Below are 142,367 nucleotides of genomic sequence, written 5' to 3'. Positions count from 1 at the left end.
CAACTTTTTCTTTCCGGCCTCCAAATTCTGCACTCCGAGTGGGGATCAGCCCCTGACACGGAGTGTCCCATCTCTGCACTAGAGCTGCAGAGGTGCAGCCTGGCTACCTGGCTGAGACAGTCCTACCCCACAGGCCTGCTGGGCAGGCGCCAGCTGAAGGTGGCTAGAAAGGCCGGTGGCGAGCTCAGTCAGGGCTGACGGACGGGGACGGAGGTGCTGGTGGGGCTCCTGAGGAGCAGCGCAGGGGCACCCAGACGCCATCGCCAGTCAGCAGGGAACCGCAGCAGATGCCCCAGTTTGGAGGAAAGAGACGGCGCAGACAACAAGAGAGGAGCTGGCAGAAAGCAGCTCAGGCGGGGAGTTGAACCCCAGGTGCTCGGCGAGTTTCTACTTGATTCCCCCAGAGCTAGTGGTGCCCCCTCCAATGCTGACAGGGCGCTGGACTGGGACCCGGTGGAGAGGGCGCCCTGGGTCCCCTACCCCTCCGCACCAATCCCACTAGGAGTTATTGCCTCCGGCTGCTAGGCCGCACTGCCCTGTGTGAAGGGAGCTGCAGTGCTGACTTGGAGCATCGTGGTGCATGCGGGGTTGACCACGAAGTGAGGGGCCTCAGAGGCCAGACACCCTCTCCGGAGGGGAGCAGGGGGGCTCTCCCCGTGACACAGCTGTGTGCCCAGTGTGCAGTGGGGCCGTGGCCTGACACTAAGAGGGGTTGAAGCCCCCTTCCCCCCCACAGATGCAGCATCCTCCCTGTAGTGGTGAGTTCCCTGCGGGACAGCTCCAGTGTCACTTACAGCCAGAGACACGCTGCGGCTCCTCTCCTCCCGGTGGCTCTTCCGGAGCGCGTCCAGCAGCTGCTGCAGTACCTGCCGGGGGATCTGTGGTTCTTCCCCCACGGCCTTCCACAGCTCCCTGGCACCTCTGCAAGGTGAGAAACCAAAATCAGAGCCTCCCTGCTTGGCCCCCTCCTGCCTCCCCAGGGAGAGGCTGGGAAGGGGGCGGGAAAGGGGCTCTCAAAAGAGACCCTGGGGGGCAGGGAAGCTGAGGCAGGAGAGTTCCTTCCACAAGCTCTGCATTTATTCCCTTCCCTTAGCAGCCGTCCCCTCGGGAGCTGGGCCTGGGCATCTTCTCTTAGGAGGCCGGGGCAGCCCTGTGCCCAGCAGGGATCTGGATCCATCCCTGTCTCTGGCCAGGCCCTTCCTGCGCTCTGCCCTGGCAGGAGGGGGGGAGGGAAATCAGGGACTGAGGTGGTAACAGCCTCTCCCTACCTGTCCCATGGCAGCGCGTGGGCCACGCAGGCGGGAACCACGTCCCGGGGGTGGGCGCGAGCCAGCAGGGCGATGGTCCCCAGCGCGGCTCCTCTGGCTCTGGGATCCCCGACGTCGCGCAGCCAGCTGAAAATCTTTCCCACGACGTATCCAATCTGGAGGGAGCCACACAGCTGAGGGGGGATTGATCGAGAGCGGCCTCCTGCCAGGCCACCCCCCCCGGCAGACGGCGCTGGGGGAAGGGCAGGAGCGTCACCGGCGTGGGGCCGAGGGAGAAAAGGCCCCGTTGAGAGGCCTGTCGGGAACGTGACCCCTGAGTCTTTTCCCCAAGAGACCTGCCTGGCAAAGGGCCCAGGGCTCTGCCTGGCTGAGGATTCCCAGCAGAGCCAACGGCAGCAACGCGGCCGCACGCCCCACGAGGCAGGTTGGTTCTAGGGGCCCTGGACAAGGCCTTCTCCTGGGGTTATTTGCTGACCCTGCCGCTGCCCCCAGCGCAGCCTTGGGAAGTCAACAAGCCGCTCTGGGCTCCAGTTCCCGGGTGTCTCGCGGGTCGAATTCCTGCCTCCCCGGTGGGCGATGGGGCTTAATTGAGCAGGGCAGCGACTGATGCTCAGAGCCTCCTAGAAAGGGGCTGAGCCGACCTGCCCCGCACCCTGACCCTGTGCCCCAGGGCCGGTTTCCTCAGAGCCAGTTCTCCCAGCCCCTCTCTCCACACGCCCTGCCCCTCGCTGGGCGTCTCTTACTCGCTCCATGCGGGCGCTGTGCTGGGACACGGTGGCTCTCGGCGCCTCCTCTGCTGCCTGAAAACTCTCTAGGGCGGGGGCCGTCAGAGCCTTCAAGGCTTCCAGCAGCAGGGCTGTGGGCTGGGCTGAGGCAGGCAGCTCCCCAAGGGTCTGCAATGAACAGGGACAGAGCCTGTTGGGACTGAGCATTTCCACTGGGCAGCTGCCCTGGGACACTCGCTCCCTGGGGGCTGGCAGGGCCTAGTGAGCACGGAGGAGCCACCTGAGACCTTTTGTGGAGCAGCCTCACCCGGTGCCGAGGGTTCTCCCATCTCTCAGCCCTTCCCTGGTCCCCTCTGCCTGAGGAGAGATGGGAGCCTCTCAGCCGGGGCAGGGACCCCAAGGGCCACCCCACTTCCTCCATTCCCTGCATCCCCCTCCATAGAGCCCCTTGTCCTAGGCAGGTTTCTCCCCTAAGTGACCGGGGATTTGTGGCTGGTTCTTTGGGACGGGAAAGACCCGTTCGGGGTAGGTGGGATTGGGTTCTAGATCCCCTCACCTGTGTGTTAGGCCCAGGGCTGATTGGGGCACAGAGGGAACTGTGGTGTCTGAGGGGTTTTGCGCGGTCTGACTGGTTTGTGACCTGTTTGGGAAGGTCTCTGTTCTGGGGCTGTAAAGCGTCCTTGTGTTGAGCAATTCACCCTGAGCCAACACCCTTAGCAGTGCACAGACCTGGCCCAGTCCGTCACAGTGGTATAGTCGGCAGGATCCTCAGATCTTGGTCAATTAAGCTTTGGATCAGAACCTCAAGCGGTTCTAAATTTTATTTTTGGGTGTAGAGAGTTTGATTGGTTAAAGAGCAGCTGCAATGAGTCAGCAACTAAATGCGAGTCTTGACCGAAAGGCTCTAGAAGATTTGTGATTGGAGACAATCACTGAATTCAGAGAGAAAGCTTTTAAGCCGGAACTGAGGTCTTTGCTAATACGAAATGACCAGCAGGGAAGGGAGCAGTGCCCACCCGGTGCCAGGGATGCTGTTGCAGATGAAATTAGAAAGCAGCAGGCATTGAAGGAATTGAGCTGGAATATGGGAAGGCCCTTGCCGACGTGCGTCGAAAGGCGAGGGAGGCGGATGCTGAGAGGGAGCGAAAGGTGAAGGAGGCCAGGGCTCGCTGACAGGACATCGCATTCCATCCTCACTAGGCCCTGCCTCGCCCAGCGCCTAGCAGAGCCTATGGGGCCAAGGGGGAGATGCAGAGGCAGATTCAGGAGGCTGTGGAGAGCATGCTGGCCATGGGCATCCCCTATTGTGATGGTTCCTAAAAAGGACAGGACCACGAGGCTCTGCATGGACGAGAGGAAGCTGAATGCTGTCACGCAGCCTGACCCCTTCCCCACACTCAGAATAGAGGATCTGTTGGACACGCTGGGGGGAGGGGACTGTGTTTATAAGTACTCTGGTCCTGACTAGGGGGTACTGGCAGAGTCCCCTAGATGCTGATGCATGGGACAAATCTGCGTTCATAGTGGAGTCGGGCCTGTGTGAGTTCAAGGTGCTGCCCTTTGGCATGCGGAATTCCAGGGCCACCTTCCTGGGGCTGATCACGGAGGTCCTGCAGAGCCCATTCCAGCACTTATTTTGATGACCTGGCCATCTTTAGTAACTCCTGGCAGGATCACCTCAGTCACATAGGGGTGGTGCTGCGGCGGCTCGGGGAAGCCAACCTGATTGTCAAGGTGTCCAAATGCAGGATGGGGGCTGCCGAAGTGACTGTCTAGGGCACAGGGTGGGCAGTGAGTTGGTGCGTCCTGAACCCCTGAGGGTGGAGGCCATTAAGAACTGGCCTATCCCCCAAATGAAAATGCAGCTCCAGTCATTTGTGAGCCTGGCTAGCTACTACCGGAGGTTTGTGAGAGGGGTCAGAGACGTCATAGCTCCGATCACAGACCTCACAAAGCAGGAGAGGCCGGACCGGGTGGTGTGGTCGGAGGCCGGTGAACAGGGGTTCCAAAGCATAAAGAATGTCTTGGCCAAGGAACCTGTGCTGGCCAGCCCGGATTTCAACATCCGACATCGGGCTGGGGGCGGTGCTGATGCAGGATGGGGTAGGTGACAAAAGGCACCTCGTGACCTTCCTCAGCAAAAAGCTGTGCCCCCCGGAGAAGCATTATGCTACAATTGAGAAGGAGTGTTATGCCATCGTGTGGGCTGTCAAGCAGCTCAAACCCTATCTTTACAACAGGAGGTTCACTGTGCTGAGCAGCCATGCCTCGCTGGCTTGCCTGCAGAAGGCCAACGGCACCAACTCCAGGTTACTCCACTGGAGTCTGGTCCTTCAGGAGTACGACACGGACATAGTCCACGTAAACGGGAAGGAGAATACTGTGGCAGATGCCTTGTCTAAGGCGGGAGGACCCATGTGATGCCCTCACTGATGTTACTGGCATCACTTCCTGCATCAGTTTTGTGTTGGGGGTGTCACGTTACTGGATTTTAAGGGGATCAGACAGGTCACTGTTGCACCCAAGTGTAGGGGGGAGGGGCTGTCCCAAAGTCTGTACCAAGGAGGCCATGTGAGATGTCAAATGAAAGCTTGTGCTCTACTGATTGTGTTTGTGTTATTCATCTACTTGTGTGATATCTGTAAGTGGATTTATAAATATGTAACCTGTGTTGATGCTGGAAGATTCTCTGAGAAAGAACAGTGGGCCAGAAATGGTCAGTCAGTGACTATGCTAATTAGCAAGTCTCCAGGGGTAAGGCTCTCTGGGTACGTCTACACTACTACGTTAATTCGAACTAACGAATCCAGACTAAATAACTAGTTCGAATTAGCGTTGTAGTGTAGACAGTGCTGGCAGGACATGAGAGGAGGACTTAGAGCATGGAGATGCTGTCTCAGGCTAGCCGAGGGCTGTGCTTAAAGGGTCCCGACCCCCACCCCGGACCGACAGTTCTCAGGGGTGCCCCCCTTGCAAAGCAGTCCTGGCTTGGATTGCCCGGAGTACCCACCCTGGGCACAGCACAGCACTCGGCTATCAGACCGGCTGCACTTGCCGCAGGCTGCGATCTGGAGAGAGGGGGCAATTGGGGGACTGCAGGAGAGCTTCCACCCCCAGAAGCCCGCAGAGCCAGCCCAGTCGTCCCCATCGGGGGCTCGTACCCCATTCCTCCCTCACCTCCTTCCACTTACCCTTTCCTAGCCCCTTTTCTTGATGTACAAAATAAAGGACAATTGTGTTCAAAAATGGAATCTGTCTTTATTGAACAAAACTGGGGGAGACTGGGAAAAGGAGGTGGGAGAGGGGAGGGCAACTACAATGATCAGGGGTTGGGAACAGGTCCCATATGAAGAGAGGCTAAAGAGACTGGGACTTTTCAGCTTAGAAAAGAGGAGACGGAGGGGGGACAGGATAGAGGTCTCTAAAAGCAGGAGTGGGGTGGAGAGGGTGCATACAGAAAAGTTCTTCATTAGTTCCCATAAAGAAGGACTAGAGGACACCAAAGGAAAGGAATGAGTAGCAGGCTTCAAACTAGTAAAAGAAAGTTGTTCTTCACAAAGCAAAGAGTCAACCTGTGGAACTCCTGGCTGCAGGAGGCTCTGAAGGCTAGAACTGGAACAGAGTTTAAAGGGACGTGAAATCAAGTCATGGAGGTTGGGTCCATGGAGTGCTATAAGCCAGTGGGTAGGAGTGGTGTCCCTGCCCAAGTTTTGTGGAAGGCTGGAGAGGGATGGCACGAGACAAATGGCTTGGTCACTGTCTTCGATCCATCCCCTCCAGAGTCCCTGGGGTTGGCCGCTGTCGGCAGACAGGCTACTGGGCTAGATGGACCTTTGGTCTGACCCAGGACGGCCATTGTAAGCTCAGGGCTCAGGGTCGGGGGTCTCAGTGGACCCCCTTGATTTTCATGCACACCTGCTCCTGGGTGGCCAAGCTGGCAGCTCTCCTGCCCTAGACGGCCACTTTCCTGTGCCTAGTGCGGAGATCGTGGACGAGGTCCACGATGTCCGCACTAGCCCAGGAAGGTGTCCGCCTCTTGCGGTCCCGGGCAAGCTCCCGGGAGCCGCCAGCCTGGTCCCGGGAAGAGGGGGTGGGCTGGGGGGGCAGCGGGTGGCTGGATCGAGCCGTGCCAGGTGCAGGGTCTGCTGGCTGGGTGCTGGCAGGCTTGCACCTGGCACGGGCAGGGGTCCAGGGCCGGGAGGGGGACATAGAGTTTCTCTGGTGTTGGCCAGAGTGGCCACCAGGGAAACCTGGGGAGGGCTAGCCTCCCACTAGTTCGAATTAAGGGGCTACACACCCCTTAATTCAAACTAGCTAGTTCGAACTAGGATTAATCCTCGTAAAATGAGGTTTTCCTAGTTCGAACTAAGCGCTCCGCTAGTTCGAATTAAGTTCGAACTAGCAGAGCGCTAGTGTAGCGCCTATGAAAGTTAGTTCGAACTAATGTCCATTAGTTCGAACTAACTCTGTAGTGTAGACATACCCTAATAGATTAGTAAGACAGGATTTCCCTTTACAGAAAGCCACGTTGACATTTGTCCAACAAATTATGTTCTTCTACATGCCTCACAATTTTATTCTTAACTATTGTTTCAACTAATTTGCTCTTGTTCTGAGCAATTCGCCCTCAGCCGACGCTCTCAGTGGTGACCAGACCCGGCCCGGTCCGTCACAGTGACCCGCCCCCCCCCCTCCAGCAGCAGCTCTTAGGCCAGAGGGTTTCCGTGAGCTGCTGCCCACTGGGGTCGCCCCCGCACCTCCCATTGGCCCCAGGGGTGCTCAGGTGGTGGCAGCCTGAGGAGACACCCCTCCCACCCAGGCGCCTCAGGGACGTGCTGCCGCCGCACACAGAGTGAGGGTGGGTGGGAAGGTCCTTTATCCCCCTTGCCCCTGGTGACAGGAGGGGAACCTGGGCTCTTTTAGGAGTTACTATAGAGAACTTTCTGGGTGTCTGGCTGGTGAGTCTTGCCTACAGGCTCAGGGTTTAGCTGGTCGCCATATTTGGGGTCGGGAAGGAATTTTCCTCCAGGATAGATTGGCAGAGGCCCTGGAGGTTTTTCGCCTTCCTCTGTAGCATGGGGCACAGATCACAGCTGGAGGATTCTCTGCATCTTGGGGCCTTCAAAGTATTTGAAGGCTTCAATATCTGAGATATAGGTGAGAGGATTATTCTGGGAGGGGTGGGTGAGATTCTGTGGCCTGCACTGTGCAGGGGGTCAGACTAGAAGATCATAATGGTCCCTTCTGACCTTAAAGTCTATGAGTCTATGAGTAAAACACCCGGAGGCAGTGGGGAAGGGGCAGGAGAGAGCCCCAGCCTCAAACTTTAGTGGAGCCAGGTCCACGAGCCAGGAATGTTGTTGGATCCTAGGTATCACAGGCCCCTAGAGCTCACGGCCGCTGCACCCAGGGGAGCTTTGGCTGAGAAACCCGCAGAGCCCTGCAGAGCCCTTTCCAGCGCTTGTGAAGTGAGCAGAGGGGCCACTGGAGAACATGCCCCATGTTCCATCCCCCACCCGGGCCTGAGCAGATGGGTCCAGCGGCTCTAGCACCCACGATGTCTGCGTGGAAAGGACTGAGAGCGGGGCCCACCCGGAAACCCCCTCTGCCTTCCCCACCCGGCAGCGTGTGGCGCCGCCTCCCCACCAGGTACAAGGTAATTGGTTGTGTCTAGTAGGTTCGTCTGGAGGTGTCAACCTAATACCTTTAAGGGTGGCAGCCTGGTACATAAAGAAGTGACGTGAGGGCTACTAACTGTGAGGGCGTCGCATTTGACAATAAACCTGCTGGTCTGATTCCAAACCTTGCCTGCATCTGTCGTTTCTGGGCGCTCTTGGAGATCTCCTGTGTTGACCCAAGAACACGGGGTCTACCTCTCTAGATTAGTGGTTCCCAAAGTTTTCAGCATCACGCCCTCTTTTTGATTTTTGAGAAACCCTCATGCGTCCCCCCAATAGCAGAAAAACTTATGGGGGCAGAGGTTGATGGGGGGCTGGGTCGCCTAGTACCCCCCCCGGAATTTCTTCACCCCCCCCTAGGAGGGCATGCCCCCGCAGTTTGGGAACTCACGTCTAGATGACGGGAGCACAGGCACCCACACACGCAGCCGAAAGTTTGTCATCACCGATGGAGAAGGGGACCTGTCAGGAGCGCCCCGGGACAACCCTGACCAGACGACACTGAACGCTGGCAGTACGAGCCCTGGCAGATACGACGCTGTAAAAGGGGCGGTGCGGGTGGTGGCCCAGAGGGCAGGAGTGTCTAAGGGGGTTGCTTGCAGGGCTTCTTGCTAGCCAGGGTGAGGAACAGAAGTGCCGTTTGGGGCTGGTTTGGATCCTTGCAGTGGAGAACCCCCCGTTCTGGGCTCTCAGTAGCCCTGTCTCTGAGCAAAGTGCCCTGACTGGCCCCTCGGTGCGGTGCCCCCAGAAATCCCCCGTGTTACAAGGCTTTATTCAGGGGAGCTGGTCACAAGGGTGAGTGTTTCCTTTCGGTCCCTGGGCCGGAGGGGGGCAGGTCATTCTCCTCTGAGGGTATGTCTACACTACAGCGCTAGTTCGAACTAACTTAGTTCGAATTAGTTAATTCGAACTAAGCTAGTTCGAACTAACGCATCTAGAACTAAAAACTAGTTCGAACTAGCGTTTTGCTAGTTCGAACTAGCAAGTCCACATTGAGTGGACTCTGAACAGGGCTTAAGGATGGCCGGAAGCAGTGCCGGCAGGGCATAAAAGGAGGACTTAGAGCATGGAGATGCTGTCTCAGGCTAGCCAAGGGCTGCGCTTAAAGGGTCCCGACCCCCACCCCGGACACACAGTTCTAAGGGGTGCCCCGCTTGCAAAGAAGTTCTGGCTTGGAGTGCCCTGAGTGCCCACACTGGGCACATCACAGCACTCGGCCATCAGCCCGGCTGCACTTGCCGCAGGCTGCCATCTGGGGAGAGGGAGTAATTGGGGGGCTGCAGGAGAGCTTCCAGCCCCAGAAGCCCGCAGAGCCAGCCCAGTCCTCCCCATCGGGGGCTCGTACCCCATTCCTCCCTCACCTCCTTCCACTTACCCTTCCTTAGCCCCCCTTCTTATTGATGCACAAAATAAAGATAACGTTTCTTCCAACATTGACTCTGTCTTTATTGAAAAAAAACTGGGGGAGACTGGGAAAAGGAGGTGGGAGAGGGGAAGAGAAAGGCTGGGAGAGGGGAGGGCAACTAACATGATCAGGGGTTGGGAACAGGTCCCAGATGAAGAAAGGCTACAGAGACTGGGACTGTTCAGCTTAGAAAAGAGGAGACGGAGGGGGGACAGGATAGAGGTCTCTAAAAGCAGGGGTTGGGTGGAGAGTGTGCATTCAGAAAAGTTCTTCCTGAGTTCCCATAAAGAAGGACTAGAGGACACCAAAGGAAAGGAATGGGTATCAGGCTTGAAACTAGTAAGAGAAAGTTGTTGTTGTTGTTGACAAAGCAAATAGTTAACCTGTGGAACTCCTTGCTGCAGGAGGCTGTGAAGGCTAGAACTAGAACAGAGTTTAAAGGGAAGTGAGATAAAGTGATGGAGGTTGGGTCTATGGAGTCCTATTAGCCAGAGGGTAGGAGTGGTGTCCCTGCCCAAAGTTTGTGGAAGGCTGGAGAGGGATGGCACGAGACAAATGGCTTGGTCATTGTCTTCGGTCCATCCCCTCCAGGGTCCCTAGGGTTGGCCGCTGTTGGCAGACAGGCTACTGGGCTAGATGGACCTTTGGTCTGACCCAGGACGGCCATTGTAAGCTCAGGGCTCAGTGTCGGGGGTCTCAGTGGACCCCCCTGATTTTCATGCACACCTGGTCCTGGGTGGCCAGGCTGGCAGCTCTCCTGCCCTAGATGGCCACTTTCCTGTGCCTAGTGCGGAGATCGTGGACGAGGTCCACGATGTCCGCACTAGCTCAGGAAGGTGCCCGCCTCTTGCGGTCCAGGGCAAACTCCCGGGAGCCGCCAGCCTGGTCCCGGCAAGAGGGGGTGGGCTGGGGGGCATCGGGTGGGTGGCTCTGTGCCGTGCCAGGTGCAGGGTCTGCTAGCTGGGTGCTGGCAGGCTTGCACCTGGCACGGGCACCGTAGCCAGCCCGTGCCCCTTTAAGGGGTCCGGGGCCGGGAGGGGGGCATAGAGTTTCCCTGGTGTTGGCCAGAGTGGCCACCAGGGAAACCTGGGGAGGGCTAGCCTCCCACTAGTTCGAACTAAAGGGCTACACAGCCCTTAGTTCGAACTAGCTAGTTCGAACTAGGCGTTAGTCCTCGTAAAATGAGGTTTTCCTAGTTCGAACTAAGCGCTCCGCTAGTTCGATTTAAATTCGAACTAGCGGAGCGCTAGTGTAGCACCTATTAAAGTTAGTTCGAACTAACGTCCGTTAGTTCGAACTAACTTTGTAGTGTAGACATACCCTGAGAGACACCGGCTGGGGAGATAGTCACACGCCCCGCAGGGGACGCTTTCCACTGGCTCAGCCACAAGCCTCATTTGTAAGTGTTTCCTGTTACAGACTGGCTCGGCTATCCCTTTGAGACTTATCTACCCAATGTCCTCTCCCCCCTACCCCTCAATTTTTTTCCTCCGCTCCGTCCCTTATTTGTTCTTGGTTCTGGACTTCCCACACGCTGGTCATCTGAACAAGTGGGCTGTGCCCCGAAAGCCCATGATCCCATCTACATGGTTTGTGAGTCTATAACGTGCTACCGGACTCTGTTGTTTTTTAAGTTTTTACCATAGTCGTGTGGGAGCTGCTCCTTTCTAATGGGATCGGCTGGGGGGCTGGTTCCTCCTCTTCGCTCTGGTCTGCCTGGCTCCTCGTCGTCTCGGAGAGCTCCGTCTGCATCCCTGGAGCAGAAGGAAACACTGGTTTGAATGTGGTACCCCTGGGCGACAGGGAAGGGAATTGGGCCCAGAGCCCTGACGTGACTTGCCCAGGGTCACACACAAGGTGCTTGCAGGGCCGAGCAGAGAGCGCCGCTCTCATGACTCGGAGCTGGGTGCTCTCCCCACTGGGCTTCCTCTGACCTAGGGGCAGCGTCTCTCCCATGGCGTGTTCTGCTCTCCCCGGTCTCACCCCCTTCCTGGCAGTGACGGGAACAGGCCTCATTTCGCCTGTGAGCCCCCAGGAAGTGATGGCCCAGCCCAGCCCAGTTCCCAGCTGTGAGCTGCTGAGACTGTGGGATGGGGTGACCCTCTGGCTCCTTTGTAATGGTTTTGTTCATTATCTAAGCTCAGTTACTGGTGTCCACACTCAATACCCAGCACCCCCAGGCTGAAGCCTCGATCCCCAGCACGGGCTGAAGTCCCAAGGCCTGGGAACCCCTCGGGACTCAAAGCAGAGGTTGAGGGGCTGAAGCCAAACGGGAGCTGGGATTGGCAGGGCTGGATCCCGAATCCCCAGTGCTCACCGTGCAGCAGAAGCCGCCTGAGCCCCTGGGCAGACCTGGGGATGGTGCCCCCGAACGTCAGTGGAAGTGCAGGGCAGTCGCAGGGACAGACCCACCTTCCTCTCTCCCTGCCCCTGGCAGTTTGGAGCCGGGAAGCCAGAGCCGGGCAGGGCAGGGCGTCTTCTCCTCTGTCTGGTGCCCTGGTGCAGGCAGCCTGGCTGTTCCCTCCTCTCCAGCAGCTGCTGCTGGTGCAGGGGTTGGAGCTGCCCCTCAGCTCCCATGCAAGGTTCCCTGGAAGTCGCGTCCCTGCGCGGGCGCGAATCCCTTTTCTGCTCTCTGAGCCCCTCACGATCCAACCTGCAGCCCCTGACAAGTGCCGCATGGGGTGGCAAGAGAAGCACATGTCCCCCAAGCACTCTGGGCAGGGAGGCCAAGGGCCCGAGCTGGGGATGCCGCTGCCAGTGAGTGTGGGGGGCCATGGCCCTGCTGCCAGCCCCGGACCCTGCCCCACTAGTTCCCCAGGCCCTATCGGATGGAGAAAGCGGTGGGGCAAGGGCAGGGCAAGGTCACGGAGGAGGTGGGGCCTGGGGTAGAGGGCGGTTCTGTCCCTTTTACAGGCTGGGGGAAAGGTCACGTGGCTGGTGGCCCCCGTGTCACCCTCACTGGTCACCCTGATTACGCCTGTACCTGAGGGGACCCCTTAGCCAGGCCCCCATGACGCCCTTTCTCCCGCTGGGCCTGGCTGTGTTTACAGCACACGGGGAGGGGGGAGGGGGAAGGACCCGCATCATTTTTATTAATTTCCTTCAACTCGCTTGAATTTGAGGGATTTTACCAGGTGTCCCGCACTCCCCACAGGGCAATTGGTTCTCAAAGGTTTTGACCCTGGACCCATCCCCCTCAACGCACAACTTTCCCTGGATCACCAGCCACCCCCCAGGGGAACAAAATGCCTTCGCTTCGCTCTAAAAACCTTACATACTCAATTATTCATATTAAACGACTGGAGCTATAATATGGGGGGGACGGGTGGGGGGTGTATAACCGGTAAGAAAGGAGACTTTATTAATGAAAATCAAAATAATTAACCAAATCAGGAGCTTTAACTCTATCATGTTAGTTCACCAAACATCAATTTATATAACTAAAATATTAATTTATGTCCAAAACAAGTGGCTTCAATATTCTCTTTATTTATGGCAGGGGTGGGGAAACTTCTCTGGGTTGGGGGCCATTGATCCCCAGAAAAATCAGTCGGGGACCAGAAGAAAGTGAGAGGGAAAAACCCTCCAAACAACAAAAGCAATAAAACATCCCCCACTGCTGTGGCCACCACTGCAACACTTCACTCTTCTGCCGCTCCAGCCCCAAGGGGAGCAGGGGAGAGAAGAGAGGAGCAAGAGTCAAGGCTTCCCATGGGGCAGATTAACTCTTTTGACCGTGGATAGTAGATTTTGTGCTCCCTAGGCTTTGGGTGAGGCCAAAATGAGGGGTTCAGTGAGTGGGAGGTGGCTGCCAGGGCATGGGATGAGGACAGTGGTGCGGGCAGGCGGGCGTGGGAGGTAGAGTGCTGGAGCGGGCTGGAAGTTTGGGTGAGGTCTGACCAGGCGAGAGGGTGCAGGAGACAGCTGGGAGGGAGGGTGTGCAAGGGGGCCAGCCCCTCTCTGCCAGAGCATCAGGCACTCGCTGGATTCCAGCATCTGAGGAGCCCATGGCTGCCCCATGAGAAGCCCTAACGCTCCAGGCTTGTAGAGTGACTGGTGGGAGTGTCCCTCACATGCTCCCCAGTCACCGGGCGGGTTGTAGACTCACCTGTGAGATCTTCCTGGCTGTTGTCTGGGCTCTCCTGCAGCTTCTCCTCCTCTCGCTCTTCCTGGTCCTCCACTGAGTTCTTCGTCTTCCTGGTCTTCTTCAGGGAGAAGTGTGTCCATCTTGTGGGCGAGGAAGCTGTTGTCTCCTCCTCAGCCTCTGCCAGGGAGTTGCCACACTGACCACAGACACAGAGTTTTTTCAGGCCAGATAGGAGCTTCCAGGAGCCTCTGGTTTTCTTGGGCTCCTCTGGCAAGGCCTGCTCCTCCTGGCTGAGGCCGGAGCACGCCTCGGCTGCTGCAGGTTGGACCACCACCCTGAGCACCTGGCTGTGTCTGTGCTCCCTTGAGGTGAGTCTTCGCAAGAGGCAATGCAGCCTGGAAGAAAAAGAAGGAGCCAGTGGGGTTTTTCTGTCCTTCCAGAAAGGCAGGGAAATATTCTGCCCAGGAGTCACACATAAGAGCGGTCTCCTGAACCCATCCGCTCCTGTAAGAGCCAGAACTCGTCCATAGAACCCAGCCAAAGGGGAAGACACATGGGGCCGGGAGTGACACAGGGATTCTTGTGGGGAATTTCTAGGGCCTGTGTTGTGCAGGAGGTGAAACTCGGGGAGCAGGGCTGTGCCTTCTGGCCTTACAGCCTGGGACTCTAGGAGCTGATGACCCTAAAGTTTTCTCAAAGTGCTGGTGAGAAGGTTGCTGTTCATACGATAGGAGGGGCTTTGAGGCCCAGAGACACAGAAGCTGCATGTGGCTGATCCTAAAAGGAGAGAGGGACAGACACACAGTGGGTTGACCATCAAGTGGAGCCTCCCAGAACGCCCTGCGCTCGGATCGCCTGGCTAGTGGACCTGCTTGGGAGCCAACTTGGGAATATCAAACAACATGAACTGCCTTCTGCTCGCCTTATCATCAAGCCTGGGACTGCCAGTGTGGTTGAGTGTGTGAGTGAGATTCCCCTCCCTCCCCAGTTTTAACTGAATAAACAAACCCTTTACACTGCTGTGTGGTGATCCCCTCTCCTTAGTGTTTCAAGCAGTTGCAATCCACAACCTCTTGCAACACTACCCCATGCTACTCCTCCATGTGGGCACTAATGATCCTGCAAGGTGTGACCCTGAGTGACCAAGAGTGACTACAGGGCTCTGGGAGCCCGGGTGGAGGAGTTTGGAGAGCCGGTGGTGTTCTCTTCATTCCTTCCTGTCAAAGGTCGGGGCCCAGGCAGAGGCAGGTGCATCTGGAGGGGTGAAGATGGTGTTGCCAGGAGGACTTTGGCTTCCTTGACCACAGGATGCTGTTCCAAGAAGAAGGACTGCTAAGCAGGGACAGGTTCACCTTTGGAGGCAGCGGAAGAGAGTATTTGGGCACAGACTAGCTAGCCTAGTGAGAAGGGCTTTAAACTAGGTTTGACGGGGGCAGGTGACCAAAGCCCATAGGTAAGTGAAAAACATGGAGACCTGGGAGATGGGTCGGAAATGGGAGGGAGCATGGGCTGCAATAGCAGAGATAAAGGAGGCACAAGGGCAGAACGGGGGACAAAATCAAATCTGTATCTTAGATGCCTGTGTACAAATGCAAGGAACAGGGGAATAGGCAGGAAGAACTTGAAGTGCTAGTAAATAAACACAACTATGACACAGTCGGTATCACAGAGACTTGGTGGGATAACACACATGATTGGAATAGTGATAGAGATGTAGCCGTGTTAGTCTGGTGTAGCTGAAACAAAATACAGGACTATGCAGCACTTTAAAGACTAACAAGATGGTTTATTAGGTGATGAGCTTTCGTGGGCCAGACCCACTTCCTCAGATCAAATAGTGGAAGAAAATAGTCACAACCATATATACCAAAGGATACAATTTAAAAAAATGAACACATATGAAAAGGACAAATCACATTTCAGAACAGAAGGGGGATGCAGGGGTGGGGGGAAGAAAGGTAAATATCTGTGAGCTAATGATATTAGAGGTGATAATTGGGGAAGCTATCTTTGTAATGGGTAAGGTAGATGGAGTCTTTGTTCAGCCCCCCAAATCTGCACTTGAAAGGGAATCCTCTGAACTGTCATTCGTGCTAAAATTCGACACTCTCCGCGGGGGTGACCATTTTGCTAAGGTCTGCCACAGTAGCCAGTCCAATCAACAGGTGCATGTAGTTACAATACCAGATGTTACTGTGCTGAGTGTGGACAAAGTCACTATTGCACATATTCCAGAGCAGATAAGGTGCACTGTAAATGTTTGTGTCGCACCTTCAGGCAAATCACATCCTATTCAGCTATGCTGGACACTGGTTCAGCAGTATTTATGTTACCTGATTCCATCTATTTGCATTACTTTAAAGATGTGCCTCTTACTGAACCCAAACTTCACTTGGTGTGCTATTTGAAAAATCAAATTCCAGTGCATGGCTGCCCGTCACAACAGTGACTTTTGGTGATTGCTGTGTAAATGCAGAGCTCTACATTGTCCACAAAGGCACTCCTATCCTTGGCAGAGATTTATTGGCTGCTTTAAACCTCAGGGTAGTTAATGGATCTTTCTCAGCAAAGCACTCTTGCAGTACACACACCAGTTTCAGCTGGGCCCCAAGACCAGGTTGGGGAGAAACTTGGCTGTGCTTATGGGTTTGTGCATAAAGTTAAAATGCGACAGAGTGTGATGCCTGTACGACAGAAGGTACGGTGCTTACCATTTTCAGTCAGGGAAGCCGTTTCAGAGAAACTTAAAAAGCTTGTTCAGAAAGACATTATTGAAGAGATTGACTCCTCGGAATGGATTTCACCTATAGTAGTGACACAGACATTCGCCTTTGTGTGGACTTCAGGGAGCCAAATAAAGCTATTGTGATTGACATTGAATACTTCACCTTGAAGAAGTATTTGCAGAACTCCCTGGAGCAAAGATGTTTTCTACTTTTGATTTGCAGAGCGCGTACCACCAGGTTATGTTGCATGAAGATAGCAGAGACCTCACAGCATTTATTAAACATGAGGGACTATTTTGTTTTAAACAGGTTCCATACGGTCTTGCATCTACCCCAAGGTCTTTACAAAAAATGATGTAATTGATTCTGAAGAATCAACATGGAGTTCAGTGCTATATGGATGATAGTATCGTGTTTGGCACTACTTCTGAGGAGCATGACAATAATCTGCAATCTATACTAAACTGCATCAGCACAGCAGGCCTCAAGCTCAATATGTCTAAATGCAAATTTAGACAAACAGAACTCTCCTTTCTGGGGCATACAATTTCACCGGCTGGACTAAAACCTGATCCAGATCATATCCTAGCAATTTCAAATGCTCCTCCTCCAACTGATTTGCAAACCTTACGTTCCTTCTTGGGTGCAACCTCCTGGTATGCAAAATTCATTCCCAATTATGCTTCTGTCATTGAACCCTTACAGGAATTACTACGGAGAAGTTCAACCTTGGTGTGGACAACTTGATTGTACATAGTCCAGTACTTGCACTATTCAGTCCTGCATTGCCCACAATTGTGACTACTGATGCTTCTGATTATGGACTTGGGGCTGTCCTCACACAACTTCATGAGGACAACACAGAGGACTGTTGCATTTGCTTCAAGGACACTGAGTGATGCTGAGAGAAAATATTCTCAGTTGAAAAAGAAGCACTTGCCTGTGTCTGGGCTACTGAAAAATGGAGAACTTACTTGTGGGGCCGCACGTTCAAGTTGTGCACAGACCACAGCCCTTTGACAACATTGCTAACCACAAAAGGACTTGGAGGAGCAGGGTCGGCAAGACTACTCTCTTTCAATGATGAACTGGAATATAAGCCTGGAAACCAAAATGTGGGAGCTTATTGCCTTTCTTGCCTGCCTTTGTCTTTACAGATGGTCCACCGGAGGATGAGGATGAAGCAGTTGCGCTTATTACAAGCACTCTTACTGCAGTTACAAGAGAGCAATTCCAAGCTGCTTGTTCAGCATGTCCAATTCAACAAAAGCTACAGGAATTTCTGACAAAGAAATGGCCCAGTAACCCTAAAAGCCTTGACCCAGTTTTGCTGCCTTATCTTAGAATTTGGGATGAACTTTCTTTGCTTGATGGCTGTGTGCTACGAGGTACACACTGGCTACTTGTGCCAGAAGAATTACAGCCAAAACTCATACACCTGGCACACGATCCTCATCAAGGTATTGTCAGAACGAAACGCCGACTACGAGATCTGTATTGGTGGCCAGGGATGGACTCCCAAACTGAAGCAATCCTAAAATCCTCTGTCACTTGTCAAATGCATGATAAGACAGCAGTGACATGTACACCACCATTACAGCCTGTTCCTCTTCCCGATTCTGCATGGGAAAAAGTTGTGATTGACATCGTATGACCCTTTGAAACTGCTCTCATTGACTGTCATTATGCCATCACTTTAATAGACTATTTCAGCAAATGGCCTGAGGTAGCGTTTACATCGCAAGTTTCTTCTGCTACAGTAATTAAGTTCCTCTCTACAGTTTTTAGCAGGGAAGGTAACCCCAAAGAACTGGTTTCAGATAACGGTAGTCAATTTACTTCCATGGAATTTGAAACTTTTCTGGCAGAGAGAAACATTTTACATAGAAGATCGTCCCTGTATTGCCCTCAAGCCAATGAGGAAATCAAAAGGTTTAACAGAAGTTTGAAAGAGAGTTTGCAAACAGCTAAACTGGAAGGGCGCTCGTGGGTAACCTTCACTACTGATTTCTTGCAAGCTTACAGGGCCACACGACGTGCCACAACGCAAAGATCACCTGCAGAGTTACTGCATGGAAAACAGATGAATACTAAATTGAACATTGCTGAATTATTAAAGGCAAGGCCTGATGCACCAAATGAGGATGCTATGAGAAAAAACAGTTCAACAGAAGCAAGCAAAGTATAAGGCTTTCACAGACAAACGACGGGGTGCAAAGGAACGGAAGTTTGAGCGTGGTTCCTTTGTTAGAGTAAGAAAACCTGGAATTTTACGCAAAGGGGACCATAGATTCACATCTCTTAAAATCATAGGGAAGAAAGGACCTTACGCCTATCGACTTTCTGATGGGCGGGTATGGAATGCTTCTTCTCTTGCACCTAGAGGAGACGATGCCAACACACAGCCCGCATTGTCTGACTTCACCATAGCACCAACACAAGAAGACACTGCACTGGACCCGGGGTTTGAGAGATGGTCTGTCAGACATAGACAACCACCTGTCTGGACTAGAGACTGTTATGTCGTATTTACAGTGTTTCCAATGTAAACAGTATAGTGGCTTCTTCCATATTTGTTGCTGTGGTTAGAACAACAATGTTTCTTTTATAATTGGGAGAGCTTCTTAAGAGAGGAGGGAATGTGGTGTTTAAGATGCTGCTTGTAATTATTAGGACTGGGAGCACTGGCTGTTGGGAATCTGGAAGCCCAGGAAACAGGAAGGAGGGGGGAGGAGATGGGCCAAGCCTGAGTGAGAGCTACAGAGGGGAGCAGCAGCAGCTTTGGAAAGAGGTTTCACCTTTGTTAAATAAAGGCCTGTGGAAGTGTGTTACTACCTTGCTTGCATGATAAAACAAGCTTGCTCAGGAATAATAGGCTCGAGAATGCAGGGAGCAATCAGGAATTCAAAATCACAACTGGATTTGTAGCTAGCAAGGGATGTGAAGGGTAACAAGAAAGGTTTCTCCAGGCATGTTAGGAGTAAGAGAGTGATCCCTCTAAAAAGGGATGTAAATTAGACACTTCCGAACTGCAAATGAAGGCGGGATTTAAATTTACACCCCTTTGAGAAAAGGGATGTAGTCTAGACACAGCCCAAATGTCTAGAAAATGTGATTCACGTGGGGAGACTGAAAGAATTGGTCTTGTTTTGTTTAGAAAAGAGTAGACTGAGAGGGGACATGAGAGCAGTTTTCCAGTGCTGACTGTGAATGTGGCTTTAGTCTTGTGGAGAATATTGAAACTAAATTATGAACCAGATAGAAAGATCACCTGGGTATGCTAACGAGGATCAATGTTCACTCTGCCAGTGAGGATATGTCTACACTACAAAGTTAATTTGAACTAATGGCCGTTAGTTCGAATTAACTTTCATAGCATCTATACATACAAACTGCTTAATTCGAACTTGGTAAACCTCGTTCTATGGGGAATAATGCCTAATTCGAAATAGCTAACTCAAAATAAGTGCTGTGTAGACACTTATTTTGAATTACAGGGCCTCCAGCCCTTCCCAGTTCCCCCTGGTGGCCACTCTGGGCCAAACCAGGAAACTCCTCTCCTCTCCCCCGGCCCCGGGGCCCTTAAAGAGGTAGACTCTTGCCAGATGGCACTTACCAGAGCCAGGCCTGCCAGCAGTCTCTGCCCCTGACCCAGTGCCCCCAGGATGAGCCAGGCAGCCAGTGCCAGCCAGCTCTCCCAGGCCCAGTCCCCCAGCACCCAGGGGCCAGCCAGGGGCCGTAGACGGTGTGCGCCCTCCTGGCCTAGTGCAGAGGTCATGGACCTCATTGAGGTTTGGGGCAGGCCCCCAACGTCCATGATCTCTGCACTAGGCAGAGGAACGCGGCCATCTATGGCCACATAGCGGCCACCCTGGCCCGAAAGGGACACAGGCGCACCCAGGAGCAGGTGCGCCTGAAAGTCAAAGAGCTGCAGCAGGGTACGCGAGGGCCACCAGGGGCGGCGCCGCAGCAGGGGCTGCCACCTGCCCCTATTTCCCCAGCCTCGACCAACTCGTGGGGGGCGGGGCAGTCCACGCCAGCCCAGGAGGCAGCGAGCCGGGACTGGAGGGCCCTGACCCGGGCACACCGGAGGGGCCACCACCAGCTGTTCTGGCACCGCAGTCGGCAGGGTCGTCCAGGGAGGCCATACCACGTAAGTGCTAGCACTGTCCCCTGCCCGGGGGGGGGACGACAGGCGGGGGGAGACCAGGGACGGCGCATGTGGGCCATGCCTCCCACGGATCACACAGCCACCTGTGCACGTGCAAGCACGCGCCATGCCACCCTTGGGCAGGTGGCTCCAGCTGCATGACACCCAGGGGCCATGGCCCAATAGGCACATGCGTGTGTGAAGAGACCTAACACGCTCCCAACCCCGGGGTGGGACCCAGCAGGACGCTCTCCCTTCACACCCCCCCTCTGCACAGAAGCAGGGGACATCTCCCCCCCCACCCCGGCCACACTATACACGGCACAGGGGCCTGGGTGCCGTCTTGGGGCAGCTCCCAGTCCCGGGGAGAGCCAGACATCCTGACCATGGCCTCTGTGCAAGCACAGCGGCTCTGACGGTGCAGGGCACGGTCACATCATCCACTGTGTCCCCAGGGAGAACTGACCACTTCTTTTCTTTCTCTACAGCTGCACCAGCTGCTCGTACCACTCCGCCCGGGACATGCTCCCGCACCTGCAGCCTGCTCTGGGCCACCACCACACGGCAGGAGTACAGGGACCAGCACCTGGGGGCCCTGCGAGCCATGCACCGCACCGTCCAGGCCTGGATGCTGAAGGACCTGAAGCTCCACCGGGAGCAGCTTGCAGAGGACTGAGCCAGAAATGCTAACCTGCAGGTCCTGCTGCAGAGCATGGTGCCCCGTGCCGGTCCTGCGCCTGCTGTACCCCAACTACTGTCCCTTCTCCCACTCCTGCCCCCCTCCCACCTCTTCCTCCTCAACCTTTACACCCTCCTCCTCAATATCCACACCCCCCACCTCAACCTCTGCCTCCTTCCCATCGCCCCGGGGATGCCGAGGCCCCCTCCCTCGCCATGCTGGGAGGCGGTTGGCCCAGTGAGACCCCCACCCCTGATCCCTGAGCTTCCCCTCCCCCTTCTTCCCCTTCCTTCCCCCTTCCAGTTCCCTCCTCCCAGTTTTCTCCCTCCCCTCTCCCACCCTCTCTCCTGTCCTCTCCCGCCTCCTTTCCCCAGTCTCCCCACAGTTTCATTCCCCCTCCTCAGTTTTCTTCAATAAAGAGAGTTGTTATTTTTGAAAATACGTGTCTTTTATTTGACATCAGGAAGGGCGGGCTAGGGAAGGGTAAGTGGAAGGACGAGGGGGGGAATGTGCACAAGCCCCCGGTGGGGCAGACCGGGGAGACTGTTAGCGCTCCTCAGGGTGGAAGCTCTCCCGCAGGGCCCCCTGGATCCTGACAGCCCCTCGATGGTCTTCCCGGATGGCAGCCTGCAGACAGTGCAGCCAGGCTGCTGTCAACGTGTCCGCGAGACGCAGCAGAGTCCCCGGGGGCAGGTCTGGTTCCATGTTGCAGAGTGCCGTGGTGTCCCGAGTGAGGGCAGGCAGAGCACTCGGAGACACAAATGCTTTGCTGTCCCTCAGCGAGGTAGACCAGCAAGCAGAGAAACCTGAGAACTGTCTGTCCAAGATGGGGGGTCGGGTCCCTTTAAGCACAGCCCTCGGCTAACCTGAGGCAGCAGCCCCACACACTAAGTCCGACCCTGATGCCCTGCTGGCACTGGTTCCAGCCAGCCTTACCTTCGATTCAGGGTCCACTCAATGTGGACGTGCTATTTCAAATTAGAAAAATTCCAATTCGAATTAGTTTTTGTGTCTAGATGCGTTATTTCGAATTACCTTAATTCTCATGAACTAATTGAATTAAGTTAATTCGAAATAACGCTGTAGTGTAGACATACCCTGAGGGAGATGGAAACCCTGACGCTGTGTAGCAACACTGGAAGAATTGGAACGGCAGAAAAGAAAAGGTTCATCATGATGACTAGCAGCAACTAACTTCCCATCATCAGCTAGAAGCTGTGATTAGTGGTCTTCTAAATAGAGCAAAGAAAAGAAGGAATTTTCTGTGTCAAAACCAAAAGTTTAATTTTATGTTTCACAAGTCACAACAACAACAGACTCTCGATGCACTTTTTGCCCATAGAAAGATGCTCATGTTTTTTTTCACATGTGTAAAGCCAAGAGACATAATCTTTAATTTCAAGCATAAACTGTAACAACTATTTCTTTTCACGTGTTAATACGAATGATAACAGAATTTGTTTGGTATGTCACGAAAAAGGTTAATTTTGAGTTATGTCTCAAAGGAAGAGAAACTTCTAAGATACCAAATGGCTACTGAAAATTTTGCAATAGTTATTTTCTTTGGTTTTAATTTCATATTCAACAAACATTTAAATTCAGGCACCTTGTCAATTTTCCCTTGCTGCCGTATTCTTTCTTCCGTAATATTTTAAATATATCTAAGATATTTGTTAGTAACCTGTGGGTGCCACACATCCGAACAAGTGCCCATGACCTCAATATTGACCTCAAACCCCACAGCCAGCGAGGGGCCAAGGTCAAAGTGAGTAATTCTTTGTTCCCATCAAACCAAGTAAAAGAAATAAAAGATTGTTAAGTAGCAGGTTTGAAGCACCGGAAGGACGGATTATCAGATGAAAATCCATGTAATTCCTGTCAAGCATTTCAAAATCTGGACCTCATTAGCATGTGGAAAAGAACCAGTGACCATTCAATGAGAAGTTTGACACGCTATCATTGAATCAGAAGTTAGGTTACCAAAAAATTGTGACCTTGGGCAGGGGACTGGAGTGCAGGGCTTTGGGATGTGACCTGGGTAGGAGGGGATTGTGATCTGGGGAAGGAGATTGGGAGTGGGGATGGATGCAAAGGGGGACAGGGAGTTTGGGTATGTTGAGAGGAAGGGGCAGAGAGTTGGGGCAGGAAAGGGCTGTGGTGCCAGAAGCAGGCTGTGGCCAAGAGACTAGCCTGCCTACCTGGCCATGTGCTTCATGGATAACTGAGCCGGGGGGTGGGGGGGTGGGGTATTATTAGCTGCATGATATTCCAACAAGCACTTTGCATTGGCTAGTTTCTGCCAGAAACTGGCAAATGGGAATATGCTGAGGGCGGGGAGGCTCCTAAAACATCCCCCCTCCTCTCTGTGTTTCTGCCTGGTTCACGTGGCTAACTGGGGAGCCTGGCTGGGGCTCCCTGCTGCCTCCGTGGGCCAGACCCAGTGCACAGGCCGTATTTTGCCCAGGACTGTCTTAGCAGAAACACTGGTCACCATCTATTTTCTATGCTTCTTAGTGGGGCCTGCTCTTAAACCCCACAGCTTTGTGCTCAGAACGTTGGGACTCTGGCTAGAGACAGGGGCCCAGTTGAGAATGAGTAACCCTCTGCTCCCATCAAAGCCAGTGTCACGTTGCTGAATTGGAGGGAAGCAGCCAGATTGCTGGTGCACCCCTAGGTGGGGGTGTTGGCCCCAGAAATTGGTGTGGGGGGAGCCATGTGGGGTGTTGAGTGGGAGATTGTTGTTTGTTGATCTTACGTACGCTATTTATGTGAGTGTATAATGTCTGTGTGTGTAGGTAGGAATCTGTAATCTGTGTGGAAGCTGAATATTTCTCTGAATGTGGTTAAGCATGTCTATGGACAGGCTGAGTAGCAAAGCCCTGTGGAACAATGACTCTCAATAGGCTATGGACACACCCAAAGAATGGGATTTGTCACCTAAGGGCAGCCAGCAGGAAACATAGAGATTGGCCTCTGACCAGGTGACTTGCTGCATACAAGAAGATGCCAGGAAGGAGGTATAAAGAGGCCATGTGGTCGATGCCATTTTGGTTCTCAGCTCAGCACTTCATCCCAGAAGCAGCACTGCAGGGATTGAAGAGCCCAGAAGACCTGTGAACCCATCCTGATCTCAGGATGTGCAATAAGAACTTTTAAACCAGCAGCTGCAACACCTCTGCTAGAGCCTGCATCGAGAACTGGGAGATTCGGTGCATGTAACGTACTGTACTTTAATAACCTTACTCTCATGCTTTTCTTTCTTGTGTTAATAAACCTTTAGTTTTAGATTCTAAAGGATTGGCCCAGCGTGATTTGTGGGTAAGATCCAGAGGGTAAATTGACCAGGGATCTGTGGCTGGTTTCTTGGAACCGGACAGAACTTGTTCGGGGTAGGTGGGATTGGGTGCTAGGACCCCCCACCTGTGTATAGGCCCGGGGCCATCTGGGGCACGGATATTGCTGAGGTGTCGGAGGGGTTTTGCTCGGGAGGCTTCAGGCAGGCAGCTGAAGCGCTCGGTGAGACTGGTTCGTGGCCTGTTTGGAGAGGTCACCAGTCGGGGGCTGTAAGGAACCCCGGATTTGAGCAATTCGCCCTAAGCGGACGCCCTTAGCTGTGCCCAGACATGGCCCGGTCCGTCACAGTGGCGTAGTCGGCAGGATCCACAGATCTTGGTCAATTGAGCTTTGGGATCAGGACCCCACGCTGTCTAAATTTGATTTTTGGTGTTGAGAGTTTGGGTGATTAAAGAGCCGCTGCGATGATCCCGGAACTATATGAGAGTCTGAGCAAAAGTGCTCTGAAGGATTTGTGCTCGGGGAGAGGCATTGCCTTTAGGAAAAGGGCGTCTAAACTAGATCTGGTAGTGCTGTTATTAACCAGAGATGTGGATGAAAAGGAGCAGAAGCAAGGCAAGGAGGCTGCTGAAAGAAGGCGGAAGGCAGATGAAGAAATTGCTAAGAGACAGAAGGAGATGGATTGGGAACTTGAGGAGAAAAAGGCAGAATATGCTGAGAGACAGAGGAGGGAAGAGGCAGAGCATGCAAAGAAGATGGCCCTAGCCAAGGAGGAAAATGCTAGACTTGACCTCCAGCTTAAGAGACTAAAAGAACAAGAGAGACTGTATCCTCCTGAAGGTTCAATGTATAACTCTTTGGGTATGGGGTATGCTTATGATATGGCAGACGTATTTTACCCAGCTGATGTGATGACCCAACCCCAAAGCATGTATGAATTCAAACCTTTTGTGTTACCTGTAGCTAACAGGGAGGTTTGGGAAGGGGGTGCATGTGGGTGTGGAAAGTTTCCTGAAGCTGGTCAGTCTCCCTGTAACCAAGGGGAAAGTGTCTCTATATGTGAGCCTGTGGGTGAGGGCCCGTCTGATGCCTCAGAGGTGAGGCTGGAATCAGAACCAGGGCAGGAAGAGCCCAGAAATCAGGGAAATGTTTCTCTGGGGCAGCCTGGAGTGGCTGGCCAGAGTGAAGTTTTAGTTGAGGAGTTGGTGGCTGGTGAGGTTTGTGGAATTGAACCTGCACAAGCTGAAATTGACTTGTGTGAAGCACAGTGTGTGCAAGCTGGCAATTTGGCTGGTGGAAGTAGCAGTGGGGCAGTAAAGGAAGCTGTCTCAGTGGCTAGCTGTATGCCTGAGATTAGCCAGAGGTGTTGGGACAAGGGAGAAGCTGTCTCTGGTTGTCTGGCTGTGTGTGGGGAAGAGTTTCTTCCTGTGTCTGAGGAAGGTGCCCCACAGCCTGTGAAGGCTGAGAGCAGTGTTGTGGTCCCAGAGTTGGGTCTGGATATGGCTAAGGCCCAGGAAGGGGGTGGCCCAAGGTTTGTGTCTGCTGGGGAGAGGGATGAGGCGACTCAGGTAGAGTCAGTCAGTGTTTTACCAGAACCCCAGAGACCAGACAGTGGTGACCCTGATATTGTGCCTGATGCTGCTGTGTTGCTGGCAGAGGGGGGAGCGACTCTGTGGGAGCAGAGAGACCCCTTAGCCCGGGCACAAGAAGAGAATGAGGGTGTGTTAACTCTGGTGCCTAATGATGGTGTGGACGTTTACAGCCATCTAGAGAGTTGCACAGGGAGTGAAGGTGCTTCCGACCCTGTCTCTTGTGGGTCTGTCTGTGTGCCTGAGAGGGGATTGTCTGTGAATCCACCAGAGGGGCCAGAGATGACCCAGGGAGTAAGGGAATTGCAGGAGGAATTGGTTGTGGCTCAGCAGGGCAAGGCTGCTGCAGAGCCAGGGAAGGGTGAACTGCTGCTTAAGGAAGCTCATAGGGAGGAGAGTCCTGGCAGTGCTTGTAGCAAGCAGTTTGCTGTGACTGAGGGAGGTGACAGGGCCTTGCTGGGAGAAGGCATTCAGGAGAAAGCTCTGCCTGTAAACGGCAGCAGCTTCTTGTGTGAGGCACTTGTTTTGGTGCCTGACAGACAGAATTTGTCTGTTAGCAGTGACTCCAATGACTTGGGTTTAGGGAAACCCAGTGTGGATGGTGTTGGAGAGGTCTCAGAGGGACTGAGGGTTGTTCCAGATGAGGCAGGAACAGCCAAAGAACTGGAGCAGGCTGCTAACCCAGTGACTGTGGGTGACCAGCTTGCTGGGAAGTCAGTGTGTGTGGGACAGGATTGTTCCCAGGTGAATGAGGAGAGTGGGAACTTAGTGTCTCAGATTCAGGAGAAGGGCTGGGTAGCTAAGTATGCAGAGCAGAACAGCTGTGTGGTCACTCTCCCTAGGATGCAGGAGATGGCAGTTATGCTCCCATCTCTGGACACTGTGGACACTCATACTCAATCAGGGAAGTTGATATCTGGTTCCATGTGGAAACAGAGGTTGGAGGTGGACAGAGGAGAGACTTGGGAGTCTACAGCTTACTGCTGTTACCCCACTGAGTGGGGGAAGGGGGAGAATTCCAGGGCCGTTGTGAGCCAGGGAGTCACGCCCAGCCAGCCCCTTGTCTTGGTCTGGCCAGAGGTTTCAGGCCTGGGGCCCTGAGGACAAGGGGGAGGGGCAGGACTTGCTTTGGCCAAGAAGATTTGCAGTTTAAACCTGAGGGGCCAAAACTGCAATGGTGTGGGGCCAGAGAAGGGGCCTGACGGAGAATTTCAGTATACACCTGGTATAGGATTGTTCTTGTTACTGATGTTAATTCTTGTAACCAATGTGTTATTGTTGCAGAGAATTGTAACGGTATACAGGGTGCATGAGCTTATGAAAATACCATGTAATCTGTCTGGAGATGTACCAAACGACAGATGGTATGTAAGGGGACATTTTGATGTTGCTATTTCGTGGTTAACACTTGTAACTGGTCTTGGAACTTCTTACAGGACAAAAAGGGTTCCAGCCAGAAGGTCCTGTGTAAGAAGGGAAACTGAGGCACGCCACCATTTTGTTGGGGGAGGCCTGTGATGCCCGCAGTGAAGTTACTGGCATCACTTCCTGCATCAATTTTGCGTTGGGGGTGTCACGTTGCTGAATTGGAGGGAAGCAGCCAGATCGCTGGTGCACCCCTAGGTGGGGGTGTTGGCCCCAGAAATTGGTGTGGGGGGAGCCATGTGGGGTGTTGAGTGGGAGATTGTTGTTTGTTGATCTTACGTACGCTATTTATGTGAGTGTTTAATGTCTATGTGTGTAGGTAGGAATCTGTAATCTGTGTGGAAGCTGAATATTTCTGTGAATGTGGTTAAGCATGGCTATGGACAGGCTGAGTAGCAAAGCCCTGTGGAACAATGACTCTCAATAGGCTATGGACACACCCAAAGAATGGGATTTGTCACCTGAGGGCAGCCAGCAGGAAACATAGAGATTGGCCTCTGACCAGGTGACTTGCTGCATACAAGAAGAGGCCAGGAAGGAGTATAAAGAGGCCATGTGGTCGATGCCATTTTGGTTCTCAGCTCAGCACTTCATCCCAGAAGCAGCACTGCAGGGATTGAAGAGCCCGGAAGACCTGTGAACTCATCCTGATCTCAGGATGTGCAATAAGAACTTTTAAACCAGCAGCTGCAACACCTCTGCTAGAGCCTGCATCGAGAACTGGGAGATTCGGTGCATGTAACGTACTGTACTTTAATAACCTTACTCTCAGGCTTTTCTTTCTTGTGTTAATAAACCTTTAGTTTTAGATTCTAAAGGATTGGCCCAGCGTGATTTGTGGGTAAGATCCAGAGGGTAAATTGACCAGGGATCTGTGGCTGGTTTCTTGGAACCGGACAGGACTTGTTCGGGGTAAATGGGATTGGGTGCTAGGACCCCCCACCTGTGTATAGGCCCGGGGCCATCTGGGGCACGGATATTGCTGGGGTGTCGGAGGGGTTTTGCTCGGGAGGCTTCAGGCAGGCAGCTGAAGCGCTCGGTGAGACTGGTTCGTGGCCTGTGTGGAGAGGTCGCCAGTCGGGGGCTGTAAGGAACCCCGGATTTGAGCAATTCGCCCTAAGCGGACGCCCTTAGCTGTGCCCAGACATGGCCCGGTCCGTCACAGCCAGTAAGAGAAATAAAAGCTTGTTAAGTAGCAGCTTTGAAGCACCGGAAGGACGGATTATCAGCTGAACAGACATTTCATTCCTGTCAAGTATTTCAAAACCTGGAACCCATTAGCATGGGGGAAAGAACCAGTGAACATTCAATGAAGAGCTTTACACACTACTTAGAACATCAAATCAGAACGTAGGTCACCACAAAAATGATAAAGAAATCACAGCCAAGACTCATGACAAAATGAGGTAGCAGTTTATTTAAATCCGTTGCCTAGAATGGAACCTCACTGGTTATTTACAGAGATATTTTATAGTCTGGAGGGGGTAGAGAGGAATTTGTATGGAGTTTTGCATTTCTGAGAGAACTACCCACATGAGAGCCTGGCCCTGGCAGTAGAGCGGTATCATTTTCACTAGAATTCAAATGGCACTTTGTTATTTCAAGTCTGCACATTCTGAGCTGGATGTTGTCCGAACACACGGCTATTGGACAATCATTACTTGAGACCAAACATTTCTCTGCCCACCCTGAAGGCCGGGGATGCATTAGGGGCACCTCCAAGAGGAATAAGCGTCATGGAGACATAAACCCAAATTCTACTCAAGTTTTGTGATGTTCCCTTTAGGTAAGAAACATGGAAATTCGCCCCCACGAGTCAGCAGTGAGAGAAAATCATCCCCATCTGCCCAGGAGCGCGGGAAAGGCTGAAGCAGGAGGAGAGGGGAAGATGCCCTGAGTCAAATCAAAACGGAGTGTTGGGAAGCGCCTGTTGCAGCCCCAGCCCCCACCCGTCCCTAGGCCGAGGAGGCACCAATCTCTGAGGTGGGCTGGGAAAGGCTCCGGGAATTACCTTCTGTACAGACTCATCCTCTCTCCAGCGCCCGCGGGGACAGCGGCTGCCTGAGGCTCTTGACAGAGGCTCAGTTCTCGTCTCTCGGATCCTTGGGCGCCGGCCGTTGCCAGCCAGTTGGACTGGAGGCAGGACAAGAACGCTGCAGCCACAGTCTTTGTTGCTGTCACACATGACATCACAATACACTCAGGCCTCCCTCCAGAGACCAGCCCCCCCGCCCAGGTAACTCTTCTCCCATCCCACAGCCAGGCCCGGGGCAGCGCGGACACCCACAGCTGGCTTGTACTGGAAAGCTACTGGGAAGGAAGGCAGGAGGCAGAACCTTCCCTTGGCCTAGCCCTGCCCCCTCCCCTCCATGCACGGTGGGTCCCACTGAGGGACAACAGAAATTCCCAGGGGTGGGGGCTGTGACTGTTGAGGAGCTGGCTGCGGTGGGCTCAGGGCGCTCTGCTTTTCGGGGAGCAGCCTCACGCAGACAAAAGCTGCCTTTCTTCTCTCGCTCTGCCTGAGCAGGGGAGGAAAAAGACACTCTCCTTCGAGCAGGAGTTGAACCAGACACCCAGGGGTAACTTGCTGAGCCGCTCCTACAGTCCACCACTCTGCAGCTGAGCTACTGTTATTGTGTTTACTGCTTTGCCCTTAATAACGGTGGAGGGAGTTAGGACGAGGCAGCAAAATCTGATAGCCCTGGGGTGGGACCCAGAATGGTGGGTTCTGGGTCTTGCAGTATTGTGAGATATGTGCCCCTCCCCTCGAAAGGGGGCACCCAGTGTGTGGCATGGCTGAGTCATAAAGAAGACCCTGCAGCACCTGTAGAGTGGGGGCGGGGATCTCCTGACAGACAAGGCACCCTCAGAAGAGGGCATGTGAGCTCTGCAAACTAATTCCTGGGGCAGCCAGCAGGTGGCGCTGCCCTGGGGCGTGAACCCCATTGCAGGGCCTAAGCCCTTTCTGACCAACCTCCACTAAGCAAGACCCAGCTGCTCTGTCAGTTCGTGGGGGGATCTGGTACTTGCTGGAGACGTGTGTCAGCGGCAATGCAGTACAAAGGTGACTGGGGCACTTTGCAGCTCCCACCACACCCTGGAATGAGGAGCAGTAATCAGGCAGTGCCAAGCACCCGGGGCTCAACTGGAGACAGGGGGCCAGATCCCAGCTGGGTGGCCATGGGGTGGGGCCAAATCCCCACAAGCAGGAAGGCTGCTGGACCCGCCGGCCATGGGGCAGAGTGGGGAGGTTGGGAGGATGCTGATCCTGCGCAGTTTGCAGCCTGCGTGAATGTGGGGGGGCATTTAGCAGAGACCGACGCGCCCCGTCCAGCCCAACACACGGTGCTCGGCTGGGTGCCAGTGGCTCACCCACCCGCTGGCTCACCCCCAGCGCCAGCCAGCGCCGGGTTCCAAGCGCACCGCCCAGCGCACGCCCCCCCAGAGAGCGGCTGTCGCTCTCGGGCGCCGCCCGGCCCCCAGGCTCTGTCTGGCCAGAAGGTTCCATTCAGGCTCCGGGGCGGAGCCAGCGAAGCCCAACCTGAAACTTTCCCCTGCTGGGAGGGACGGAGCCGCCCGAGTCGCCTCTGGAGCTTGGTTTGCACCTGTCAGGCCCTAGCCCAGGCAAAGCCCAGCTGCAGCTCCGCCAGCTAAAGCAGGAACAGGATGTTACTCTGGAAGGCAGCTGCCAACAGGCCACATGGAGCCGGGCCTGGCCAGCACAAGGATGCTGAGCCTGATCTAAGCTCCACCGCTCCACAGCCGGACAGAGCCACCGGGACCAGGACGGGTGCTGGGTGATGCGAAGGGGCTCTCCAGCATAGCGCTGGTCGGCACCCCACAGCTCAACAAGACGTGAGGCCAGCGTGGGGCCCCCAGTGCCAGGGCTGTGGCTGAGGTTACGTTCCTGTCTTCAGCACAGCTACCAACTGGATCAGAGGGCAAACTGCATGACAAGTGTGTCCTCATTTCCTTCTTCCTGCTGGCTCCCAAATGCTGCCCACCCCTCGGGCGTGTCTTTTGCCCCCAGAGTGTGTGATGCCTGGCACAGGGCAGTGGGTGTCCAGCAGGCACTGAAGCTACTTCTAGACTGCAGGAATTTGTTGGATAAGGGAGAGTGGTGGACATGGTATAGCTAGAATTTTGTAAGGCATTTGATATGGTCTTGCATGATCTTCTTATCAGTAAACTAGGCAAATATAACTTAGATGGGGCTTCTATAAGGTGGGTGCCTAACTAGCTGGATAACGTTCCCAGAGAATAGTTATCACGTCCGAAGGGCAGAACAAGTGGGATTCCGCAGGGTCTGTTCTTGGGACTGGCTCTGTTCAATAGCTTCATCAACAATTTAGATATTGGCATAGAACGTACGCTTATTATGTTTGCAGATGATACTAAGCTGAGAGGGGTCTCAACTGCTTTGGAGGATAGGGTCATAATTCAAAATGGTCTGAGGTAAATAGGATGAAGTTTAATAAGGACAATTGTGAAGTGCTACACTTAAGAAGGAACAATCCATTTCACACATAGGCTATGTCTACACTGAGCATTGTTGCGCAATAAGATATGCAAATGAGGCGCAGGGATGAATATCACCGTGCCTCATTTGCATACCCAATTGGCCACCATTTTTGCAGAAAGGGCTTTTGCACAAGAAAGTGCTGTCTACTCGGCTCCTTCTTGTGCAGAAAAACCCCTCTTGCACCGAGACGTTCTTCCTGAAAATAAGCAGTTTAACGGCTCTGCGCAAGAGGGTTTTCTTGTACAGGAAGGAGCAGTGTAGACAGCTCCTTCTTGCACAAAAGCCTCTTGAGCAAAAAGTGGCTGCTCATTAGGCATGCAAATGAAGCTCAGCAATATTCCACGCTTAGCCTCATTTGCATATTTCTTGCGCAAAACCAGTGCAGTGTAGACATAGCCATACAGAACGGGAAGTGACTCTAGGAAGGAGCACTGCTGAAAGGGATCTAGGGGTCATAGTGAACCACAAGTTAAACATGAGTCAACTATGTGACACTGCTGCCAAAAAAGCAAACATGATTCTGGGATGCATTAATACGGGGTGGATAATAATTTTTTGCTGTGGGCCTGTGACGGGGCATTTGCCCTGCACTTGCCCTTTAAGGGCAAAACCCCAGCCTTGAGCAAGGGCTGCGAGCAAAGCCCCAGCTGAGGCAGTTCTAGCTAACCAGGGCCCAGCTGGTGGCCATATAAAGGAGGACTCCAGGAGGCAGAGGGAGAACTGAGTGGGGGTGTGGAGAGAGAGTAGTAGGGGCCTGACTGCCAGGGAAGCAGGTGGCTTCCTGGAGGTAGGGCAGATCTGGGGAAGTGGTGGCCAAGCAAGGTCCCAGGCTGCAGAGCCTGAAGCAAGGCCTTAGGCTACTTGTGAGGTAGTGAGGCAGCCATGCTAGGCAGGGGCAGCAGGTCCACACTGCTTTGCCAGCGATGAGTGGCCATTCCAGACTGTAGTTTGCCCCTCAGGGCTAGATGCAGACTGGCAGTGGGTCACTGAGGCAAGGGGGTTCAGGGGACCTGGGTGAAGGCATTGGGGTGCCCTGGGAAGGGAGAACCCTGAAGTGCAAGCAGGATAAACACCAACCTCTGGAAGGGGGCTCAGACACTGGAGTGGGCCCTGCTGGAGGGCAGTGTCCTGGGGAGGATGCCAGGAGCAAAGAGAAACATGGGGAGCCCCCAGCTAGAGGGAAGTGTCCGGAGAGCCAAGCAAGCTAATTCCCAAGACTGGAGGCATCATGGTGATGAGTCTGCCCTGTGTCAGGCCACTTCAGAACTGTCTGAAGCTCTCTTTCTAGATCTTCTGGAATAGCTTTTCCCAAAATAAGCTTGCAGTGCGGCTGTACCCTAAGAAAGAAGAGGATTTCTATCATGCAGAGCCGGCTGGCCCTTTAACACTAGACCGCAGTGTTAGTGAGTGGGGAGAGGCAGGGTTTACTTTCATTTAGGAACAAGCTTTCAGACGTTGGTGACTCTTATATGTCATCTTGTAGAGATGAGGCTGTTCACAATAGGGTGGTGGTCTATTGGGGGGACCAGTAACACTTGCAGGGGGGCACTTTACAAATTTTGGGATGGGGTCGTGGCTGGCTCCACCTCATGAAGGGCTGGGGCTTTGGGCAGAATGGGCAGGGCTGGAGACTTGTCTCTCCCCAGAGTTGTCTGGGGCCAGAGGCTTTGAATGAAAACACAGCAAAGGGCTCATGGCCTTACTGCTACTGCAGTGCCTGGCACCTGCCCACGATTTCTGCGGCTATTTAAAGGCATCGCAGCTCTGACTCCTGCTGGTTTAGCACTATAGCCATGAGCCACAAGCCTTTTAAAAAGGATCCTGCTGCGTGAGCCACTGCCTGGAAACTCGGGGGCAGAGGCAGCAGGATATAAACAGAAAGCAGCCAGATGCAGTCCATAGGCCAGATTGAAGTGTTAGGTGGGCTACATCTGGCCCCTGGACGTACCCTTCGTGTTTGTAGGAACCAACGTTTCTGCCCTGCCCCAACACACTTCTTACCAAATTAATAATAATCCTAACAACTTACCCTTTCTAAACGTCTTCCAATCAGAGTATTTCTGAGCACGTTATGAACATTCTTGAATTAGGCAGCATAATCTGCTGAGAGGTGGGTCAGATTCTCGATCCCCTCTTTTACACTACAAACTGAAGCATACGGAGGTTAAGAGAAATTACCCAACTAACACAGCAATTCAGTGGCAGAGCTGGAAATGGAACCCAGAAATCTTCTTCCCAGCATGTCTGATCCACTATCCCACATGCTCATCTCAGAACCAGGAACAGAACCCACCTGTCCTAGTCTTTAGCCACCAAGACCATCTATTTCCTGATGGATATGGGGGAGAGAATGAGGTTCTGCTCTCTGCTCTGTGCCAGCAGCACCTTCTTTCAGCTTCTTTTAGAATCCTGGTTCTTTTCAGTAGGTTTCTTTCTGCACTGCAACCCTGAGCTGCTACAAGTTACTGTCTAGATGGCAAGATCCACCAGTCACTCTGAAGAGCTTTGTCGTCAGGAACAGGGGAATGAGGGAAAGGAGATGATGGCATGAGCGAAATGGAGCAGAGGTGAGGAGACAGACTGTAGGTGAAGGGTGGAGTCAGGACAGAGGAAGGGGAGAGGGAGCATTACAAGTGCACCATTAATGGCATGGGATTTGCTAACTTCTGATCACGGTGCACTGTCCCAATTATAACTGGGCCAGAAATGCAGCTAATCTTCTATCCGGAATGAGACTGTCCCAGCTCTTCTAAGAAAGTGCATTTTATTGGGCTATTGTGTACGCTACCCTGAGATACTAGTTGTCTGGGTGAGGGTATTGATACTTAAATGAGTTGAGCTGCCCTGTTCTTGGAGTGAATTAGATGGTTATTGGCTGTCACCACTGCTCTGGTGAAATGCGACTGGGTTTAGCACTCCAGAAACCTCAAATTGTCTCGTATTACAAAATAGATTTTTATTCTGATGTTATGAATGGTGTTAATAGATGAAATTACATGTGTGTGTGAAGTTGGATTTTTCAAATCTGTTTTGAAATCCAGTGACTTCATCCGATCATACTAGCACTTGCTTAGCACATTAAGAATAGCAATTAAAACCAAATCCCTGATCCTGTACGGAAGGGCAGTTTTTAAGACTTTGGCTGCAGAACTGTAGTGGCTGCATATTTCATTCCCTATTTATTCAAGTGCAATCTCCACACCCAAGAATGCCCACGTGAAGCACTGTGGGCCCCTCTTCTATAGGCTAAAAGGGGCAAAGAGTAGATGAAAATGGTTCATTTTTGCCCATCCAGTGACTTCATCCGATCATATCGGTATCTCATTTAGGAGTATATCTGTGTGTTTATTTCATAGCAAATGTTTCCTGTATCCTCTCCAAAGCATGTGCTTTGACTTCTTCCTCAGGATCTTCCAAATCCTCAGCCTGTTGGTACTAATCTAATCTGTGCCTTTGTATTCAAGCTTTGACAAACTTCACATAGTTGAAGTTCTCATGTTCAAACAGCTTCTTCTGCACAGTGAACTGAAGAAAAAGTCCAGCTGGCACATTCAATAGACTGTCCACTGCTGAGTCATTCGCTATTTCTAGCCCGAGTTTTTTGCTAACATAATCCATTAAGGCAAGCTGGAGACACTGATCACTGAAGTCCTTGGCTCTATGTTGTTGGGCATCTTTTTTCAAATAATGGCTCTTAAATATAGAGAAAGTTTCTCATTGAACATATGTAACAATTAACTGCAAAATGTTCATCAGTCTACCTTGAAATAGACCCTCTTCAATGTAACTATTACATTTGGCCATCAGCGTTTCCGCAGTTTTTTCTGTTTTCTGTAACCGTTTTTGTTTTTTTTTTAAACCAATGTTTCACTGGTTGGTCAATCAAAAGTCTAAATGTTTGGTTCTCATTTTGACAGAGTTAATTCTAGAATTCCTCAGGCTTTTTGCTGCTCGTATCTTCTGACTGAACTCCCTTTGTTATCCAAGTCTTTTTGCAGATAGAACTCAATTTTTTCATGAATTTCATGGTTTTGTAAAAAAAGGGGCACCAATTCTGAAATTTTCTTTCCAAATTTTTTCAAATTGCATATCCAATTCCTGGTTTTCCAGTTTACTTTCTTTTCTCCAGCCTTCTTCGAAAAACATGTCCACTGTCCTTCCAATTACTTTCATGTTGTCATCTTGAATATTGGCTATATTGCGGTGGCGACCCTCTTTAATGTGAGTGGCTTCCTTACATTTCTTAAATGAGTGAGCAACTTTCCAGTTTTTTCTTCAGGCTCTTTGCACTTCTGATACAACAATATTTGGAAAGTGGGGCAGCAAATCTGAATCTGGTAGAATAGTACAGGGAAAATTGTAAGAGCTCCAGAATTTTCTGTTCTCCCCACAGTAGTCTCTGTTGCATTTCACATTGTTAGCTTCTATTCATCAGGAGAGAGAGATTCTTAATTGCAGTCCGGCAACACTTGTACCAACTGTGTTTTTTTCCAGATCATCCTCCATGATATCAGAAAAGTTTATTTTCTCATTTAGATTTTTCATCTTTGCTGCAGTTTTGATCACTTAATCCAGTAGCTCCTGGAGTCGTTTCCTGTGTCTCGTGTTTTGTTCACATGCGGAAACATCACTGACGTTCTGATGCACAAATTAGCAGTGGGATTTATGCCCCGCTCTTTGCTTTCTGAGAAATCCATGGAGCACAGCTTTCAAAATCTTTCATTTCAGTGGCATTCTCCATGACCATGTTAACAATGGTTCAAAGCCTGCTCATTGACACCCTTGTGAATCCAGGGTCACGTCTCCTGTATAACCAAGGATTTACTGTGGTGTGACTGATCAGAATCTGATCTTAAAAACACTGACGTGAGGAGTATCCATGTGGCGGGGGAGGCGGATTTACACAGGGGTGACTGAAACCAGAATTCCAGCCTACTACTGAGATCTCGACAGTTTCTAATCTCAGCTCCTTATAACTTTTCATAGACATTACGCTTTGATATTCTTGGTGGAGTGGATCCCTCTCCTTCCTTCTCATTTGCCCTTGCTGCAAATAGGTCACTGGCTGGTGCTGACTGCAGCATGTTTCTCAAGCTCCCCAGATCTTGATAGATTAGATCCCCTAATATCATTAACTCACAGGCATTCACCTTCCTTTCCCCCCCCCCCCCCGCATCCCTCTTCTGTTCTGAAATGTGATTTGTCCTTTTGATATGTGTTCATTTTTTTTAATTGTATCCTTTGGTATATATGCTGTGACTATTTTCTTCCACTATTTGATCTGAGGAAGTGGGTCTGGCCCACGAAAGCTCATCATCTAATAAACCATCTTGTTAGTCTTTAAAGTGCTACATAGTCCTGTATTTTATGAATTAGCAGAACTGACTAAATGCTCCCAGAAAGGTTCTTTGACAATGCGTGAGGCTGTGCAGTTAGCAAGGGCCCAGAGCCGCAGGATGAGAGGGCAGGATCTTGGAGAAACAGTGTGAAAAATCAAATCAAATCAACCACAACCGATGACCAGTTCAGCAGTGAACCTATTCTACGTTTCATCTCCCTGCTGTGTGAGCCTCTGAGTAAGAGGTTTCCAGAGAATGAACTAATGAACGGGCAACTTTTTTCTTTGCCTCACTTCCCCCACATGAAATCAGGGATGATTTTGGCACTGAAAACATTAGCAAGCTACTTGACAAACACAGAAACATTTCAGTACGCAGTCAAGTGAAGTCCTGTTCAGCTTGCGACCAGGAACAGCTAACAGGGAGTTTGGAGAGGGAGTTCTCCAGATAAAAGAGGTGTAAAAGGGGGACCCTTGTGGTAAGTGGCTGTCTGGAGTGTGTGTTTGTGTGGGGGGGAGTTATTTGCTGTGTGCTGAGCTTGTGTTTGTCTGTTTGTCTGTTTGTTTGTTTGAAGGAGCTTCTAAAAGGTTTGAAACCTAGAAGCCTCTGTTAATTGGCTGAGCCTCAGTCAGGGGGAGGGGCTACCGGAGCTATATAAGCCTGTGACTCAGCGCCCAGGGAGCTTGCGAACAGGAACAGCTAACAGGGAGTTTAGAGGGGGAGGTTAGAGGGCACTAGTGAATTCTGACCTTCTTTAAAACATAACTTGTATTATAATCTATATTCCAGAGGTTTAAAAAGAATCCCAGTTTATACTTAAACTTATTCATTAGAAAAATGGAGACAGAAGCCCAGCAGCAGAGTGGGGGCGATCCTGTTTATTGCGTCGAGTGTAACATGTATAATTACCTGCCCTGTGGGCGGGTGGCGTATGTGTGCACCCGTTGCAAGGAGCGCCTGACCCTCAGAGAGGCCAGGGTGCCTGAACTGGAGGAGCTAAGGGAGGCAGAGAGCTATGTTGATGAGACTTTCCGGGACACAGTAGTACTGTCCCACCTCCAGTCTGAGAGCCCCGGTGCTCTTAAGGAGGATGAAAGTCTCAAGGGAACAGAGCATTCAATGGGAGCAGAGGGAAACCATCCCGTAGTTGGGACCCTCCTCCCAGAGGATGTTGCGGTTTCCTCTCGCACTGGAACAGGCTTAGGAGGCAGAGGGAAGGCAAATGTGCCTGTCGATAGCAGGGCAGGTGCTGAGGAGGCTGCGTGGGCCGGAAGTGTCCCACACTTTGCTGTGGATGCCAATGGAGTGTTAAATGGGAGGGAGGGAGATGCTCTGTTACCACCTCAGCCCCCGAGTTCCGTTCCCCTCCTCCTGACAGGGCAGAGCGGGGTAAGGGCCCAGCCGGCTACAGTGATGGAGCCAGCTCCCTACCGGGCACAAGGCTTCCCCTGGTTCCTGAGAGAAGATGCCCAGGCCCAGCCCCTGAGGAGCCAGTCCCTCCCCCTTCCCTTCCCAGGTGCAGAGGTGACAGCTCTCTGGAGACTTCCAGCAGGCTCCTAATTTCTGTGGGTCACCCTTCCCCCCACTTCCTGCCTGCTCCATTAGAGGGGCAGAATAAGGCTTTGGGGATCATCCCTGCATCATGATCTCTGGCTGCTCCTTATTGAGTGGGGGTGTGTCTACACTTGTCCCCTAGTTCCGACGAGGGAGGCAAATGAAGCATACCCAAGTTGCTAATGAAGCGCGAGATTTAACTGTTACTCCTCGTGCAATGAGGAGTAACAGTTAAATCGAGGGAAGGGTTTTAAATCGGACTACTGTGTCTACATACGGTGAGTTAAATCGGGCAACTGGCATTTTAAAATGGCGACCGGCTGCAAATATGCTAATCAAGCATGGGATATTTAAATCCCACACTTCATTTGCCTCCCTACTCCGAACTAGGGGGCAAATGTAGACATCCCCTGAGAGAAGTAGAAACAGCAGCAGCAGAAGAAAGAAAGAAAACAGCAGCAGCCACAGAAGAAGCAGAAGCACAAACAGAAGAAGGAGAAGCAGAAAAACAAATAGGAGCAGCCACAGAAGGAACCATAGAAGCAGATGAAGCAGCAGAAACAGCAGCACTGCAGAAGAAGCAGCAGCAGCAGAAGGAGCAGCAGAAGAAGGAACAGAAAAAGAAGTAGCAGCAGCAGAAAGAGTAGCAACAGGAAACAAACACCAGATGGAGAAGAAGAAGTAGCACAATAGCAGCAACAGCAGAAGTATCCACAGAAAAAGGAGCAGCAGCAGCCAGAGAAGCAGCAGCAGCTGCAGAAGCAGTAGAGGAAACAGAGAAGAAAAGAGGCAGCGGCAGCAGAAGAAGAAGAAAAGAGCAGCAGGAACAGCAGAAGCAGAGGCAGGAATAGGAGAAGCTGAAGAAGCAGCAGCAGAAGAAAGAGGAATTAGCAGCAGCAGCAGGGCTGTGTCCTGATTTTAAGAGGAATAAGGGACCTTTCGGAAAAGGCTTTTTTCCCCAAAAGATCCCTGTCTAGACTGGCCCTTTTTTCCGGCAGAGCCCCGAGCCAGAAAAAAGCGGCAGCCATGTTCATGCAAATGGAGCGGGGAAAATTTAAATACCCGCTGCATTTGCAATTCCGACTTGTCTCATCTGCATCCCTTTCCGGAAAAGGGGTGGGGTGTAGACACAGCCCAGAAGAAGAAGAAAAGCAGCAGCAGAAGAGGCAACAGCAGAGTAAGTAGCAGCCACAGAGGAAGAAGGAGCAAAAGCAGAAGAATCAGCAAAAGAAACAACAGAAGAAAAAGTAGCCAAAGAAGCAGCAACACAAACAGAAGAAACATGAAAACAAGCAGGGGCAGGAGAAGGAGCAGCAACAGAAGAAGCGGCAGCAGCAGAAATAGTCGAGCAGTGGTCACCGAGCAGTGGATCGGGGTCTAATGACAGATCTCAGAGCCTCTGGCCGATGATCCTGGCTGGTTTGTCCAGGAAGCTCTCAAGGGCTAACGCTTCAGTTGCTCCTCTCCCCATTTTCATGCTGCTCCTGCCTTCTGCATTGAAGCTGCCCCCTTGGTATCCTCCTGCTTGCTGTGCAGGGTGTGGGAAGGAGAAGGGGGGGCTCTGATGTCAGGGTGTTCCTCCCTCCCTCTACTCTTATGCCCTATCTCCACACAGAGAGCAGGGGATGGAGGGAGCTCGGCAATGCACAAATCTCTGTCACTCTCAGTGTGTGTGTCTGTCATTCTCACAAACACACACTGTCCAGTCTGACCTGGCTTTACCTCAGAAGTTCACACACAGGGTCTCCCTAGCAGGGGCAGACTCTGAGGGGTTTCCCTCGCAGGGATTTCCCGCCTGAGACGGGATAAAAGGCCGATAGCTGGACAGTTTGGGGATGTCCGTCCCAGAGGCAGGGTGCACGGGGTTTTCCTCACAGGACATCAGACTCCGGATCAAGACAACTGCAGCCTTACGGGAGACTCCACTGAAGACCATCGCCAGCCACCCTGAGAACTACTTACCATCGGCAGGGAAGAGGACTCGGAGGGCTCTTCTCAGGGCTCCTCTCAAAGCTCTCGGTGAGCTGCGAGATTTGAGCTCCTGAGCGACAGTCTGGGAACTTTCAAGAAGGCTGCTATAAACTTTGGTTATTACACGGACCATGCCAATTGGACTCAGCCGAAATTTTCCTTTTCCTTGTGATTTTTGGGAATTGATTACTGTACTGTTTATTGGTTGTCGTTAACCACTTTTTAATATCCGCTGAATCCCCTATTTTGTAAATTTACCCTTCATAAATTGGGCATATGTTCGATTCACCTTAATTGGCCTTTTGATGAATAATAACGCGCCACCAGATGATAGAATCATAGAATACTAGGACTGGGAGGGACCTCGAGAGGTCATTGAGTCCAGTCCCCTGCCCTTAAGGCAGGACCAAATACTGTCTAAACCATCCCTGATAGACATTTATCTAACCTACTCTTAAATATTCCCAAAGATGGGGATTCCACAACCTCCCTGGGCAATTTATTCCAGTGTTTAATCACTCTGATAGCTAGGAACTTTTTCCTAATGTCCAACTAAAAGCTGCCTTGCTGCAGTTTAAGCCCATTGCTTCTTGTCCTATCCTCAGAGGCAAAGATGAACAAGTTTTCTCTCTCCTCCTTATAACACCCTTTTAGATACCCGAAAATGGCTATCCTGTCCCCCCCAGTCTTCTCTTTTCTAAACTAAACAAACCCAATTCTTTCAGCCTTCCCTCATAGGTCATGTTCTCTAGACCTTTAATTATTCTTGTTGCTCTTCTCAAGACCCTCTCCAATTTCTCCACATCTTTCTTGAAATGTGATGCCCAGAACTGGACTCAATACTCCAACCGGGGGCTAACCAGCGCAGAGTAGAGCGGAAGAATGACTTCTCGTGTCTTCCTCACAACACATCCCAGAATCATGTTTGCTTTTCTTGCAACAGCATCCCACTGCTGATTCATATTCAGCATATTGTCCACTATAACCCCTAGATCCCTTTCTGCCGTACTCCTTCCTAGACAGTCACTGGCTGTCACAGGAGTCGAACAAAGGGGTTAGTATTGTTAGGGGACCCCACAGCAGCTTCATCGCTTCTCCCACCTAACGCTGATGAAAGAGAGGATGGGCAAGGAAAGGGCATGGAGTGAGCAGGGGGAGGCCTGGAAGAAGGGGGTAGAACAGGGCCAGGACCTCAAAGAAGGAGCAGGAAGGAAGCGGGGCAAGAGCATTTGGGTTTGAGGTAGATCTTACATTGCACTTAAACTGAAAAAGTGATCTTGTGATTCAAAAGATTGGAGACCACGGCAGTAGAAGAAGCAGCAGAAGAAAGGAGGCAGGAGCAGCAAAAGAATCAGCAGTTTGAATCAGAAGGAGAAACAGAAAAACAAATAGGAGCAGCAGTAGCAGAAGAAGCAGAAACAGCAGAAGAAAAAGCAGCAGCAGTTTAAAGCAGCAGACGAAGAAACAGTAGAAGAAGCAGAAAAAAATCGAGACAGGAGAAGAAGCTGCAACAGAAGAGGTAGCGGCAGCAGCAGAAGGAGCAGAAAAGGAAGCAGCAGCAGCAGAACAAACACCTTAGGAGGTGGGCGGGCAGAGAGCCTGGCTGAGTTCTGGCTTATGTGGGGTCCAGGAGCTCAGACCGCTCTCCCGGACAGGAGCTGCTGCCACCCTGCACGGCTGCCTCTAGATGAGGGCCAGCAGCGCGGGCCAACAGCGTGGTCCCGGATGATGCCGGTTTGTAAACTGGCTCTCCTTGAAGACCAGTTCCCACCTGGTACCCCGTGATTCAGAGGCATCAGCGCAGAGTGGCAGGGGGCTCCTCGGGAGGGGGGCCAGAGCGCACTGGCTGCTGCTCCCCACCCCCGGGACTGTAGAATAGTCGAGTAACTGGTAAGAATTCACGAGGTTAATCGACTATTCAAATATCGGATATTTAACCTCCCCACCCTGAACGGGGCCTTCTCCCCGGCCGCGTGACAGTAGCGCTGTAGAGCCTGGCAGCTCCCCGGACAGAGCCATGTAGGAAGGGCCCAAGCACGTGGTCTGGACCGAGCAGTGCGGAAGGGCTCTCTGTGCTGACCGGGGCTACTCATCCCTGGCCCGGTGCAGGTGGATGCGGACGTCAGCGAACCCTTCCTGCTGTTCACTGATGCCTCAGACACCGGGCGGGGTGGTGCTGTTGCAAACTGACTGTACGGAGAGAGGCGCCCCGCTGTGAACTTCGTCAGGACGATGCTGCCCCGGGAGCTGCACTGTGCTGCCGTAGAGAAGCACTGCCTGGCCCGGGTGTGGGCCCTTAGATAGCTATTTGGGCGGCTCTGACAGTGTAACCGACCACTCTCCCCTCACCTGGCTGCACCAGAGGAAAGGGGCCAATGCCAAACTGCTGAGCTCTACGACATGGAGGCGGGCCCATGGGAAGGTGTCATGAACAGGAGGAGTGCTGACCAGCACCCGCTGATTAAAGGGTTAATTCAGGTACCTAGCAAAGGTGTCAGCCAGGGGGCCAGGAGAACCAATCGAGACAGAGGGTTGAAATGTGAATTGGATTTAGGTTCCCTGCCTGCTCTCTTTGGCTACGTCCATACCGCAACCTTTCTCCGCAAAAGCTTGTGCAAATAAAGCGCAGAGTAGACTATCGCCACGCTTCATTTGCATAATTAATTAGCAACAGTTTTTGTACGAGAGGCTTTTGCACAAAAAGGAGCTGTGTAGATGTGAAACCCCCCCACCCCTCTTGCGCAAGAGCCATTCTTCCCGTAAAAATGAGCATTGTGCCAGAGGGTTTTTTGTTTTAATTCGGTTTCCTCAGTTGCTCTGTAACATCAAGGAAACAAGTACTCTTTATCATGTTTCTCTCCTGTTTTGTACCAAAAATCACTTCTTGTAAGGTGAGGATTTGATTCCTGTGTCCTGGAAGGTCTGTCTGTGGATCTGCGAGAGGCAGCCGTGGTGGGCGGGACAGTGAGAGGCAGATGTAGTAAGCTGAGGGTCAGTGATATGGAGTCAGCAGGCCTAAGGCCTGCAACACGGAAACAACAACAGGCCTGCAATCTAGTGAGTAAGACTTTGGTTCAGTAACACAGGAGCCAAGAAAGAAGCCCTATTGATAACTGTGCGATTGTGTAAGTTAGGTCGAGCATGGAAGGACACAGGGAGGCACTGGGTACAGACTATGAGCCAAAGGGGAGTAATGGAACATCTTAATAAGAAATGTCTTGGTACAAAAACTCCCTAAAAACTAATGCACAGACCGACCTAGGTTCAGGACCGGGTCAAAATTGACAGCATGAAGGATAGTAAGTGAGCCCCCCTTCCATACAGTGAGGGGTGGTAACTAGGCAAGAGAGGGTGGTAACCTGGTACGTAAAGAAATGATGTAAGTTGTTTGTTCCTGTCTATAAAAGGACACCGCAGAGGGTGCTCTCCGGCCGACCTCGGGGGGGGGCGCACTAGGCGCCTGAACGGCAGGTGTCATTGCCTAAACTTACAGAGTGCACAGTAACTTAACTTTGACAGGAGACAGGCCAGGCGGGTTCCCAGGCAGAGAGCTGCCCCCCCCCCCCCACCTCCCTGGGGCAGAAGCGTCCCCACGTCGCGCAGGAGCTGCTGTGCCTGGCATTGCTGGGCCTCTGCCCTGCTGAGACAATAGCTTCTGCAGATACAGTCAGCAATGCCTATTAATCCGTTTCTGCCTAACGCGGGATTTGTGTTTAACACAATACAGCACAAGGCAGCAATAAGACAAACCCCACAAGACAAACAAACATCAAACACAATCTTTGTCGCGACAGAGGAATTCACAGCAACGCAGGGTCTACAGCAGAGATACATTTATTAGTCCAGGAGTTCAGATAATTCCCCCGCGCCGCATATCTTCCATCCCCGGCCGCGCCCCCGAGGCTGCCCCCAGCCAGAACAAGTACCGCTGCCCCTGCCCTGTGCCCCCTGCCGCACCTAACAAAGGTCATTCTGCACCTGAGAGGGAACGTGGCCCCGTAGCGCCGCCCCGAGAGTGGGTTTGACCGATGGGCCGGATCCTAACTGGCTCCCACCCTAACCCCTTTGCGGCGTCGTGCGTGGGAGTCAGCCCTGTCTAAGCGGAGCGCGCCGTGACTGCGGGTCTGTCCCCAGTGACTGGTGTAACGCAGCCAGGCTGGGAGTTGTCCCTCCGACGGGGGGCAGAGTGTCCCATTGGGAAGTGGGTCACGGGACCCCTCTGAGGACTCCTCTCCCGCCCTCCACCAGTCACTGTGGCCCCTGCCGGTAGGACCAGCGAGGGAGGGGACTGCACCACATGGGGGAAGTGCCACGGTCTGGGGCCCTGCCCGCAAGAGGGTCCTGTGACCCCTCCAAGGAGTCTCTCCACCGTCCCCTCCCTACCAGTGAGGGTCACCCCCTCCCCCACGCCAGCTCGGAAGGGAAACGTGCACCAGTCAGAGGGGCAGCCCGAAGGGCCAGGCGCTGAGTTCTGGAAAGACGTCCAGGGAGCGAGATGGGCTCTTCCTCGCACTGTTGCGCTGGGGCGTCCAGGGCGATGGTGCCGGCCGGCTGCTCAGCTCCAGAGATGGAGGCTTCTGGCCTAGACTGTCGGGCACTGGCTGCTCTGACTGGTGCACGTTTCCCTTCTGAGCTGGCCTGAGGCGGGGGAGGGGGTGACCCTCACTGGTAGGGAGGGGACGGTGGAGAGACTCCTTGGAGGGGTCACAGGACCCTCTTGCGGGCAGGGCCCCAGACCGCGGCACTTCCCCCATGTGGTGCAGTCCCCTCCCTCGCTGGTCCTACGGGCAGGGGCCACAGTGACTGGTGGAGGGCGGGAGAGGAGTCCTCAGAGGGGTCCCCTGACCCACTTCCAGATGGGTCCCTGCCCCGCCGCCGTCACCAATCAGTGAAATCCATTCCCGAGGCAGATCCACGGGGATAAAACCACAAGAGGGTCCAAGACCCCTCCAAGAATTCCCCACGTGGCCTTCTGAGATGGGGGAGGGGTGAAACCCGCCCCAGTTGGCAGAGGGCTCTGTGGGGTTTCTTGGAGGGTCAGAGGAGTCTCTTGTGGCCGGGGCACCTGACCAGAGCACTTCTGTGCTTGGGCACGTCCCCTCTCTCCAGGGCCTCTACCCGACTGGCAGAGAGCAGTGGGAGGCATGGGCAGCGGGCGAACGGCTGACGAGGGAAGGCAAACCTCAGCCCCGCCCCTTCTTCCTAAGGCTCCGCCCCCCCAAGCCCACCAGGCTACTGCCCCTGCCCTGCCCTGCCCTGCCCTCTCCTCCCCACACTGGTGGCTGCCCAGCCCCAGATTTCTACCCTCCCACACCAGGCCCCAGGCTGCCCGGTGCCCTGGCATCCCCGCAAGCCCCAGAGCAGCCGGGCAGCCTCAGCTTCCCACCCCAGTCCCAGAATGCTGGGCAGCCCCAGCCCCTCCCCCACCGCGGACCCCAGAACGCGCAACCCCAACCCCTCCCCACCGCGGACACCAGAACGTGCAACCCCAACCCCTCCCCCACCGCGGACCCCAGAACGCGCAACCCCAACCCCTCCCCACCGCGGACCCCAGAACGCGCGCAGTCCCAGCGCCCCCCAGGAGAGTGGTCCCACGCTGGTCTTTGTGGGAAGGCAGACGGACGACGAGAGAGACCCACCCAGATGGGCAGAGGCCGGTGGGAAGGGCCCGGAGATGGGTGGGTCTGATGGTGACTCACAAGCCATGTCCTGGGGTGTCGGGCAGGACAAATGTTGGGGAACAAGCAAAAGTCCATGACTGCTGCAAGTCTCTGGGCCAGGAGCGGATCCTCTGTTCTTGTGGACGCGCCGCAGGGCCGGGGAGGGGCTTGGCGTCCTCTGGCCTGTGGGTAGAACGGCTCCTGGTCCCCGTCGCGGCTGGTTCCCCGTCACGTGCAGCTCTGCCTCTTCCGGATCCTTGTGGTGTCCCAGCTGCTTGGTCTCCCGGCCAGGCCGGGGAGCGGTGGGCTCAGCCGGTGTCTGTCAGAGGAGACAGGGCAGGAGCACAGATGAGAAGGACACAATTGTCAAGGGGGAGAATCTGGACCAGAGCAGGTTCCCCTTCCTCCCCCTTTGCCATTTCCCTGAGAGCCGGCATCCCTGAGAGAGCCCAGCCCCTCCCCCGGCCGCTGCTCCCCTGGGGCTGGCGATGGCCGAAGGGAGTCCTGGAGAATCCCCCTCTCTCCGTGCGCTGCTGACGGAGGGGATCCCATGGAGAAGCTGTGGCTGGGGGGCTGGGCCATCGCGCATGGAGCCCAAAGGCGGGGGGGGTCGTTTGGGGCAGGGCCGTGGTAGGAACAATTTCCCTCTGCTCCAGCCCCCAGGTGAGAGGCCCCCAGTGACTCCAGGATGCCGCGTCGCTCCTGCCACCCCTCACGGCCCCTCTCGCCCCACGGAACCTGCCTCCCTGCTCCAAAGAGCTGCTCCCGTCTGTGGTACCTACCGTGGCAGGAGGAAGAGTCCTTCTGTGTCGGTGCCGCTCCCAAGTCGTAAGAAGCACCCAACACGCGGTTCGCAATCTTCTGCAGCCATTGCCGATGTTCGTTCAGGATGAGCCACGTGTCCCTGTCCGATTTTAAAGGCTGTTGCTGAAAAGCTGAAACAAAGAGGAAACAGGTTGGAAACCCCACAGAGCTGCTGTAACTGAGGCCTGGAAAACCTCTGCTTCCCAATGGCCTTTGCCCCGGGAACACGACAACAACCGTGACTCTGCCATTCAGGCGCCGATCCGCAGAAAGGGTTTAGGCTCCTCACTTCTACTGAACCCTTTGTGCATTTGTGCCGCCTTCAGTGCTCCAGAGGTGGCAGGGAAAGGAGTTCCCAGGGGGCCTGGCAGGATACCGTAGGAGCTAAGAATCAATCTCTGGGTGAAGGTCCTTGGGGAGGAGACAATGCAAACTTTTCTGACACAGGGTAAGAATCCTTCTCCTCCTACTAATGCCTCGTCATAGTGAGGGTCCTTTTCCGTTCTGGCCAGCTGTCCTTGAGGGCCTTTCTGTTCTTACCCCCATTTCACGGATGGGGAAGGTGAGGCACAGAGTTGCTCCTGGTGGCTCAAAGCTCCCGACTCCCATTATTATGTCCTACCAGCAAGACCACTCTTCTCCCTTCAGCACTGTCCTCAGACCCAGAGGGACACTGTGACATCTGTGTTCAGGCCTCATACTGCCCACAGATGCCCAAACGCCCAGAGGTATTTCCTTACCTTCACACAGGCGGGTGACACCAGCTGCAGTCACTCTTTTTGACAACAGGTCACAGTAATGGTGGATGGTTTCTCCTACACAGACAAGGAATAGAATGGAGCTCACACTGTTTCAGTGTCATCCCTGCAAATTACTAAAGAGTCAGCCATTCCCGTAAGACAGCCCTTGGGAAATTCAAGACAGTCCTTCAGTGTGATGCAAAACACAATGAAGAAAGCATCCGACCCCAGGAATCACTGAAAGGCCGATTGGCAAAGGAGATTGAACTCAAAGGGGAGGTGCACACGGTTAAGCCTGCGATTAATCGCCATTGAATTTTTTAATCGTTCCCATATTTCTTCAAACAAGAGTGCAAATCTGAGCAGTAAAACAGAGAACTTTGGAATTCAAAGGGACCTTGAGACGCCATCAGGTCCGGCCCCCTGCCCTGCAGCAGGACCAAGCACCATCCCTGACAGATTTGCCCCAGATTCCTAAACGGTCCCCTCAAAGACTGACTCATAACCCTGGGTTCAGTAAGACAATGCTCGAAGCACTGAGCTTTCCCTCCCCCGTAATGTTCATTGAGAGCTCGGAGCAGCATTTCACGCCGTCCCAGAGGGCACACCGGGTGCAATTCTTTTAGACAACTTGACTTCTAGTCATTCAGGAAAGAGCACGTGATACTCCTTACCTGGGCAAGCTGCAGACCTAGCAGCAGCACGCCAGGGACGGGAAGAACGAAATCACACACCCAAACACAATAGCACTGATATTTTATTCAACTAACTCGTCTATGTTCCCTCCATGTTTCACAGCTGCAGTTGCAGCAGGCGCCTGAGGTGCTGGCTGATGCTTGTCCTGAAACCCCTTTTTGTTCATGTGCAGATTTTATTAACTCTAACAGCCCTGGAACAGCTCCCGGGGGCTGCTTTGCTTACCGATGAAGAGGGCTGCAGAATGTCTGATGGACGCCTGGGAGCTTTCCAGATACTCTAAGGCCTGGAACAGGAACCTGGGGAAGTTCCTCTTGTAATTCTTCATCTAGGAGCAGAGCAGGAGACATGCTCAGAGCAGACAAAGTGATCAACCTACAGCTGACAGGCCAGGGTCGCTGAAGCGCAGAGGGAAGCCAGGGCAAGAGCCAGTAGGAGCCCAGATGTCCGGAGTCGGGCCCTTGGGGAAGAGCATTTCCAAGCTGGGCACAGGCAGAGGGGCAGGAGCCCACGGGCAGGAGGCAGGGGCAGCGCTAAGTTCGGGAGATGGGGGCAGTGGAAAGGGTGGGATTGGAAAACAACTGAGGAAATGCCGAGCCCCTCTGGGGGGGCTGCCTCTGCTCCCTGCGTGACGAGCGGGGGAGAATCCCTCTGGGCACTCGGGGTGGGGGTAGAAAGGTCTCCCTGAGCTCCCCGGTCACCGCTCCCCGGGCCCACAGAATTCACCTACCAGGCACTTCCCGACGCCGGGCAAGAGCCGCGAGGAGCCATCCCAGGCCAGGCTGCAGAAGAGACTCTTGAGATGGGCCCAGCCGAGGAACACGGCGCAGCGGAAGAGCGTCGCTTTGCAGCTCTGCAGCACGAGGGGAGAGCGAGAGGGGCCTCGCTGAGAGAGGGAGCGTCTGGGGCGCGTCCCCTCCTCCCTGCCCCTTGGGCTCCTGCTCTGCCTGCCTGGGGAGCCTCCTGCCCCTTGTTCTGCAGGGGACGCTGCTCGGGCGGGGGCTGAGCATTGGCTGGCGAGAGCCAGACGGGATCTCCACAGCTCGGCCCTTCTGCGCAGACACGGCAGCGCCGGGGCTCCGGGATCCCAGAGAGTCAGAGCCAAGGGGCCCCCTCAGGCCTCCCTGCACGTCCCCAATGGCCCTGGCTGGGCAGGGGCTCTGGAGAGGGGTGGGGTCCGGGGGACTCTGGCGCTTTGCTCTCCGGGACATACCGAGGGGGCACTTACCAGGATCACTCTCTGCTCCTCGTCTGCCAGGTGGAGCAGCAGCGGGAGCAGGCAGCGGGTGAGTTCCTGCCGCACGCGGGGTCTGTCCGGGCCCTTCACCCCACCCAGCATGGTGCCCAGCAGTGAGATGGCGGCTGAGCGGACATTGCCCCTCTCCTGGTAAGGACACGTGGGGCGGGGAAGCCCGTGAGAGCCAGGCCGTGTCCCAGGGTCAGGGGCCTGACGGCCGCAAATCGCACACGGCTCCAGCACCCTGACCGGGACCCGCCCTGGCCCGCGGAAGCCGCAACCACCAGGCAGCCCCACAGACACTGTGCGCTGGCCAGGGCTCAGACCCAGAGGTCCATGGTGCAATGTGTGTGGAGAGCTTCCTGCACCCAGCCCCCCAGCCGCCTGGAGTCCAGAGAGGGGCCAATCTCTCCATGTTCTTCTCCCCCGTCCGCCCGGCCTGGAGAGACCCAGCCCACCCCTGTGCAGTGCCAGGCAGGGGAGCCACTGAGCATGGGGGGGTGAAGGGTAGAAAGGGGAAAGTTACGAGGAATCTCCATCCTCACCTCATTGCTGCTGCACTTCCCGGATCCCTCCGTCCCCGTCCCTCTTCCCCATCCCTCCCCTGCCCTCCCATCGCCCCTTCCCTGCTTCCTTCCCCAGCAAGGCCTGAGGGGGCTGAGGGAAGGCCCAGGTCCCTGGCCACAGAGGCTGCTCTGGCCTCCCCTCCCGGGGCACTGGGACCTGAGGCTCCCGCCTGCCTCCTTGGGGCTGGGCACAGGAGGGTGGGAGGGGAGGCTGCAGCAGGGCTGGGGGCTTGGCGCCCCCATTTCCCAGAAGGGCTCTGCCAGGGAGGGGGCTGAGTAGGAGACTCCCCACCCTTGGCAAGGGCCCCCTTGGGTGCTGTGTGGCTGGCCTGGGGGGGCGGGGAGGGGCTGGGCAGGGTCATACCAGGACATCAGGGGAGGGGGAATGTGCTTCTCCGGAGTCTCATTGACTCATAGACTCCAAGGTCAGAAGGGACCATTATGATCATCTAGTCTGACCCCCTGCACAGTGCAGGCCACAAAATCTCACCCACCCCTCCTAGAATAATCCTCTCACCTATATCTCAGATATTGAGGCCTTCAAATACTTTGAAGACCCCAAGATGCAGAGATCCTCTAGCTGTGATCTGTACCCTATGCTACAGAGGAAGGCGAAAAACCTCCAGGGCCTCTGCCAATCTACCCTGGAGGAAAATTCCTTCCCGACCCCAAATATGGTGATCAGCTAAACCCTGAGCATGTGGGAAAGACTCATCAGCCAGACACCCAGAAAGTTCTCTATAGTAACTCCTATCATCCCTCCATTGACCTATTTCCCACTGATAATGAATGGTCAACTAGATACCAAGATCCTGTTATCTCATCAAACCATCCCCTTCATAAACCCATCTAGTTTAATCTTGAAGCCAGATAGATCTTTTGCCCCCACTACTTCCCTTGGAAGGCCGTTCCAGAACTTCACTCCTCTAATGGTTAGAAACCTTCGTCTAATCTCAAGTCTAAACTTCCTACTATCCAGTTTATATCCATTTGTTCTTGTGTCCACATTGGTATTAAACTTAAATAATTCCTCTCCCTCCCTGGTATTTATCCCTCTAATATATTTAAAGAGTGCAATCATGTCCCCCCTCAGCCTTCTTTTGGTTAAAGTAAACAAGCCAAACTCCTTGAGTCTCCTTTCATAAGACAGGTTTTCCATTCCTCGGATCATCCTAGTGGCCCTTCTTTGTACCTGTTCCAGTTTGAATTCATCCTTCTTAAACATGGGAGACCAGAACTGCACACAGTATTCCAAATGGGGTCTCACCAATGCCTTGTATAATGGCACTAACACCTCCTTGTCCCTACTGGAAATACCTCGCCTAATACATCCCAAGATCGTATTAGCCTTTTTCACGGCCATGTCACAATGGTGGCTCATAGTCATTCTATAATCAACCAGGACTCCGAGGTCCTTCTCCTCCTCCGTTACTTCCAACTGATGTGTCCCCAGCTTATAACTAAAATGCTTGTTATTAATCCCTAAATGCATAACCTTACACTTCTCACTATTAAATTTCATCCTATTGCTATCACTCCAATTTACAAGATCATCCAGATCTTCCTGTATGATATCCCGATCCTTTTCTGAATTGGCAATAGCTCCCAACTTTGTGTCATCTGCAAATTTTATTAGGACACTTCCACTTTTGGTGCCAAGATCAGCAACAAAAAGATTAAATAAAATTGGCCCCAAAACCGGTCCCGGCCTTACGTCGTCAATGAGCGGGCGCAGGCCGACTGCCATGTCCTGGGAGATGGAGCCAAGCCCCTCCCCGGCGAGCAGGTAGATGGCGTCTGCCGCGTCCTTCAGGGCCTCCAGGACAGTCCATGCGTTCCTGGCGCAGAACATGGCGATGGTCCCTGGCAGCTGGGCCCGTAACAACTGCCCCTGCAGGAAGGCAGAAGGCAACTCACGCCTGGCCTGGGACAGAGCCTGGGCAGGGGCTGGACCATCCCCCCATCGGCCAGCCCCCAGCGGGGGAGAAAGTCGTTCTCCTGCCGCTCTGGCAGGTGCTTTGCACCCCTGGCCCTTGGGCAGAGTCGCCCTGTCGCCTGCCTGGAGCCGCTCCAGGCCCCGCCCCCCGAGCTCTGACCCCGCCCCCCGGCTCATCTGTCCTTGCCGAGCTTGGGCTTGTTGTCAGCCGACACTCTCCCCCCATTGCCCTGAGCGACGCCTTGAGTCTCCTTCCCCTCCCCTACTGCCTCCACCGACCATGCTCTGCCCGCACCAGGGAGCAGGGACACCTCACGCCTGGCTTGCTCAGTAACGGCATAGAACAGGGGTTGCAACAGTGATGTGTCTGTTATCTCCCAGTGCAGCTACGTCTCACCTGGGCAAGCCCTGCCCCTCACCTTCTCTGGCTGGAAGATGATACTGCCCAGGCCCTGCAGACAGAGCCTCCGTATCTCCGGATTGGGATCTTTGGTCCATTCCATCAGCTGTTCCTGGAGCTCCGATCTGGTGACTGTGGTGAGGATGGAAGGACTCCGGAGAAACTGGAAAGAGAAAATCAACATCAGCTGCAGGAGCAGAAATCTGCCTCTCGGTCTGTTCGTGCGCCAGCATCTTTGCCAGCTGGTCACTTCCTGCCACACAAAATCTCTGGGGGTAAGGAGCCAGCGGCTGGTGTTTGAGATGGTCCATTCCCAGAGGGGCGACTAATGCACAAGCCCCTAATGAAGCCCAGGGAAAGGGGAATCTCTGGGCATCGCAACGTGTCCTGGAGCGAGCCGTGGCAGAAGAAAATGAAACCCCAGGCAAAGGCGAGGAGAGAGGCCCAGCCTCAGGGCACTGGAGAAACATCTTCTCTTGTCACATGTTCCCACGGAGGCACATCCAGCCAGGAGCAATCTCACCCTGCCCCCCACCACTCTGCCCGGCCCCACTAGGATCCACGTGGGCAGAGGAGCCGGCTGGCTTTGGCGTTGCCGAGCTGCTGGCGATGGTCCCCGGTGCCTGCCTGCCTGCCTGGGACGGGACTGAGCTGCTCTGCACAAGCCCACATGTGCCTGGCGGCTCCGGAATCTCACCTCGGTGCAGAAAGTCAGGGCGATATTTCTCTGGGGCTGCTCCTCCTGACTCTGCATGACAGCGATGGCCTCTCTGAGCACCGCAGGGAGCTGTGGGGTCTGGTGCTCCACCATGGCCCTGGAACAGGACAGAGAAAATGCCCGGAGTTGCCAAGGGGAGAGAGCGTCGCTCTCCCATGGCGGGGCTGAGAGGGCCGGCGGTGGCAGGGGAGGGTCTCCCACTGAGCTCCCATTGCCCAGACTCTACCTTGCGATCAAGCCCACCCCTTGGAAGAAGCGCTGGCGGGAGGCCATCATGTCCCAGCCCTGCTGCAACTGGATACTGGCAAATTCCTTCCAGTATCTGGGCATGGAGAAAAGGGTCTTCACGGCCTCCAGGGAGGTGCTAGAGGCAATAAAAAGTCCGGGTGTCAGAACTCGACCCCAGCCCCACGCAGCGCAAACCGCACAAGGCCTGGGACACCCGGCGTGGTCAGCAGCAGCCGGCCTCCCCCGGGATGGACCCAGCACCGTGTGAGGGCACGGCCCTGCCCAACGGGCCCTGGCCATGCCACAGACTCATCGAGTTTCTAGCCAGGTGGTTCCCTGGTTGTTCCCGTGGAATCAGCGTCACAGGCCCCTCCTCGTCCTGCCTGCCTGTGACATGGCCCCCCCGCTGGTCTTGTGCACTCTGTGTGTGCTCTGGCCACGCTGTCCTGGGGTGGGGTCTTGTGGGACAGAGGCCCAGTGGGCTCAACAGGCACGGAGAAAAGCCCTGAGCCCTCGGCCGGGAGCACATGGGGACGTGCCGACGTGGCCCCTGGCCTGTGGTCGGAGTCAGAGGAACAAGTGTGGCTCACGCACACGGGCGCCCAGCACCGCTCCCTCCACACAGACCTGCCCAGAACTGCCCCTGGGCTGTAGGGACATGCACAGCAGAGGGCCAGGCAGGTCCCACAGGGGCTGAGCAGAACAAATCTGTTCTTCCCCTTCCTTTCAGCCGTTACCTCAAGGGGCTGAGGCGGCTGGATCCCTCCGGGCTGGATGTCTTCTGGGCCCTCCAAGTCCCTGGCAGGCACAGGTCCAGCACGTACTGCACCTGCCTGACGCAGACGAGGAGGAGCTGGGGAAACATTTCCAGGATGGCTTCTCGGTATCCCCAGAGGAAAAAGATCTCGTACAGCGTGTTCATTGCCTGCAGACAGGAGACAGAAATGTCACTGAGCTGTCCCCACCTGCCCATCCGCTCCCATGGCTTTGGCTGTCATCCTGCTTCCATTTTCCATTTCCTTGCGGCTTATGAGGAAGGAGGGTGAGATCCTCTGGGGGGAAGGGAGATGTGATGGCCCCTGAACCGTCTCCTGGTCCTAGAATGGACGCAGATGGGAACCTCCTGGAAAGGGCGGAAGAGTCCGGGTGACGTTATTTCCCGTTCTCTGTCGTCATGGCCTAGCCCCGCCCGTCAGCTTGCCAGACGTGACCGGGGGGGCATCACTGCCCCTCTGCCGCCTGAGTAACTCCAGCGCCACAAGCAGCAGGGAGCCGGGGCGATGCCGGGAGGTCGAAGCGGTGTCGGTGCAGACCCCACGTTGCTCCCGGCGACTGGCTTTCCATCACATCCCGGGTTTCAGGTCCTCGTTTTCGCTCCCCCGTCGTACTGGGCTGCTTGTGCGTTCTGGGCTAATGCTCATGAGGAAGGTCCTTGCTGATCTGAAACCGGGATCCCTGGGTCCGGCTCTGGGGTTGACCATCTGTCTGGCTCGTGCCTGTCACTTGCTCCCAGGCCATCCGAAGGTTGGATCGCTCCTTTGCTCTTCCACGAAATCCCCCCAAGATCCCAAAGTACTTGTGTGACGGACCGGGCCGTGTCTGGGCACAGCTAAGGGCATCCGCTCAGGGCGAATTGCTCAAATCCGGGGTTCCTTACAGCCCCCGACTGGCGACCTCTCCACACAGGCCACAAACCAGTCTCACAGAGCGCTTCAGCTGCCTGCCTGAAGTCTCCCGAGCAAAACCCCTCCGACACCCCAGCAATATCCGTGCCCCAGATGGCCCCGGGCCTGTACACAGGTGGGGGGTCCTAGCACCCAATCCCACCTACCCCGAACAAGTTCTGTCCGGTTCCAAGAAACCAGCCACAGATCCCTGGTCAATTTACCCTCTGGACCTTACCCACAAATCACGCTGGGCCAATCCTTTAGAATCTATATCTAAAGGTTTATTATTACAAGAAAGAAAAGCCTGAGAGTAAGGTTATTAAAGTACAGTACGTTACATGCACCGAATCTCCCAGTTCTCGATGCAGGCTCTAGCAGAGATGTTGCAGCTGCTGGTTTAAAAGTTCTTATTGCACATCCTGCAATCAGGATGGGTTCACAGGTCTTCCGGGCTCTTCAATCCCTGCAGTGCTGCCTCTGGGATGAAGTGCTGAGCTGAGAACCAAAATGGCATCGACCACATGGCCTCTTTATACTCCTTCCTGGCCTCTTCTAGTCTGCAGCAAGTCACCTGGTCAGAGGCCAATCTCTATGTTTCCTGCTGGCTGCCCTCAGGTGACAAATCCCATTCTTGGGGTGTGTCCATAGCCTATTGAGAGCCATTGTTCCACAGGGCTTTGCTACTCAGCCTGTCCATAGCCATGCTTAACCACATTCACAGAAATATTCAGTTTCCACACAGATTACAGATTCCTACCTACACACACAGACATTATACACTCACATAAATAGCGTACATAAGACCAACAAACAATAATCTCCCATTCAATACCCCACATGGCTCCCCCCACACCAATTTCTGGGGCCAACACCCCCACCTAGGGGTGCAGCAGCGATCTGGCTGCTTCCCTCCAATTCAGCAACGTGACAACTTGACCTGGGTCAATGGGAACTTCTGTCGGGTCAGTTCCGATCCTCGTGACCCAGTTGTAGGAACCCCGGCCGTGCTGCTTGTGTCACTCTCTCGGATGCTCCGGCTTCGGGTCTGGCTTCCCTGGCTCCTCTGCCACCATGTAGTCCTCAGTAGGGAGACAGTTTGGCTACGTCTAGACTACATCCCTTTTTCGTAAAAGGGATGTAAATTAGACGTATCGCAATTGCTAATGAGGTGGGGATTTAACTCTCCCCTGTTTCATTAGCATAAAAATGGCTGCCGCTTTTTTTCCGCACGGAGCTTTGTCGGAAAAAAGCGCCAGTCTAGACGCTGATCTTGTGGAAAATAAAGCCTTTTCCGAAAGATCCCTTATCCCTCTATGACAGAGGACTCCTTGGGGTGCTTCCCAGAGTGCTGGCAAAGCCACTGACACCTTCCTCTTGACTCTATGGGGTTTCTCACCACCCCGTCCTCTGTGCCAGATCTCCTGGTCTCGCCCAGCCAGGGCACAGGAGCCCTCCCTCCCATCCACCCAAGAGCAATACAGACACTGAATCCCTGCGGGTCTGAGGAGAGTGCAGTTTCAGGCACAGCTTCTGGGAACCCAACCCCCAAATAAATTGTTCCCGTAAGCCCCCTTTAATAGTGAAAGGAGGATGGACACACTGATTGCTCCCCAGGTCACAATTGTTCACACAACGCTTGCTAGTAAATAAAAGTGAGTTTATTAAGTACACGCCGTGGGATTTAAGTGGTTGCAGGTGAGAAAGGGCAGAGCAAAGTGAATTGCAAATAACGAGAAGCACATCGGTCGTTCTCACACACTCGAGCTTCTTACAAACTCACCCTGCAACTGTTCTTATTTCAGAAAAACTTGGGTATTTTTCTTTATTTTTCGTTTCGGTTTGAATTGCTCTGTGTGAATCTCTGCTTCTCCTCTGAAAACTGTTCCTAGAGATTTTCTCTGTGTTTTCATTTGTTTTCCTTACTTGCTCTGTCACAGCGCGCAACCAAGTCTGTGTTATCCAGTGTAGCTTTTCTTTGGTAAAAAAAATCACTTTTTTGAGGTCAATATTTGCTTCTTGTGTCCTGGAAGGTCAGCAGCTCTGTCTGTGTCTCTGTCAGTTAGTAAATCTTTGACCCTGGGGAGTTCTGGAAGCAGAGCCTGTAGAGACAACTTTTTCCTTCCGGCCTCCAAATTCTGCACTCCGAGTGGGGATCAGCCCCTGACACAGAGTGTCCCATCTCTGCACTAGAGCTGCAGAGGTGCAGCCTGGCTACCTGGCTGAGACAGTCCTACCCCACAGGCCTGCTGGGCAGGCGCCAGCTGGAGGTGGCTAGAAAGGCCGGTGGCGAGCTCAGTCAGGGCTGACGGATGGGGTCGGAGGTGCTGCTGGGGCTCCTGAGGAGCAGCGCAGGGGCACCCAGATGCCATCGCCAGTCAGCAGGGAACCGCAGCAGATGCCCCAGTTTGGAGGAAAGAGACGGCGCAGACAACGAGAGAGGAGCTGGCAGAAAGCAGCTCAGGCGGGGAGTTGAACCCCAGGTGCTCGGCGAGTTTCTACTTGATTCCCCCAGAGCTAGTGGTGCCCCCTCCAATGCTGACAGGGCGCTGGACTGGGACCCGGTGGAGAGGGCGCCCTGGGTCCCCTACCCCTCCTCACCAATCCCACTAGGAGTTATTGCCTCCGGCTGCTAGGCTGCACTGCCCTGTGTGAAGGGAGCTGCAGTGCTGACTTGGAGCATCGTGGTGCATGCGGGGTTGACCACGAAGTGAGGGGCCTCAGAGGCCGGACACCCCCTCCGGAGGGGAGCAGGGGGGCTCTCCCCGTGACACGGCTGTGTGCCCAGTGTGCAGTGGGGCCGTGGCCTGACACTAAGAGGGGTTGAAGCCCCCTTCCCCCCCACAGATGCAGCATCCTCCCTGTAGTGGTGAGTTCCCTACGGGACAGCTCCAGTGTCACTTACAGCCAGAGACACGCTGCGGCTCCTCTCCTCCCTGTGGCTCTTCCGGAGCGCGTCCAGCAGCTGCTGCAGCACCTGCCGGGGGAGCTGTGGTTCTTCCCCCACGGCCTTCCACAGCTCCCTGGCACCTCTGCAAGGTCAGAAACCAAAATCAGAGCCTCCCTGCTTGGCCCCCTCCTGCCTCCCCAGAGAGAGGCTGGGAAGGGGGCGGGAAAGGGGCTCTCAAAAGAGACCCTGGGGGGCAGGGAAGCTGAGGCAGGAGAGTTCCTTCCACAAGCTCTGCATTTATTCCCTTCCCTTAGCAGCCGTCCCCTCAGGAGCTGGGCCTGGGCATCTTCTCTTAGGAGGCCGGGGCAGCCCTGTGCCCAGCAGGGAGCTGGATCCATCCCTGTCTCCGGCCAGGCCCTTCCTGTGCTCTGCCCTGGCAGGAGGAGGGAAGGGAAATCAGGGACTGAGGTGGTAACAGCCTCTCCCTACCTGTCCCATGGCAGCGCGTGGGCCACGCAGGCGGGGACCACATCCCGGGGGTGGGCGCGAGCCAGCAGGGCGATGGTCCCCAGCGCGGCTCCTCTGGCTCTGGGATCCCCAACATCGCGCAGCCAGCTGAAAATCTTTCCCACGACGTATCCAATCTGGAGGGAGCCACACAGCTGAGGGGGGATTGATCGAGAGCAGCCTCCTGCCAGGCCGCCACCCCGGCAGACGGCGCTGGGGGAAGGGCAGGAGCATCGCCGGCGTGGGGCCGAGGGAGAAAAGGCCCCGTTGAGAGGCCTGTCGGGAACGTGACCCCTGAGTCTTTTCCCCAAGAGACCTGCCTGGCGAAGGGCCCAGGGCTCTGCCTGGCTGAGGATTCCCAGCAGAGCCAACTGCAGCAACACGGCCGCACGCCCCACGAGGCAGGTTGGTTCTAGGGGCCCTGGACAAGGCCTTCTCCTGGGGTCATTTGCTGACCCTGCCGCTGCCCCCAGCGCAGCCTTGGGAAGTCAACAAGCCGCTCTGGGCTCCAGTTCCCGGGTGTCTCGCGGGTCAAATTCCTGCCTCCCCGGCGGGCGATGGGGCTTAATTGAGCAGGGGAGCGACTGATGCTCAGAGCCTTCTAGAAAGGGGCTGAGCCGACCTGCCCCTCACCCTGACCCTGTGCCCCAGGGCCGGTTTCCTCAGAGCCAGTTCTCCCAGCCCCTGTCTCCACACGCCCTGCCCCTCACCGGGCGTCTCTTACTCGCTCCATGCGGGTGCTGTGCTGGGACACGGTGGCTCTCGGCGCCTCCTCTGCTGCCTGAAAGCTCTCCAGGGCGGGGGCCGTCAGAGCCTTCAAGGCTTCCAGCAGCAGGGCTGTGGGCTGGGCTGAGGCAGGCGGCTCCCCGAGGGTCTGCAATGAACAGGGACAGAGCCTGTTGGGACTGAGCATTTCCACTGGGCAGCTGCCCTGGGACACTCGCTCCCTGGGGGCTGGCAGGGCCTAGTGAGCACGGAGGAGCCACCTGAGACCTTTTGTGGAGCAGCCTCACCCAGTGCCGAGGGTTCTCCCATCTCTCAGCCCTTCCCTGGTCCCCTCTGCCTGAAGAGAGATGGGAGCCTCTCAGCGGGGCAGGGACCCCAAGGGCCACCGCACTTCCTCCATTCCCTGCATCCCCCTCCATAGAGCCCCTTGTCCTAGGCAGGTTTCTCCCCTAAGTGACCGGGGATTTGTGGCTGGTTCTTTGGGACCGGAAAGACCCATTCGGGGTAGGTGGGATTGGGTTCTAGATCCCCTCACCTGTGTGTTAGGCCCAGGGCTGATTGGGGCACAGAGGGAACTGTGGTGTCTGAGGGGTTTCGCGCGGTCTGACTGGTTTGTGACCTGTTTGGGAAGGTGTCCGGTCTGGGGCTGTAAAGCGTCCTTGTGTTGAGCAATTCACCCTGAGCCAACACCCTTAGCAGTGCACAGACCTGGCCTGGTCCGTCACAGTGGCATAGTCAGCAGGATCCTCAGATCTTGGTCAATTAAGCTTTGGATCAGACCCTCAAGCGGTTCTAAATTTTTATTTATTTTTATTTTTGGGTGTAGAGAGTTTGATTGGTTAAAGAGCAGCTGCAATGAGTCAGCAACTACATGAGAGTCTTGACCGAAAGGCTCTAGAAGATTTGTGATTGGAGACAAGCTGGAACTGAGGTCTTTGCTAATACGAAATGACCAGCAGGGAAGGGAGCAGTGCCCACCCGGTGCCAGGGATGCTGTTGCAGATGAAATTAGAAAGCAGCAGGCATTGAAGGAATCGAGCTGGAACATGGGAAGGCCCTTGCCGACGTGCGTCGAAAGGCGAGGGAGGCGGATGCCAAAGTGGAGCGAAAGGTGAAGGAGGCAGATGCTGAGAGGAAGCGAAAGGTGAAGGAGGCCAGGGCTCGCTGACAGGTCATCGCATTCCATCCTCACTAGGCCCTGCCTCGCCCAGCGCCTAGCAGAGCCTATGGGGCCAAGGGGGAGATGCAGAGGCAGATTCAGGAGGCTGTGGAGAGCATGCTGGCCATGGGCATCCCCTATTGTGTTGGTGCCTAAAAAGGACAGGACCACGAGGCTCTGCATGGACTAGAGGAAGCTGAATGCTGTCACGCAGCCTGACCCCTTCCCCACATTCAGAATAGAGGATCTGTTGGACACGCTGGGGGGAGGGGACTGTGTTTATAAGTACTCTAGTCCTGACTAGGGGGTACTGGCAGAGTCCCCTAGATGATGATGCATGGGACAAATCTGTGTTCATAGTGGAGTCGGGCCTGTGTGAGTTCAAGGTGCTGCCCTTTGGCATGCGGAATTCCAGGGCCACCTTCCTGGGGCTGATCACGGAGGTCCTGCAGAGCCCATTCCAGCACTTATTTTGATGACCTGGCCATCTTTAGTAACTCCTGGCAGGATCACCTCAGTCACACAGGGGCGGTGCTGCAGCGGCTAGGGGAAGCCAACCTGATTGTCAAGGTGTCCAAATGCAGGATGGGGGCTGCCAAAGTGACTGTCTAGGGCACAGGGTGGGCAGTGAGTTGGTGCGCCCTGAACCCCTGAGGGTGGAGGCCATTAAGATCTGGCCTATCCCCCAAATGAAAACGCAGCTCCAGTCATTCGTGAGCCTGGCCAGCTACTACAGGAGGTTTGTGAGAGGGGTCAGAGATGTCATAGCTCCGATCACAGACCTCACAAAGCAGGAGAGGCCGGACCGGGTGGTGTGGTCGGAGGCCTGTGAACAGGGGTTCCAAAGCATAAAGAATGTCTTGGCCAAGGAACCTGTGCTGGCCAGCCCGGATTTCAACATCCGACATCGGGCTGGGGGCGGTGCTGATACAGGATGGGGTAGGTGACAAAAGGCACCTCGTGACCTTCCTCAGCAAAAAGCTGTGCCCCCCAGAGAAGCATTATGCTACAATTGAGAAGGAATGTTATGCCATCGTGTGGGCTGTCAAGCAGCTCAAACCCTATCTGGACAACAGGAGGTTCACTGTGCTGAGCAGCCATGCCTCGCTGGCTTGCCTGCAGAAGGCCAACGGCACCAACTCCAGGTTGCTCCACTGGAGTCTGATCCTTCAGGAGTACGACACGGACATAGTCCACATAAACGGGAAGGAGAATACTGTGGCAGATGCCTTGTCTAAGGCGGGGGGACCCATGTGATGCCCTCACTGATGTTACTGGCATCACTTCCTGCATCAGTTTTGTGTTGGGGGTGTCACGTTACTGGATTTTAAGGGGATCAGACAGGTCACTGTTGCACCCAAGGGCGGAGGGGAGGGGTTGTCCCAAAGTCTGTACCAAGGAGGCCATGTGAGATGTCAAATGAAAGCTTGTGCTCTACTGATTGTGTATGTGTTATTCATCCTCTTGTGTGATATTTGTAAGTGGATTTATAAATATGTAACCTGTGTTGATGCCGGAAGATACTCTGTCTGAGAAAGAACAGTGGGCCAGAAATGGTCAGTCAGTGACTATGCTAATTAGCAAGTCTCCAGGGATAAGGCTCTCAGAAAGGCTAATACACACCTGAGGAATGTGTCTGCAAACCAGCCAATATCATGACTGCTGACATGGGACACAGGGACAGGTCACTGGGCCATCTGACCTGCTCCAGCTTGGAAGAGACCAGGAATGGATATAAAGTGCTATGAGGCAGACTCCATCTTGCCTTCAATTGTGCTACTAATTCCAGATGCAGCCTTGCGAGGAACAGCGCGCCGGGAAAATCGTTGGCCCATCCTGACATAGGATGTACTCCAGAGACTTTTAAGATAGCAGTTTGTAACATCTCTGCTAAGAGCCTGCGTGGAGAACTTGGTGATTCAGTGCATGTCATGTATTCTCCTTCACAGCCTTACGCTCGTGCTTTAGATTCTAAAGGATTGGCCCAGTGCGATCTTGTGGGTAGATCCAAAGTGTAAATTGACTGGGGATTTGTGGCTGGTTCCCTGAGAGAGGAAGACCCATTCAGGGTAGGTGGGATTGGACATTTGTCCCACAAATTATGTTCTTCTACATGCCTCACAATTTTATTCTTAACTATTGTTTCGATTAATTTGCTCTTGTTCTGAGCAATTCGCCCTCAGCCGACGCGCTCAGTGGTGACCTGACCCGGCCCGGTCCTCCAGGCCGAGGGCTCCGGGCCAGTCCCCAGTGCCAGGCCGATTCTGCTTCTGCTGCTCACAGGGAGGTGTGATGTTGGTGCTGGAAGTTACCACCCGGGTGCTGTGCTTGTATTTCAAACGTGGGCTACTGGGAGAGCTCAGCTGGAGGCTTGGCCAACCCCCGTGACAGGGTCTTTCATAATCAGGACAGGAACATCCGGTGACTAAGACGTGAGCTAATGTCTCCTGTTCCTAGCCCAGTATGGGGTGGTCAGCCAATAACAACGCAGGTAGGAATTTTCTTCCAAGTTTCTTCCAAGTACCGACCAGTTTCTTCCAAGTATCAAAGGAGACAGGAAACGCTCCGCTGTCCAAAAAGCGACTTCTTACAATGTGTAAGCAGGGAAGAGTTTAGCTAGTCTGTCAGGATTTCTTGTTTTCCTTGTTTGGGGATATGGAAATAATGTCTGAGCTTCTTAGTGCTTTTTCCTCCCACTTTTCTAACTAAGTCTTCAGACCAGGGACTTTCCCTGAGTACCTGTGTCAAATGGTGGCTCTTTCCAGCTAGCCAAATTACTATGCTTGCAACTGTAGCTTTGTTTTCACAGTAAGAGTTTGTTCTGTTTTGTAATTAACCGGTATTGGTTGATTTTTGTGTCCTGGAAGGTCTGTCTCTGTGGACCTGCAGGCCTCTGACTGAGGGGTCAGCCGCCAGAGACTGCAGCTTGATTTTCTCTTTTCTTTTTTCAAGCTTCTTTGAAGGAAAAGAGCTTGGGGTACCCCTGGCTGGTTTCAAGTGTCTGCCCCTGTTTGTGGGTTCAAAGCACTTGATGTGAGCAGTGGATTCCCCAAAATCTGGGTATTAGGATTGGGGCGGGAAGTTTTTGTACCAGCGCTTGTAGAGGCAAGGTTTTGGAGTGCTATTGCAGGCCCCCAACTTCTGCATTCATCCTGCCGGAGTGGGGAACAGCCTTGACAGGGTTGCTAGTCAAGTGAGTAGCAGCACTTCACTGACCTCAGGTAGTGCCAATCACAGCTGATGAGCTTTGCTGTGAATGTTCAGCATGCAAGCCGTGGCTGCTGCCTAAAAAGAACTGAGTCAGGCCTGGAGCGGTGACTTGCTCATGGGACAGACTCCATCTTGGGACAGACTTTCACAGGAGAACAATGGGATTCCCACCCCATGGGTAGGGGGATAAAGGGGCTCCGAGGGGTCCTCCATTTTCATCTTCATTCCTGTCTTCACTCTGGCAAATCCACTATGAAGGATCTCGGCCACAAACTGAAGCCTGAAGTGGCCCCAGAGTGGTCGGCAGGGAGACTCGCTCCTTCAGTCTCAACTACTTCCTGTCCTGCCCGTTCCTGCCAGTTCGGTGGTAGCGCCACACGCTGCCGGGTGGGGAAGGCAGAGGGCGCTTCAGAAATACATCCAGCCTAGGAGAGGACGTATTCCTGAAACTTGCCCTAAGACAGCCGTTCATTTCATCTCCTACACGCCGGCACAAAGAGCTTTGCAGTCGGGGAATGTAATTTGAGTCCTTTAACAATATTAGGCTCAACCTTTTTTTTCTTTCTTTTATTAATAAACCTTCCTATTTTCAATTCTATGGGATGGGCACTGCAAGCTCTTTTCGGTAAGCTCTGAGGTTTCAATTGACCTGGGCAGGTGACTGGCTCTTAAGGATCAGAGGAACCTGTTTGGATTTGATGGGATTTGTTTTCATAACCTCTCACCTGTATGTAGTAACAAAAGGGCCTGACCGTGGAGGCCTAGTGTGAGGCCTAAGACCTGAGCAACCGTCAATGCTTTGCTAACATAAAGCAAAGCTAAGCAGTGAGCAAAAGGCAGGTCCTGCAGACAGAAGCTTGGGAAGGACAAGGCTGCCGACATTGCAGAGGTCCGAGGCACAGGCCATGCACGCAAACATTCCGGGAGGATGGTAACAGAACATTTCCCTGCAGAAACAGCTCGGTCCCAGCACACTCCCCGTAGACAAGGGACTTACCGACCCCGGTTCAGCACAGGGTCGGGATGACAGCACTATGGATAGGGATGTTTGGATCAAACCACCAGCTACAAGGTAATTGGTTGTGTCTAGTAGGTTCGTCTGGAGGTGTCAACCTAATACCTTTAAGGGTGGCAGCCTGGTACATAAAGAAGTGACGTGAGGGCTACTAACTGTGAGGGTGTCGCATTTGACAATAAACCTGCTGGGCTGATTGCAAACCTTGCCTGCATCTGTTGTTTCTGGGGGCTTGTGGAGATCTTCTGTGTTGACCCAAGTGCACGGGGTCTAACGCTCTAGATTAGTGGTTCCCAAACTTTTCAGCATCTTTTTGATTTTTGAGAAACCCTCGTGTGTCCCCCCAATAGCAGAAAAACTTATGGGGGCAGAGGTTGATGGGGGGCTGGGTCGCCTCGTGCCCCCCCTGGAATTTCTTCACCCCCCCCAGGAGGGCATGCCCCCGCAGTTTGGGAACTCACGTCTAGATGACGGGAGAACAGGCACCCACACACGCAGCCGAAAGTTTGACATCACCAACGGAGAAGGGGACCTGTCAGGAGCGCCCCGGGACAACCCTGACCAGAGGACACTGAACGCTGGCAGTACGAGCCCTGGCAGATACGACGCTGTAGAAGGGGCGGTGCGGGTGGTGGCCCAGAGGGCAGGAGTGTCTAAGGGGGTTGCTTGCAGGGCTTCTTGCTAGCCAGGGTGGGGAACAGAAGTGCCGTTTGGGGCTGGTTTGGATCCTTGCAGTGGAGAACCCCCCGTTCTGGGCTCTCAGTAGCCCTGTCTCTGAGCAAAGTGCCCTGACTGGCCCCTCGGTGCGGTGCCCCCAGAAATCCCCCGTGTTACAAGGCTTTATTCAGGGGAGCTGGTCACAAGGGTGAGTGTTTCCTTTCGGTCCCTGGGCTGGAGGGGGGCAGGTCATTCTCCTCTGAGAGACACCGGCTGGGGAGATAGTCACACGCCCCGCAGGGGACGCTTTCCACTGGCTCAGCCACAAGCCTAATTTGTAAGTGTTTCCTGTTACAGACTGGCTCGGCTATCCCTTTGAGACTTATCTACCCAGTGTCTCTTCCCCCCTACCACTCAATTTTTTTCCTCCGCTCCGTCCCTTATTTGTTCTTGGTTCTGGACTTCCCACACGCTGGTCATCTGAACAAGTGGGCTGTGCCCCGAAAGCCCATGATCCCATCTACATGGTTTGTGAGTCTATAACGTGCTACCGGACTCTGTTGTTTTTTAAGTTTTTACCATAGTCATGTGGGAGCTGCTCCTTTCTAATGGGATCGGCTGGGGGGCTGGTTCCTCCTCTTCGCTCTGCTCTGCCTGGTTCCTCGTCGTCTCGGAGAGCTCCGTCTGCATCCCTGGAGCAGAAGGAAACACTGGTTTGAATGTGGTATCCCTGGGCGACAGGGAAGGGAACTGGGCCCAGAGCCCTGACGTGACTTGCCCAGGGTCACACACAAGGTGCTTGCAGGGCCGAGCAGAGAGCGCCGCTCTCATGACTCTGAGCTGGGTGCTCTCCCCACTGGGCTTCCTCTAACCTAGGGGCAGCGTCTCTCCCATGGCGTGTTCTGCTCTCCCGGCCCTCGCCCCCTTCCTGGCAGTGACGGGAACAGGCCTCATTTCGCCTGTGAGCCCCCAGGAAGTGATGGCCCAGCCCAGCCCAGTTCCCAGCTGTGAGCTGCGGAGACTGTGGGATGGGGTGACCCTCTGGCTCCTTTGTAATGGTTTTGTTCATTATCTAAGCTCAGTTGCTGGTGTTCACACTCAATACCCAGCACCCCCAGGCTGAAGCCTCGATCCCCAGCACGGGCTGAAGTCCCAAGGCCTGGGAACCCCTCGGGGCTCAAAGCAGAGGTTGAGGGGCTGAAGCCAAACGGGAGCTGGGATTGGCAGGGCTGGATCCCGAATCCCCAGTGCTCACCGTGCAGCAGAAGCCGCCTGAGCCCCTGGGCAGACCTGGGGATGGTGCCCCCGAACGTCAGTGGAAGTGCAGGGCAGTCGCAGGGACAGACCCACCCTCCTCTCTCCCTGCCCCTGGCAGTTTGGAGCCGGGAAGCCAGAGCCGGGCAGGGCAGGGCGGCTTCTCCTCTGCCTGGTGCCATGGTGCAGGCAGCCTGGCTGTTCCCTCCTCTCCAGCAGCTGCTGCTGGTGCAGGGGTTGGAGCTGCCCCTCAGCTCCCATGCAAGGTTCCCTGGAAGTCGCGTCCCTGCGCGGGCGCGAATCCCTTTTCTGCTCTCTGAGCCCCTCACGATCCAACCTGCAGCCCCTGACAAGTGCCGCATGGGGTGGCAAGAGAAGCACATGTCCCCCAAGCACCCTGGGCAGGGAGGCCAAGGGCCCGAGCTGGGGATGCCGCTGCCAGTGAGTGTGGGGGGCCATGGCCCTGCTGCCAGCCCCGGACCCTGCCCCACTAGTTCCCCAGGCCCCATCGGATGGAGAAAGCGGTGGGGCAAGGGCAGGGCAAGGTCACGGAGGAGGTGGGGCCTGGGGCAGAGGGCGGTTCTGTCCCTTTTACAGGCTGGGGGAAAGGTCACGTGGCTGGTGGCCCCCGTGTCACCCTCACTGGTCACCCTGATTACGCCTGTACCTGAGGGACCCCCTTAGCCAGGCCCCCACGACCCCCTTTCTCCCACTGGGCCTGGCAGTTTTTACAGCACACGGGGTGGGGGAGGGGGAAGAACCCGCATCATTTTTATTAATTTCCTTGACTCGCTTGAATTTGAGCGATTTTACCAGGTGTCCCGCACTCCCCACAGGGCAATTGGTTCTCAAAGGTTTTGACCCTGGACCCATCCCCCTCAACGCACAACTTTCCCTGGATCACCAGCCACCCCCCCAGGGGAACAAAATGCCTTCGCTTCGCTCTAAAAACCTTAAATACTCAATTATTCATATTAAACGACTGGAGCTATAATATGGGGGGGAGGGCTGGGGGGAGTATAACCGGTAAGAAAGGAGACTTTATTAATGAAAATCAAAATAAGTAACCAAATCAGGAGCTTTAACATTATCATGTTAGTTCACCAAACATCAATTTATATAACTAAAGTATTAATTTATGTCCAAAACAAGTGGCTTCAATATTCTCTTTATTTATGGCAGGGGTGGGGAAACTTCTCTGGGTTGGGGGCCATTGATCCCCAGAAAAATCAGTTGGGGACCAGAAAAAAGTGAGAGGGAAAAAACCTCCAAACAACAAAAGCAATAAAACATCCCCCACTGCTGTGGCCACCACTGCATCACTTCACTCCTCTGCCGCTCCAGCCCCAAGGGGAGCAGGGGAGAGAAGAGAGGAGCAAGAGTCAAGGCTTCCCATGGGGCAGATTAACTCTTTTGACCGGGGATACTAGATTTTTTGCTCCCTAGGCTTTGGGTGAGGCCAAAATGAGGGGTTCAGTGAGTGGGAGGTGGCTGCCAGGGCATGGGATAAGGACAGAGGTGCAGGCGGGCGTGCGTGGGAGGTAGAGTGCTGGAGTGGGCTGGGAGTTTGGGTGAGGTCTGACCAGGCGAGAGGGTGCAGGAGACAGCTGGGAGGGAGGGTGTGCAAGGGGGCCAGCCCCTCTCTGCCAGAGCATCAGGCACTCGCTGGATTCCAGCGTCTGAGGAGCCCATGGCTGCCCCATGAGAAGCCGTAACGCTCCAGGCTTCTAGAGTGACTGGTGGGAGTGTCCCTCACATGCTCCCCAGTCACCGGGCGGGTTGTAGACTCACCTGTGAGATCTTCCTGGCTGTTGTCTGGGCTCTCCTGCAGCTTCTCCTCCTCTCGCTCTTCCTGGTCCTCCACTGAGTTCTTCGTCTTCCTGGTCTTCTTCAGGGAGAAGTGTGTCCATCTTGTGGGCGAGGAAGCTGTTGTCTCCTCCTCAGCCTCTGCCAGGGAGCTGCCACACTGGCCACAGACACAGAGTTTTTTCAGGCCAGATAGGAGCTTCCAGGAGCCTCTGGTTTTCTTGGGCTCCTCTGGCAAGGCCTGCTCCTCCTGGCTGAGGCCGGAGCATGCCTCGGCTGCTGCAGGTTGGACCACCACCCTGAGCACCTGGCTGTGTCTGTGCTCCCTCGAGGTGAGTCTTCGCAAGAGGCAACGCAGCCTGGAAGAAAAAGAAGGAGCCAGTGGGTTTTTTTTGTCCTTCCGGAAAGGCAGGGAAATATTCTGCCCAGGAGTCACACATAAGAGCGGTCTCCTGAACCCATCCGCTCCTGTAAGAGCCACAACTCGTCCATAGAACCCAGCCAAAGGTGAAGACACATGGGGCCGGCAGTGACACAGGGATTCTTGTGGGGAATTTCTAGGGCCTGTGTTGTGCAGGAGGTGAAACTCGGGGAGCAGGGCTGTGCCTTCCGGCCTTACAGCCTGGGACTCTAGGAGCTGATGACCCTAAAGTTGTCTTGAAGTGCTGGTGAGAAGGTTGCTGTTCATACGATAGGAGGGGCTTTGAGGCCCAGAGACACAGAAGCTGCATGTGGCTGATCCTAAAAGGAGAGAGGGACAGACACACAGTGGGTTGACCACCAAGCAGAGCCTCCCAGAACGCCCTGCGCTCGGATCGCCTGGCCAGTGGACCTGCTTGGGAGCCAACTTGGGAAGATCAAATAACATGAACTGCCTTCTGCTCGCCTTATCATCCTGCCTGGGACTGCCAGTGAGGTTGAGTGTGTGAGTGAGATTCCCTCCCTCCCCAGTTTTAACTGAATAAACAAACCCTTTACACTGCTATGTGGTGATCCCCTCTCCTTAGTGTTTCAAGCAGTTGCAATCCACAACCTCTTGCAACACTACCCCATGCTACTCCTCCATGTGGGCACTAATGATCCTGCAAGGTGTGACCCTGAGTGGACCAAGAGTGACTACAGGGCTCTGGGAGCCCGGGTGGAGGAGTTTGGAGAGTTGGTGGTGTTCTCTTCATTCCTTCCTGTCAAACGTCGGGGCCCAGGCAGAGGCAGGTGCATCTGGAGGGGTGAAGATGGTGTTGCCAGGAGGACTTTGGCTTCCTTGACCACAGGATGCTGTTCCAAGAAGAAGGACTGCTAAGCAGGGACGGGTTCACCTTTGGAGGAAGGGGAAGAGAGTATTTGGGCACAGACTAGCTAGCCTAGTGAGAAGGGCTTTAAACTAGGTTTGACGAGGGCAGGTGACCAAAGCCCATAGGTAAGTGAAAAACATGGAGACCTGGGAGATGGGTCGGAAATGGGAGGGAGCATGGGCTGCAGTAGCAGAGGTAAAGGAGGCACAAGGGCAGAAGGGGGGACAAAATCAGATCTGTATCTTACATGCCTGTGTACAAATGCAAGGAACAGAGGAATAGGCAGGAAGAACTTGAAGTGCTAGTAAATAAACACAACTATGACACAGTCGGTATCGCAGAGACTTGGTGGGATAACACACATGATTGGAATAGTGATAGAGATGTAGCCGTGTTAGTCTGGTGTAGCTGAAACAAAATACAGGACTATGTAGCGCTTTAAAGACTAACAAGATGGTTTATTAGGTGATGAGCTTTCGTGGGCCAGACCCACTTCCTCAGATCAAATAGTGGAAGAAAATAGTCACAACCATATATACCAAAGGATACAATTAAAAAAATGAACACATATCAAAAGGACAAATCACATTTCAGAACAGAAGGGGAATGTAGCGGGAGGGGGAGGGGGAAGAAAGGTAAATGTCTGTGAGCTAATGATATTAGAGGTGATAATTGGGGAAGCTATCTTTGTAATGGGTAAGGTAGTTGGAGTCTTTGTTCAGCCCCCCCAAATCTGCACCTGAAAGGGAATCCTCTGAACTGTCATTCATGCTAAAATTCGACATTCTCCACGTGGGGCTGAACAAAGACCCCAACTACCTTACCCATTACAAAGTTTGCTTCCCCAATTATCACCTCTAATACCATTAGCTCACAGACATTTACCTTTCTCCCCCCCCCCCCCCCCCATCCCTCTTCTGTTCTGAAATGTGATTTGTCTTTTTCATATGTGTTCATTTTTTTAAATTGTATCCTTTGGTATATATGGTTGTGACTATTTTCTTCCACTATTTGATCTGAGGAAGTGGGTCTGGCCCACGAAAGCTCATCATCTAATAAACCATCTTGTTAGTCTTTAAAGTGCTACATACACATGATTGGGATATTGACAGAGAAGGGTACAGCTTTGTGGTGTTTTAGATGCTGCTTGTAATTATTAGAACTGGGAGCACTGGCTGTTGGGAATCTGGAAGCCCAGGAAACAGGAAGGAGGGGAGAAGAGATGGGCCAGGCCTAAGTGAGAGCTACAGTCGGGAGCAGCAGCAGCAGCTTTGTAAAGAGATTTCACCTTTGGTAAATAAAGGCCTGTGGAAGTTTGTTAGTACCTTGCTTGCATGATACAACATTTTGGTGATGAGGATGGATCTTCTGCCTCTGAACCCGCTTGCACCCTTTCTGCAAAGGCCAGGTGAGCCTCCAATTGCTTTTACTGCCTGGATCCATATGTTTGAAACCTATCTGCTTGCAATCAGGGCTACAGAGATTTCTGAAGTAAGAAAGCGTGCTCTGCTAATCCACTGTCTTGGAGCAGAAGAGCGGCGTATATTTTACACTTTCCCCCTTGCAGATGATAAATATGAGACTGCACTCATTGCATTAAAGAACTTTTTTGTGCCAAAAGTGAATGTAGTAGCTAATCGCTATAGATATCGCCAGCATGAGCAGAAACCAGGGGAAACTATACTGTAGTATGTTGCTTCTCTGAGGAGTCTGATTGTAACTTGTGACTTTGGGAATATGGCAGATGAGATGATTAGAGAGCAGTTCATTGAGAAAACAACCATGCTTCGTGTAAGAGAACGCTTGCTGCTAGAACCACAACTTACACTGGAAAAAGCAATAACCATTGCTACCCACACTGAGTCAGCCATTGCAGAAGCCAAAATAATGAGCATGGATACAGGAGGCCCAGTCCAGGTTGTGACTCCTTTGTAGAATAGTCCACTATTGCTGCAGACAAACAATCACAAAGGGAAAACTAATGAAAAACCAAAGAATCAGCAAATTCAAAGCACAGCAAAAGCATGCTTTCGCTGTGGCGTCACACGACACCTTGCAAGCTGCACAAGATGTCCTGCAAAAGAAGCTCAATGCAATCACTGCAAAAAGATTGGGCATTTTGCTAAGATCTGCCACAGTAGCCAGTCCAATCAACAGGTGCATGTAGTTACAATACCAGATGTTACTGTGCTGAGTGTGGACAAAGTCACTATTGCACATATTCCAGAGCAGATAAGGTGCACTGTAAATGTTTGTGTCGCACCTTCAGGCAAATCACATCCTATTCAGCTATGTTGGACACTGGTTCAGCAGTATTTATGCTACCTGATTCCATCTATTTGCATTACTTTAAAGATGTGCCTCTTACTGAACCCAAACTTCACTTGGTGTGCTATTTGAAAAATCAAATTCCAGTGCATGGCTGCCGGTCACAACAGTGACTTTTGGTGATTGCTGTGTAAATGCAGAGCTCTACATTGTCCACCAAGGCACTCCTATCCTTGGCAGAGATTTATTGGCTGCTTTAAACCTCAGGGTAGTTAATGGATCTTTCTCAGCAAAGCACTCTTGCAATACACACACCAGTTTCAGCTGGGCCCCAAGACCAGGTTGGGGAGAAACTTGGCTATGCTTATGGGTTTGTGCATAAAGTTAAAATACGACAGAGTGTGATGCCTGTACGACTGAAGGTACGGTGCTTACCATTTTCAGTCAAGAATTACTACAGAGAAGTTCAACCTTGGTGTGGACAACTTGATTGTACATAGTCCAGTACTTGCACTATTCAGTCCTGCGTTGCCCACAATTGTGACTACTGATGCTTCTGATTATGGACTTGGGGCTGTCCTCACACAACTTCATGAGGACAACACAGAGGACTGTTGCATTTGCTTCAAGGACACTGAGTGATGCTGAGAGAAAATATTCTCAGTTGAAAAGGAAGCACTTGCCTGTGTCTGGGCTACTGAAAAATGGAGAACTTACTTGTGGGGCCGCACGTTCAAGTTGTGCACAGACCACAGCCCTTTGACAACATTGCTAACCACAAAAGGACTGGGAAGAGCAGGGTCGGCAAGACTACTCTCTTTCAATTATGAACTGGAATATAAGCCTGGAAACCAAAATGTGGGAGCTTATTGCCTTTCTTGCCTGCCTTTGTCTTTAGCAGATGGTCCACCGGAGGATGAGGATGAAGCAGTTGTGCTTATTACAAGCACTCTTACTGCAGTTACAAGAGAGCAATTCCAAGCTGCTTGTTCAGCATGTCCAATTCAACAAAAGCTACAGGAATTTCTGACAAAGAAATGGCCCAGTAACCCTAAAAGCCTTGACCCAGTTTTGCTGCCTTATCTTAGAATTCGGGATGAACTTTCTTTGCTTGATGGCTGTGTGCTACGAGGTACACACTGGCTACTTGTGCCAGAAGAATTACAGCCAAAACTCATACACCTGGCACACGATACTCATCAAGGTATTGTCAGAACGAAACACCGACTACGAGATCTGTATTGGTGGCCAGGGATGGACTCCCAAACTGAAGCAATCCTAAAATCCTCTGTCACTTGCCAAATGCATGATAAGACAGCAGTGACATGTACCCCACCATTGGAGCCTGTTCCTCTTCCTGATTCTGCATGGGGAAAAGTTGCGATTGACATCGTATGACCCTTTGAAACTGCTCTCATTGACTGTCATTATGCCATCACTTTAATAGACTATTTCAGTAAATGGCCTGAGGTAGCGTTTACATCGCAAGTTTCTTCTGCTACAGTAATTAAGTTCCTCTCTACAGTTTTTAGCAGGGAAGGTAACCCCAAAGAACTGGTTTCAGATAACGGTAGTCAATTTATTTCCATGGAATTTGAAACTTTTCTAGCAGAGAGAAACATTTTACATAGAAGATCATCCCTGTATTGCCCTCAAGCCAATGAGGAAATCAAAAGGTTTAACAGAAGTTTGAAAGAGAGTTTGCAAACAGCTAAACTGGAAGGGCGCTCGTGGATAACCTTCACTACTGATTTCTTGCAAGCTTACAGGGCCACACAACGTGCCACAACGCAAAGATCACCTGCAGAGTTACTGCATGGAAAACAGATGAATACTAAATTGAACATTGCTGAATTATTAAAGGCAAGGCCTGATGCACCAAATGAGGATGCTATGAGAAAAACAGTTGAACAGAAGCAAGCAAAGTATAAGGCTTTCACAGACAAACGACGGGGTGCTAAGGAACCGAAGTTTGAGCGTGGTTCCTTTGTTAGAGTAAGAAAACCTGGAATTTTACGCAAAGGGGACCATAAATTCACATCTCCTCTTAAAATCATAGAGAAGAAAGGACCTTACGCCTATCGACTTTCTGATGGGCGGGTATGGAATGCTTCTTCTCTTGCACCTAGAGGAGACGATGCCAACACACAGCCCGCATTGTATGACTTCACCATAGCACCAACACAAGAAGACACTGCACTGGACCCGGGGTTTGAGAGATGGTCTGTCAGACATAGACAACCACCTGTCTGGACTAGAGACTGTTATGTCGTATTTACAGTGTTTTCAATGTAAACAGTATAGTGGCTTGTTCCATATTTGTTGCTGTGGTTAGAACAACAATGTTTCTTTTATAATTGGGAGAGCTTCTTAAGAGAGGAGGGAATGTGGTGTTTTAGATGCTGCTTGTAATTCTTAGAACTGGGAGCACTGGCTGTTGGGAATCTGGAAGCCCAGGAAACAGGAAGGAGGGGGGAGGAGATGGGCCAAGCCTGAGTGAGAGCTACAGAGGGGAGCAGCAGCAGCTTTGGAAAGAGGTTTCACCTTTGTTAAATAAAGGCCTGTGGAAGTGTGTTACTACCTTGCTTGCATGATACAACAAGCTTGCTCAGGAATAATAAGCTCGAGAATGCAGGGAGCAATCAGGAATTCAAAATCACAACTGGATTTGTAGCTAGCAAGGGATGTGAAGGGTAACAAGAAATGTTTCTCCAGGCATGTTCGGATTAAGAGAGTGATCCCTCTAAAAAGGGATGTAAATTAGACACTTCGGAACTGCAAATGAAGGCGGGATTTAAATTTACACCCCTTTGAGAAAAGGGATGTAGTCTAGACACAGCCCAAATGTCTAGAAAATGTGATTCACGTGGGAAGACTGAAAGAATTGGTCTTGTTTTGTTTAGAAAAGAGTAGACTGAGAGGGGACATGAGAGCAGTTTTCCAGTGCTGACTGTGAATGTGGCTTTAGTCTTGTGGAGAATATTGAAACTAAATTATGAACCAGATAGAAAGATCACCTGGGTATGCTAACGAGGATCAATGTTCACTCTGCCAGTGAGGATATGTCTACACTACAAAGTTAATTTGAACGAATGGCCGTTAGTTCGAATTAACTTTCATAGCATCTATACATACAAACTGCTTAATTCGAACTTGGTAAACCTCATTCTATGGGGAATAATGCCTAATTCGAAATAGCTAACTCAAAATAAGTGCTGTGTAGACACTTATTTTGAATTACAGGGCCTCCAGCCCTTCCCGGTTCCACCTGGTGGCCACTCTGGGCCAAACCAGGAAAACTCCTCTCCTCTCCCCCGGCCCCGGGACCCTTAAAGAGGTAGACTCTTGCCAGATGGCACTTACCAGAGCCAGGCCTGCCAGCAGTCTCTGCCCCTGACCCAGTGGCCCCAGGATGAGCCAGGCAGCCAGTTCCAGCCAGCTCTCCCAGGCCCAGTCCCCCAGCACCCAGGGGCCAGCCAGGGGCCGTAGACGGTGTGCGCCCTCTCTGCCCCTGACCCAGTGGGTAATAATGCCTAATTCGAAATAGCTAACTCAAAATAAGTGCTGTGTAAACCAACCAACTCGTGGGGGGCGGGGCAGTCCACGCCAGCCCAGGAGGCAGCGAGCCGGGACTGGAGGGCCCTGACCCAGGCACACTGGAGGGGCCACCACCAGCTGTTCCAGCACCGCAGTCGGCAGGGTCGTCCAGGGAGGCCATACCACGTAAGTGCTAGCATTGTCCCCTGTCCGGGGGGGGGGACGGCAGGAGGGGGGGAGACCAGGGACCGCGCATGTGGGCCATGCCTCCCACGGATCACACAGCCACCTGTGCATGTGCAAGCACGTGCCATGCCACCCTTGGGCAGGTGGCTCCAGGCCTGGATGCTGAAGGACCTGAAGCTCCACCGGGAGCAGCTTGCAGAGGACCGAGCGAGGAACTGTCACCTGCAGGTCCTGCTGCAGAGCATGGTGCCCCGTGCCAGTCCTGCGCCTGCTGCCCCCCAACTACTGTCCCTCCTCCCACTCCTGCCCCCTCCCACCTCTTCCTTCTCAACCTCTACACCCTCCTCCTCAATATCCACACCCCCACCTCAACCTCTGCACCCTCCTTCCCATCGCCCCGGGGATGCCGAGGCCCCCTCCCTCACCATGCTGGGAGGCAGTTGGTCCAGTGAGACCTCCACCCCTGATCCCTGAGTTTCCCTCCCCCTTCTTCCCCTTGCTTCCCCCTTCCAGTTCCCTCCTCCCAGTTTTCTCCCTCCCCTCTCCTACCCTCTCTCCTGTCCTCTCCCGCCTCCTTTCCCCCGTCTCCCCACAGTTTCATTCCCCCTCCCCAGTTGTGTTCAATAAAGAGAGCTGTTATTTTTGAAAATACGCGTCTTTTATTTGACATCAGGAGGGGCGGGCTAGGGAAGGGTAAGTGGAAGGACGAGGGGGGGAATGTGCACAAGCCCCCGGTGGGGCAGAACAGGGAGACTGTTAGCATTCCTCAGGGTGGAAGCTCTCCCGCAGGCCCCTCGGGATCCTGACAGCCCCTCGATGGTCCTCCCGGATGGCAGCCTGCAGACAGTGCAGCCAGGCAGCTGTCAACGTGTCCGCGAGACACAGCAGAGTCCCCGGGGGCAGGTCTGGTTCCATGTTGCAGAGTGCCGTGGTGTCCCGGGTGAGGGCAGGCAGAGCACTCGGAGACACAAATGCTTTGCTGTCCCTCAGCGAGGTAGACCAGCAAGCAGAGAAACCTGAGAACTGTCTGTCGAAGATGGGGGGTCGGGTCCCTTTAAGCACAGACCTCGGCTAACCTGAGGCAGCAGCCCCACACACTAAGTCCGACCCTGATGCCCTCCTGGTACTGGTTCCAGCCAGCCTTACCTTCGATTCAGGGTTCCCCCAATGTGGACGTGCTATTTCGAATTAGAAAAATGCTAATTCGAGTTAGTTTTTGTGTCTAGATGCGTTATTTCGAATTACCTTAATTCGCATTAACTAATTGAATTAAGTTAATTCAAAATAACGCTGTAGTGTAGACATACCCTGAGGGAGATGGAAACCCTGACGCTGTGTAGGAACACTGGAAGAATTGGAACGGCAGAAAAGAAAAGGTTCGTCATGATGACTAGCAGCAACTAACTTCCCATCATCAGCTAGAAGCTGTGATTAGTGGTCTTCTAAATAGAGCAAAGAAAAGAAGGAATTTTGTGTGTCAAAACCAAAACTTTAATTTTATGTTTCACAAGTCACAACAACAACAGACTCTCGATGCACTTTTTGCCCATAGAAAGATGCTCAGGTTTCTTTTCACATGTGTAAAGCCAAGAGACATAATCTTTAATTTCAAGCATAAACTGTAACAACTATTTCTTTACACGTGTTAATACGAATGATAACAGAATTTGTTTGGTATGTCACGAAAAAGGTTAATTTTGAGTTATGTCTCAAAGGAAGAAAAACTTCTAAGATACCAAATGGCTACTGAAAATTTTGCAATATTTATTTTCTTTGGTTTTGATTTCATATTCAACAAACATTTAAATTCAGGCACCTTGTCAATTTTCCCTTGCTGTAGTATTCTTTCTTCCATAATATTTTAAATATATCTAAGATATTTGTTAGTAACCTGTGGGTGCCACACATCCGAACAAGTGCCCATGACCTCAATATTGACCTCAAACCCCACAGCCAGCGAGGGGCCAAGGTCAAAGTGAGTAACTCTTTGTTCCCATCAAACCCAGTAAGAGAAATAAAAGCTTGTTAAGTAGCAGGTTTGAAGCACCGGAAGGACGGATTATCAGATGAAAATCCATGTAATTCCTGTCAAGCATTTCAAAATCTGGACCTCATTAGCATGGGGAAAAGAACCAGTGACCATTCAATGAGAAGTTTGACACGCTATCATTGAATCAGAAGTTGGTTACCAAAAAATTGTGACCTAGGGGAGGGGACTGGAGTGCAGGGCTTTGGGATGTGACCTGGGTAGGAGGGGATTGTGATCTGGGGCAGGAGACTGGGAGGGGGGATGGATGCAAAGGGGGATAGGGAGTTTGGGTATGTTGAGAGGAAGGGGCAGAGAGTTGGGGCAGGAAAGGGCTGTGGTGCCAGAAGCAGGCCGTGGCCAAGAGATTAGCCTGCCTACCTAGCCACGTGTTCCATGAATAACTGAGCCAGGAGAGGGGGGGTGGTTATTATTAGCTGCATGATATTCCAACAAGCAGTTTGCCTTGGCTAGTTTCTGCCAGAAACTGGCAAATGGGAATATGCTGAGGGCGGGGAGGCTCCTAAAACATCCCCCCTCCCCTCCGTGTTTCTGCCTGGTTCACGTGGCTAACTGGGGAGCCTGGCTGGGGCTCCCTGCTGCCTCCGTGGGCCAGATCCAGTGCACAGGCCGTATTTTGCCCAGGACTGTCTTAGCAGAAACACTGGTCACCATCTATTTTCTATGCTTCTTAGCGGGGCCTGCTCTTAAACCCCACAGCTTTGTGCTCAGAACGTTGGGACTCTGGCTACAGACAGGGGCCCAGTTGAGAATGAGTAACCCTCTGCTCCCATCAAAGCCAGTAAGAGAAATAAAAGCTTGTTAAGTAGCAGCTTTGAAGCACCGGAAGGACGGATTATCAGCTGAAAAGACATTTCATTCCTGTCAAGTATTTCAAAATCTGGAACCTATTAGCATGGGGGAAAGAACCAGTGAACATTCAATGAAGAGCTTTACACGCTACTTAGAACATCAAATCAGAACGTAGGTCACCAAAAAAATGATAAAGAAATCACACCCAAGACTCATGACAAAATGAGGTAGCAGTTTATTTCAATCCGTTTCCTAGAATGGAACCTCACTGGTTATTTACAGAGATATTTTATAGTCTGGAGGGGGTAGAGAGGAATTTGTATGGAGTTTTGCATTTCTGAGAGAACTACCCACATGAGAGCCTGGCCCTGGCAGTAGAGCGGTATCATTTTCACTAGAATTCAAATGGCACTTTGTTATTTCAAGTCTGCACATTCTGAGCTGGATGTTGTCCGAACACACGGATATTGGACAATCATTACTTGAGACCAAACATTTCTCTGCCCACCCTGAAGGCCGGGGATGCATTAGGGGCACCTCCAAGAGGAATAAGCGTCATGGAGACATAAACCCAAATTCTACTCAAGTTTTGTGATGTTCCCTTTAGGTAAGAAACATGGAAATTCGCCCCCACGAGTCAGCAGTGAGAGAAAATCATCCCCATCTGCCTCAGGAGCGCGGGAAAGGCTGAAGCAGGAGGAGAGGGGAAGATGCTCTGAGTCAAATCAAAACGGAGTGTTGGGAAGCGCCTGTTGCAGCCCCAGCCCCCACCCGTCCCTAGGCCGAGGAGGCACCAATCTCTGAGGTGGGCTGGGAAAGGCTCCGGGAATTACCTTCTGTGCAGACTCATCCTCTCTCTAGCGCCCGCGGGGACAGCGGCTGCCTGAGGTTCTTGACAGAGGCTCAGTTCTCGTCTCTCGGATCCTTGGGCGCCGGCCGTTGCCAGCCAGTTGGACTGGAGGCAGGACAAGAACGCTGCAGCCACAGTCTTTGTTGCTGTCACACATCACATCACAATACACTCAGGCCTCCCTCCAGAGACCAGCCCCCCCGCCCAGGTAACTCTTCTCCCATCCCACAGCCAGGCCTGGGGCAGCGCGGACACCCACAGCTGGCTTGTACTGGAAAGCTACTGGGAAGGAAGGCAGGAGGCAGAACCTTCCCTTGGCCTAGCCCTGCCCCCTCCCCTCCATGCACGGTGGGTCCCACTGAGAGACAACAGAAATTCCCAGGGGTGGGGGCTGTGACTGTTGAGGAGCTGGCTGCGGTGGGCTCAGGGCGCTCTGCTTTTCGGGGAGCAGCCTCACGCAGACAAAAGCTGCCTTTCTTCTCTCGCTCTGCCTGAGCAGGGGAGGAAAAAGACACTCTCCTTCGAGCAGGAGTTGAAACAGACACCCAGGGGTAACTTGCTGAGTCCACCACTCTGCAGCTGAGCTACTGTTATTGTGTTTACTGCTTTGCCCTTAATAATGGTGGAGGGAGTTAGGACGAGGCAGCAAAATCTGATAGCCCTGGGGTGGGACCCAGAATGGTGGGTTCTGGGTCTTGCAGTATTGTGAGATATGTGCCCCTCCCCTCGAAAGGGGGCACCCAGTGTGTGGCATGGCTGAGTCATAAAGAAGACCCTGCAGCACCTGTAGAGTGGGGGCGGGGATCTCCTGACAGACAAGGCACCCTCAGAAGAGGGCATCTGAGCTCTGCAAACTAATTCCTGGGGCAACCAGCAGGTGGCGCTGCCCTGGGGAGTGAACCCCATTGCAGGGCCTAAGCCCTTTCTGACCAACCTCCACTAAGCAAGACCCAGCTGCTCTGTCAGTTCGTGGGGGGATCTGGTACTTGCTGGAGACGTGTGTCAGCGGCAATGCAGTACAAAGGTGACTGGGGCACTTTGCAGCTCCCACCACACCCTGGAATGAGGAGCAGCAATCAGGCAGTGCCAAGCACCCGGGGCTCAACTGGAGACAGGGGGCCAGATCCCAGCTGGGTGGCCATGGGGTGGGGCCAAATCCCCACAAGCAGGAAGGCTGCTGGACCCGCCGGCCATGGGGCGGAGAGGGGAGGTTGGGAGGATGCTGATCCTGCGCAGTTTGCAGCCTGCGTGAATGTGGGGGGGCATTTAGCAGAGACCGACGCGCCCCGTCCAGCCCAACACACGGTGCTCGGCTGGGTGCCAGTGGCTCACCCACCCGCTGGCTCACCCCCAGCACCAGCCAGCGCCGGGTTCCAAGCGCACCGCCCAGCGCACGCCCCCCCAGAGAGCGGCTGTCGCTCTCGGGCGCCGCCCGGCCCCCAGGCTCTGTCTGGCCAGAAGGTTCCATTCAGGCTCCGGGGCGGAGCCAGCGAAGCCCAACCTGAAACTTTCCCCTGCTGGGAGGGACGGAGCCGCCCGAGTCGCCTCTGGAGCTTGGTTTGCACCTGTCAGGCCCTAGCCCAGGCATAGCCCAACTGCAGCTCCGCCAGCTAAAGCAGGAACAGGATGTTTCTCTGTAAGGCAGCTGCCAACCGGCCACATGGAGCCGGGCCTGGCCACCACAAGGATGCTGAGCCTGATCTAAGCTCTACCGCTCCACAGCCGGACAGAGCCACCGGGACCAGGACGGGTGCTGGGTGCAGTGTGATGCGAAGGGGCTCTCCAGCATAGCGCTGGTCGGCACCCCACAGCTCAACAAGACGTGAGGCCAGCGTGAGGCCCCCAGTGCCAGAGCTGTGGCTGAGGTTACGTTCCTGTCTGCAGCACAGCTACCAACTGGATCAGAAGGCAAACTGCATGACAAGTGTGTCCTCATTTCCCTCTTCCTGCTGGCTCCCAAATGCTGTCCACCCCTCGGACGTGTCTTTGGCCCCCAGAGTGTGTGATGCCTGGCACAGGGCGGTGGGTGTCCAGCGGGCACTGAAGCTACTTCTAGACTGCAGGAATTTGTTGGATAAGGGAGAAGTGCTGGACATGGTATATCTCGAATTTTGTAAAGCATTTTATGTGCTCTTGCATGATCTTCTTATCAATAAACTAGGCAAATATTACTTAGATGGGGCTTCTATAAGGTGGGTGCCTAACTAGCTGGATAACGTTCCCAGAGAATAGTTATTAATAGTTCACAATCACGCCCGAAGGGCAGAACAAGTGGAATTCCGCAGGGTCTGTTCTTGGGACTGGCTCTGTTCAATAGCTTCATCAACAATTTAGATATCGGCATAGAACGTACGCTTATTAAGTTTGCAGATGATACTAAGCTGGGAGGCGTCTCAACTGCTTTGGAGGATAGGGTCATAATTCAAAATGGTCTGAGGTAATTAGGAGGAAGTGTAATAAGGACAATTGTGAAGTGCTACACTTAAGAACGAACAATCCATTTCACACATAGGCTATGTCTACACTGAGCATTGTGGCGCAATAAGATATGCAAATGAGGCGCAGGGATGAATATCACCGTGCCTCATTTGCATACCCAATGAGCCGCCATTTTTGCAGAAAGGGCTTTTGCACAAGAAAGTGCTGTGTACACGGCTCCTTCTTGTGCAAAAAAACCCCTCTTGCACCGAGACGTTCTTCCTGAAAATAAGCAGTGTAACGGCTCTGCTCAAGAGGGTTTTTTTGCACAAGAAGGAGCAGTGTAGACAGCTCCTTCTTGCACAAAAGCCTCTTGCGCAAAAAGTGGCCGCTCATTAGGCATGCAAATGAAGCTCAGCAATATTCCACGCTTAGCCTCATTTGCATATTTTTTGCGCAAAACCAGTGCAGTGTAGACATAGCCATACAGAACGGGAAGTGACTCTAGGAAGGAGTACTGCTGAAAGGGATCTAGGAAGGAGTACTGCTGAAAGGGATCTAGGGGTCATAGTGAACCACAAGTTAAACATGAGTCAACTATTTGACACTGCTGCAAAAAAAGCAAACATGATTCTGGGATGCATTAATACGGGGTGGATAATAATTTTTTGCTGTGGGCCTGTGACGGGGCATTTGCCCTGCACTTGCCCTTTAAGGGCAAAACCCCAGCCTTGAGCAAGGGCTGCGAGCAAAGCCCCAGCTGAGGCAGTTCTAGCTAACCAGGGCCCAGCTGGTGGCCATATAAAGGAGGCCTCCAGGAGGCAGAGGGAGAACTGAGTGGGGGTGTGGAGAGAGAGAAGTAGGGGCCTGACTGCCAGGGAAGCAGGTGGCTTCCTGGAGGTAGGGCAGATCTGGGGAAGCGGTGGCCAAGCAAGGCCCCAGGCTGCAGAGCCTGAAGCAAGGCCTTAGGCTACTTGTGAGGTAGTGAGGCAGCCATGCTAGGCAGGGGCAGCAGGTCCACACTGCTTTGCCAGTGCTGAGTGGCCATTCCAGACTGTAGTTTGCCCCTCAGGGCTAGATGCAGACTGGCAGTGGGTCACTGAGGCAAGGGGGGTGCAGGGGACCTGGGTGAAGGGATTGGGGTGCCCTGGGAAGGGAGAACCCTGAAGTGCAAGCAGGATAAACACCAACCTCTGGAAGGGGGCTCAGACACTGGAGTGGGCCCTGCTGGAGGGCAGTGTCCTGGGGAGGATGCCAGGAACAAAGAGAAACATGGGGCGCCCCCAGCTAGAGGGAAGTGTCCGGAGAGCCAAGCAAGCTAATTCCCAAGACTGGAGGCGACATGGTGACGAGTCTGCCCTGTGTCAGGCCACTTCAGAACTGTTTGAAGCTCTCTTTCTAGATCTTCTGGAATAGCTTTTCCCAAAATAAGCTTGCAGTGCGGCTGTACCCTAAGAAAGAAGAGGATTTCTATCATGCAGATCCGGCTGGCCCTTTAACACTAGACCGCAGTGTTAGTGAGTGGGGAGAGGCAGGGTTTACTTTCATTTAGGAACAAGCTTTCAGACGTTGGTGACTCTTATATGGCATCTTGTAGAGATGAGGCTGTTCACAATAGGGTGGTGGTCTATTGGGGGGACCAGTAACTTTTGCAGGGGGGCACTTTACAAATTTTGGGATGGGGTCATGGCTGGCTCCACCTCATGAAGGGCTGGGGCTTTGGGCAGAATGGGCAGGGCTGGAGACTTGTCTCTCCCCAGAGTTGTCTGGGGGCAGAGGCTTTGAATGAAAACACAGCAAAGGGCTCATGGCCTTACTGCTACTGCAGTGCCTGGCAGCTGCCCACGATTTCTGCGGCTATTTAAAGGCATCGCAGCTCTGACTCCTGCTGGTTTAGCCCTATAGCCGTGAGCCACAAGCCTTTTAAAAAGGATCCTGCTGCCTGAGCCACTGCCTGGAAACTCGGGGGCAGAGGCAGCAGGATATAAATAGAAAGCAGCCAGATGCAGTCCACAGGCCGGATTGAAGTGTTAGGTGGGCTACATCTGGCCCCTGGACGTACCCTTCATGTTTGTAGGAACCAACGTTTCTGCCCTGCCCCAACACACTTCTTACCAAATTAATAATAATCCTAAAAACTTACCCTTTCTAAACGTCTTCCAATCAGAGTATTTCTGAGCAAGTTATGAACATTCTTGAATTAAGCAGCATAATCTGCTGAGAGGTGGGTCAGATTCTCGATCCCCTCTTTTACACGCCAAACTGAAGCATACGGAGGTTAAGAGAAATTACCCAAATAACACAGCAGTTCAGTGGCAGAGCTGGAAATGGAACCCAGAAATCTTCTTCCCAGAACGTCTGATCCACTATCCCACATGCTCATCTCAGAACCAGGAACAGAACCCACCTGTCCTAGTCTTTAGCCACCAAGACCATCTATTTCCTGATGGATATGGGGGAGAGAATGAGGTTCTGCTCTCTGCTCTGTGCCAGCAGCACCTTCTTTCAGCTTCTTTTAGAATCCTGGTTCTTTTCAGTAGGTTTCTTTCTGCACTGGAACCCTGAGCTGCTCTACAAGTTACTGTCTAGATGGCAAGTTCCACCAGTCACTCTGAAGAGCTTTGTCGTCAGGAACAGGGGAATGAGGGAAAGGAGATGATGGCATGAGCCAAATGGAGCAGAGGTGAGGAGACAGACTGTAGGTGAAGGGTGGAGTCAGGACAGAGGAAGGGGAGAGGGAGCATTACAAGTGCACCATTAATGGCGTGGGATTTGCTAACTTCTGATCACGGTGCACTGTCCCAATTATAACTGGGCCAGAAATGCAGCTAATCTTCTATCGGGAATGAGACTGTCCCAGCTCTTCTAATAAAGTGCATTTTGTTGGGCTATTGTGTACGCTACCCTGAGATACTAGTTGTCTGGGTGAGGGTATTGGTACTTGAATGAGTTGAGCTGCCCTGTTCTTGGAGTGAATTAGATGGGTATTGGCTGTCACCACTGCTCTGGTGAAATGCGACTGGGTTTAGCACTCCAGAAACCTCAAATTCTCTCGTATCACAAAATAGATTTTTATTCTGATGTTCTGAATGGTGTTAATAGATGAAATTACATGTGTGTGTGAAGTTGGGTTTTTCAAATCTGTTTTGAAATCCAGTGACTTCATCCGATCATACTAGCACCTGCTTAGCACATTAAAAATAGCAATTAAAACCAAATCCCTGATCCTGTACGGAAGGGCAGTTTTTGAGACTTTGGCTGCAGAACTGTAGTGGCTGCATATTTCATTCCCTATTTATTCAAGTGCAATCTCCACACCCAAGAATGCCCACGTGAAGCACTGTGGGCCCCTCTTCTATAGGTTAAAAGGGGCAAAGAGTAGATGAAAATGGTTCATTTTTGCCCATCCAGTGACTTCATCCGATCATATCGGTATCTCATTTAGGAGTATATCTGTGTGTTTATTTCATAGCAAATGTTTCCTGTATCCTCTCCAAAGCATGTGCTTTGACTTCTTCCTCAGGATCTTCCAAATCCTCAGCCTGTTGGTACTAATCTAATCTGTGCCTTTGTATTCAAGCTTTGACAAACTTCACATAGTTGAAGTTCTCATGTTCAAACAGCTTCTTCTGCACAGTGAACTGAAGAAAAAGTCCAGCTGGCACATTCAATAGACTGTCCACCGCTGAGTCATTCGCTATTTCTAGCCCGTGTTTTTTGCTAACATAAGCCATTAAGGCAAGCTGGAGACACTGATCACTGAAGTCCTTGGCTCTATGTTGTTGGGCATCTTTTTTCAAATAATGGCTCTTAAATATAGAGAAATATTGAAGCATCAGTTGTTCCAGCCATTGCTGAGGATCATTTTCTTTGGGGAAAATCATCATGCATCTTCGGAAATGTGTGAGCGGCTTCCCGCAAAATGTGAAGCTTCAGATCAACTTCAGAGCAAACTGGAGTCTGAAGTGTTTTCAATTCCTCCTATTGAAATTTCTCATTGAACATATGTAACAATTTCCTGCAAAATGTTCATCAGTCTACCTTGAAATAGACCCTCTTCAATGTAACTATTACATTTGGCCATCAGCGTTTCCGCAGTTTTTTCTGTTTTCTGTAACCGTTTTTGGTTTTTTTGTAAACCAATGTTTCACTGGTTGGTCAATCAAAAGTCTAAATGTTTGGTTCTCATGTTGACAGAGTTAATTCTAGAATTCCTCAGGCTTTTTGCTGCTCGTATCTTCTGACTGAACTCCCTTTGTTATCCAAGTCTTTTTGCAGATAGAACTCAATTTTTTCATGAATTTCATGGTTCTCTAAAAAAGGGGCACCAATTCTGAAATTTTCTTTCCAAATTTTTTCAAATTGCATATCCAATTCATGGTTTTCCAGTTTACTTTCTTTTCTCCAGCCTTCTTCGAAAAACATGTCCACTGTCCTTCCAATTCCTTTCATGTTGTCATCTTGAATATTGGCTATATTGCGGTGGCGACCCTCTTTAATGTGAGTGGCTTCCTTACATTTCTTAAATGAGTGAGCAACTTTCCAGTTTTTTCTTCAGGCTCTTTGCACTTCTGATACAACAATATTTGGAAAGTAGGGCAGCAAATCTGAATCTGGTAGAATAGTACAGGGAAAATTGTAAGAGCTCCAGAATTTTCTGTTGTCCACACAGTAGTCTCTGTTGCATTTCAGATTGTTAGCTTCTATTCATCAGGAGAGAGAGATTCTTAATTGCAGTCCGGCAACACTTGTACCAACTGTGTTTTTTCCAGATCATATTCCATGATATCAGAAAAGTTTATTTTTTCATTTAGATTTTTCATCTTTGCTGCAGTTTTGATGACTTAATCCAGTAGCTCCTGGAGGCGTTTCCTGTGTCTCGTGTTTTGTTCACATGCAGAAAGATCACTGACGTTCTGATGCGCAAATTAGCAGTGGGATTTATGCCCCGCTCTTTGCTTTCTGAGAAATCCATGGAGCACAGCTTTCAAAATCTTTCATTTCAGTGGCATTCTCCATGACCATGTTAACAATGGTTCTGTTGTTCAGTCCAGTCACCAGGATAGCCAACTCGTTGTCATGTTGATAACTCTCTTCCACCTTGGCCTGTTCAGGGGCTTTCATACTTTGTGTCCATCACCAGGATGAAATCACAGCTCTGTTCCTTTTCTAAGATTGCTCTAGCTTGAAGGAGCAACATGAAGGCTCCCTGCGTACCTCAGCCGCTACTCACTGCAAACTGCCGCTGGAATGTGGCGTTCAGGAAGGTGGATTTCCCAGTGCTCTGCACTCCCAGCATCATCACAACCAGCATTTTGGTCCTTCGCCTCAGCTTGGCCCAGAGTTCAGAATGTTGGTCACCCATTGCAGTGGGAGGTTGCAGACATGTCCGTTCATCAGGTGAACGGGAAGCTCTTTTAGCATGAGGTCAATTGCGATGCCTGAGAGGTGGGTGAGTTGCCTTCCACTTTTTAGGGTATTGCAGCCTTTAACCATGGGGTGCACAGCCTCCTGGGACTTCCCCAACTTTCACATGGAATGCTCAACCTGTAATGAAGTGGCAGAACTAATCTGAGAGACTTGCATTTCTCTTTGTATTCAGCCTGTAGGTTCAGAACAATTCCTTCTATCAGTGTGATCCAGCTGAAATTTGATCCATTTCAGAAAATAGTGTTTCTCTAATGCAAGTAGATGTTGTACAGCATTTGAGTCTAGTCAAACCATTAATAAGATCACATTTATTCTGTCTGTGTAATTGCAAAATCTTATCTTTCAGCTGAGATTTATATTTCTCAGCAGGGATATCTTCCCTGACCTCTCATTCGACACAGTTCTTTTTCCACATTAGCCAGGATTTTCCATAAATCCCTGAAGAGCTTTAGCATTTCTTTCTCTGAGGCAATTTTTTTAATGCAGTTGCTTGCAATCTGACATTCCATGCTGTCATCATCTATTTGGATGCCTTGTTCACTCACTGGAAATAAAACTTCCTGCATCAGAATCAACAGTGTTTCCTCTTGGGGTCCTCCTCTGTTTTATCCAAGAGATCATATTCCTCCTCTATGAAACTGGATTGGGAGACTGATTCATCCAAGATAATTTCTAGGTCTTTTGGAAGAATTTCTATTAACTTCTTTTGCAGATGATAATCTCTGAGGGTTTTTCACCAGCTGATTTTTTTTTTCTAATTCATGAGTCCTAGGACAGAAAAGATGAGACTAAGGTAAGCAACAAGAAACAGGGTATATGAAGCAGCCACACTTAATGCTAATGTTTTTAGTTGTGTAGCATAATTAGAAATTTAGTAATTTGCACAATAATCTGCAAATTAAACAATCTGAGATGGAGAATAAGTATATTTTATTTATTCTCATCTGAATCAAAAGTGCTATTTTCATTGCCGTTTTCCTCCTCTTGAAGTTTGAAAACAAATGTTAATTTTTGAAATTTGTTACTTTGAAATCATGGGGAAGTACAATTTACTTTACTTTTCTCCCACTTTTGTTGAGTGCTAATTTAACAATAGTAAAGTAGAATAAAGCAAAACTAACAGATTCGTGGAAAAACTTAAAATGCTAAAAATCTTTTGCTGTTCTCTTTCCACCACAGTGCAACATGTTCATTTCAACCTGCTATTTTGAACAGAATATTTCTGTGCTAGCTGCTCTACCTTGTGTTTGGGGCTTGCATTACAGCATCAAAACTGTTTTAAATTTGAAAGCCAATGATCCACAGGATATCTATTTTGTAGAGAATCCCCAAGTTAAAGAGCTTTCAGTTTATTTTTGGATATTATACAGCACTGAGCATATACTCTGTTGGAAACAAGTAACTTTATTTTATATCAGAAATGATTCTGTATGCATTAGTCTAACATTCTGTAATAAACTACAGAGGTTACAAAAAGAAACAGAAGATAGCGAGAGAGGCTCTTGCAGAACTGTGTTGCGATTATGGTTACTGCTAGAGGTACAAAGGGATGCAGAGGAAGTCAGAGGTTTGAAACACACAGGTGATGACTCTGAAATAGCTCTCCTGGCACCTGGCCTTTTCAGGTTCTGTCTGGGGATGGGTATACATTGGATGTAGATCTGTGTACAATTGAGAAGTCAGCTGGAGCCTTGAGCGTACTATATACTGGAGTCTGGAAAGGGGAGATTAGTAGAGAGCCCTGTAATTGTCCATCTCCTTCAGCCTCTACATCTAGATCGGAATCTCAATGATGGGGTCTCAAGGAGGCCATAGAGGGGGCATCAGTATCCTGAGGGACAGGAGATTGTGGCCAGCATGGGACTCAGACCAGCCGTTGTTGAGGAAGCTACAAAAGTGTAGACAAGAGGCAGACGGCAATAGAGGCTTGTTCCTATGCCTGGCTGAACCCGGGATGTTTCATACAACTTGTAAGCAAGTGAAAAACAGGGTTTGCATGGAGAGGTTTGCCCAGCTGTAATATTGATTCTGATGACAGCCTAGTAAATATTTGACATAGGGTTACTGGAGCCAAACAAAGTGTGACTGACTTGTACAGGAAGCGAAATGGAATCAAAGTCACTTTTGAATCACTATGGGTCAATTCTTTTCCCTTAGGCACAAGTCTAGCAAATGCACTGTGGTAGCATGGTAAAACAAAAGGAAAAATATATAGTACTTTAAAGACTAACAAGATAGTTGTTAGGTGGTGAGCTTTCGTGGGCCAGACCCACTTCTCCAAATCCTATTCTGAAAGAGAATTGGCGTGACCATATATAACAACGGAATACAATGAAGAGGGTGAGCACATTATAAACTAACAAATCAGATTGTAGAACAAAAGGTGGGGCGGGGGAGAGGGAAGGAGGAAATAGCTTATTTTAAGTCAGTGTGGCTAATCAGCAGTTACTAGGACTATCAATAGTTGGGGAAGCTGTCTTTGTAATGTGTAGGTAACTAGCATCTTTCTTAAGGCCCATTTGTCAAATTTAAGCATGAATGGAAGTTCTGAAGTTTCTCTCTGTAATTTAGTGTTAAAGTCTTTCTGAAGTAAGATGCATGTTGTCAGGTCTCTAAGGGAATGCCCAGGTAGACTGAAATGTAGACTAATAGGATTTTCTCTTGGAAGATGTGGGCATTGATTCTTTGGCAAAGTGACTGAGCAGTCTGTCAATTTACATTGCAGAGGGACACTGCTGACACATGATGGCATAAGTCACATTGCTGGATGAACAGGAATATGAGTCCTTGATCGTATAACTGACATAGTTAGGTCCAGTGATGGTGTCACCAGAGTAGATATGTGGACAAAGTTGGCAATGGGGTTTGTCACAAGGGAAAGTTCCAGAGTTAGTATTGATGTGGTGTGCCTTGTGGTTGTTAGTAAGTATCTTCCTGAGGTTAGGTGGTTGTCTATTAGAGAGTATAGGTCTGTCACCCAGGGCCTCTCGGAGTGTAGTATCCTGTTCCAGTGTAGGTTGTAGGTGGTTGATGTGTTGGAGTTTAACTAGCTTTTCTTGGGCCTATCTTGAAGTAGATGGTTTCTGCAAGTTTGTCTGGCCCTTTCAATTTGTTTCTATTCCACCGGTTGGTAATTGAGTTTTACGAATGCTTGGTGGAGATCTTAAAGTTTTTGGTCTGTCAGTGGGGTTGGAGCAGATGTGATTGTATCTAAGGGCTTGACTATAGACAATGGATGGAATGGTGTGTGCTGGATGGAAGGTGGAGGCGTGTAGGTAAGTGTAGCAGTCAGTGGGTTTTCTGGAGAGTGGTATTGATTTTGCTATCAGTTATTTGTACCCAGAGACCCCAGAGTAGCTGCATCCCCCTGTCCAATGTGGCAGATCTCTGGTGCTCAGCATCCACCACCTCTATCCTTGCCCATGGAGCACCAATACATAGCAAGTGGGGACAAACGCCGCCGTTGGAATGATTTTACCACATCTTCTCCCCATCCAGCACAATGGCACTACACCTGCTCAGAGTGGCGGACCTTCTCTGGCGCTCTCAGATCAGAGGACTTGGCTATATAAGAACTTGTGCATGGATGGGGCTATATAATTGGTGCTGACAGAGCATGTGGATTTTTAGGTTCAAAGCCTGCTCATTGACACCCTTGTGAATCCAGGGTCACGTCTCCTGTATAACCAGGGATTTACTGTGGTGTGACTGATCAGAATCTGATCTTAAAAACACTGACGTGAGGAGTATCCGTGTGGCGGGGGAGGCGGATTTACACAGGGGTGACTGAAACCAGAATTCCAGCCTACTACTGAGATCTTGTCAGTTTCTAATCTCAGCTCCTTATAACTTTTCATAGACATTACGCTTTGATATTCTTGGTGGAGTGGATCTCTCCGCTTCCTTCTCATTTGCCCTTGCTGCCAATAGGTCACTGGCTGGTGCTGACTGCAGCATGTTTCTCAGGCTCCCCGGTCTGATTTTTTCATTTTGGGCTTGTGGGAATAATCGCTCTGGTTCTGGAAAGCAAAGGGTTACATTCCAGACTGACAGTTTATGAATCTTAAAGATTCTTAATATATCCTCAAACACCTACCCAATGCTTATAGTCCATGACCTCTTTAAGCTCCCGCGCTGGAAACTGTCTTGTCCAATGGCCTGGAAGGAGGGAACACTAGCAGGATGAGAACAGGGCATGAGACGTGCTAGTCACAGTAGGTTTATTGAGACCAGAAAAGAAGAGATTCCCAAGCATGTCCCAGTCAGACACTCCACTGTTCAGCGTAGGTGTTTGCTAGCCCACAGTGTGCGTAGATGTGTTCTGTTGGGCTTCTGGGCTCTCAATTCCATTTCCTTTCTCTCTGCATGCAGCAGTGTCTGGGCTCTTGGCTCTGTTCCCTTTCCCTGAAGATGTGTTGTGCTCTGGCGTATCTAATACTGCAGCTTCTTTCCCTTTCTAATTTGTAAGCTCCTAGCTAGTAAAACTAGCTTGTGGGCGAGGAAGCTGTTGTCTCCTCATCAGCCTCTGCCATGGAGCTGCCACACTGGCTACAGACAGAGTCTTCTTATCCCTGATAGGAGCTTTCAAGAGCCTCTGGTTTTCTTGGGCTCCTCTGGCAAGGCCTGCTCCTCCTGGCTGAGGCCAGAGCATACCTCGGCTGCTGCAGGTTGGACCACCACCCTGAGCACCTGGCTGTGTCTGTGCTCACTTGAGGTGTGTCTTCGGAAGAAGAAATGCAGCCTAGAATAAAAAGAAGGAGCCAATGGGATTTTCTGTCCTTCTGGAAAGTCAGGGGAATAGTCTGCCCAGGATTCACACACAAGAGCGGTCTCTTGAAACCATCCGCTCCTGTAAGAGCCAGAGCTTGTCCACAGAACCCAGGCAAAGGTGAAGACACATGGGGCTGGGAGTGACACAGGAACTGTTGTGAGGAATATCTCAGGCCTGTGTTGCGCAGGAGGTGAAACTCGGGGAGCAAGGCTGTCCCTTCTGGCCTTACAGCCTGGGACTGTGGGAGCCGATGACCCTAAAGTTGGCTTAAAGTGCTAATGAGAAGGTTGCTGTTCTTATGATAGGAGAGGCTTTGTCTGAGGTCTATTTGTTTGTTTATAAAAAGGGGATTTTCTACAGAAATGCTGTTATAGAAGTGGCTGAAGTTCATCCTACATTTTCTCTTAAAGCTAAGTGTAGACTACAGGCTTCTTGCACAAGAAGCTTTTCACACTGCAAAAGCGCATCAAAAAAGGGATGCACTTTTGCGAAAGAGAGCGTCCAGACTGCCTGGATGCTTTCTTGAAGTGAGCAGTGATTGCTATGGCTAGAATGGCCACCAGGGCACCTGTGCTTTTTCCTCTTCCCTTTTCTTGTGCAAAAAAACCCCTTTTGCCCGTCCACATACACCTTTTTGCGAAAAACTGTTTTGAAAAAGGAATTATTCTTCGTAGACTGAGGAATACCTACACCGGGAAAACCCCTCTGTTCTTTGGCTTTAATTGCGCAAAAAAGCACTTGAGATGTGGACGGCCGTTTTTGAGCAAAAACTCTGTAGTGTAGACCTAGCCTGCACTCGCCATCCTACCGGTGGCAAGGAAGCTGCTGGTGGTGCTGGGTTTGGTGGGGGAGTGGGTGCTGATCTGGGCAGCTCTCTGCTGTCCCCAATGCTGGTGTTGGGGCCAGGATCACATGGTGGCTGCCAAATGCAAGGAGGGCTGGGAATAGGCAGGAAGAACTTGAAGTGCTAGTAAATAAACACAACTATGACACAGTCGGTATCACAGAGACTTGGTGGGATAATACACGTGATTGGAATATTGATAGAGAAGGGTACAGCTTGCTCTGGAATGATAGGATCAAGAATGCAGGGGAGCAGTCAGGAATTCAAAAGCACAACTGGTTTGCAGCTAGCAAGGGATGTGACTGGTGGTAAAGGTTCCTCCAGGCATATTAGCAATAAGAAGGTTATCAGAGAGGGTTGGGCCCTTACTGAATGAGGGAGGTGAACTAGTGACACATGATGTGGAGAAAGCTGAAGTACTCAATGCTTATTTTGCCTCTGTCTTCACAAACAAATTCTGCTCCCAGACTACTGCATTAGGCAATGCAGTATGGGAAGGAGGTGGGCATTTGATACGGTATCGCATGACCTGCTTATCAATAAACTAGGGAAATACAACCTAGATGGGGCAACTACCAAAAAGATGAAATACAACGTAAGTGGGTGCAAAACTGGCTGGATAACTGTTCTCAGAAAGTAATTACTAATGGTTCACTTGTCATATTGGAAGGGCATAACAAGTGAGGTTCTTCAGGGGTCTGTTTTGGGACCAATTCTGTTCAATATCTTCATCATCAATGTAGATAATGGCATAGAGAGTACGCGTATTATGTTTGCACATTATACCAAGCTGGGAGAGGTTGCAAGTGATTTGGATGACAGAATCAGAATTCAGAATGATCTGGATAAACGAGAACTGGTCTGAGGTAAACAGGATGAAGTTTGATAAGGGCAAATGCAAAGTGCTCCACTTTGAAAGGAACACTCAGTTTCATACATACAGAATGGGAAGCGACTGTGTAGGAAGGAGCACTGCAGAAAGGGATCTAGGGGGTCATACTGGATCAGAAGCTAAACAGTGTGATGCTGTTGGGGAAGAAAAGCAAACATGCTTCTGGAATGCATTAACAGGAGTGTTGTGAGCAGGAGACCAGAAGTCATTCTTCTACTCTGCAAGGCACTGATCAGGCCTCAATTGGAGTATTGTGTCTAATTCTGGGCACCACATTTCAAGAAAAATGCAGAGAAATTGAAGAAGGTCCATAGAAGAGCAACAAAAATGACTAAGGCAGTGTCTAAACTACATCCTTTTTCTCAAAAAAGGGATGTAAATTAGACACTTCGAAATTGCAAAGGGAGGTTGTGGAGTCTCCATCACTGGAGATACCGAAGAGCAGGTTGGACATACAGCTTTCAGGGATGATCTAGACAGTGCTTGGTCCTGCCGTGAGTGCAGGGGAGGGACTTGATCTCCTGAGTCACTTCCAGTTCTAGTGTTCAATGACTCTAATCATTGCCTGCAACAGAGTTAGTTATCACAGCAGCACTCTCGGGCAGACTCTTTTTAATACAAGCTGTACATATCTCATGGACTACAGGATTTTTAATTAAGAGCACAATACGTGATATTACATGACCCCCAGCCCTTCTGCACCTTTTAACAGTCATGTGTTCATGAAGGCAAAGAGCATCAACCAACACAGGAGCAAACCCTAAGAAGAAATGCTGCCCCACGGTCAAAGGAGAATGGCTGAATGAAAGAGTTGAAGCAGAATCTCAACAATCTCAAGGCCAGATCTGTGTACAGAGGGGGGACATATTCCAGTACAGTGCTGATGTGGGCTTGACCTGCTAAATTTGGACTCAGACTAGAATATGCAGCCACTTCTCCGCAGGCCACAAGTGGGACGGGGGAAGCCCTTGGACAACATGAAGAGGATTCATCAAGCAAAAGTCGTGAATCTGCTGCACATATTCTTAGGAGCAGGAATTCTCCTCCCCTGGGATATGAGTTGTGAAGGATGCTCTTAGAAACACAAAAAAGAAACAGAAGAGGCTGGAACTGAAGGACAGAAAACATTTAAAGCCAGAAAAAATAAAAATTCTCACAGATAACTTTCTGCTTCCCGTACAAATGAACAGCTCCAGAATAGAAATGCGCAAAATATAAATGACCACATGGGAAAGCACCAGTATGTACAAGCTGGCATAGAAAAACTTTTGCGGTTTTGGAGTCAATCATCAGTGTTGTCTGTGCAGAAATCAAGTCAGCTATTCGCCTGTCTTCCTACCATACACTTATTACTGATGAGAGCACAGGTATTTCTGTCACCAACTTGCTTTTCATTGACTTCAAGTTGAGAGCTGCAGCATGTGCAGGGCAGAAGACTGTGTTTGGTGGAACGATTCAGTTATCTGCTTGGAATGCACAAGCTGCTACAGCTGCTCTCAAAGCCTTTGACACCCTGAATAAGCGGGATCTGATGAAAACAGTGATGTTCACTTCAGATGGTGCTTCAGTCGTGCTGGGGGAAAAACAATGGTGTTGCCAGACAACTCAAGCAGAGCATCCCACATTTAACAGCACAACACTGCCTGGCCCATGGAGAAGACCTGGGTTTAGCTGATGTGTGGAACCAAGTGCCAGTGTTGAAGACAGGAGAGACCCTTTTGAAGACCGTTTATAGAATCTTTTGCAGATCCTCAGTCCGAAAAGGACAATTGGAGGAAATAGCAAATGTCACAGAAAATGAGACTGTATCATTGAAACCTCTAACTGAAGTGAGGTGGCCACCTAGACATTTTGCTGGAAGTGCTTTGCTGTGTAATTAGGAGCCCCTTCTTAACTATTTGGAACAGGAAATCTCAAAAAATAATGACCCAATAGCAAAGTGCTGCCTGACTAAGTTCCATGACACTAATTGCCACGTCACTGCAGCTGTATTAAATGAGGTCTCACATGAATTAGCAGAATAGTGATAGAAATGTAGCCGTGTTAGTCTGGTGTAGCTGAAACAAAACACAGGACTATGTAGCACTTTAAAGACTAACAAGATGGTTTATTAGGTGATGAGCTTTCGTGGGCCAGACCCACTTCCTCAGATCAAATAGTGGAAGAAAATAGTCACAGCCATATATACCAAAGGATACAACTAAAAAAAAAGGAACACATATGAAAAGGACAAATCACATTTCAGAACAGAAAGGAGATGCGGAGAGGGTGGGGGGGAAGGAAGGTGAATGCCTGTGAGTTAATGATATTAGAGGTGGGGGGGGGGGCGCACTAGGCGTCTGAACGGCAGGTGTCATTGCCTAAACATACAGAGTGCGCAGTAACTTAACTTTGACTAAGTGCTGTTAATATCTGTTATATGGCAATAGGCCTGCCCGGTGTTGGTACCGTGTCAACGCGGGCCATAGTGCCCAGTGGTGTCACATTGTACTGATCTGTGTTACCAACTGGTAGAGCTTCGCATTTGACAATAAACCTGCTCGATTGATTTCAAACCTTGCCTGCGTCTGTCGTTTCCGGGGCCTCTCAGAGATCTCTTGTGTTGACCCAAGTGCACGGGGTCTAACACTCTAGATAAAGGGAGTACCGACTGTTACGCACGCAGCCAAGAGTTTATTATCACCGATGGAGTAGAGGTCCTGTCAGGAGCGCGCCAGGACGACCCTGACCAGACGACGCTGACACTGACAGTCCAGACCACCGAAGGTACCGAGGTACAAAACACCGAGATACGACAGCAGACATGGCAGGCTGGGAGGGCTTGGGCCGGGGAAGCCCCAGGCCGTAAGGCCTGAAGGCAGGGTTGCAGAGGTAGCAGGTCCGCACCCTTTGCCAGGGAGGAGTGGCCAGGAGGGACTGCAGTCTGCCCAGAAACGGGCTAGAGAGAGGGACTGGCAGCGGCCAGCTGAGGTCTGGAGAGTGCAAGGGAACTGGGTGTTCCTGGGGGGAGCTGGGTGCTCTCCAGTCCCCACGGCCCGGGGGGGGGGGAGGCTTCAGGAACGTCTGTGAAGTGCTGGGGGATCATGAGCTGGGAGATGTCACCCCCCCCACACACATGGTCAGCTGTCTGGCCCAGGACGCCTGGGTTCTTGTGTGGCTCAGGCTGGGAGGGAGTTGGCCAGGGGCTGCAGGAGGGAGCTGCCTGTCCTATGGCCAGAGGCTGCGTTGCCCACGCTCACGGCTGCTCACGGCTTGTGGCAGGATACAGCTGCTGAGAGGTTCCTGAGGAGACAGGCCGGGCGGGTCCCCAGGCAGAGAGCTGCCCCCCCCCCCCACCTCCCTGGGGCAGAAGCGTCCCCACGTCGCGCAGGAGCTGCTGTGCCTGGCATTGCTGGGCCTCTGCCCTGCTAAGACAATAGCTTCTGCAGATACAGTCAGCAATGCCTATTAATCCGTTTGTGCCTAACGCGGGATTTGTGTTTAACACAATACAGCACAAGGCAGCAATAAGACAAACCCCACAAGACAAATAAACATCAAACACAATCTTTGTCGCGACAGAGGAATTCACAGCCACGCAGGGTCTACAGCAGAGATACATTTATTAGTCCAGGAGTTCAGATAATTCCCCCGCGCCGCATATCCTCCATCCCCGGCCGCGCCCCCGAGGCTGCCCCCAGCCAGAACAAGTACCGCTGCCCCTGCCCTGTGCCCCCTGCCGCACCTAACAAAGGTCATTCTGCACCTGAGAGGGAACGTGGCCCCGTAGCGCCGCCCCGAGAGTGGGTTTGACCGATGGGCCGGATCCTAACTGGCTCCCACCCTAACCCCTTTGCGGCGTCGTGCGTGGGAGTCAGCCCTGTCTAAGCGGAGCGCGCCGTGACTGCGGGTCTGTCCCCAGTGACTGGTGTAATGCAGCCAGGCTGGGAGTTGTCCCTCCGACGGGGGGCAGAGTGTCCCATTGGGAAGTGGGTCACAGGACCCCTCTGAGGACTCCTCCCCACCCTCCACCAGTCACTGTGCCCCCTGCCCGTAGGACCAGCAAGGGAGGGGACTGCACCACATGGGGGAAGTGCCACGGTCTGGGGCCCTGCCTGCAAGAGGGTCCTGTGACTCCTCCAAGGAGTCTCTCCACCGTCCCCTCCCTACCAGTGAGGGTAACCCCCTCCCCCAGGCCAGCTCGGAAGGGAAACGTGCACCAGTCAGAGGGGCAGCCCGAAGGGCCAGGCGCTGAGTTCTGGAAAGACGTCCAGGGAGCGAGACGGGCTCTTCCTCGCACTGTTGCGCTGGGGCGTCCAGGGCGATGGTGCCGGCCGGCTGCTCAGCTCCAGAGATGGAGGCTTCTGGCCTAGGCTGTCGGGCACTGGCTGCTCTGACTGGTGCACGTTTCCCTTCTGAGCTGGCCTGAGGCGGGGAGGAGGGGGTGACCCTCACTGGTAGGGAGGGGACGGTGGAGAGACTCCTTGGAGGGGTCACAGGACCCTCTTGCGGGCAGGGCCCCAGACCGCGGCACTTCCCCCATGTGGTGCAATCCCCTCCCTCGCTGGTCCTACGGGCAGGGGCCACAGTGACTGTTGGAGGGCGGGAGAGGAGTCCTCAGAGGGGTCCCCTGACCCACTTCCAGATGGGTCCCTGCCCGGCACCCGTCACCAATCGGTGAAATCCATTCCCGAGGCAGATCCACGGGGATAAAACCACAAGAGGGTCCAAGACCCCTCCAAGAATTCCCCACGTGGCCTTCTGAGATGGGGGAGGGGTGAAACCCGCCCCAGTTGGCAGAGGGCTCTGTGGGGTTTCTTGGAGGGTCAGAGGAGTCTCTTGTGGCCGGGGCACCTGACCACAGCACTTCTGTGCTTGGGCACGTCCCCTCTCTCCAGGGCTTCTACCCGACTGGCAGAGAGCAGTGGGAGGCATGAGCAGCGGGCGAATGGCTAACGAGGGAAGGCAAACCTCAGCCCCGCCCCTTCTTCCTAAGGCTCCACCCCCTCAACCCCCCAGGCTGCTGCCCCTGCCCTGCCCTGCCCTCTCCTCCCCACACTGGTGGCTGCCCAGCCCCAGATTTCTACCCTCCCACACCAGCCCCCAGGCTGCCCGGTGCCCTGGCATCCCCACAAGCCCCAGAGCAGCCGGGCAGCCTCAGCTTCCCACCCCAGTCCCAGAATGCTGGGCAGCCCCAGCCCCTCCCCCACCACGGACCCCAGAACGCGCAACCCCAACCCCTCCCCCACGGCGGACCCCACAACGCGCAACCCCAACCCCTCCCCCACCGCGGACCCCAGAACGCGCAACCCCAACCCCTCCCCACCGCGGACCCCAGAACGCGCAACCCCAACCCCTCCCCCACCGCGGACCCCAGAACGCGAAACCCCAACCCCTCCCCCACCGCGGACCCCAGAACGCGCGCAGTCCCAGTGCCCCCAAGGAGAGTGGTCCCACGCTGGTCTTTGTGGGAAGGCAGACGGATGACGAGAGAGACCCACCCAGATGGGCAGAGGCCGGTGGGAAGGGCCCGGAGATGGGTGGGTCTGATGGTGACTCACAAGCCATGTCCTGGGGTGTCGGGCAGGACAAATGTTGGGGAACAAGCAAAAGTCCACGACAGCTGCAAGTCTCTGGGCCAGGAGCGGATCCTCGGTTCTTGTGGACGCGCCGCTGGGCCGGGGAGGGGCTTGGCGTCCTCTGGCCTGTGGGTTGAACGGCTCCTGGTCCCGGTCGCGGCGGGTTCCCCGTCACGTGCAGCTCTGCCCCTTCCGGATCCTTGTGGTGTCCCAGCTGCTTGGTCTCCTGGCCAGGCCGGGGAGCGGTGGGCTCAGCCGGTGTCTGTCAGAGGAGACAGGGCAGGAGCACAGATGAGAAGGACACAATTGTCAAGGGGGAGAACCAGGGCAGGTTCCCCTTCCTCCCCCTTTGCCATTTCCCTGAGAGCTGGCATCCCTGAGAGAGCCCAGCCCCTCCCCCGGCCGCTGCTCCCCTGGGGCTGGCGATGGCCGAAGTGAGTCCTGGAGAATCCCCCTCTCTCTGTGCGCTGCTGACGGAGGGGATCCCATGGAGAAGCTGTGGCTGGGGGGCTGGGCCATCGCGCATGGAACCCAAAGGCGGGGGGGGGGTCGTTTGGGGCAGGGCCGTGGTAGGAACAATTTCCCTCAGCTCCAGCCCCCACGCGAGTGGCCCCCGGTGACTCCAGGACGCTGCGTCGCTCTTGCCACCCCTCACGGCCCCTCTCGCCCCACGGAACCTGCCTCCCTGCTCCAAAGAGCTGCTCCCATCTGTGGTACCTACCGTGGCAGGAGGAAGAGTCCTTCTGTGTCGGTGCCGCTCCCGTGTCGTAAGAAACGCCCAACACGCGGCTCGCAAGCTTCTGCAGCCATTGCCGATGTTCGTTCAGGATGAGCCACGTGTCCCTGTCCGATTTTAAAGGCTGTTGCTGAAAAGCTGAAACAAAGAGGAAACAGGTTGGAAACCCCACAGAGCTGCTGTAACTGATGCCTGGGAAACCTCTGCTTCCCAATGGCCTTTGCCCCGGGAACACGACAACAACCGTGACTCTGACATTCAGGCGCCCATCCGCAGAAAGGGTTTAGGCTCCTCACTTCTACTGAACCCTTTGTGCATTTGTGCCGCCTTCAGTGCTCCAGAGGTGGCAGGGAAAGGAGTTCCCAGGGGGCCTGGCAGGATACCGTAGGAGCTAAGAATCAATCTCTGGGTGAAGGTCCTTGGGGAGGAGACAATGCAAACTTTTCTGACACAGGGTAAGAATCCCTCTCCTCCTACTAATGCCTCGTCATAGCGAGGGTCCTTTTCCGTTCTGGCCAGCTGTCCTGGAGAGCCTTTCTGTTCTTACCCCCATTTCACGGATGGGGAAGGTGAGGCACAGAGTTGCTCCTGGTGGCTCAAAGCTCCCGACTCCCATTCTTATGTCCTACCAGCAAGACCACTCTTCTCCCTTCAGCACTGTCCTCAGACCCAGAGGGACACTGTGACATCTGTGTTCAGGCCTCATACTGCCCACAGATGCCCAAACACCCAGAGGTATTTCCTTACCTTCACACAGGCGGGTGACACCAGCTGCAGTCACTCTTTTTGACAACACGTCACAGTAATGGTGGATGGTTTCTCCTATACAGACAAGGAATAGAATGGAGCTCACACTGTTTCAGTGTCATCCCTGCAAATTACTAAAGAGTCAGCCATTCCCGTAAGACAGCCCTTGGGAAATTCAAGACAGTCCTTCAGTGTGATGCAAAACACAATGGAGAAAGCATCCGACCCCAGGAATCACTGAAAGGCCGATTGGCGAAGGAGATTGAACTCAAAGGGGAGGTGCACACGGTTAAGCCTGCAATTAATCGCCATTGAATTTTTTAATCGTTCCCATATTTCTTCAAACAAGAGTGCAAATCTGAGCAGTAAAACAGAGAACTTTGGAATTCAAAGGGACCTTGAGACGCCATCAGGTCCGGCCCCCTGCCCGCGCAGCAGGACCAAGCACCATCCCTGACAGATTTGCCCCAGATTCCTAAACGGTCCCCTCAAAGACTGACTCATAACCCTGGGTTCAGTAAGACAATGCTCGAAGCACTGAGCTCTCCCTCCCCCGTAATGTTCATTGAGAGCTCGGAGCAGCATTTCATGCCGTCTCAGAGGGCACACCGGGTGCAATTCTTTTAGACAACTTGACTTCTAGTCATTTAGGAAAGAGCACGTGATACTTCTTACCTGGGCAAGCTGCAGACCGAGCAGCAGTACGCCAGGGACGGGAGGAACGAAATCACACACCCAAACACAATAGCACTGATATTTTATTCAACTAACTCCTCTATGTACCATCCCTGTTTCACAGCTGCAGTTGCAGCAGGCGCCTGAGGTGCTGGCTGATGCTTGTCCTGAAACCCCTTTTTGTTCATGTGCAGATTTTATTAACTCTAACAGCCCTGGAACAGCTCCCGGGGGCTGCTTTGCTTACCGATGAAGAGGGCTGCAGAATGTCTGATGGACGCCTGGGAGCTTTCCAGATACTCTAAGGCCTGGAACAGGAATCTGGGGAAGTTCCTCTTGTAATTCTTCATCTAGGAGCAGAGCAGGAGACATGCTCAGACCAGACAAAGTGATCAACCTACAGCTGACAGGCCAGGGTCGCTGAAGCACAGAGGGAAGCCAGGGCAAGAGCCAGTAGGAGCCCAGATGTCCAGAGTCGGGCCCTTGGGGAAGAGCATTTCTAAGCTGGGCACAGGCAGAGGGGCAGGAGTCCACGGGCAGGAGGCAGGGGCAGCGCTAAGTTCGGGAGATGGGGGCAGTGGAAAGGGTGGGATTGGATAACAACTGAGGAAAGGCCGAGCCCCTCTGGGGGGGGCTGCCTCTGCTCCCTGCGTGACGAGCGGGGGAGAATCCCCCTGGGCACTCGGTGTGGAGGAAGAAAGGTCTCCCTGAGATCCCCGGTCACCGCTCCCCGGGCCCACAGAATTCACCTACCAGGCACTTCCCGACGCCGGGCAAGAGCCGGGAGGAGCCATCCCAGGCCAGGCTGCAGAAGAGACTCTTGAGATGGGCCCAGCCGAGGAACACGGCGCAGCGGAAGAGCGTCGCTTTGCAGCTCTGCAGCACGAGGGGAGAGCGAGAGGGGCCTCGCTGAGAGAGGGAGCGTCTGGGGCGCGTCCCCTCCTCCCTGCCCCTTGGGCTCCTACTCTGCCTGGGGAGCCTCCTGCCCCTTGTTCTGCAGGGGACGCTGCTCGGGCGGGAGCTGAGCATTGGCTGGCGAGAGCCAGACGGGATCTCCACAGCTCGGCCCTTCTGCGTAGAGACGGCAGCGCCGGGGCTCCGGGATGCCAGAGAGTCAGAGCCAAGGGGCCCCCCTCAGGCCTCCCTGCACGTCCCCAATGGCCCTGGCTGGGCAGGGGCTCTGGAGAGGGGTGGAGCCCGGGGGACTCTGGCGCTTTGCTCTCCGGGACATACCGAGGGGGCACTTACCAGGATCACTCTCTGCTCCTCGTCTGCCAGGTGGAGCAGCAGCGGGAGCAGGCAGCGGGTGAGTTCCTGCCGCACGCGGGGTCTGTCCGGGCCCTTCACCCCGCCCAGCATGGTGCCCAGCAGTGAGATGGCGGCTGAGCGGACATTGCCCCTCTCCTGGTAAGGACACGCGGGGCGGGGAAGCCCGTGAGAGCCAGGCCGTGTCCCAGGGTCAGGGGCCTGACGGCCGCAAATCGCACACGGCTCCAGCACCCCGACCGGGACCCGCCCTGGCCCGCGGAAGCCGCAACCACCAGGCAGCCCCACAGACACTGTGCGCTGGCCAGGGCTGAGACCCAGAGGTCCATGGTGCAATGTGTGTGGAGAGCTTCCTGCACCCAGCCCCCCAGCCGCCTGGAGTCCAGAGAGGGGCCAATCTTTCCATGTTCTTCTCCCCCGTCCGCCCGGCCTGGAGAGACCCAGCCCACCCCTGTGCAGTGCCAGGCAGGGGAGCCACTGAGCATGGGGGGGTGAAGGGTGGAAAGGGGCAAGTTACGAGGAATCTCCATCCTCACCTCATTCCTGCTGCACTTCCTGGGTCCCTCCGTCTCCGTCCCTCTTCCCCATCCCTCCCCTCCCCTCCCATCGCCCCTTCCCTGCTTCCTTCCCCAGCAAGGCCTGAGGGGGCTGAGGGAAGGCCCAGGTCACCAGCCACAGAGGCTGCTCTGGCCTCCCCTCCCGGGGCACTGGGACCTGAGGCTCCCGCCTGCCTCCTTGGGGCTCGGGGAGGGGCTGGGCACAGGAGGGGGGGAGGGGAGGCTGCAGCAGGGCTGGTAGCTTGGCGCCCCCATTTCCCAGAAGGGCTCTGCCAGGGAGGGGCTGAGTAGGAGACTCCCCACCCTTGGCAGGGGCCCCCTTGGGTGCTGTGTGGCTGGCCTGGAGGCCGGGGAGGGGCTGGGCAGGGTCATACCAGGACATCAGGGGAGGGGGAATGTGCTTCTCCGGGGTCCCGGCCTTACGTGGTCAATGAGCGGGCGCAGGCTGACTGCCATGTCCTGGGAGATGGAGCCAAGCCCCTCCCCGGCGAGCAGGTAGATGGCGTCTGCTGCATCCTTCAGGGCCTCCAGGACAGTCCATGCGTTCCTGGCGCAGAACATGGCGATGGTCCCTGGCAGCTGGGCCCGTAACAACTGCCCCTGCAGGAAGGCAGAAGGCAGCTCACGCCTGGCCTGGGACAGAGCCTGGGCAGGGGCTGGACCATCCCCCCATGGGCCAGCCCCCAGCGGGGGAGAAAGTCGTTCTCCTGCCGCTCTGGCAGGTGCTTTGCACCCCTGGCCCTTGGGCAGAGTCGCCCTGTCGCCTGCCTGGAGCCGCTCCAGGCCCCGCCCCCCGAGCTCTGACCCCGCCCCCCGACTCGTCTGTCCTTGCCGAGCTTGGGCTTGTTGTCAGCCGACACTCTCCCCCCATTGCCCTGAGCGACGCCCTGAGTCTCCTTCCCCTCCCCCACTGCCTCCACCTACCATGCTCTGCCCGCACCAGGGAGCAGGGACACCTCACGCCTGGCTTGCTCAGTAACGGCATAGAACAGGGGTTGCAACAGTGATGTGTCTGTTATCTCCCAGTGCAGCAACGTCTCACCTGGGCAAGCCCTGCCCCTCACCTTCTCTGGCTGGAAGATGATACTGCCCAGGCCCTGCAGACAGAGCCTCCGTATCTCCGGATTGGGATCTTTGGTCCATTCCATCAGCTGTTCCTGGAGCTCCGATCTGGTGACTGTGGTGAGGATGGAAGGACTCCGGAGAAACTGGAAAGAGAAAATCAACATCATCTGCAGGAGCAGAAATCTGCCTCTCGGTCTGTTCGTGCACCAGCATCTTTGCCAGCTGGTTACTTCCTGCCACACAAAATCTCTGGGGGTAAGGAGCCAGCGGCTGGTGTTTGAGATGGTCCATTCCCAGAAGGGCGACTAATGCACAAGCCCCTAATTAAGCCCAGGGAAAGGGGAATCTCTGGGCATCGCAGCGTGTCCTGGAGCGAGCCGTGGCAGAAGAAAATGAAACCCCAGGCAAAGGCGAGGAGAGAGGCCTGGCCTCAGGGCGCTGGAGAAACATCTTCTCTTGTCACATGGTCCCACGGAGGCACATCCAGCCAGGAGCAATCTCACCCTGCCCCCCACCACTCTGCCCGGCCCCACTAGGATCCACGTGGGCAGAGGAGCCGGCTGGCTGTGGCGTTGCCGAGCTGCTGGCGATGGGCCCCAGTGCCTGCCTGCCTGCCTGGGACGGGACTGAGCTGCTCTGCACAAGCCCACATGTGCCTGGCGGCTCCGGAATCTCACCTCGGTGCAGAAAGTCAGGGCGATATTTCTCTGGGGCTGCCCCTCCTGACTCTGCATGAGGGCGATGGCCTCTCTGAGCACCGCAGGGAGCTGTGGGGTCTGGTGCTCCACCATGGCCCTGGAACAGGACAGAGAAAATGCCCGGAGTTACCAAGGGGAGAGAGCGTCGCTCTCCCATGGCGGGGCTGAGAGGGCCGGCGGGGGCAGGGGAGGGTCTCCCACTGAGCTCCCATTGCCCAGACTCTACCTTGCGATCAAGCCCACCCCTTGGGAGAAGCGCTGGCGGGAGGCCATCATGTCCCAGCCCTGCTGCAACTGGATACTGGCAAATTCCTTCCAGTATCTGGGCATGGAGAAAAGGGTCTTCACGGCCTCCAGGGAGGTGCTAGAGGCAATAAAAAGTCCGGGTGTCAGAACTCGACCCCAGCCCCACGCAGCGCAAACCGCACAAGGCCTGGGACACCCGGCGTGGTCAGCAGCAGCCGGCCTCCCCCGGGATGGACCCAGCACCGTGTGAGGGCACGGCCCTGCCCAACGGGCCCTGGCCATGCCACAGACTCATCGAGTTTCTAGCCAGGTGGTTCCCTGGTTGTTCCCGTGGAATCAGCATCACGGGCCCCTCCTCGTCCTGCCTGCCTGTGACACGGCCCCCCCGCCGGTCTTGTGCACTCTGTGTGTGCTCTGGCCACGCTGTCCTGGGGTGGGGTCTTGTGGGACAGAGGCCCAGCGGGCTCAACAGGCACGGAGAAAAGCCCTGGCCCCTTGTCCAGGAGCACATGGGGACGTGCCGACGTGGCCCCTGGCCTGTGGTCGGAGTCAGAGGAGCAAGTGTGGCTCACACGCACACAGGCGCCCAGCACCGCTCCCTCCACACGGACCTGCCCAGAACTGCCCCTGGGCTGTAGGGACACGCACAGCAGAGGGCCAGGCAGGTCCCACAGGGGCTGAGCAGAACAAATCTGTTCTTCCCCTTCCTTTCCGCCATTACCTCAAGGGGCTGAGGCGGCTGGATCCCTCCGGGCTGGATGTCTTCTGGGCCCTCCAAGTCCCTGGCAGGCACAGGTCCAGCACGTACTGCACCTGCCTGACGCAGACGAGGAGGAGCTGGGGAAACATTTCCAGGATGGCTTCTCGGTATCCCCAGAGGAAAAGGATCTCGTACAGCGTGTCCATTGCCTGGAGACAGGAGACAGAAATGTCACTGAGCTGTCCCCACCTGCCCATCCGCTCCCATGGCTTTGGCTGTCATCCTGCTTCCATTTTCCATTTCCTTGCGGCTTATGAGGAAGGAGGGTGAGATCCTCTGGGGGGAAGGGAGATGTGATGGCCCCTGAACCGTCTCCTGGTCCTAGAATGGACGCAGATGGGAACCTCCTGGAAAGGTCGGAAGAGTCCGGGTGACGTTATTTCCCGTTCTCTGTCTTCATGGCCTAGCCCCGCCCTTCAGCTTGCCAGACGTGACCGGGGGGGCATCACTGCCCCTCTGCCGCCTGAGTAACTCCAGCGCCAGAAGCAGCAGGGAGCCGGGGCGATGCCGGGAGGTCGAAGCGGTGTCGGTGCAGACCCCACGTTGCTCCCGGTGACTGGTCCCGGGTTTCAGGTCCTCGTTTTCGCTCCCCCGTCGTACTGGGCTGCTTGTGCCTTCTGGGCTAATGCTCATGAGGAAGGTCCTTGCTGATCTGAAACCGGGATCCCTGGGTCCAGCTCTGGGGTTGACCATCTGTCTGGCTCGTGCCTGTCACTTGCTTCCAGGCCTTCCGAAGGTTGGATCGCTCCTTTGCTCTTCCACGAAATCCCCCCAAGATCCCAAACTACTTGACCTGGGTCAATGGGAACTTCTGTCGGGTCAGTTCCGATCCTCGTGACCCAGTTGTAGGGACCCCGGCCGTGCTGCTTGTGTCACTCTCTCGGATGCTCCGGCTTCGGGTCTGGCTTCCCTGGCTCCTCTACCACCATGTAGTCCTCAGTAGGGAGACAGTTTGGCTACGTCTAGACTACATCCCTTTTTCGTAAAAGGGATGTAAATTAGACGTATCGCAATTGCTAATGAAGTGGGGATTTAACTCTCCCCCGTTTCATTAGCATAAAAATGGCTGCCACTTTTTTTCCGCACGGAGCTTTGTCGGAAAAAAGCGCCAGTCTAGACGCTGATCTTGTGGAAAATAAAGCCTTTTCCGAAAGATCCCTTATCCCTCTATGACAGAGGACTCCTTGGGGTGCTTCCCAGAGTGCTGGCAAAGCCACTGACACTTTCCTCTTGGCTCTATGGGGTTTCTCACCACCCCGTCCTCTGGGCCAGATCTCCTGGTCTTGCCCAGCCAAGGCACAGGAGCCCTCCCTCCCATCCACCCAAGAGCAATAATGACACTGAATCCCTGCGGGTCTGAGGAGAGTGCAGTTTCAGGCACAGCTTCTGGGAACCCAACCCCCAAATAAATTGTTCCCGTGAGCCCCCTTTAATAGTGAAAGGAGGATGGACACACTGATTGCTCCCCAGGTCACAATTGTTCACACAACGCTTGCTAGTAAATAAAAGTGAGTTTATTAAGTACACGCCGTGGAATTTAAGTGGTTGCAGGTGAGAAAGGGCAGAGCAAAGTGAATTGCAAATAACGAGAAGCACATCGGTCGTTCTCACACACTCGAGCTTCTTACAAACTCACCCTCCAACTGTTCTTATTTCAGAAAAACTTGGGTATTTTTCTTTATTTTTCGTTTCGGTTTGAATGGCTCTGTGTGAATCTCTGCTTCCCCTCTGAAAACTGTTCCTAGAGATTTTCTCTGTGTTTTCATTTGTTTTCCTTACTTGCTCTGTCACAGCGCGCAACCAAGTCTGTGGTATCCAGTGTAGCTTTTCTTTGGTAAAAAAAATCACTTTTTTGAGGTCAATATTTGCTTCTTGTGTCCTGGAAGGTCAGCAGCTCTGTCTGTGTCTCTGTCAGTTAGTAAATCTTTGACCCTGGGGAGTTCTGGAAGCAGAGCCTGTAGAGATAACTTTTTCTTTCCGGCCTCCAAATTCTGCACTCAGAGCGGGGATCAGCCCCTGACACGGAGTGTCCCATCTCTGCACTAGAGCTGCAGAGGTGCAGCCTGGCTACCTGGCTGAGACAGTCCTACCCCACAGGCCTGCTGGGCAGGCGCCAGCTGGAGGTGGCTAGAAAGGCCGGTGGCGAGCTCAGTCAGGGCTGACGGACGGGGACGGAGGTGCTGCTGGGGTTCCTGAGGAGCAGCGCAGGGGCACCCAGACGCCATCGCCAGTCAGCAGGGAACCGCAGCAGATGCCCCAGTTTGGAGGAAAGAGACGGCGCAGACAACAAGAGAGGAGCTGGCAGAAAGCAGCTCAGGTGGGGAGTTGAACCCCAGGTGCTCGGCGAGTTTCTACTTGATTCCACCAGAGCTAGTGGTGCCCCCTCCAATGCTGACAGTGCGCTGGACTGGGACCCGGTGGAGAGGGCGCCCTGGGTCCCCTACCCCTCCGCACCAATCCCACTAGGAGTTATTGCCTCCGGCTGCTAGGCCGCACTGCCCTGTGTGAAGGGAGCTGCAGTGCTGACTTGGAGCATCGTGGTGCATGCGGGGTTGACCACGAAGTGAGGGGCCTCAGAGGCCGGACACCCCCTCCGGAGGGGAGCAGGGGGGCTCTCCCCGTGACACGGCTGTGTGCCCAGTGTGCAGTGGGCCGTGGCCTGACACTAAGAGGGGTTGAAGCCCCCTTCCCCCCCACAGATGCAGCATCCTCCCTGTAGTGGTGAGTTCCCTGCGGGACAGCTCCAGTGTCACTTACAGCCAGAGACACGCTGCGGCTCCTCTCCTCCCGGTGGCTCTTCCGGAGCGCGTCCAGCAGCTGCTGCAGCACCTGCCGGGGGAGCTGTGGTTCTTCCCCCACGGCCTTCCACAGCTCCCTGGCACCTCTGCAAGGTCAGAAACCAAAATCAGAGCCTCCCTGCTTGGCCCCCTCCTGCCTCCCCAGGGAAAGGCTGGGAAGGGGGCGGGAAAGGGGCTCTCAAAAGAGACCCTGGGGGGCAGGGAAGCTGAGGCAGGAGAGTTCCTTCCACAAGCTCTGCATTTATTCCCTTCCCTTAGCAGCCGTCCCCTCAGGAGCTGGGCCTGGGCATCTTCTCTTAGGAGGCCGGGGCAGCCCTGTGCCCAGCAGGGAGCTGGATCCATCCCTGTCTCCGGCCAGGCCCTTCCTGCGCTCTGCCCTGGCAGGAGGGGGGGAAGGGAAATCAGGGACTGAGGTGGTAACAGCCTCTCCCTACCTGTCCCATGGCAGCGCGTGGGCCACGCAGGCGGGAACCACGTCCCGGGGGTGGGCGCGAGCCAGCAGGGCGATGGTCCCCAGCGCGGCTCCTCTGGCTCTGGGATCCCCGACGTCGCGCAGCCAGCTGAAAATCTTTCCCACGACGTATCCATTCTGGAGGGAGCCACACAGCTGAGGGGGGATTGATCGCGAGCGGCCTCCTGCCAGGCCGCCCCCCCGGCAGACGGCGCTGGGGGAAGGGCGGGAGCGTCACCGGCGTGGGGCCGAGGGAGAAAAGGCCCCGTTGAGAGGCCTGTCGGGAACGTGACCCCCGAGTCTTTTCCCCAAGAGACCTGCCTGGCAAAGGGCCCAGGGCTCTGCCTGGCTGAGGATTCCCAGCAGAGCCAACTGCAGCAACGCGGCCGCACGCCCCACGAGGCAGGTTGGTTCTAGGGGCCCTGGACAAGGCCTTCTCCTGGGGTCATTTGCTGACCCTGCCGCTGCCCCCAGCGCAGCCTTGGGAAGTCAACAAGCCGCTCTGGGCTCCAGTTCCCGGGTGTCTCGCGGGTCGAATTCCTGCCTCCCCGGCGGGCGATGGGGCTTAATTGAGCAGGGGAGCGACTGATGCTCAGAGCCTCCTAGAAAGGGGCTGAGCCGACCTGCCCCGCACCCTGACCCTGTGCCCCAGGGCCGGTTTCCTCAGAGCCAGTTCTCCCAGCCCCTGTCTCCACACGCCCTGCCCCTCGCCGGGCGTCTCTTACTCGCTCCATGCGGGCGCTGTGCTGGGACACGGTGGCTCTCGGTGCCTCCTCTGCCTCCTGAAAGCTCTCCAGGGCGGGGGACGTCAGAGCCTTCAAGGCTTCCAGCAGCAGGGCTGTGGGCTGGGCTGAGGCAGGCGGCTCCCCGAGGGTCTGCAATGAACAGGGACAGAGCCTGTTGGGACTGAGCATTTCCACTGGGCAGCTGCCCTGGGACACTCGCTCCCTGGGGGCTGGCAGGGCCTAGTGAGCACGGAGGAGCCACCTGAGACCTTTTGTGGAGCAGCCTCACCCGGTGCCGAGGGTTCTCCCATCTCTCAGCCCTTCCCTGGTCCCCTCTGCCTGAGGAGAGATGGGAGCCTCTCAGCGGGGCAGGGACCCCAAGGGCCACCCCACTTCCTCCATTCCCTGCATCCCCCTCCATAGAGCCCCTTGTCCTAGGCAGGTTTCTCCCCTAAGTGACGGGGGATTTGTGGCTGGTTCTTTGGGACCGGAAAGACCCGTTCAGGGTAGGTGGGATTGGGTTCTAGATCCCCTCACCTGTGTGTTAGGCCCAGGGCTGATTGGGGCACAGAGGGAACTGTGGTGTCTCAGGGGTTTTGCGCGGTCTGACTGGTTTGTGACCTGTTTGGGAAGGTCTCTGTTCTGGGGCTGTAAAGCGTCCTTGTGTTGAGCAATTCACCCTGAGCCAACACCCTTAGCAGTGCCCAGACCTGGCCTGGTCCGTCACAGTGGTATAGTCGGCAGGATCCTCAGATCTTGGTCAATTAAGCTTTGGATCAGACCCTCAAGCGGTTCTAAATTTTATTTTTGGGTGTAGAGAGTTTGATTGGTTAAAGAGCAGCTGCAATGAGTCAGCAACTACATGAGAGTCTTGACCGAAAGGCTCTAGAAGATTTGTGATTGGAGACAATCACTGAATTCAGAGAGAAAGCTTTTAAGCCGGAACTGAGGTCTTTGCTAATACGAAATGACCAGCAGGGAAGGGAGCAGTGCCCACCCGGTGCCAGGGATGCTGTTGCAGATGAAATTAGAAAGCAGCAGGCACTGAAGGAATCGAGCTGGAACATGGGAAGGCCCTTGCCGACGTGCGTCGAAAAGTGAAGGAGGCGGATGCTGAGAGGGAGCGAAAGGTGATGGAGGCCAGGGCTCGCTGACAGGACATGGCATTCCATCCTCACTAGGCCCTGCCTCGCCCAGCGCCTAGCAGAGCCTATGGGGCCAAGGGGAAGATGCAGAGGCAGATTAAGGAGGCTGTGGAGAGCATGCTGGCCATGGGCATCCCCTATTGTGATGGTGCCTAAAAAGGACAGGACCACGAGGCTCTGCATGGACTAGAGGAAGCTGAATGCTGTCATGCAGCCTGACCCCTTCCCCACACTCAGAATAGAGGATCTGTTGGACACGCTGCGGGGAGGGGACTGTGTTTATAAGTACTCTGGTCCTGACTAGGGGTACTGGCAGAGTCCCCTAGATGCTGATGCATGGGACAAATCTGCGTTCATAGTGGAGTCGGGCCTGTGTGAGTTCAAGGTGCTGCCCTTTGGCATGCGGAATTCCAGGGCCACCTTCCTGGGGCTGATCACGGAGGTCCTGCAGAGCCCATTCCAGCACTTATTTTGATGACCTGGCCATCTTTAGTAACTCCTGGTGGGATCACCTCAGTCACACAGGGGTGGTGCTGCGGCAGCTCAGGGAAGCCAACCCGAATGTCAAGGTGTCCCAATGCAGGATGGGGGCTGCTGAAGTGACTGTCTAGGCACAGGGTGGGCAGTGAGTTGGAGCGCCCTGAACCGCTGAGGGTGGAGGCCATTAACAACTGGCCTATCCCCCAAATGAAAACGCAGCTCCAGTCATTTGTGAGCCTGGCCAGCTACTACAGGAGGATTGTGAGAGGGGTCAGAGACGTCATAACTCCGATCACAGACCTCACAAAGCAGGAGAGGCCGGACCGGGTGGTGTGGTCGGAGGCCTGTGAACAGGGGTTCCAAAGCATAAAGAATGTCTTGGCCAAGGAACCTGTGTTGACCAGCCCGGATTTCAACATCCGACATCGGGCTGGGGGCGGTGCTGATGCAGGATGGGGTAGGTGACAAAAGGCACCTCGTGACCTTCCTCAGCAAAAAGCTGTGCTCCCCGGAGAAGCATTATGCTACAATTGAGAAGGAGAGTTATGCCATCGTGTGGGCTGTCAAGCAGCTCAAACCCTATCTGGACAACAGGAGGTTCACTGTGCTGAGCAGCCATGCCTCGCTGGCTTGCCTGCAGAAGGCCAACGGCACCAACTCCAGGTTCCTCCACTGGAGTCTGGCCCTTCAGCAGTACGACACGGACATAGTCCACGTAAACGGGAAGGAGAATACTGTGGCAGATGCCTTGTCTAAGGCGGGGGGACCCATGTGATGCCCTCACTGATGTTACTGGCATCACTTCCTGCATCAGTTTTGTGTTGGGGGTGTCACGTTACTGGATTTTAATGGGATCAGACAGGTTACTGTTGCACCCAAGGGCGGGGGGGAAGGGTTGTCCCAAAGTCTGTACCAAGGAGGCCATGTGAGATGTCAAATGAAAGCTTGTGCTCTACTGATTGTGTGTGTGTTATTCATCTACTTGTGTGATATCTGTAAGTGGATTTATAAATATGTAACCTGTTTTGATTCCGGAAGATTCTCTGTCTGAGAAAGAACAGTGGGCCAGAAATGGTCAGTCAGTGACTATGCTAATTAGCAAGTCTCCAGGGATAAGGCTCTCTGAGAGGCTAATACACACCTGAGGACTGTGTCTGCAAACCAGCCAATATCATGACTGCTGCCGTGGGACACAGGGATAGGTCACTGGGCCATGTGATCTGCTCCAGCTTGGAAGAGACCAGGAATGGATATAAAGTGCTATGAGGCAGACTCCATCTTGCCTTCAGTTCTGCTACTAATTCCAGATGCAGCCTTGCGAGGAACAGCGTGCTGGGAAAATCGTTGGCCCATCCTGACATAGGATGTACTCCAGAGACTTTTAAGATAGCAGTTTGTAACATCTCTGCTAAGAGCCTGCGTCGAGAACTTGGTGATTCAGTGCATGTCATGTATTCTCCTTCACAGCCTTACGCTCGTGCTTTATATTCTAAAGGATTGGCCCAGTGCGATCTTGTGGGTAGATCCAAAGTGTAAATTGACTGGGGATTTGTGGCTGGTTCCTTGAGAGAGGAAGACCCATTCAGGGTAGGTGGGATTGGATACTGTGACCCCTCCCCTGTGTGTTAGGCCCGGTGCTCATTGGGGCACTGAGGGGTTTTGCACAGTGTGACCAGTTTGTGACCTGTTTGGGAAGGTCTCAGGTCTGGGGCTGTAAAGAACATAAGAACATATAAGAACATAAGAACGGCCGTACTGGGTCAGACCAAAGGTCCATCTAGCCCGGTATCCTGTCTGCCAACAGTGGCCAGCACCAGGTGCCCCAGAGAGGGTGGACCGAAGATAATGATCAAGCGATTTGTCTCATGCCATCCTTCTCCAGCCTCTGACAAATAGAGGCCAGGGACACCAATTCTATCCCCTGGCTAATAGCCTTTTATGGACCTAACCTCCATGAAATTATCTAGCTTCTCTTTAAACTCTGTTATAGTCCTAGCCTTCACAGCCTCCTCTGGCAAGGAGTTCCACAGGTTGACTACGTGCTGTGTGAAGAACTTTCTTTTATTAGTTTTAAACCTGCTACCCATTAATTTCATTTGCTGTCCTCTAGTTCTTCTATTATGGGAACTAATAAATAAGGGTATGTCTACACTACCCCCCTAGTTCGAACTAGGGGGGTAATGTATGCATACCGAACTTGCTAATGAAGCCCGGGATTTGAATTTCCCGGGCTTCATTAGCATAAAGCCGGCGCCGCCATTATGCTAATGAAGCCCGGGAAATTCAAATCCCGGGCTTCATTAGCAAGTTCGGTATGCATACATTACCCCCCTAGTTCGAACTAGGAGGGTAGTGTAGATATACCCTAACTTTCCTTTATCGGCCCTCTCCACACCACTCATCATTTTATATACCTCTATCATATCCTCCCTTAGTCTCCTCTTTTCCAAACTGAAAAGTCCCAGTCGCTTTAACCTCTCCTCACATGGGACCTGTTCCAAACCCCTAATCATTTTAATTGCCCTTTTCTGAACCCTTTCCAAGGCCAAAGTATCTTTTTTGAGGTGAGGAGACCACATCTGTACACAGTATTCAAGATGTGGGCATGCCATAGTTTTATACAGGGGCAGTAAGATATCCTGTGTCTTATTTTCTATCCCTTTCTTAATAATTCCTAGCATCCTATTTATTTGCCTTTTTGACCACCGCTGCACACTGTGTGGAAGTTTTCAGAGAACTGTCCACGATAACTCCAAGATCTCTTTCCTGATTTGTCATAGCCAAATTAGCCCCCATCATACTGTACCTATAGTTGGGGTTATTTTTGTATCATCCACAAACTTTACCACCTCACTGCTTACCCCTTTCTCCAGATCATTTATGAATAAGTTGAAAGGGATTGGTCCCAGGATTGACCCTTGGGGGACACCACTAGTTACCCTTCTCCATTCTGAAAATTTACCATTTATTCCTACCCTTTGTTTCCTGTCTTTTAACCAGTTCTCAATCCAAGAAAGGACCTTCCCTCTTATCCCATGGCCTTGTAATATATACAAGAGCCTTTGGTGCGGAATCTTGTCAAAGGCTTTCTGAAAATCTAAGTATACTATATCTACTGGATCCCCCTTGTCTGAATGTTTGTTAACCCCTTCAAAGAACTCTAATAGATTAGTAAGACAGGATTTCCCTTTACAGAAAGCCACGTTGACATTTGTCCAACAAATTATGTTCTTCTACATGCCTCACAATTTTATTCTTAACTATTGCTTCGACTAACTAATAAACTAGGCAAATATAACTTAGATAGGGCCACGATAAGGTGGGTGCATAATTGGCTGGATAACCGTAGTCAGAGAGTTGTTGTTAACGGTTCTAAATCCTGCTGGAAAGGGATAACAAGTGGAGTTGCTCAAGGGTCTGTTTTGGGACCCGTACTGTTCAATATCTTCATCAATGATGTAGATATTGGGATAGAGAGTACGCTTATTAAGTTTGCAGATGATACCAAACTGGGTGGGGTTGCGACTTCTTTGGAGGATAGGGACATAATTCAAAATGACCTTAGCAAGTTAGAGAAATGGTCAGAGGTAAACAGGATGAGGTTTAATAAAGAGAAATGCAAAGTGCTCCACTTAGGAAGGAACAATCAGTTCCATACATACAAGATGGGAAGCGACTGTCTAGGAAGGAGCATGGCGGAAAGGGATCTAGGGGTCATAGTGGACCACAAGTTGAATATGAGTCAACAGTGTGATGCTGTTGCAAAAAAAGCAAATATGATTCTAGGTTGTATCAACAGGTGTGTTGTAAGCAAAACTCGTGAAGTCATTCTGCCGCTCTACTCTGCACTAGTTAGGCCTCAGCTGGAGTACTGTGTCCAGTTCTGGGCGCCACATTTCAAGAAAGATGTGGAGAAATTGGAAAGGGTACAGAGAATAGCGACAAGAATGATTAATGGTTTAGAGAACATGACCTATGAAGCCAGGCTTCATGAACGGGGCTTGTTTAGTTTGGAAAAAAGAAGATTAAGGGGGGACATGATAGCGGTTTTCAAATATCTAAAAGGGTGTCACAAGGAGAAAGGAGAAAATTTGTTCCTCTTGGTTTCTGAGGACAGGACAAGGAGTAATGGGCTTAAAGTGCAGCAGGGGAGGTTTAGACTGGACATTAGGAAAAAATTCCTAACTGTCAGGGTGGTCAAATATTGGAATTAATTGCCAAGGGAGGTGGTGGAATCTCCCTCTCTGGAGATATTTAAGAACAGGTTAGATAGACATCTGTCAGGGATGGTGTAGACGGAGCTTGGTCCTGTCTTGAGGGCGGGGGGCTGGACTCGATGACCTCTCGAGGTCCCTTCCAGTCCTATTATTCTATGATTCTATGATTCTATTATTCTAATTTGCTCTTGTTCTGAGCAATTCGCCCTCAGCCGACGCTCTCAGTGGTGACCAGACCCGGCCTGGTTCTCCATTTTTGTCTTCATTCCTGTCTTCACTCTGGCAAATCCACTATGAAGGATCTCGGCCACAAACTGAAGCCTGAAGTGGCCCCAGAGTCGTCGGCAGGGAGACTCGCTCCTTCAGTCTCAACTACTTCCTGTCCTGCCCGTGATTCCTGCCAGTTCGGTGGTAGCTGCCGGGTGGGGAAGGCATGGGGCGCTTCAGAAATACATCCAGCCTAGGAGAGGACGTATTCCTGAAACTTGCCCTAAGACAGCCGTTCATTTCATCTCCTACATGCCGGCACAAAGAGCTTTGCAGTCGGTGAATGTAATTTGAGTCCTTTAACAATATTAGGCTCAACCTTTTTTTTCTTTCTTTTATTAATAAACCTTCCTATTTTCAATTCTATGGGATGGGCACTGCAAGCTCTTTTCGGTAAGCTCTGAGGTTTCAATTGACCTGGGCGGGTGACTGGCTCTTAAGGATCAGAGGAACCTGTTTGGATTTGATGGGATTTGTTTTCATAACCTCTCACCTGTATGTAGTAACAAAAGGGCCTGACCGTGGAGGCCTAGTGTGAGGCCTAAGGCCTGAGCAACCGTCAATGCTTTGCTAACATAAAGCAAAGCTAAGCAGTGAGCAAAAGGCAGGTCCTGCAGACAGAAGCTTGGGAAGGACAGGGCTGCCGATATTGCAGAGGTCCGAGGCACAGGCCATGCACGCAAACATTCCGGGAGGATGGTAACAGAACATTTCCCTGCAGAAACAGCTCGGTCCCAGCACACTCCCCGTAGACAAGGGACTTACCGACCCAGGTTCAGCTCAGGGTCGGGATGACAGTGCTATGGATAGGGATGTTTGGATCAAACCACCAGGTACAAGGTAATTGGTTGTGTCTAGTAGGTTCGTCTGGAGGTGTCAACCTAATACCTTTAAGGGTGGCAGCCTGGTACATAAAGAAGTGACGTGAGGGCTACTAACTGTGAGGGCGTCGCATTTGACAATAAACCTGCTGGGCTGATTTCAAACCTTGCCTGCATCAGTCGTTTCTGGGGGCTCGTAGAGGTCTTCTGTGTTGACCCAAGTGCACGGGGTCTAACGCTCTAGATTAGTGGTTCCCAAACTTTTCAGCATCACACCCTCTTTTTGATTTTTGAGAAACCCTCATGCGTCCCCCCAATAGCAGAAAAACTTATGGGGGCAGTGGTTGATGGGGGGCTGGGTCACCTCGTGCCCCCCCTGGAATATCTTCACCCCCCCTAGGAGGGCATGCCCCCGCAGTTTGGGAACACACGTCTAGATGACGGGAGCACAGGCACCCACACACGCAGCCGAAAGTTTGTCATCACCGATGGAGAAGGGGAGCTGTCAGGAGCGCCCCGGAACAACCCTGACCAGACGACACTGAACGCTGGCACATACGACGCTGCAGAAGGGGCGGTGCGGGTGGTGGCCCAGAGGGCAGGAGTGTCTAAGGGGGTTGCTTGCAGGGCTTCTTGCTAGCCAGGGTGGGGAACAGAAGTACCGTTTGGGGCTGGTTTGGATCCTTGCAGTGGAGAACCCCCCGTTCTGGGCTCTCAGTAGCCCTGTCTCTGAGAAAAGTGCCCTGACTGGCCCCTCGGTGCGGTGCCCCCAGAAATCCCCCGTGTTACAAGGCTTTATTCAGGGGAGCTGGTCACAAGGGTGAGTGTTTCCTTTCGGTCCCTGGGCCGGAGGGGGGCAGGTCATTCTCCTCTGAGAGACACCGGCTCCGGGAGATAGTCACACGCCCCGCAGGGGACGCTTTCCACTGGCTCAGCCACAAGCCTCATTTGTAAGTGTTTCCTGTTACAGACTGGCTCGGCTATCCCTTTGAGACTTATCTACCCAATGTCCTCTCCCCCCTACCCCTCAATTTTTTTCCTCCGCTCCGTCCCTTCTTTGTTCTTGGCTCTGGACTTCCCACACGCTGGTCATCTGAACAAGTGGGCTGTGCCCCGAAAGCCCATGATCCCATCTACGTGGTTTGTGAGTCTATAACGTGCTACCGGACTCTTTGTTGGTATTTAAGTTTTTACCATGGTCGTGTGGGAGCTGCTCCTTTCTAAAGGGATGGGCTGGGGGGCTGGTTCCTCCTCTTCGCTCTGGTCTGCCTGGTTCCTCGTCGTCTCGGAGAGCTCCGTCTGCATCCCTGGAGCAGAAGGAAACACTGGTTTGAATGTGGTACCCCTGGGCGACAGGGAAGGGAACTAGGCCCAGAGCCCTGACGTGACTTGCCCAGGGTCACACACAAGGTGCTTGCAGGGCCGAGCAGAGAGCGCCGCTCTCATGACTCTGAGCTGGTGTGACGTAGTGGGGGTACTTGCTGGGCTGTGGTGACCCCTGCTGTCTGGAGCAAGACCCAGCAGGGAAAACCTCGCTAGGCAGAGGTAATGCCAAACTTGTTGAACCAGTGGCCAGACACCCCCCATGGAGAGGAACAAAGGAAGGTGGAATGCTGCCCTGACTGGGGGGCAGGGCTGCAAGGGAATTTAGTTAGTTACTGTGGGAGAGCATGGAGGAGACAGCCTAGGAGAAGGGGCTGGAGTTTAGGGGCCCAGTCTCCCCCATCTCAAGGGGGCAATAAACTTCCTCTATTCCACCGGCTGGTGAAGTCTGTTTGTGCCATTTCGGGGTGCAGGAGACGGGGAACCCCCTACGCGCCGTCACAGCTGGGTGCTCTCCCCACTGGGCTTCCTCTAACCTAGGGGCAGCGTCTCTCCCATGGCGTGTTCTGCTCTCCCCGGTCTGTCCCCCTTCCTGGCAGTGACGGGAACAGGCCTCATTTCGCCTGTGAGCCCCCAGGAAGTGATGGCCCAGCCCAGCCCAGTTCCCAGCTGTGAGCTGCTGAGACTGTGGGATGGGGTGACCCTCTGGCTCCTTTGTAATGGTTTTGTTCATTATCTAAGCTCAGTTGCTGGTGTCCACACTCAATACCCAGCACCCCCAGGCTGCAGCCTCGATCCCCAGCACTGGCTGAAGTCCCAAGGCCTGGGAACCCCTCGGGGCTCAAAGCAGAGGTTGAGGGGCTGAAGCCAAACGGGAGCTGGGATTGGCAGGGCTGGATCCCGAATCCCCTGTGCTCACCGTGCAGCAGAAGCCGCCTGAACCCGCATCATTTTTATTAATTTCCTTGAACTCGCTTGAATTTGAGCGATTTTACCAGGTGTCCCGCTCTCCCCACAGGGCAATTGGTTCTCAAAGGTTTTGACTCTGGATCCATCCCCCTCAACGCACAACTTTCCCTGGATCACCAGCCACCCCCCCAGGGGAACAAAATGCCTTCGCTTCGCTCTAAAAACCTTAAATACTCAATTATTCATATTAAACGACTGGAGCTATAATATGGGGGGAGGGGTGGGGGGTGTATAGCCGGTAAGAAAGGAGACTTTATTAATGAAAATCAAAATAATTAACCAAATCAGGAGCTTTAACTTTATCATGTTAGTTCACCAAACATCAATTTATATAACTAAAATATTAATTTATGTCCAAAACAAGTGGCTTCAATATTCTCTTTATTTATGGCAGGGGTGGAGAAACTTCTCTGGGTTGGGGGCCATTGATCCCCAGAAAAATCAGTCGGGGACCAGAAAAAAGTGAGAGGGAAAAACCCTCCAAACAACAAAAGCAATAAAACATCCCCCACTGCTGTGGCCACCACTGCAACACTTCACTGCTCTGCCGCTCCAGCCCCAAGGGGAGCAGGGGAGAGAAGAGAGGAGTAAGGCTGTGTCCAGACTCCATGCCTCCGTCGACGGAGGCATGTAGATTAGCCAGATCGGAAGAGGGAAATGAAGCCGCGATTAAAATAATTGCGGCTTCATTTAAATTTAAATGGCTGCCCCGATCTGCCGATCAGCTGTTTGTCGGCAGATCGGGGGAGTCTGGACGCGATGCCCCGACAAAGAAGCCTTTCTTCATCGACACAGGTAAACCTGGTTTCATGGGATGAGGACAGTGGTGCAGGCGGGCGGGCGTGGGAGGTAGAGTGCTGGAGCGGGCTGGGAGATTGGGTGAGGTCTGAGCAGGCGAGAGGGTGCAGGAGACAGCTGGGAGGGAGGGTGTGCAAGGGGGCCAGCCCCTCTCTGCCAGAGCATCAGGCACTCGCTGGATTCCAGCGTCTGAGGAGCCCATGGCTGCCCCATGAGAAGCCCTAACGCTCCAGGCTTGTAGAGTGACTGGTGGGAGTGTCCCTCACATGCTCCCCAGTCACCGGGCGGGTTGTAGACTCACCTGTGAGATCTTCCTGGCTGTTGTCTGGGCTCTCCTGCAGCTTCTCCTCCTCTCGCTCTTCCTGGTCCTCCACTGAGTTCTTCGTCTTCCTGGTCTTCTTCAGGGAGAAGTGTGTCCATCTTGTGGGCGAGGAAGCTGTTGTCTCCTCCTCAGCCTCTGCCAGGGAGCTGCCACACTGGCCACAGACACAGAGTTTTTTCAGGCCAGATAGGAGCTTCCAGGAGCCTCTGGTTTTCTTGGGCTCCTCTGGCAAGGCCTGCTCCTCCTGGCTGAGGCCGGAGCATGCCTCGGCTGCTGCAGGTTGGACCACCACCCTGAGCACCTGGCTGTGTCTGTGCTCCCTTGAGGTGAGTCTTCGCAAGAGGCAACGCAGCCTGGAAGAAAAAGAAGGAGCCAGTGGGGTTTTTCTGTCCTTCCGGAAAGGCAGGGAAATAGTCTGCCCAGGAGTCACACATAAGAGCGGTCTCCTGAACCCATCCACTCGTGTAAGAGCCACAACTCGTCCATAGGACCCAGCCAAAGGTAAAGACACATGGGGCCGGCAGTGACACAGGGATTCTTGTGGGGAATTTCTAGGGCCTGTGTTGTGCAGGAGGTGAAACTCGGGAAGCAGGGCTGTGCCTTCCGGCCTTACAGCCTGGGACTCTAGGAGCTGATGACCCTAAAGTTGTCTTGAAGTGCTGGTGAGAAGGTTGCTGTTCATACGATAGGAGGGGCTTTGTCTGAGGTCTGTCTATCTGTTTGTTTGTTTGCTTGCTTGTTTGTTTGTTTGTTTATAAAAAGGGGATTTTCTACAGAAATGCTGTTATAGAAGTGGCTGAAGTTCATCCTACATTTACTCTTAAGCTTTGTCTAGACTACAGGCTTCTTGTGTAAGAAGCTTTTTGTGGAAGAGATTGTCTGCAAAAACTTCTTGCACAAGAGAGCGTTGCTTTTTCACTACTCTTTTGGAGTAGGTCTACACTAGCCACCCTAGTTCGAACCAGGGTGGCTAATGTAGTCATTCGAACTTGCAAATGAAGCCCGGGATTTAAATATCCCAGGCTTGATTTACATGTTCCCGGGCGCCGCCATATTTAAATGCCCGGTAGTTCGAACTACCTGCCCGGGACCGCAAGAGGCGGGCACCCACCTGGGCTAGTGCGGACATCGTGGACCTCGTCCACGACCTCCGCACTAGGCACAGGAAAGTGGCCGGCTTGGGCAGGAGAGCTGCCAGCCTGGCCACCCAGGAGCAGGTGTGCATGAAAATCAAGGGGGTCCACTGAGACCCCCGACCCTGAGCCCTGAGCTTACAATGGCTGTCCTGGGTCAGACCAAAGGTCCATTTAGCCCAGTAGCCTGTCTGCTGACAGCGGCCAACCCTAGGGACCTTGGAGGGGATGGACCGAAGACAGTGACCAAGCCATTTGTCTCGTGCCATCCCTCTCCAGCCTTCCACAAACCTTGGGCAGGGACACCACTCCTACCCCCTGGCTAATAGCACTCCATGGACCCAACCTCCATGACTTGATCTCACGTCCCTTTAAACTCTGTTCTAGTTGTAGCCTTCACAGCCTCCTGCAGCAAGGAGTTCCACAGGTTGACTCTTTGCTTTGTGAAGAAAAACTTTCTGTTACTAGTTTGAAGCCTGCTACCCATTCCTTTCCTTTGGTGTCCTCTAGTCCTTCTTTATGGGAACTAATGAAGAACTTTTCTGTATGCACCCTCTCCACCCAACTCCTTCTTTTAGGGTACGTCTACACTACAGCGCTAGTTCGAACTAACTTAGTTCGAATTAGTTAATTCGAACTAAGCTAGTTCGAACTAACGCGTCTAGAACTAAAAACTAGTTCGAACTAGCGTTTTGCTAGTTCGAACTAGTAAGTCCACATTGAGTGGACTCTGAACAGGGCTTAAGGATGGCCGGAAGCAGTGCCGGCAGGGCATAAAAGGAGGACTTAGAGCATGGAGATGCTGTCTCAGGCTAGCCGAGGGCTGCGCTTAAAGGGTCCCGACCCCCACCCCGGACACACAGTTCTAAGGGGTGCCCCGCTTGCAAAGAAGTTCTGGCTTGGAGTGCCCTGAGTGCCCACACTGGGCACATCACACCACTCGGCCATCAGCCCGGCTGCACTTGCCGCAGGCTGCCATCTGGGGAGAGGGAGTAATTGGGGGGCTGCAGGAGAGCTTCCACCCCCAGAAGCCCGCAGAGCCAGCCCAGTCCTCCCCATCGGGGGCTCGTACCCCATTCCTCCCTCACCTCCTTCCACTTACCCTTCCCTAGCCCCTCTTCTTATTGATGTACAAAATAAAGATAACGTTTCTTCCAACATTGACTCTGTCTTTATTGAAAAAAACTGGGGGACACTGGGAAAAGGAGGTGGGAGAGGGGAAGAGAAAGGCTGGGAGAGGGGAGGGCAACTAACATGATCAGGGGTTGGGAACAGGTCCCAGATGAAGAAAGGCTACAGAGACTGGGACTTTTCAGCTTAGAAAAGAGGAGACGGAGGGGGGACAGGATAGAGGTCTCTAAAAGCAGGGGTTGGGTGGAGAGGGTGCATTCAGAAAAGTTCTTCCTGAGTTCCCATAAAGAAGGACTAGAGGACACCAAAGGAAAGGAATGGGTAGCAGGCTTGAAACTAGTAAGAGAAAGTTGTTGTTCTTCAGAAAGCAAATAGTTAACCTGTGGAACTCCTTGCTGCAGGAGGCTGTGAAGGCTAGAACTAGAACAGAGTTTAAAGGGAAGTGAGATAAAGTGATGGAGGTTGGGTCCATGGAGTCCTATTAGCCAGAGGGTAGGAGTGGTGTCCCTGCCCAAAGTTTGTGGAAGGCTGGAGAGGGATGGCACGAGACAAATGGCTTGGTCATTGTCTTCGGTCCATCCCCTCCAGGGTCCCTAGGGTTGGCCGCTGTTGGCAGACAGGCTACTGGGCTAGATGGACCTTTGGTCTGACCCAGTACGGCCATTGTAAGCTCAGGGCTCAGTGTCGGGGGTCTCAGTGGACCCCCTTGATTTTCATGCACACCTGGTCCTGGGTGGCCAGGCTGGCAGCTCTCCTGCCCTAGACAGCCACTTTCCTGTGCCTAGTGCGGAGATCGTGGACGAGGTCCACGATGTCCGCACTAGCCCAGGAAGGTGCCCGCCTCTTGCGGTCCAGGGCAAGCTCCCGGGAGCCGCCAGCCTGGTCCCGGCAAGAGGGGGTGGGCTGGGGGGCATCGGGTGGGTGGCTCTGTGCCGTGCCAGGTGCAGGGTCTGCTAGCTGGGTGCTGGCAGGCTTGCACCTGGCACGGGCACCGTAGCCAGCCCGTGCCCCTTTAAGGGGTCCGGGGCCGGGAGGGGGGCATAGAGTTTCCCTGGTGTTGGCCAGAGTGGCCACCAGGGAAACCTGGGGAGGGCTAGCCTCCCACTAGTTCGAACTAAAGGGCTACACAGCCCTTAGTTCGAACTAGCTAGTTCGAACTAGGCGTTAGTCCTCGTAAAATGAGGTTTACCTAGTTCGAACTAAGCGCTCCGCTAGTTCGATTCAAATTCGAACTAGCGGAGCGCTAGTGTAGCACCTATTAAAGTTAGTTCGAACTAACGTCCGTTAGTTCGAACTAACTTTGTAGTGTAGACATACCCTTAGAGACCTCTATCCTGTCCCCCCTCCGTCTCCTCTTTTCTAAGCTGAAAAGTCCCAGTCTCTTTAGCCTCTCTTCACATGGGACCTGTTCCCAACCCCTGATCATTTTAGTTGCCCTCCCCTCTCCCAGCCTCTCTCTTCCCCTCTCCCACCTCCTTTTCCCAGTCTCCCCCATTTTTGTTCAATAAAGACAGATTCCATTTTTGAACACAATTGTCCTTTATTTTGTACATCAAGAAGAGGAGCTAGGGAAGGGTAAGTGGAAGGAGGTGAGGGAGGAATGGGGTACGAGCCCCCGATGGGGAGGACTGGGCTGGCTCTGCGGGCTTCTGGGGTTGGAAGCTCTCCTGCAGCCCCCCAATTGCCCCCTCTCCCCAGATGGCAGCCTGCGGCAAGTGCAGCCGGTCTGATAGCCGAGTGGTGTGATGTGCCAAGTGTGGGCACTCCGGGCACTCCAAGCCAGGACTGGTTTGCAAGCAGGGTACCCTGAGAACTGTCTGTCTGGGGTGGGGGTCCGGTCCTTTAAGCGCAGCCCTCGGCTAGCCTGAGACAGCATCTCCATGCTCTAAGTCCTCCTCTGGTGCCCTGCCGGCACTGCTTCTGGCCATCCTTAAGCCCGGTTCAGGGTCCACTTAATGTGGACATGCTAGTTCGAATTAGCAAAATGCTAATTCGAACTAGTTTTTAGTTCTAGACACGTTAGTTCGAATTAGCGCTGTAGTGTAGACGTACCCACAGTGGGTTGACCACGAAGTGGAGCCTCCCAGAACACCCTGCGCTCGGATCGCCTGGCCAGTGGACCTGCTTGGGAGCCAACTTGGGAAGATCAAACAACATGAACTGCCTTCTGCTCGCCTTATCATCCTGCCGGGGACTGCCAGTGAGGTTGAGTGTGTGAGTGAGATTCCCCTCCCTCCCCAGTTTTAACTGAATAAACAAACCCTTTACACTGCTTTGTGGTGAGCCCCTCTCCTTAGTGTTTCAAGCAGTTGCAATCCACAACCTCTTGCAACACTACCCCATGCTACTCCTCCATGTGGGCACTAATGATCCTGCAAGGTGTGACCCTGAGTGGACCAAGAGTGACTACAGGGCTCTGGGAGCCCGGGTGGAGGAGTTTGGAGAGCCGGTGGTGTTCTCTTCATTCCTTCCTGTCAAAGGTCGGGGCCCAGGCAGAGGCAGGTGCATCTGGAGGGGTGAAGATGGTGTTGCCAGGAGGACTTTGGCTTCCTTGACCACAGGATGCTGTTCCAAGAAGAAGGACTGCTAAGCAGGGACGGGTTCACCTTTGGAGGAAGGGGAAGAGAGTATTTGGGCACAGACTAGCTAGCCTAGTGAGAAGGGCTTTAAACTAGGTTTGACGGGGGCAGGTGACCAAAGCCCATAGGTAAGTGAAAAACATGGAGACCTGGGAGATGGGTCGGAAATGGGAGGGAGCATGGGCTGCAGTAGCAGAGATAAAGGAGGCACAAGGGCAGAACGGGGGACAAAATCAAATCTGTATCTTAGATGCCTGTGTACAAATGCAAGGAACAGGGGAATAGGCAGGAAGAACTTGAAGTGCTAGTAAATAAACACAACTATGGCACAGTCGGTATCACAGAGACTTGGTGGGATAACACACATGATTGGAATAGTGATAGAGATGTAGCCGTGTTAGTCTGGTGTAGCTGAAACAAAATACAGGACTATGTAGCGCTTTAAAGACTAACAAGATGGTTTATTAGGTGATGAGCTTTCGTGGGCCAGACCCACTTCCTCAGATCAAGTAGTGGAAGAAAATAGTCACAGCCATATATACCAAAGGATACAATTAAAAAAAATGAACACATATGAAAAGGACAAATCACATTTCAGAACAGAAGCGGGATGTGGGGGGGGGGGGGGGGGAAAGGAAGGTAAATGTCTGTGAGCTAATGGTATTAGAGGTGATAATTGGGGAAGCTATCTTTGTAATGGGTAAGGTAGTTGGAGTCTTTGTTCAGTCCCCCAAATCTGCACTTGAAAGGGAATCCTCTGAACTGTCATTCATGCTAAAATTCAACACTCTCCGGGGGGGTGACCATTTCGCTAAGGTCTGCCACAGTAGCCAGTCCAATCAACAGGTGCATGTAGTTACAATACCAGATGTTACTGTGCCGAGTGTGGACAAAGTCACTATTGCACATATTCCAGAACAGATAAGGTGCACTGTAAATGTTTGTGTCGCACCTTCAGGCAAATCACATCCTATTCAGCTATGCTGGACACTGGTTCAGCAGTATTTATGCTACCTGATTCCATCTATTTGCATTACTTTAAAGATGTGCCTCTTACTGAACCCAAACTTCACTTGGTGTGCTATTTGAAAAATCAAATTCCAGTGCATGGCTGCCGGTCACAACAGTGACTTTTGGTGATTGCTGCGTAAATGCAGAGCTCTACATTGTCCACAAAGGCACTCCTATCCTTGGCAGTGATTTATTGGCTGCTTTAAACCTCAGGGTAGTTAATGGATCTTTCTCAGCAAAGCACTCTTGCAGTACACACACCAGTTTCAGCTGGGCCCCAAGACCAGGTTGGGGACAAACTTGGCTGTGCTTATGGGTTTGTGCATAAAGTTAAAATGCGACAGAGTGTGATGCCTGTACGACAGAAGGTACGGTGCTTACCATTTTCAGTCAGGGAAGCCGTTTCAGAGGAACTTAAAAAGCTTGTTCAAAAAGACATTATTGAAGAGATTGACTCCTCGGAATGGATTTCACCGATAGTAGTGACACAGAAGAAGGATGGAGGCATTCGCCTTTGTGTGGACTTCAGGGAGCCAAAGAAAGCTATTGTGATTGACATTGAATACCTCACCTTGAAGAAGTATTTGCAGAACTCCCTGGAGCAAAGATGTTTTCTACTTTTGATTTGCAGAGCGCGTACCACCAGGTTATGTTGCATGAAGATAGCAGAGACCTCACAGCATTTATTAAACATGAGGGACTATTTTGTTTTAAACAGGTTCCATACGGTCTTGCATCTGCCCCAAGGGCCTTCCAAAAAATGATGTAATTGATTCTGAAGAATCAACATGGAGTTCAGTGCTATCTGGATGATATTATCGTGTTTGGCAATACTTCTGAGGAGCACGACAATAATCTGCAATCTGTACTAAACTGCATCAGCACAGCAGGCCTCAAGCTCAATATGTCTAAATGCAAATTTAGACAAACAGAACTCTCCTTTCTGGGGCATACAATTTCACCGGCTGGACTAAAACCTGATCCAGATCATATCCTAGCAATTTCAAATGCTCCTCCTCCAACTGATTTGCAAACCTTACGTTCCTTCTTGGGTGCAACCTCCTGGTATGTAAACTTCATTCCCAATTATGCTTCTGTCATTGAACCCTTACAAGAATTACTACGGAGAAGTTCAACCTTGGTGTGGACAACTTGATTGTACATAGTCCAGTACTTGCACTATTCAGTCCTGCATTGCCCACAATTGTGACTACTGATGCTTCTGATTATGGACTTGGGGCTGTCCTCACACAACTTCATGAGGACAACACAGAGGACTGTTGCATTTGCTTCAAGGACACTGAGTGATGCTGAGAGAAAATATTCTACAGTTGAAAAAGAAGCACTTCCCTGTGTCTGGGCTAGTGAAAAATGGAGAACTTACTTGTGGGGCCGCACGTTCAAGTTGTGCACAGACCACAGCCCTTTGACAACATTGCTAACCACAAAAGGACTGGGAAGAGCAGGGTCGGCAAGACTACTCTCTTTCAATTATGAACTGGAATATAAGCCTGGAAACCAAAATGTGGGAGCTTATTGCCTTTCTTGCCTGCCTTTGTCTTTACAGATGGTCCCCCGGAGGATGAGGATGAAGCAGTTGCGCTTATTACAAGCACTCTTACTGCAGTTACAAGAGAGCAATTCCAAGCTGCTTGTTCAGCATGTCCAATTCAACAAAAGCTACAGGAATTTCTGACAAAGAAATGGCCCAATAACCCTAAAAGCCTTGACCCAGTTTTGCTGCCTTATGTTAGAATTCGGGATGAACTTTCTTTGCTTGATGGCTGTGTGCTACGAGGTACACACTGGCTACTTGTGCCAGAAGAATTACAGCCAAAACTCATACACCTGGCACACGATACTCATCAAGGTATTGTCAGAACGAAACACCGACTAGGAGATCTGTATTGGTGGCCAGGGATGGACTCCCAAACTGAAGCAATCCTAAAATCCTCTGTCACTTGCCAAATGCATAATAAGACAGCAGTGACATGTACCCCACCATTGCAGCCTGTTCCTCTTCCTGATTCTGCATGGGGAAAAGTTGCGATTGACATCGTATGACCCTTTGAAACTTCTCTCATTGACTGTCATTATGCCATCACTTTAATAGACTATTTCAGTAAATGGCCTGAGGTAGCGTTTACATCGCAAGTTTCTTCTGCTACAGTAATTAAGTTCCTCTCTACAGTTTTTAGCAGGGAAGGTAACCCCAAAGAACTGGTTTCAGATAACGGTAGTCAATTTATTTCCATGGAATTTGAAACTTTTCTAGCAGAGAGAAACATTTTACATAGAAGATTGTCCCTGTATTACCTTCAAACCAATGAGGAAATCAAAAGGTTTAACAGAAGTTTGAAAGAGAGTTTGCAAACAGCTAAACTGGAAGGGCGCTCATGGGTAACCTTCTCTACTGATTTCTTGCAAGCTTACAGGGCCACAAGACGTGCCACAACGCAAAGATCACCTGCAGAGTTACTGCATGGAAAACAGATGAATACTAAATTGAACACTGCTGAATTATTAAAGGCAAGGCCTGATGCACCAAATGAGGATGCTATGAGAAAAACAGTTGAACAGAAGCAAGCAAAGTATAAGGCTTTCACAGACAAAAGACGGGGTGCTAAGGAACCGAAGTTTGAGTGGAACCAGATAGAAAGATCACCTGGGTATGCTAACGAGGATCAATTTTCTCTCTGCCAGTGAGGATATGTCTACACTACAAAGTTAATTCGAACTAATGGCCGTTAGTTCGAATTAACTTTCATAGCATCTATACATACAAACTGCTTAATTCGAACTTGGTAAACCTCATTCTATGGGGAATAATGCCTAATTCGAAATAGCTAACTCAAAATAAGTGCTGTGTAGACACTTATTTTGAATTACAGGGCCTCCAGCCCTTTCCAGTCCCCCCTGGTGGCCACTCTGGGCCAAGCCAGGAAAACTCCTCTCCTCTCCCCCGGCCCCGGGGCCCTTAAAGAGGTAGACTCTTGCCAGATGGCACTTACCAGAGCCAGGCCTGCCAGCAGTCTCTGCCCCTGACCCAGTGGCCCCAGGATGAGCCAGGCAGCCAGTGCCAGCCAGCTCTCCCAGGCCCAGTCCCCCAGCACCCAGGGGCCAGTCAGGGGCCGTAGACGGTGTGCGCCCTCCTGGACTAGTGCAGAGGTCATGGACCTCATTGAGGTTTGGGGCAGGCCCCCAACGTCCATGATCTCTGCACTAGGCAGAGGAACGCGGCCATCTATGGCCACATAGCGGCCACCCTGGCCCGAAAGGGACACAGGCGCACCCAGGAGCAGGTGCGCCTGAAAGTCAAAGAGCTGCAGCAGGGTACGCTAGGGCCACCAGGGGCGGCGCCACAGCAGGGGCTGCCACCTGCCCCTATTTCCCCAGCCTCGACCAACTCGTGGGGGGCGGGGCAGTCCCCGCCAGCCCAGGAGGCAGCGAGCCGGGACTGGAGGGCCCTGACCCGGGCACACCGGAGGGGCCACCACCAGCTGTTCCGGCACCGCAGTCGGCAGGGTCGTCCAGGGAGGCCATACCACGTAAGTGCTAGCACTGTCCCCTGCCCGGGGGGGACGGCAGGCGGGGGGGAGACCAGGGACGCGCATGTGGGCCATGCCTCCCACGGATCACACAGCCACCTGTGCACGTGCAAGCACCCGCCATGCCACCCTTGGGCAGGTGGCTCCAGCTGCATGACACCCAGGGGCCATGGCCCAATAGGCACATGCGTGTGTGAAGAGACCTGACACGCTCCCAACCCCGGAGTGGGACCCAGCAGGACGCTCTCCCTTCACACGCCCCCTCTGCACAGAAGCAGGGGACATCTCCCCCCCACCCTGGCCACACTATACACGGCACAGGGGCCTGGGTGCAGTCTTGGGGCAGCTCCCAGTCCCGGGGAGAGCCAGACATCCTGACCATGGCCTCTGTGCAAGCACAGCGGCTCTGACGGTGCAGGGCACGGTCACATCATCCACTGTGTCCCCAGGGAGAACTGACCACTTCTTTTCTTTCTCTACAGCTGCACCAGCTGCTCGTACCACTCCGCCCGGGACATGCTCCCGCACCTGCAGCCTGCTCTCGGCCACCACCACATGGCAGGAGTACAGGGACCAGCCCCTGGGGGCCCTGCGAGCCCTGCACCGCCCCGTCCAGGCCTGGATGCTGAAGGACCTGAAGCTCCACCGGGAGCAGCTTGCAGAGGACCGAGCGAGGAACTGTCACCTGCAGGTCCTGCTGCAGAGCATGGTGCCCCGTGCCGGTCCTGCGCCTGCTGCACCCCCAACTACTGCCCCTTCTCCCACTCCTGCCCCCCTCCCACCTCTACCTCCTCAACCTCTACATCCTCCTCCTCAATATCCACACCCCCCACCTCAACCTCTGCACCCTCCTCCCCATCACCCCGGGGATGCCGAGGCCCCCTCCCTTGCCATGCTGGGAGGCGGTTGGCCCAGTGAGACCCCCACCCCTGATCCCTGAGCTTCCCCTCCCCCTTCTTCCCCTTGCTTCCCCCTTCCAGTTCCCTCCTCCCAGTTTTCTCCCTCCCCTCTCCTACCCTCTCTCCTGTCCTCTCCCGCCTCCTTTCCCCCGTCTCCCCACAGTTTCATTCCCCCTCCTCAGTTTTGTTCAATAAAGAGAGTTGTTATTTTTGAAAATACGTGTCTTTTATTTGACATCAGGAAGGGCGGGCTAGGGAAGGGTAAGTGGAAGGACGAGAGGGGGGAATGTGCACAAGCCCCCGGTGGGGCAGACCGGGGAGACTGTTAGCGCTCCTCAGGGTGGAAGCTCTCCCGCAGGGCCCCCTGGATCCTGACAGCCCCTCGATGGTCCTCCCGGATGGCAGCCTGCAGACAGTGCAGCCAGTCTGCTGTCAACGTGTCCGCGAGACGCAGCAGAGTCCCCGGGGGCAGGTCTGGTTCCATGTTGCAGAGTGCCGTGGTGTCCCGAGTGAGGGCAGGCAGAGCACTCGGAGACACAAATGCTTTGCTGTCCCTCAGCGAGGTAGACCAGCAAGCAGAGAAACCTGAGAACTGTCTGTCCAAGATGGGGGGTCGGGTCCCTTTAAGCACAGCCCTCGGCTAACCTGAGGCAGCAGCCTCACACACTAAGTCCGACCCTGATGCCCTGCTGGCACTGGTTCCAGCCAGCCTTACCTTCGATTCAGGGTCCACTCAATGTGGACGTGCTATTTCAAATTAGAAAAATTCCAATTCGAATTAGTTTTTGTGTCTAGATGCGTTATTTCGAATTACCTTAATTCTCATGAACTAATTGAATTAAGTTAATTCGAAATAACGCTGTAGTGTAGACATACCCTGAGGGAGATGGAAACCCTGACGCTGTGTAGCAACACTGGAAGAATTGGAACGGCAGAAAAGAAAAGGTTCATCATGATGACTAGCAGCAACTAACTTCCCATCATCAGCTAGAAGCTGTGATTAGTGGTCTTCTAAATAGAGCAAAGAAAAGAAGGAATTTTCTGTGTCAAAACCAAAAGTTTAATTTTATGTTTCACAAGTCACAACAACAACAGACTCTCGATGCACTTTTTGCCCATAGAAAGATGCTCATGTTTTTTTTCACATGTGTAAAGACAAGAGACATAATCTTTAATTTCAAGCATAAACTGTAACAACTATTTCTTTTCACGTGTTAATAGGAATGATAACAGAATTTGTTTGGTATGTCACGAAAAAGGTTAATTTTGAGTTATGTCTCAAAGGAAGAGAAACTTCTAAGATACAAATGGTTACTGAACATTTTGCAATATTTATTTTCTTTGGTTTTAATTTCATATTCAACAAACATTTAAATTCAGGCACCTTGTCAATTTTCCCTTCCTGTAGTATTCTTTCTTCCGTAATATTTTAAATATATCTAAGATATTTGTTAGTAACCTGTGGGTGCCACACATCCGAACAAGTGCCCATGACCTCAATATTAACCTTAAACCCCACAGCCAGCGAGGGGCCAAGGTCAAAGTGAGTAACTCTTTGTTCCCATCAAACCCAGTAAGAGAAATAAAAGCTTGTTAAGTAGCAGGTTTGAAGCACCGGAAGGACGGATTATCAGATGAAAATCCATGTAATTCCTGTCAAGCATTTCAAAATCTGGACCTCATTAGCATGGGGAAAAGAACCAGTGACCATTCAATGAGAAGTTTGACACGCTATCATTGAATCAGAAGTTAGGTTACCAAAAAATTGTGACCTAGGGCAGGGGACTGGAGTGCAGGGCTTTGGGATGTGACCTGGGTAGGAGGGGATTGTGATCTGGGGAAGGAGATTGGGAGGGGGGATGGATGCAAAGGGGGACAGGGAGTTTGGGTATGTTGAGAGGAAGGGGCAAAGAGTTGGGGCAGGAAAGGGCTGTGGTGCCAGAAGCAGGCTGTGGCCAAGAGACTAGCCTGACTACCTGGCCATGTGCTTCATGGATAACTGAGCCGGGGGGTGGGGGGTTGGGGTATTATTAGCTGCATGATATTCCAACAAGCAGATTGCATTGGCTAGTTTCTGCCAGAAACTGGCAAATGGGAATATGCTGAGGGCGGGGAGGCTCCTAAAACATCCCCCCTCCTCTCTGTGTTTCTGCCTGGTTCGCGTGGCTAACTGGGGAGCCTGGCTGGGGCTCCCTGCTGCCTCCGTGGGCCAGATCCAGTGCACAGGCCGTATTTTGCCCAGGACTGTCTTAGCAGAAACACTGGTCACCATCTATTTTCTATGCTTCTTAGCGGGGCCTGCTCTTAAACCCCACAGCTTTGTGCTCAGAACGTTGGGACTCTGGCTACAGACAGGGGCCCAGTTGAGAATGAGTAACCCTCTGCTCCCATCAAAGGAGCAGAAGCAAGGCAAGGAGGCTGCTGAAAGAAGGCGGAAGGCAGATGAAGAAATTGCTAAGAGACAGAAGGAGATGGATTGGGAACTTGAGGAGAAAAAGGCAGAATATGCTGAGAGACAGAGGAGGGAAGAGGCAGAGCATGCAAAGAAGATGGCCCTAGCCAAGGAGGAAAATGCTAGACTTGACCTCCAGCTTAAGAGACTAAAAGAACAAGAGAGACTGTATCCTCCTGAAGGTTCAATGTATAACTCTGTGGGTATGGGGTATGCTTATGATATGGCAGACTTATTTTACCCAGCTGATGTGATGACCCAACCCCAAAGCATGTATGAATGCAAACCTTTTGTGTTACCTGTAGCTAACAGGGAGGTTTGGGAAGGGGGTGCATGTGGGTGTGGAAAGTTTCCTGAAGCTGGTCAGTCTCCCTGTAACCAAGGGGAAAGTGTCTCTATATGTGAGCCTGTGGGTGAGGGCCCGTCTGATGCCTCAGAGGTGAGGCTAGAATCAGAACCAGGGCAAGAAGAGCCCAGAAATCAGGGAAATGTTTCTCTGGGGCAGCCTGGAGTGGCTGGCCAGAGTGAAGTTTTAGTTGAGGAGTTGGTGGCTGGTGAGGTTTGTGGAATTAAACCTGCACAAGATGAAATTGACTTGTGTGAAGCACAGTGTGTGCAAGCTGGCAATTTGGCTGGTGGAAGTAGCAGTGGGGCAGTAAAGGAAGCTGTCTCAGTGGCTAGCTATATGCCTGAGATTAGCCAGGGGTGTTGGGACAAGGGAGAAGCTGTCTCTGGTTGTCTGGCTGTGTGTGGGGAAGAGTTTCTTCCTGTGTCTGAGGAAGGTGCCCCACAGCCTGTGAAGGCTGAGAGCAGTGTTGTGGTCCCAGAGTTGGGTCTGGATATGGCTAAGGCCCAGGAAGGGGGTGGCCCAAGGTTTGTGTCTGCTGGGGAGAGGGATGAGGTGACTCGGGTAGAGTCAGTCAGTGTTTTACCAGAACCCCAGAGACCAGACAGTGGTGACCCTGATATTGTGCCTGATGCTGCTGTGTTGCTGGCAGAGGGGGGAGCGACTCTATGGGAGCAGGGAGACCCCTTAGCCCGGGCACAAGGAGAGATTGAGGGTGTGTTAACTCTGGTGCCTAATGATGGTGTGGACGTTTACAGCCATCTAGAGAGTTGCACAAGGAGTGAAGGTGCTTCCGACCCTGCCTCTTGTGGGTCTGTCTGTGTGCCTGAGAGGGGATTGTCTGTGAATCCACCAGAGGGGCCAGAGATGACCCAGGGAGTAAGGGAATTGCAGGAGGAATTGGTTGTGGCTCAGCAGGGCAAGGCTGCTGCAGAGCCAGGGAAGGGTGAACTGCTGCTTAAGGAAGCTCATAGGGAGGAGAGTCCTGGCAGTGCTTGTAGCAAGCAGTTTGCTGTGACTGAGGGAGGTGACAGGGCCTTGCTGGGAGAAGGCATTCAGGAGAAAGCTCTGCCTGTAAACGGCAGCAGCTTCTTGTGTGAGGCACTTGTTTTGGTGCCTGACAGACAGAATTTGTCTGTTAGCAGTGACTCCAATGACTTGGGTTTAGGGAAACCCAGTGTGGATGGTGTTGGAGAGGTCTCAGAGGGACTGAGGGTTGTTCCAGATGAGGCAGGAACAGCCAGAGAACTGGAGCAGGCTGCTAACCCAGTGACTGTGGGTGACCAGCTTGCTGGGAAGTCAGTGTGTGTGGGACAGGATTGTTCCCAGGTGAATGAGGAGAGTGGGAACTTAGTGTCTCAGATTCAGGAGAAGGACTGTGTAGCCAAGTATGCAGAGCAGAACAGCTGTGTGGTCACTCTCCCTAGGATGCAGGAGATGACAGTTATGCTCCCATCTCTGGACACTGTGGACACTCATAATCAATCAGGGAGGTTGATATCTGGTTCCATGTGGAAACAGAGGTTAGAGAGGGACAGAGGAGAGACTTGGGAGTCTACAGCTTATTGCTGTTACCCCACTGAGTGGGGGGAGGGGGAGAATTCCAGGGCCATTGTGAGCCAGGGAGTCATGCCCAGCCAGCCCCTTGTCTTGGTCTGGCCAGAGGTTTCAGGCCTGGAGCCCAGAGGACAAGGGGGAGGGGCAGGACTTGCTTTGGCCAAGAAGATTTACAGGTTGAACCTGAAGGGGAAAAAACTGCAATGGTGTGGAGCCAAAGAAGGGGCATGATGGGGAATGTCAATATACACCTGATATAGGATTGTTTTTGTTACTGATGTTAATTCTTGTAACCAATGTATTATTGTTGCAGAGAATTGTAACGGTATACAGTGTGCATGAGCTTATGAAAATACCATGTAATCTGTCTGGAGATGTACCAAACGACAGACGGTATGTAAGGGGACATTGTGATGTTGCTCTTTCATGGTTAACACTTGTAACTGGTTTTGGAACTTCTTACAGGACAAAAAGGGTTCCAGGCAGAAGGTCCTGTGTAAGAAGGAAACTGAGGCACACCACCATTTTGACGGGGGAGGCCTGTGATGCCCTCAGTGATGTTACTGGCATCACTTCCTGCATCAATTTTGCGTTGGGGGTGTCACGTTGCTGAATTGGAGGGAAGCAGCCAGATTGCTGCTGCACCCCTAGGTGGGGGTGTTGGCCCCAGAAATTGGTGTGGGGGGAGCCATGTGGGGTGTTGAGTGGGAGATTGTTGTTTGTTGATCTTACGTACGCTATTTATGTGAGTGTTTAATGTCTATGTGTGTAGGTAGGAATCTGTAATCTGTGTGGAAGCTGAATATTTCTGTGAATGTGGTTAAGCATAGCTATAGACAGGCTGAGTAGCAAAGCCCTGTGGAACAATGACTCTCAAAAGGCTATGGACACACCCAAAGAATGGGATTTGTCACCTAAGGGCAGCCAGCAGGAAACATAGAGATTGGCCTCTGACCAGGTGACTTGCTGCATACAAGAAGAAGCCAGGAAGGAGGTATAAAGAGGCCATGTGGTCGATGCCATTTTGGTTCTCAGCTCAGCACTTCATCCCAGAGGCAGCACTGCAGGGATTGAAGAGCCCGGAAGACCTGTGAACCCATCCTGATCGTAGGATGTGCAATAAGAACTTTTAAACCAGCAGCTGCAACACCTCTGCTAGAGCCTGCATCGAGAACTGGGAGATTCGGTGCATGTAACGTACTGTACTTTAATAACCTTACTCTCAGGCTTTTCTTTCTTGTGTTAATAAACATTTAGTTTTAGATTCTAAAGGATTGGCCCAGCGTGATTTGTGGGTAAGATCCAGAGGGTAAATTGACCAGGGATCTGTGGCTGGTTTCTTGGAACCGGACAGGACTTGTTCGGGGTAGGTGGGAATGGGTGCTAGGACCCCCCACCTGTGTATAGGCCCGGGGCCATCTGGGGCACGGATATTGCTGGGGTGTCGGAGGGGTTTTGCTCGGGAGGCTTCAGGCAGGCAGCTGAAGCGCTCGGTGAGACTGGTTCGTGGCCTGTGTGGAGAGGTCGCCAGTCGGGGGCTGTAAGGAACCCCGGATTTGAGCAATTCGCCCTGAGCGGACGCCCTTAGCTGTGCCCAGACATGGCCCGGTCCGTCACAGCCAGTAAGAGAAATAAAAGCTTAAGTAGCAGCTTTGAAGCACCGGAAGGACGGATTATCAGCTGAACAGACATTTCATTCCTGTCAAGTATTTCAAAATCTGGAACCTATTAGCATGGGGGAAAGAACCAGTGAACATTCAATGAAGAGCTTTACACACTACTTAGAACATCAAATCAGAACGTAGGTCACCAAAAAAATGATAAAGAAATCACAGCCAAGACTCATGACAAAATGAGGTAGCAGTTTATTTAAATCCGTTGCCTAGAATGGAACCTCACTGGTTATTTACAGAGATATTTTATAGTCTGGAGGGGGTAGAGAGGAATTTGTATGGAGTTTTGCATTTCTGAGAGAACTACCCACATGAGAGCCTGGCCCTGGCAGTAGAGCGGTATCATTTTCACTAGAATTCAAATGGCACTTTGTTATTTCAAGTCTGCACATTCTGAGCTGGATGTTGTCCGAACACACGGATATTGGACAATCATTACTTGAGACCAAACATTTCTCTGCCCACCCTGAGGGCCGGGGATGCATTAGGGGCACCTCCAAGAGGAATAAGCGTCATGGAGACATAAACCCAAATTCTACTCAAGTTTTGTGATGTTCCCTTTAGGTAAGAAACATGGAAATTCGCCCCCACGAGTCAGCAGTGAGAGAAAATCATCCCCCTCTGCCTCAGGAGCGCGGGAAAGGCTGAAGCAGGAGGAGAGGGGAAGATGCTCTGAGTCAAATCAAAACGGAGTGTTGGGAAGCGCCTGTTGCAGCCCCAGCCCCCACCCGTCCCTAGGCCGAGGAGGCACCAATCTCTGCGGTGGGCTGGGAAAGGCTCCGGGAATTACCTTCTGTACAGACTCATCCTCTCTCCAGCGCCCGCGGGGACAGCGGCTGCCTGAGGTTCTTGACAGAGGCTCAGTTCTCGTCTCTCGGATCCTTGGGCGCCGGCCGTTGCCAGCCAGTTGGACTGGAGGCAGGACAAGAACGCTGCAGCCACAGTCTTTGTTGCTGTCACACATGACATCACAATACACTCAGGCCTCCATCCAGAGACCAGCCCCCCCGCCCAGGTAACTCTTCTCCCATCCCACAGCCAGGCCCGGGGCAGCGCGGACACCCACAGCTGGCTTGTACTGGAAAGCTACTGGGAAGGAAGGCAGGAGGCAGAACCTTCCCTTGGCCTAGCCCTGCCCCCTCCCCTCCATGCACGGTGGGTCCCACTGAGGGACAACAGAAATTCCCAGGGGTGGGGGCTGTGACTGTTGAGGAGCTGGCTGTGGTGGGCTCAGGGCGCTCTGCTTTTCGGGGAGCAGCCTCACGCCGACAAAAGCTGCCTTTCTTCTCTCGCTCTGCCTGAGCAGGGCAGGAAAAAGACACTCTCCTTCGAGCAGGAGTTGAACCAGACACCCAGGGGTAACTTGCTGAGTCCACCACTCTGCAGCTGAGCTACTGTTATTGTGTTTACTGCTTTGCCCTTAATAATGGTGGAGGGAGTTAGGACGAGGCAGCAAAATCTGATAGCCCTGGGGTGGGACCCAGAATGGTGGGTTCTGGGTCTTGCAGTATTGTGAGATATGTGCCCCTCCCCTCGAAAGGGGGCACCCAGTGTGTGGCATGGCTGAGTCATAAAGAAGACCCTGCAGCACCTGTAGAGTGGGGGTGGGGATCTCCTGACAGACAAGGCACCCTCAGAAGAGGGCATGTGAGCTCTGCAAACTAATTCCTGGGGCAACCAGCAGGTGGCGCTGCCGTGGGGAGTGAACCCCATTGCAGGGCCTAAGCCCTTTCTGACCAACCTCCACTAAGCAAGACCCAGCTGCTCTGTCAGTTCGTGGGGGGATCTGGTACTTGCTGGAGACGTGTGTCAGCGGCAATGCAGTACAAAGGTGACTGGGGCACTTTGCAGCTCCCCCCACACCCTGGAATGAGGAGCAGCAATCAGGCAGTGCCAAGCACCCGGGGCTCAACTGGAGACAGGGGGCCAGATCCCAGCTGGGTGGCCATGGGGTGGGACCAAACCCCACAAGCAGGAAGGCTGCTGGACCCGCCGGCCATGGGGCGGAGAGGGGAGGTTGGGAGGATGCTGATCCTGCGCAGTTTGCAGCCTGCGTGAATGTGGGGGGGCATTTAGCAGAGACCGATGCGCCCCGTCCAGCCCAACACACGGTGCTCGGCTGGGTGCCAGTGGCTCACCCACCCGCTGGCTCACCCCCAGCGCCAGCCAGCGCCGGGTTCCAAGCGCACCGCCCAGCGCACGCCCCCCCAGAGAGCGGCTGTCGCTCTCGGGCGCCGCCCGGCCCCCAGGCTCTGTCTGGCCAGAAGGTTCCATTCAGGCTCCGGGGCGGAGCCAGCGAAGCCCAACCTGAAACTTTCCCCTGCTGGGAGGGACGGAGCCGCCCGAGTCGCCTCTGGAGCTTGGTCTGCACCTGTCAGGCCCTAGCCCAGGCAAAGCCCAGCTGCAGCTCCGCCAGCTAAAGCAGGAACAGGATGTTACTCTGGAAGGCAGCTGCCAACAGGCCACATGGAGCCGGGCCTGGCCAGCACAAGGATGCTGAGCCTGATCTAAGCTCCACCGCTCCACAGCCGGACAGAGCCACCGGGACCAGGACGGGTGCTGGGTGCAGTGTGATGCGAAGGGGCTCTCCAGCATAGCGCTGGTCGGCACCCCACAGCTCAACAAGACGTGAGGCCAGCGTGGGGCCCCCAGTGCCAGGGCTGTGGCTGAGGTTACGTTCCTGTCTGCAGCACAGCTACCAACTGGATCAGAGGGCAAACTGCATGACAAGTGTGTCCTCATTTCCCTCTTCCTGCTGGCTCCCAAATGCTGCCCACCCCTCGGACGTGTCTTTGGCCCCCAGAGTGTGTGATGCCTGGCACAGGGCAGTGGGTGTCCAGCGGGCACTGAAGCTACTTCTAGACTGCAGGAATTTGTTGGAGAGGCAATGCAAATGAAGCGTTCATTAGCATTTCTCCCGCTGTCATTTGCAGAGTCTCTTCTGATCCTTTTTGTGGAAGAAGTCTTTGCTGAAAAAAGGCTGTGTAGACAGGGCCATTCAGCACAAAACCCCTTTTATGCAAGATCCCCTATACTGTACCACCTTTTTTGAGGCATATGGGATCTTGTGCAAAAGGGATTTTTTTGTGCAAAATGACCCTGTCTACACTGCGAATTACAGCAGGAGTAAGGAGCACTTCATTTGCATTGTCTCCCCAACAAATTCCTGCAGTCTAGGCATAGCCTGAGGGAGCCCAGGACAGCCACACCCTGCAACGCAGCCACAGCTCAGCAGCTCCAGCAACTCAGGGGAAATTCCCTGTCAGATCTCGGGCACAACTGACAATCCCACTACAGCTCCGCTAACAGGCAAACATAGAAGCCGGTGTCCTCACAGAGCTGGGAGTCATGGGGTACGTCTTCACTTCATTCCTCTTTTGAGAAAGGAATGCAAATGTAGACACCCAAAATTGCAATGTAGTGGGGATTTAAATATCCCGCGCAACATTTGCATAATCGCGTCCGGCTGCTATTTTGAAATACAGGCAGTCCCCGGGTTACGTACAAGATAGGGACTGTAGGTTTGTTCTTAAGTTGAATCTGTATGTAAGTCGGAACTGGCGTCCAGATTCAGCCACTGCTGAAACTGATCAGTTTCAACAGCGGCTGAGTCTGGACGCCAGTTCTGACTTACATACAGATTCAACTTAAGAACCCCAGGCGTCCCCAAGTCAGCTGCTGCTGAAACTGATCAGCAGCTGATTCCAGGAAGCCCGGGGCAGAGCAACTCTGCCTCGGGCTTCCTGTAGTCAGCGCTGGTCAGTTTCAGCAGCGGCTAAATCAGGACGCCTGGGGCAGAGCTGCTGGGGTGCTGCTGGGTTGCTCCAGTAGCGCCACTCCTCGGCACTACTGGACCAACCCAGCAGCACCCCATCTGCTCTGCCCCAGGCGTCCTGATTCAGCCGCTGCTGAAACTGACCAGCAGCGGCTGAATCAGGACCAGAGCAGCTGGGGTGCTCCTGGGTTGGACCAGTAGCGCCCAGAGCGGCGCTGCAGGACCAACCGGCAGCACCCCAGCTGCTCTGTCACAGGCATCCAGAGAGCCACGGCAGACCAGGGAGACGCAGAGAAAGCCACGGGGAAGCCGGCAGCGGAGAAAGCCCCAGAGTACACGGGCGCCAGGACCGGGAGGTCCCGCAGTCCGTGTACTCTGGGGCAGCCCCGTTCGTATCTGCGGATCCGACGTAAGTCGGATCCGCGTAAGTCGGGGACTCCCTGTATATAACTAAAATATTAATTTATGTCCAAAACAAGTGGCTTCAATATTCTCTTTATTTATGGCAGGGGTGGGGAAACTTTTCTGGGTTGGGGGCCATTGATCCCCAGAAAAATCAGCAGCGGCTGAATCAGGACTCCTGGGGCAGAGTAGCTGGGGTGCTGCCGGGTTGGTCCAGTAGTGCCAAGGAGCGGTGCTGTGGGACCAACCGGCAGCGCCCCACCTGCTCTACCACAGGCCCCAGGCTTTGCTCCACATCTCCCTGGTCTGCTGAGGGGGGGCACTAGCTGCGTCCCCCCCAGCAGACCAGAGAGATGCTGAGCAAAGCAGCGCAGGACCCGGGGCCGGACCCGCGGCGCTTCCAGCTAATCTGGAAGCGGCCGTGGGTCCGGCCCCGGGTCCTGCGCCGCTTTGGTCCCTGTCTCCCTGGTCTGCTGGATCCCGCAGCAGACCAGGGAGATGGGGATCAGCTTTTCTCGCCCTGGAGGAGGGGCGAGAAAATCCCCGTTCGTATCCGCGTAACTCGGGGACTGCCTGTACCTTATTTAGAAATTTAAAAAATGCTGTTTAGACGCATTGTGATGGGGCCAGGGATGAAGGGAGAGAGGAGCTTGGTAGCAGGGACCAGCTGGGTAGAGGAGAATCTGGGGGAGTCAATGGGCTGAGGAGAGCTGGGGGGGCGCTAACAGTGGGGGTGTCTGGTAGGGTTGGCAACTGTCTAATCACACAAACCTAAACAGCCTGGCCCCACATGGGCAAAGGGGGTGGTGTACAGGAGGGGTCTGAGGTGCAGGAGGGATTTGGGGCGTGGGCAGGCACAGGGGAGCAAGCCTGGGTGTGGGGAGGCTCAAGGCTGGGTTTGGGGCACATGAAGGAGTGGGGGGCAGCAAGGAGTGTGGAAGGGAGTTTGCCTGTGTGGGGAAGCTGAGTGCCAGGAACTGGAGTGCAGGAGGGGTTTGAGGGGTGGGAGGGAGTGTGGGTAAAAATATGGAAGACAAGAGAGATTCCAGAAGACTTTGAAAGGGCAAATCCAGGGCCCATCCATAAAAAGGGAAACAAGAACAATTCAGGAAACTACAGAGCAGTCAATTTAATTTCTATGCCAGGGAAGATAATGGAGAAAGTAATTGGGGGATTCATCTGCAAACATCTACCTTTTTGGATAGCATAACAATTCTTGTGGATAAGGGAGAGTGGTGGACATGGTATATCTAGAATTTTGTAAGGCATTTGATGTGGTCTTGCATGATCTTCTTATCAGTAAACTAGGCAAATATAACTTAGATGGGGCTTCTATAAGGTGGGTGCCTAACTGGCTGGATAACGTTCCCAGAGAATAGTTATTAATGGTTCACAATCACGCCCGAAGGGCAGAACAAGTGGAATTCCTCAGGGTCTGTTCTTGGGACTGGCTCTGTTCAATAGCTTCATCAACAATTTAGATATCGGCATAGGACATACGCTTATTAAGTTTGCAGATGATACTAATCTGAGAGGGGTCTCAACTGCTTTGGAGGATAGGGTCATAATTCAAAATGGTCTGAGGTAAATAGGATGAAGTGTAATAAGGACAATTGTGAAGTGCT

General features: G+C 53.0%; 1 pseudogene; it reads right to left on the bottom strand.

Annotated features, from left to right (window-relative positions):
- Window positions 1–86,371: 86,371 nt before the first annotated feature.
- On the bottom strand, window positions 86,372–87,614 carry LOC142831184 (up-regulator of cell proliferation-like; annotated as a pseudogene).
- Window positions 87,615–142,367: the final 54,753 nt, after the last annotated feature.

The sequence above is a fragment of the Pelodiscus sinensis genome, chromosome 12 (assembly GCF_049634645.1).
Source record: "Pelodiscus sinensis isolate JC-2024 chromosome 12, ASM4963464v1, whole genome shotgun sequence".
In the NCBI taxonomy this organism is placed as follows: domain Eukaryota; kingdom Metazoa; phylum Chordata; order Testudines; family Trionychidae; genus Pelodiscus; species Pelodiscus sinensis.
This window is presented reverse-complemented; position numbering and strand designations above follow the sequence as displayed.